At 44.0% G+C, this 132,500-nt stretch overlaps 6 protein-coding genes and 1 pseudogene across 7 annotated transcripts in view; 4 read left to right on the forward strand and 3 right to left on the reverse strand.

The window, feature by feature from the left end:
* Nucleotides 1–22,696: 22,696 nt before the first annotated feature.
* On the reverse strand, nt 22,697–38,379 carry LOC146191119 (short-chain dehydrogenase/reductase family 16C member 6-like). 2 transcript variants are annotated; one of them, XR_014706608.1, is made up of 7 exons: nt 37,615–38,379; nt 34,505–34,744; nt 33,687–33,793; nt 30,238–30,390; nt 28,107–28,232; nt 24,564–25,992; nt 22,697–24,511 (listed from the first exon to the last, which is right to left on the reverse strand). XR_014706608.1 is itself a non-coding variant. In XM_084601602.1 (6 exons), the coding sequence occupies exons 1-6, from the start codon at nt 37,924–37,926 to the stop codon at nt 25,905–25,907; spliced, it is 1,026 nt and encodes a 341-aa protein (XP_084457728.1). In that variant the 5' UTR covers nt 37,927–38,379; the 3' UTR covers nt 22,697–25,904. The 2 variants fall into 2 exon arrangements, 1 of the variants encoding a protein (XP_084457728.1); XM_084601602.1 differs by having other exon boundaries at nt 22,697–25,992.
* A 3,120-nt stretch (nt 38,380–41,499) lies between these two features.
* On the forward strand, nt 41,500–59,372 carry bys (Bystin). The gene is made up of 10 exons (XM_084601604.1): nt 41,500–41,795; nt 41,882–41,970; nt 45,422–45,554; nt 46,471–46,603; nt 48,358–48,500; nt 50,011–50,108; nt 52,755–52,833; nt 54,835–54,900; nt 57,022–57,230; nt 59,008–59,372. Exons 1-10 carry the CDS (start codon nt 41,664–41,666, stop codon nt 59,300–59,302), a joined length of 1,377 nt encoding a protein of 458 aa, XP_084457730.1. The 5' UTR covers nt 41,500–41,663; the 3' UTR covers nt 59,303–59,372.
* A 2,258-nt stretch (nt 59,373–61,630) lies between these two features.
* On the forward strand, nt 61,631–69,040 carry LOC146191121 (retinoic acid receptor RXR-alpha-B pseudogene; annotated as a pseudogene).
* Nucleotides 69,041–70,533: 1,493 nt separating this feature from the next.
* On the reverse strand, nt 70,534–88,006 carry Tango11 (transport and golgi organization 11). Its single transcript, XM_084601605.1, has 4 exons — nt 87,870–88,006; nt 84,956–85,183; nt 80,066–80,312; nt 70,534–74,594 (listed from the first exon to the last, which is right to left on the reverse strand). Exons 2-4 carry the CDS (start codon nt 85,179–85,181, stop codon nt 74,390–74,392), a joined length of 678 nt encoding a protein of 225 aa, XP_084457731.1. The 5' UTR covers nt 85,182–85,183; nt 87,870–88,006; the 3' UTR covers nt 70,534–74,389.
* Nucleotides 88,007–88,454: 448 nt separating this feature from the next.
* LOC146191123 (uncharacterized) lies at nt 88,455–95,877 on the reverse strand. Its single transcript, XM_084601606.1, has 4 exons — nt 95,658–95,877; nt 95,472–95,542; nt 91,878–91,950; nt 88,455–90,931 (listed from the first exon to the last, which is right to left on the reverse strand). The coding sequence occupies exons 1-4, from the start codon at nt 95,790–95,792 to the stop codon at nt 90,818–90,820; spliced, it is 393 nt and encodes a 130-aa protein (XP_084457732.1). The 5' UTR covers nt 95,793–95,877; the 3' UTR covers nt 88,455–90,817.
* A 212-nt stretch (nt 95,878–96,089) lies between these two features.
* LOC146191124 (calcineurin-binding protein cabin-1-like) lies at nt 96,090–103,185 on the forward strand. Its single transcript, XM_084601607.1, has one exon. The coding sequence runs from the start codon at nt 96,369–96,371 to the stop codon at nt 101,808–101,810; it is 5,442 nt and encodes a 1,813-aa protein (XP_084457733.1). The 5' UTR covers nt 96,090–96,368; the 3' UTR covers nt 101,811–103,185.
* Nucleotides 103,186–106,857: 3,672 nt separating this feature from the next.
* LOC146191125 (acid-sensing ion channel 2-like) overlaps nt 106,858–132,500 on the forward strand; it is a 33,957-nt gene continuing 8,314 nt past the window's right edge. Inside the window, exons 1-12 of the mRNA XM_084600271.1 lie at nt 106,858–106,871; nt 109,939–110,287; nt 111,625–111,788; nt 115,186–115,304; nt 117,024–117,184; nt 117,375–117,479; nt 120,161–120,275; nt 121,745–121,832; nt 126,003–126,048; nt 126,117–126,148; nt 127,831–127,903; nt 129,597–129,785. Coding sequence (XP_084456397.1) covers nt 106,858–106,871; nt 109,939–110,287; nt 111,625–111,788; nt 115,186–115,304; nt 117,024–117,184; nt 117,375–117,479; nt 120,161–120,275; nt 121,745–121,832; nt 126,003–126,048; nt 126,117–126,148; nt 127,831–127,903; nt 129,597–129,785 — 1,455 coding nt within the window. The remainder of the gene's footprint in view (nt 106,872–109,938; nt 110,288–111,624; nt 111,789–115,185; nt 115,305–117,023; nt 117,185–117,374; nt 117,480–120,160; nt 120,276–121,744; nt 121,833–126,002; nt 126,049–126,116; nt 126,149–127,830; nt 127,904–129,596; nt 129,786–132,500) is intronic.

The raw sequence follows: 132,500 nt of genomic DNA on the forward strand, positions 1-132,500 counted from the left end.
TAACTGCCACTGAGAGTAACGACTGCTATTACGACCTTTTTAGTACTTTAGTTAGTTTTTAGTTCATAATTTTTTAAAGACTACCTTGCAGTACAATTCCCACGTGCTTTCAGCACAGTTACCGCTCTACGTGATCGTTGTTCACGCAGATATTTCTGCGAGTCGCAAAAGAAAAAGCGATCACTGGGATCCTGGCCTATAGTCTTTACGGAGTGGATGCTTAAGCTCCACAGAGCCGCACAGCCTCATAACGGCTAAACTGTGCCTTGTGAGATTTGTGAGCTGGCTCATTATTGTGTAGCAGCAGGCCTTTATCAGCAACTTCTCGCGGAGTATGCCGTCATTGTTGAAGCCCAGGTGTCCACAATACTTGTCGTCTTGTCTGGCATGATTACTGGCAAGAAAATTCGTTCCGGACCCTTCCCCTCCCTCCCCCCTTCTCCGCCTCTCCTAATAAATAAACTGTTGCCATAATTTTTCTAGCTTGCTGCTAAACGCGAAATTTCTTTTGAGGTAATGACTCCATCTGCTTCCGTTGCATGGATTCTTATTCGATCTCTAAATCATGGTTATGGACCGATTTTTCATAGTCTGCAACTATTCGAGAATCGAAATTTCGATCTTCTCTAGGCAAGTTCCAATTATTCTGGTTAAATTGCTGGCGACGTGCGTTTTGCTCACGAGTCAACATTCGCGACACCTGCTGGGAACTGATCTTTGGCAAGCCGTTGTTGTAGCTCAATGGCGCAGTAGCACTCGGCTGGTGACCCAAAGGTCGCGGGTTCGAACGCGGTTGCGGCGACTGTGGTATTAGATGGAGGCGAAATACAAGTAGACGCGTGTGATGTACGATGTCAGCACACAAAGAACCCCATCTGGTCTTAAATAATCCGGGACCCTCCACTACGGCGTTCCTCATAACACATACGTCGATTTCGGGTGTTAAGCCCTACATGTCACAATTTTCAAATTTGACCTTCAACGTTATCACAAATGCATGAATGCTTAATTCATGAGCGGTGTCAGTGCTTCAAACTCGATATTTTACGAAAATATTACCCTCACTATGCTACATTCCCTCTGATGATGCTTCACCGTGCATGGGCAGAGGCTTCACTCGAAACCTTTACACGGCAGTAGGAAGGTAAAGCATTATCTTATACAGCATGTGATCATCGATGCTTGTAGTGTTCACTTCTTGTCATTGTCTGTTTGTGCACAGTACCCCACTTCCCCAGTGCAGGGTAGCCAACCGGAATTATTTCTGGTCAACATCCCTGCCTTCTGCCCTCCTTTTCTCATCCTCCCTCCTCTGACTGACTCGCCCAACAACACTCTCTCCTAGATCAACGGTGGATTTTCGGGAATTTCATGAATTTATTTTGGCGTTCTCTTCATCTTTTTTAAAAAATTAATCACGGAACGAAACTCTAAATCCTTTATTCGTATACACCCATAGCGCGCTGCTCTCGCCATCCATACGCTTCCGGTGTTTTCATTCGACGAAAGGGCTACATGTGCGTCGCACATCGAAACATATCTGAGTCTGCATCCAGATAGACCAGGCTCTCTAGAACTCACAGAACATACCAGATAGGCCACTTACCGAACACAATTCCTAAGACGGCGTCACCAGCAAATCTAACTTTGCTTCATAGAGTATATCCCCCTTAGCAAAAACACACAATGCATAGCGCTAGATGAGCCCGGCTGCGGTAGCACAGTGGTTAAGGCCTTCGAACGCTGAACTAGAGGACGTGGGTTCGGTCCCGGCCGCGACCTCCGCGATTCGATATAGCAGTGAAGAGCAAGGTGCGCGTGCATTGCACGATTTCAGTGCACGTCAAAGAATTCCAGGTGGACGAAATTAATGCGCAACCCTTCACTAAGGCGACACCCGTAGCCTGAGTCACTTTGCCGTATCTATACCATGCAATACCATGCCATATGCATAGCATAACACAGCACATACCATGTCATGCCATACCATATCATGTCATACCATACCGTAGCGCTAGAACAATGTGCTAAATATTTGTAAACAAATGAACCCCCCCCCCCCCCCCCCCCAATCGGCTTTTTTAGTTGATCCTTTCCTGTCCTACAGGTATCCTCTCCCTCCTTACCTTTCCCTCGTCTTCTCCTTCACCAACGTCACACCGGCTATAACCCTATCCAATCGTATTTCCTGACGTCATTTCTCAACTAAAACTCGCATCTTACCTCTGGGGTGAGATGGTTCACTCAGACAGCGAAACAATTCCAACACATCGTACTGCCTCTCCTGAAACAGCACGCCCGTCATATAGATCGGTGAGGGAAAGATTGGCAGATATATGGCTAGACGTATTTTTTCCCTACCTCTTTCTGACACCCTCGTCCCCTGTTCTTTTCGCTCAGAATCCACGCTCCTAAATATGTGCTATAACAAATGATCGAGAGCCTGTTCCGCGCTGACATGACATGGGTCCTAACTAATGTCCTGCAGCGCAAGATAAAAGGGACAGCAGAAATGACACTATAGTCACGCATAGCTGCAGTTTCACACATCAATGGCTCGAGTAAGCAAATGGCCAAACTATAGCCTTAACAACCACCGAGCACTGCCCATCGGCGATGCGGGATTAGTTGGGTACATGGTGCGTCGTCACGCCAACCTGCGTGTGGCCGGATCGATATCGTATAGCAGGCGCCTTTCGTACCTCAGCAGTGGGCTGCTGCGGGCGCGCAGGTCGATCGTATCCTAAGACGTTGTCCATCCCACTGACAAGTGGCAGCTTTGCGCCCCCTGAAGAGCGTAGGTAGATGGAACCATCTGATTACTCATCGTCCATTCCAGAAACAGGCGTAATGCGATAACCCCACTTCTTTCAAGATCGTCGTGTTGCAACTCTTTAGTTTATCTTGTTTATTTCGGCTCTATGCATGCAGTAATGACGCACATATAAGCACTTTTTCGCAGTAATGATAGCGGCATGTGGGGCCTAAGATCGCAAACCTGCACGGGCTGCTAAGGGACGACGTTGTAACGGGCTACGGATTAGCTTCGACCACGTGGGAATCTGTATAATGGACACCGCTATCGTACAGCATACGGGATTCTTGCAGTTTGCCTTCACAGAAATGCGGCTTCCCTGACCGGGACGCGATCGTCACTGGACTTAGAAGACGAACGCCACAACTATTGATACATCGGGGTGAATCAGCAGTAGTAGTGGTAGTGTCGTTGTGATAATAGTAGTAGCTTTCGTAGCAACGCTATCAGTTGCCATAGCTGTAGGGTACATGCTACATAGATGCTCGTGTAATAACTTTACTTGTCAGTTAGGGGTTAAAGGGAGTATACACTTACGTCACCGAGTGGCCGCCATTTTGTTGTCCACTGAACGGCGAAGGTTTGTGTAAACCCTATGTGCTCTAAAGTTTTGACAGATGTTATACGAAGTAAGAGATAATGGTGCTATGTCATTTGCGAGTTTGATGAGGCAATAAAAGTAGAAAAGATGAGGAAATGAAAACGTCAGTCAGAACAGAGGAAACACCTTAAAACGAATGAAGAGAGGCAGTGAAGTAATTGAGCATGCGAGCAATGACTGCCAGTGTTCTGAAAGATGAGGTGGCATATTTGCCTCGGAAAGAAAGCAGTCAGGTACACATAGTACCTCACGACGTCAAATGCACATAAAAAAAATGACATACAAGTGTACATAGCAATGGACATAGAACAATTCAGTTCTAATGGACCCCACATAAAATATTGTTGCGTACCAAGTACGTAACAAAGCGATCCTTAGCACCTGACAATATGATACCAAATATCTGAATATAAGGTAATTACTTCGCGCAACGTTGCACAGAAATCAACTGAGTGTTAGAGTGGTTCTAGAAATGGTACACCAACTTGCATTCGTGGCAAAAATGTGCCATGATGAAATGGTGCAGAACAAATGTTCCCGGGTTAGACAAAGCACTTCATTTATTGGAGTTGTTACCAGTTAGGCAAGCAGTGCACGATTGGCACAGTGAGGAAGAATGTGCAATTGTGCTAGAAAACACCTACCAGAACTGCAGTCACCGTTGTCCTCTAATGGAGCAGTGGCAAAATATATATTGAAAAGGGTGACATGGATACAAAGTGCACTGCGCAAGCAACTCAAAATTACGGGTTTCACGGGTTTAACCGCTCGTGAGGACTAATCTGGAGGACGCCGTCCGGATCCACATAGGTTACTTCCTGCCTCATGGTCAAATGATTGAAGCGAGTAATACGATGTACAATGTCAGTCGGCTTGATGGCTTGATGGCAACCGTAAGTTTGTGCTTAGCCGTTTTGACTGCGTTGGGCGTGTGCGCACTCAAAAGTGACCACCCCGAGCTGCGACCACACTGAACAAATTTCTCGAGCCCCTAGGCTGACTACGCAGTATACTGCTCATGCAAATGAAGGTAGACGAATCTGAGGCGTCTGGAAAGTCGTCTTCCTGTAGGTAATGGTAGATATCAGTTTGGGATGGAAGCATCAGGGGCGCAGTGTACAAAAGTATCTCAAAACACCGATCCTGATGCAACTGATGCAGGAGTGTGACCGCAAGGGATTAGGGTTGAGGCGGCAGGTAAGACGGATGCAACGCCAGGTAGACATTCAGATGGTGAGCCAGGTTGCGGCAACGGCGGAGCCATACCCACTGCAGCAATCATGCCAGGATCTTGCAGTGCAGGTTATCTGAACACAAATGTAGATCATCAATTAGAAACCCGCAAATGATGTGCAGAGACGAGCAGGCACAGTCGGGCAGCTCGCCGAGATCGTCTTTCACTGTCAAGTACACAAATCTGTCCTTTACAGTGACCGTTAGATACATATTGCCTCGAACCACTTTTGGCGTTGATCACCTTGACGACATCGCACAGTGCCCTTGCGCCACATATAACGGGAGACCTAACGCACACCATCCTGCTCGGGGAGGTGTCAAGTCAAGACTCAAGAGCCGGATGACGGCAGCTGTTTGACTTCGCTCTGTACAACCAGTTAACCTTTCTCAGCAACAGGCAGGCAACTTCCTACTAAAGAAGCAAGGCCGAGTGCCTTTCACGTCTCTATGATTTGTAAGCATCTACCCCCTCCGACAACCATGGTCTTTAGACATTGAGTCTTACGACAGCGATCACCTATTTGCACTGAGGTTGGGGGCACTTTTGTCAGTTCCCAGCAGCGTGAAGTTCGCCATTCACGAGTTGTGAAGTTTTCGCTGACACCATAGAAAAGCTGGATCTCTCACGTAACTAAGAAATCTTCATTACTTCGGTAGCCAGTGCTGAAACCTCGAGTACAAAGGCTGCGACTCTTCCAAAAAGCGTGCTCAGCTGTTGACTCTGACTTGCTGTGAACTGTACTGTATTATATTATCGTTTTCTTTTCTTTAACATACCATGTCTTTCCTCCCTGTCACACACCTCTTTGATTTACCCTCCCTGTTCCTTTGATATCCCTTTATTTCCGCCGCCCCAGTTCAGGTGCTTCAGTAAATGCGATATCAGATACCAGGGTTGGCAAAATATTTTTCTCGCCTGTTATTATTTGTTTTAAATAAAACCATTTACTCCTTCTACTACTGCTTCTACTTGACACTGATTATGAGACACGCCGAGCAATACGCCTATGGCAGGAAGACGAGCGCCCGTGATGCTTTCCAGAGATAATATATCCACAATGCCATAGGTGTTCGCGAAAATACGTTCAGAGAGAGAGAGAGAGAAATAACATTTATTTGCACCCGTCTAAAACTGGACGAAAAAGGGCAACGTGAAGTCATCCGTCTCGCCCTGGCCGCTGCTCAGATCCAAGAGATCCAGGTCGACGGCTGAGGAGGAGGACATGGCTGGGACAGAGCTGCACCTCGGATCCTCACCAACCTTTTGATGAAAACACGTTCAGCGTCATTTCGGACAGGGTATAGTGAGAAACGGAATGCAGACCTTTTTTGCGCGAAGCAAGATCTTAGGAAGCCTCTTTCTAATTAATGTATCGAACACTGTCAGGAGCCTAAGAGGCCAGCCCTTGCAAATAAATTCTTTCGAGTGCGTATACCGCAACGTTCTGTGTGGTGCGAATTTAAATGCCAGTGCAGACCCGACAATCTAAATAGTCTCACTCGTTGCTCTCTGATACCACACAATTCAGAAAGGTGTGACCGTAATTTTCTGTACTGGATTCGCTTGAACGTTTCTTACACGAACTACTTTCTCTATAAAATTCGTGCATCGAGCAGCGAAACACTTGGCGCGCGAAGATCTCGAACACTTGATTTGCGGCTGCCAAACTGTTAATTCAAACCGCAGAACATGCTTTAAGACTACGTCGGGACGGAGACCTCGCTGTGTCTCGAGCTTGTTCTTGGTTCCTGTTGCGATAGGCTTCGGCTGCACATGGGACAAAGATCTTACTAAATTACCTTAAGGACACGGTTCGATGCACAGCCTTTGAAGCTCATGAGTGCGCAATTCAGTCTTTTGTATCACTCATTTCTATTTCAACGTTTCTTTATTCGTTTAATAATCCCCAGCGTATCGGGTTAAGTACTATGCAAACATCTCCTACAATCATACTAGTGCCCCCCCCCCCCCCCTCTCTCTCTCTCTGTTTAGTTATTTGCAGCCTATAAATACGTATGTACAAAAGGAGCCCCTTTAATAACCTGACAATATTGCCAGTGTAAATGGCTGAGGAAAGGGTTTCAGTGCATACATAAAACTTTAAGAGGACCAATACTAAGATAAGATCACAAACTAATATGACAGAAACAACCGTCTGTTCGAGGAAATACAGTTACGCGTATGTAGGTACTGGATGATTATTACTTGAACTACTGGTTCGAGTAATAAGGTGTGTACAAAAGCTAGCACGAATATAATGACGGATGCAGCTGCATTCGGAACTGCTGCAGATTTCAGATAATCCTTGAAGTCTGCCAGCACTTTGTAGAAGGGCGCAAAACTTGGAGGGTGACCAAAGCGTTTGGGAGAGGCTGAGTGCAATATGCAGCAAGGAGTGGAAGGGAGCGTCATGTATGTCGAACACAAAACGAATGCGTATTCGCAACACTCTTGCTGAAATGGGGAGTGAAGAAAATGGAACCTGGCCACATGTAACTACCGGATCGTGGCATATATACTATACATGTGTGGCGGCAGAGAGAGAGAGCTATGTGGGATAACAGTTATGAAATCCGCTAAAACAGAATGGCTGTGTTTGGAGCGAATATAAGAGCGAAGTGAGGCCACTGACACGGGCATTTTTTCCTGCAGGGGACCAAGTCAAGATGAACGTGGTCAAATCGACAACCAGGTGGCAGTAAAGACTGTGGTGGAGTCTTTGCATATAGCGGGTCACTTTGGCGGACTGGCACGCAAGGGACCAGTGGGCCAACTGGCATGTTCTGGTGTCAAGCGCCTCGAAAAACTGCCTGCAGCCGCGCTCTTCGACACGCACTCGCGCTAGACGAACCATAGTGCGGATACCGTCGTCATAGGCACGCCGTTCTTTGCAATTCCACAGCCCATGGCCATCGCTGTGTTTATTTTGATTCAGCACTGACATATTAAAACAAATTAATTAAAATAATTAGGGCATGTTAATGATTCATCAATTGGTGCTCATAAATACGCCTAAAACATGTTCAGTTGGCCAGATAACCTATACTTTCTAAAGCAGCTACTAGAGCTGAAGCTCTTGCATGAAAAATCTGAAAAACAGTAAAATGGAACACCTTGTATGAGGGAGCGCTTTCAAAAGCGAATTCCTTGCCACAAAACTTTGTGGCTTTCAATGCAAATATTGAATAAATAATAGGGGCGAGTTCGCGCGATGTCGACGTGCTCTGCGAAGATGCTGCCCTGAGGCGAGATGCGCCTTTCGTGCCGGGCAGCGTATAACATCTTCCGCAGTAAGCCTCATCGTTGAACGCACTTGTTTTCTAAGTGGTTCCACATAGCGCGTACCGTAGGCTACCGCAGTGAGATCCACAGTGGTTCCACATATAGTATACGTACTGTATGCTACCACCGTGAGATCCGCAGTGGTTCCACATATATTATACGTACTGTATGCTACCGCAGTGAGATCCGCAGTGGTTCCACATATAGTATACGTACTGTATGCTACCACCGTGAGATCCGCAGTGGTTCCACATATAGTATACGTACTGTATGCTACCGCAGTGAGATCCGCAGTGGTTCCACATATAGTACACGTACTGTATGCTACCACCGTGAGATCCGCAGTGGTTCCACATATAGTATACATACTGTATGCTACCACCGTGAGATCCGCAGTGGTTCCACATATAGTATACGTATACTGTATGCTACCGCAGTGAGATCCGCAGTGGTTCCACATATAGTACACGTACTGTATGCTACCACCGTGAGATCCGCAGTGGTTCCACATATAGTATACGTACTGTATGTTATCACCGTGAGATCCGCAGTGGTTCCACATATAGTACGTACTGTAGGCTACCGCCGTGAGATCCGCTGCTTGCAACGCTTCTCCCGGATTCCATTAGGAATGGGCTGCGCATTGAAGGGTACCCCTAACCTCGCACTACCTAACCTCCGCCGTAAAGCTGAGTCGCGGATTCGCAATAAAAGATACGCGCACCGCGCAGCGCCTGCATTTTCCGCTGGTCGAATATATCGTGACGCGTTTGCACCTATGTGGTGACAAAAACACGCGATATTCGTCCAAGGTTATTTCATGAAGGACATTAGCGTGTTTTTATTGCCACCTAGGTATACAAACACGGCGACAAGCAATTCGGATAGCGCTGAGCGTAGGCGCGGCACTTGGCGCGTATCTTTTTACTGCCCCTGCGAAAGAGGTTTCGTTATAGCGCAACGCCTTGACTTCTGACGCCAAAAAACACAAAATAACGCACATTCGTCGACAAGCTAAGATGTTTTAACGCCTTGTACGAGTAACGCGAAACTTCCGTATCTGTGTGGCACTCGTGGTTATGGCATATATGCATCATTCCGACTGAATTGTGGCCTTGAATTGAGTACCTATAACCAATCATCTTGTTGGCGACGGTGGAAGCGTCGTGCCAATGTTCCGGAGGCAAAGAAAAAAAAAAATCAGTCAGCATGTTTGCTTTTTATTTTTATGCATGCTTAGAAACCCGGAAAGAGTAAAAGATAACATGTCAATGCTTTTTTTCTGTCGTAAAAAAAAAAAAATCATTTTAGTTCCATGAATTTTGTGTGAAAAAGTTGTTCTATCCGGTAAAATATACCATATCAGTCGATTTTGTATTGTTTCGTTAGATAAGTTTGCATAGAACGCAGTAAGAACTATTTACGGATGTAGTTGCCTTCTTCGCATTTCATTCTCTTTTTTTTTTTTTTGCAAAAATTTAGAACAAAGATAGTTTGAAATAGACGAAAATATCTGAGCACGCTCTATGCAGAAAGACAAGCCTGAAATTTTCAGTCATATGTCCTTCGAAAACATATCTCAAGTTACTCAATAAAAATTGACAAAAAGCAATATGCGTAAAAATGGCCACTTACGGAGTCTTGTGCCTACTAATTCAGAAATATGAAGTATGCTTTAGTGTTAATTAATGTTAATATAGCGCATAAAGCGCGGAGATATCATTCTAAATCGTTATGCCCGACGCGGTGGTGCCATGGTTAGGGCGCTTCAGTGACATGTGCCCAAGGATGCGGGATCGAATCTCGGTCGGGGCGGTCATTTTTGGATGGAGGCGACAAGCAAGGCGCCCGTGTACTGTGCCATGTGAGTGCACGTTAAACAATCTTAGGTGGTCGAAACTTCCGAAGCCCTCCACTGCAGAGTCTCTCATAGCCTGAGTCGCTTTGGGAACTCCGTAATCCAACAAACCTCCCAAAGTCGTTATGGGTCTGTGCTTTTTTTTTAAAGTTTGATCAGTAGTATGTTTTTATGATGACTGATAGTAGTATGTGAGTCTATACTGGAGAGCGTTAAATGTTTGTAGTTAGAGCCCATTTTTATTTTCTAAGACTTTTAAAAAAGACCCCATGCAAGAAATTTGCGATGTTTTAGAGAAAATAAAAATTTAGAAATGGCCAGAAGTAACTGAACGTGCCCCAAGAAGCCATATATTCGCTTTATAAAGTTTCAAGCATCATTTAATAATATGTTTTAAGTTATCTTCAGCAACCAATTTCGGCAAAAATTCACTGCCTCGCTGTCGACAGCAAATATATGCGCATATGAAACGCTTTGGTGGCAAGACGTAGCGCATTCTAGGAGGTGTTTTTAGCCGCATCATGACATAGGCTATATTTGTTGGCATCTTATTTAATTAGTACGCCCCGTTTTCGCCCGCTTCTGTTTTCCAAGCCAGGCAGAGCTCACGGTCTGCCGGGTGCTTCCGCGGCCAGAGTTTAGAAGCATAAGAATGTTTTTTTTTTCTTTTTTTTTAAACGTTTATCAATGCTTTTTTCCATCCGATAATAATAAAAAAGAAACCGCGGCGATGGCTGAGCTCTTCAAGGTATCGGAAATCGAAGCTGTTCTGTTTACCTAAACGCTCGCTATAATCGCGCTTGAGGTTATGTTTTTTTTTTTTTTTTTTTTGCTTCCCATTAGAACCAAAAAGTTAAGAACCTGATGGAGAAGTTTGGCATTAAGTTCTCCAAATTCGGCTTCGTGTTAATCTTCAGGCTCCTCTCCATATTATTCTTCAGGTTCCGACAATGTTCACTTGAGTTTGCCGCGAACGAGAGCAAAACAATTTTCTGCTTGAAAACGCATGTGCACGTATAAGCGTATACTCACAACAAAGGAAAGCTATACAACTTTCACAAGAACTTTGTTGCCGAAGAAAAATCTATTCTGCTCTGGGGTACGAACGCGGAGTTATGTGCACCGCCTGACCGGGGCAGTCGCTCTACTGACTAAGCTAACCAGGACAAAGAGTAAATGAGGTGGTAAGACGAGAGCGAACTAACCAACAATAATAAATGGGAAAGGTATTGGTCTAATGCTTAGGGGAATTCCCTAGGTGGAGTAGATTGTAATAAGGGAGTATCTACATGCCCCCCCCCCCCCCCCCCCCCCCCTTAAACAGCAGCTGTACAGTTACAAAAAGAAAAATCTATACAGCGTTCACAGAAACTTCATTGAAGAAATCTGGTCCTGGTTCGGGGTTCAAACGCAGGACCACCGCCTTTACAGGGCAGTCGCTCTATCAAACTGAGCTAACTAGAATGGCTGTAATAGACGAGATGACATATGATGAAAGCGAATTGATCAGCAACTCAAGGTGGAGGTGGAGTAGACGCGTAATAAGGAAGGGTCTGCGCATTGCCATCCCCCAATTAAGAGCAGCCGTAGGACCACAAAAGGAAGCTATACATGCAGCTTTCACAGAATCTTAATTCGTTATTGAAGAAAACGCTTGCTGTGGGGTTCGAACGCGGAACCACTACCGGAGCAGTCGCTCTAGACCAGCTGAGATAACTAGGACGTCCAGCAGATGAGATCGTAGGGCGAGAACGAAATGTTTTACTCAAATGAGGAAAGATGTTAGTCCAATGTACGAGTAGCTTGTTTTTATATGGTTTAACGTCTGGAAATGGCTCAGTTTATGAAGGATGCCATAGTGGAAGTCTCCAGAAATGTCGACTACCTGGGGTTCTTCAAGTGCACTGACGTCGCACAGCACACAGGCGTCTTGCTTTTCACCTCCATTGTAAAACAAACGTCCTGTCCGGGATTCGATCGTCCACGTATTTTACTTCCGCAATCTGGCGTCCTAACACTCAGCCACTGCGACGATGGGAAACACCCAAGATGGAGTAGATTTGTAAGAAGGGAGTAACTGAACTCATGCGGGGAATCCGGGAATTGAGGCTGCCCACCAATACGCTCGAGAATTAGCCGGCCGAGCGATGGCGCAAAATCAGGAACCGGAACCCTTCGGTGAGCCAGTCGCATCATACCACGAACTCCCCGCACCATTACAAAGCAATAAAACACTGACCAGACAGACAGACGGGGACCCTTCCCAACCCAAACGTATACATATCAAAATTCATAAATAAGGATATGAATCCCTTCTGCCGGTTTTGCGGGGAGAAAGACAACTTCGAGCATATGATCTGGGCGTGCAAAGCACATAAGCCTCCTCAGAAATCTTGCCTGATCCCTCTAAAGAAGCTTGGGACAAGCTAAGTTTCAGCGATGACCCACACATTCAGTTCAAGGCCGTTGAATGGGCCGGCGTCACCAAAGGTCTCCACGGCCTGCGGCACGCTATAGCTGACTTCTCTTATTCCTCCCACTTAATGTGAATCAAGTTTTATCAGCCTCAGCCTCAGCTACTTTATAACATTCTCCCAACAGCAGCCATCGGCTACAAAAGAGAGCCATCCAGTTTTCACAGAAACTTCGTACTTGAAGAAAAATTTGCCCCGGTTCGCAACCCGCTTTTTATCGGACAATAACAAAAGGAAATGGAGGCTCATGCCGTCTCGTTTACGAATCAGCAACAGAGGTAAATTTGTGATTGCATGGCAGGTAATCTGGACATAAATGACACCCGGAAACTGTTCCGACGTCTATTAGGACCCATCCAGTGCAGATCAATCGCGCATAAAAGCATTACACGACTATCTCAGCCCTCCTCTCGACATCAAAAGTAGAATAAACCACATCCTGTACGAGGACATCACGGAGGACGATATCAGAGCCATCCTTCATAACTTGCGAATCGCATTTAGGCAAACCGAGGCAGATGCGGAGAGCTTGCGCTTGCACACTTTGGAGAGTCAGAATGTTCGTCTTCTTGATGTTGTTGAATATCGGAAGGCTGTACCGCATGTACCCCATAAATAATGATCGATAAAGTTGTAGCATCGAGTGCACTGATGCGCCCTATGACTTTCCCCCGAGGAAGGAGAGAACATGAACAATGAGAGATAGAGACTAGCCTGATTGACAGACTGTGACTCTCACCTCTTCTCCTCTTCTACCCTCCACATTTAATCCCCCATTCCCCTTCCCCATGTGCAGGGTAGCCAACCGGAATTATTTCTGCTTAACATCCCTGCCTTCCGCCCTCTTTTTCTCCTCCTTCTCCTCCTCCTCCAAACCGCATCTGCGCCCAGTGTAGACGGGGCTAAAAACGGCATGCTTCGATTGTAATTTGGACAATGTCTCCATCATCGCCCTTACAAAATGCATGGACATGTGCTAACAGGGAGGTATTATTCCTCGACAGTGGCATGATCTAAAGCTATCTTCGCCACCTCTCGCACTTACGAACCTCCGATCAATCTGTCGCGCCTTCGCTGGAAAGCTGTAGGAACATGTCACACTTAAACGCCTACAGCCCTACATGGATGATCCCAACTCATATTCCCATTCTATAATTAGTTTCCGGCCCAGCTTGTCCACACAAGGTGCAATATGTTACAACTATCAGTGAAAACTCGGAGCCTCACGATCAAATGACACACCAAAGTCACATTAGCACTTGGCCTAGCTAAAGCCTTTGACAACGTAAATCCCACAGCCGTGCTCGAAGCCCTATTTCCATTCCAAGTAGGTCTCCATGCATTCCAATACATCGAATCTTTTCTCTCCTACCGAATGGCAGAAATCTCCAGCTCCATAAACTCTGCCACTTTTCACCTCGGAAGCAACGAAATACCACAGGACTCGATCCTTTCACCCTATCTCTTCATCATAACACTAATCTTCATTACAGCTCATAAGCTAGCGACTTTACTTTGGACAACACATGTCAACGAAGGCGAAACTGAAGTCATACTACAATGAGCGGCCACCCTGACGGACGAGTATGCAGAAAGCATTCCTCTCCTACTTCCCCGCAAGTACGAAATGCTTATAATTCGGGCTCAGCAGAATACTCCAGACCAACCCTCAATCATCATCTGGATGAACGGAGCCCTGATTCAAGAGGTCAAAAATTATGGGGACACTTAAGCTCCACCTTTAAGGGTATGAAGCGATAGCGTAGGCCATATACCAGCACACATTTAAAGCCCCGCTTTAACCGAGCCGTATGAACGTAATACCTGCGTGACCTGGGGGCAAAGTGAATGCAAGAATCCTGGCAGACTGATTCTGATATCACCCTCCCATATGAAAGGAGAGGCTCGAGTTGGCAGCTCCTGCCAATCGTAATGTCAGGTGCAACTCTACGTCCAGTTAGTACTCGGCCAAGTCAGCTGCCAGCTAACGCCTGCTAGCGCCGGTGGACGGCCGCCGACGCCCCGGCGCAGGCGCTGACACTGGATTTTTGGCGAACGAAGTCTTTAAGGCCATCGCGTTAAAAGAGTTCAGGTCCTGCGTCTCTTCCTCCACTGCGAAGGGAAGAACACCTAGAACATCACTCAATTCAAAATATGCGCAGACCAGACATGCAGGCTTATCCGCAAGATAGCCAACAAACACAGGGGAACGAGGGAAGCTGCTGGAAGCTGGAATTAGGGAAGGTTTGTACAAGCATTTGTAGTCAGCCGAATCACGTACTTTAGTTCATATGCCTCACGCTTTACATACACCTCTGAACACCAAAAAGTAGATGTCATGATCTGCACGGCGTATAAATCATCACTGTACACCTACCCATCCTTACACAGAGATATTCAGGCAACTTTGTGTTCACAACATATTGGAGGAGCTATGTGAAAACCCACTTGCAATTTCAATACGAAGATATTTCCGAAACAACCACTGGTTGGCTATTCTGACCAAACTTGGCACCTGAATACCAGCAAACAATCCCACCCTGCTTCCATCAGTGTCATCTGACCTCCGCAACTGAATTCTCATACAACCACTGCCCAGGAACATACACCCAGAACACAACACAAAAATTATTGGGAACACTTGCTCCGCACCAGCTAGCGTAGGCTACCAGCCCATAAAGCCCCGTTTTAATCAAGCCATATGAACGTGCCTTCGTGGCCTATAGGGGTAGCGTGAATGCGAGGACCTTGGAGGGCTAATTCTCACATCATCCTCACATATAAAAAGAGAGGCTCGAGTTGGCAGCCCTTGCCAATCGTAACGTCGGGCAACCCTACGTCTAGTTAATGCTCGTCCTTGTCAGCGGGCAGCTACCGCCTGCCAGCGCCATGCTTGTGATTTTTCGCTCACAACGCAAACGTCGGCGGACGGCCGCCGACGTCGGATTTTCGGTGAACGAGGTCAACACGTTCATGTTAAAAAGAAACGGAAGGTTCAAACCAAAGCATAGCAACGTTACCCTTCCTGGGGCGAAGTCGTCCATGTAGATGCCGCCGAGAACCACGCCAACGCTCGCGGCAGTCGTAAGTAATTAAAACAAACCCTCGGTCCTGCTAGCCACACCTATCCACGTCACCACTTCCGAGGAAGCAGAGGATGCCTCCATAGCCTTTGCCATTGTGGCGTAGAAAAACCAGACATATCAGTCTGGTGCCCTCCAATATATTTACCAGGCCTGCTCAGACACGCGGAAACGAGAATGTGCGCGCAGCTACAGTTCCATCTTGCGAAAAACGCCGAATTTGCTCCGGTCACCATCACTAACACCCCGGCGCAGTACATGTTCTCCGATTCCGAAACCGCCACCCGAAATTTGCTAGAGGTCGGATCCACGCGGCCACCTTTGCCGTCATCCAGTCCGCCCTCATTCCCCCGTATCACCACATCGAGCTGATCTGAGTCCTTGCGCATTCGGCCAATCCAGGAACGAGGCAGCCCAAAATACGTCCGAGGCTCAGTCTACTGGCAATGGGTGACTCTGACCCTGTGTCGGCTAGGAAGCGCATGACCACTTACCATGAACTCACCCTTCATTTCAGGGAGTCTCACCAACCCCCCATACAAAGCTCTAAAGAGCACGAGATCCTGTGGCGCCAACTCCAGACTTTCACCTTAAACAACCCCCATACATTTTCTTTAATCTACCACGGTGAGTACTGCCCCATCTGTCAGCTCTGCCAGCACCCCTACAGTCACATCCCCTACAAATGCCCCTCCGATCCTCCCTCAAGAGGCCCGGGGCTCTCCACCTGAGGAGAATGGGGGCAACGCTACGCGACCCTATCCTGTCGTCCAATACGGGCCACTCTAGCCAGGCCATGCCACGGTTAAACATCAAGGCGACATGATTTAAGGCTAAAGACTTCGACATCGTTAAGTGGATCAAGTTGTTCCTCCTCTTCTTATTTCGTTCCGTGCGATGTCAGTGCAACGCAGATAGTCGAAATTGTTGCTGTTGGCATCTTGAAACTTAGCACGTGCCCACCAGTGGGCATTGACCAATGTGTGATGACGTACACAACGGAATTTCCATAGGCGCGATTACGGGAAAAAGATGGGCGACCGGCAGGCCGAAATTACTCCGGAGCCTTCTTGCCTCTTGACGAGTAGCATTCCCCTGCAAAGCTTTCCTTCTTTTAATTTCCATCCCTTCCCTCACGGCACGCGGTTGAGTTATTCACCGAGAATTGAGATTGTTACTGCACCTTTAGTTTCCGTAGAACTAATTTTCATTTTTATCCGCTATGGCCCCTCTTTATAATTTACTTTTTCCACTACTTCCCTTTCCTCGCGACGCGGTTAAAAAATATAAATAAAAACTGGTTTTGAGGAAATGAAAGGTAATTGGAAATTAAAGAAAAGGAGGTGAAAATGAAGAAAGAGGTGCCGTACTGATCGGCTCTAGAATAATGTCGACCACCTGGAGTTCATTAACGAGCACTGACATCGAACAGCATATACATGAGCCTTTTAAGCACTGCCGTCATCAAAACGTGGCAGTCGCTGCAGATCGAGGGAAGGGAAGAGTAAAGAGAAATATGCGCCAAAATGGAAGAGGACCGGATGAAGTACTGGATTAGTTTGACTCCTTGATCCAGTCGCTTTAGCACTCGGATACAAGTAAAGAAAAAAAAAGACTTTTGCTTTTCAAAAGACCCCGTGCAGGCTGCACGGCTGTCCCTTTAATCCTGCTAAAGTGCCCACTGGCAACTCAGGACGTGGCAAATGAAATGGCGCCACAAAAATCGGTCGACGCCATTGGCTGAGAGGCCTCCTTTGAGGTGCATCTGCCGCTTTTTTCTAGAGTTGTACACGATTATACTGACTAAAATTCAGGGATACTGAAAGCAAACAATTAAGGTAGCCTGTATCGCCAGGGTACCGCGTGCTCTAAACACGGAGAGACCACCCTCACCAAAAATGGCGTCGGTTTCGCGGAACCAAACCGACGCCAACACACAAGAAAGGCCGCGCGGTAGCTATAGCTGGGACAGTTTTGCGGGGTTAAAAGTACGGGCCGGGGTTCAAAGCCGACTTTAGTTGCTCAAAGCTAAAGAAACGCGGGTGCGAAAACGAAAAGCGCGTGCGACAGATCGAGAGAGGGCGTCTATGTGGCGGCATCAGTGAAACTGAGCTCTGGCTGCACTGATTGACGGGGCTGTAATGCAAAGCATCTTGAGTGTCCGACGAGCTAGTGGTGCGGTGTTGAAAGGAGTCGAATTCCTTGCAGTGGCATGCATACCGATGCCGCAGCGTCGATCGCTTCTTGCCCACGTGCTCTTATGGACTTGGCGCGCTAGCTTGTCACGTTCGCATTTTTTAGACGCCAGTTATTAAACCTGAGCTCGCGACTTCTCACGGAACTGCGGCAGTAGCAGTCCGCACAGGCACGACCCCTCACCCCTTCCACTGGTCCAAAATGGGTTCCAGCATCCATAGCTGAACTCCGTACGAAGTCTGTTGAAGGAGGCTTTCACGCCGATGCTTCTATGCTTTCGCCGATCAGCTTCCCGCTCACCGGTGAAAAGAACTTGGTCTTGTCTACGCCGACATGAGCCTTCAGAGCGCGATGCCCACTGGGCACTGAAACGGCCCTGGATGTCCCGCGGACGTCCACAGCAGCTGCAATGCCCAATGGGGATGAGTGTTCTACGTACCTGATCCCATGCATGCACGGTAGCTGCTATGCCATCTACGCATTACCCTGGCCGCCCGAAAGGAGGATCGTGTCTCTTTCACGCCGAGCAGTTTCGGCTCCGGGTAGCACTCACTGGAAAAAGTGATGAGGATTAAGACAGAGAGCTAGAAGCATAGCAAGGTCCATAGGTTATAGACGTTTGATGGCACGATCGTGTCAGCGATAACGTCATCCCTCGCGTGTTCGACTCAACGCCAAGGGGAAAACTGCTAGCTGGGCGTCCTTTTGTTTTGGTTTCGTTTCACAGCATAAGCTCTGCTGCGTAATATCTTCCAAGGTCGTTCATCTCTGTCGCCGTTACCTTGAGCTCGCCTGGAGAATCTAGTCTGGCAGGTGTGAGTTACGTCTCGCCGCGCTATCACGTGACTTGTTCCAGGGGGATTAACAGCTGCTTCGCGGTGCTCGCTCTTCAGTTTCGCCATGGTAGGAGCGCGGGCTAGGCGGTCTGTACGTTCGCTTCATCACAAGCGTCAGGTCGAATCCGATTATGCAACGAATGTAGCTCGGCGGCAAGCCATCAACAGAAAACGCAGCCGTGCCAGACAGGCTGCCGAGACTTCCCGAACAACGAGCATCCAGACTATAGCCTGTTGCCGAGAAGCTTACCAAGCGTGGAAGCATGCCAAGATCGAAGCAGCAGCAGCGACTATACGGTCGATGGCTTACGCTTGTGAAACAGGGTTCAAAGATTGTTAGCCTCTACTTTTTTTCTATTCTTTGTACCTCACTGCATGCCCACAACAGCGTCCCTTCACTTTACCCTCCAACGTGTTCCCTTCTTTCCCTTATCGCTTCTATCTGTTCCTAGCCTCTGACCTTGGACAGACTTCATCCCCGTAACGACTCCGAGTGCGCTCTGTACAACGGCTCACGATGTGAAAGCGAAATACATGGTGCTGCTATGAACAGCCGATTCTGCTAGTGAAATGCTGGCGTCTAATAGAGTTCTTGCGCGCATCTAAAACGCTATACACCACACCGCCATTCACTTCAATATGGTGGCAATTCATACTCCTCTAGAAGTGTTTGAACCAATACGAGGGAAATATTTTTAGATCCAATTTTCTTGGCGCGGAATGCATCTTTTGCTACTGGACAAACATCTGCATGGCCAGAAAGAACCACAGAGAATCAATCTTTACTAAGCACAAAAACTGAATGGAATTGTTTTCAACGTCACATGGGGGCAGATTTGCATATCATTCCCACCGAAATGCAACCGGTATAATGCGATCCGAGCCCAGTGACTGCACACACTGAACCCTGGTGCCTGAACCCTGCACACTGAACTCTACGTTGCCGCTCAAAAGCCTATATTTATAAATTAGTAGAGTTTCACATCAAAAATTAATAGTTACCATGCCAGTCGTCAAACTGGCATTCCGTAAGACCACATTTGTTCCACACTTCTAAGCGGCTGCTCGCCTGCAATGTCTCACCCGGCCCGCCGCCATACATGCAGGTGTACCAAATGTGACAGAGAAGCCGGACATGGGCTCGATGCCAGTGTGAGCACCGGAATAATATTAGAGGCGGGTGAACGGATGTTCCCGGTGGTGAAGCATCTGAAGGATTATATCGCTTCGTCATCTGATTCAGCGTATTCAACGTCAGTTACATGTGCAGATCCCATCTGACACTCTTTAAGTATACTACTAGACATGTTTTCAGAACGAAGTGCAATGCAGCCAAAGGTTAGCCCGTAAAATCAGTTTTCTTTAGTAGCAACATGAAAATCTTCTTGAATGAGCAACCAGAGGCTTCTTCAAGAACCGAAATTTGGAGGGGGGATGACAGTTTTTAGGGGAGGGTAAGGTGAGGGGGCTGGAGGTTGAGGAGAAGCACTATTAATTTTGCTAAAGAAAACGTCACAAATTAATGTGGTGCCTTAACCTCAATTTGTTAATTGGCCACCTTGCTAACTTGACTGCACTGTTCAACCTGCTAAGCACTGCAGGTTGCATAAATTCCTCGCTACTTCGCTATCTTACAGATATTATAATGGCACTGCTAAGGTGGAACATTCAGTGGTTGTGCATTAAAATGAGAATGAAACTACATTTATTGAACCATTATAGACAGTTCACTGGTCACTGTAAAATATTATAACTTCTAATAAAACTCATTTATATGATTAAAAATGCCACTAAAATGCATATTGGATCTATTTCACTAAATTAAAGAAAAAGTAGGATATGCACTGGCACAAGTGAGACACAGATGTCCTCAAGGCTCATAATACTACACTAAGGTCTCAGTGCAAATTACCTCCAACATGTGGCCCATTATTCCCTGAAAGCCTAAACAAAGCTGCCGCAGGCTTCCTTTGTTTATATAAGCAAAAAAAAAAAAAAAAAAAGAAAGCTGAAAAATATGATATTCACAGTTATTCCAGAACGTAGAACCACAAGTGAAATTAATTTTAGTGCCATTTTAAACTTATTCCACACCTTAGAATGTGCGACCTCAATTTTCTTTTTTTCCATATTCCGTGGCAGAAATTTATGTGCAGCGCAGTTTTTCAGTTTTGCTGCCTTAAGCAAAGGGCAAAGAAGAAGGTTTCAGGCATTGTAAGGTCTGACAGCTGCATCCATAGCTTGTCAGTCACATGCAGTTCACTTAAAGCTGTAAAGAGGGCAACAAGAAGCAACACTGGTATCTTGCAGTGATATTACCAGGTGGCATTAGAAGTTGCACTCTAGGTGCCCGTAAATTGCTATATTATCCAATATACACATTATTTCCTTCTTTTGTAAGCAAGACAATACTGCTGGTTGTAAAGCATGAAGAAAAGGTCTTTTTGGGAGCATGCACCCACTGCAATATGAATAGCTAAATGAATCGATAGTTAGTTTTATGTAATGACAGCACGTACGAGAGGCACAAAACATGTATGCAAGCACTGAATCAGGGAAACAAGAGCCCTTTGCATGAACTAGAAATCTGTAAGAGTCCATAAAATCAGCATGGATGTTACATTCGTAAATATAGTTTCTATATACATGCAATGGCTCAAACAAAAATAAAAAAATATTGCCTTCATCAGATAAAGTAAAACAAGGAATTCTTGAAATCTGTGTGTTGTTCTGCACAGTGTGCGACATTAGCAGAGGGGTGCAAAGAAGCCCAGAGGAGTGAACTTTCTTTGAAGTGATTGGCTCATAGGTAGGTGCAAACTAACAGAAACATCAGATGAGTGTGTAAATAATAATGCAAACATGACAATGAAAACAGATTTGCTCCTCAAGCAATCGATCTGGCGGCTAATGTGTTTGCTCACGTGTTTACCTTAATTTCTTGGAACATATTACCACTTTCATATCTCTGAAACTTGACATATAGTACTCTCGTTTCATGCATGCAAGAAACAGGTGTTCTGAACTTATCCTAAATTTTATGCAAATTGTGAGGTTTAATGTCTCGAAGCTACTTGGGCTAGAAAGGATGCTGCATAGGAGGGTTCTGCATTGATTAAACTACCTGGGGTTCTTTAACATGCACCAATATTGTGCAGGTAAAATGGGTATTTCTTTATTTCACCCCCACCAAAATATGGCAACCATGGCCTAGAATGAACCCATGAACTTGAGTTCAGTAGTCAGATGCCAGCGTAACAGAGCTGCCATGAGAGTTTATTGTTCTGAAGACAAATTTTGTTCAGAAAAAATAAAAAATGCATACACCTGCATAGACACATTCTGTAGCATTAAAATTTATTTTTAGCACAAGAACAAGCATTGCCACCCCACACTTAGCTACCAGATGCTTAACCGGTGGCAAAAGAAAAAGTGCTCACTGAATCGGGTGCTGCACCAATCAAGCATGCCCATGAGCTAAAACAGATAAGAAAAAAAATTTCCCTGCACTTTCATCCAGCTTTCTATAGACGGTCTCTAAGGATTTCAATAAGAGTCTGAAAGTAGCTTTTCTTTTCCTTGAGTCTAAATTGAGATATTCAAGCACACAAAGTACAAGTTGTGTATCACTGGACAAGATGATTGAATAGGAACTGGCAAAGAGAAGCACCCGACTAAAAATAGCATGTTAACAGACACATTCTATTCAAACTTAACAATCAAGTAACCCTGCGCAGTACTAGCACTACACATAGTGCCTACTGCTTCATGCAAGCACATTCCTTCCATAGCACATGCCAATATGCAACTGTAAGATATATCTGCATTGCAGTAACACTGAAAATGCTGTTCCTTTATAAATGAACCTTCTTGTACCTCAAGGCTTAAGACAGAAGCACTTATTTTTGTACTGTAGTTGCAGTTCTCTTGCATGCTTTGTAATCCTTGTGCACGCAGGAGGAACAAAACAAAACATTGAAAAATATCTTGATACTTTGCCACATAAGGCTCCCACAAGCTGTACTGTAGTTATAAAAGAAAGAAATAAATGTTGTATTTTGTAAAGTATACTTGACTGTACCACTCAATAAAACGTGCATAGCAGTAGAACAGGCTGTGTGAAATACAACCACTAATGTCTGAACTTTCATGATAACAATAACATTGTTTCCCAAAGGTAATACTGATAAATACTGAATAATTCAAGGCAAATAGGGCTAGCTCAATGAAACTACAGGCCTACTAGTTATGGATTAGCCAAGAAAGTGAACCAATATGTAAATTAACATCATTAGCATAAACACATTTCCTTGGCTATAAAAGCATTCCTTGCAAAGTGAAATTGCATTCACTTATGGCAGACATTCACACACTATTTCTGAAAATTACCACAAAGAATGTTGCTCCCATTTAAAGGCAGACATACAGACATCTTACTGAGCCAGTTACAAATTAATCACAAAAAAGAAAATCAATGTTGAGGGCTATGAAGCACAATGCAGTGGAGAGTTCTCTATTATTTCTACCAATAGGGAGTCTTTAACAAGCAGTTAATCTCAGTACACAACCATGTTTTTGCATTTTCCCACTATTGAAATGTGGTCACATGGCCAGAATTGAACCATAAACTCAAGACCAGTTGCCAAGCATGCCACAGCCATCGAGACACTCTGCCAGTCAGACACACAAAAAGTATGTGGCAAAATGGCGACATTCCCCATTACCTATACAGCTTAGAAACATCAATACAATGTGAACCTAGCAGGAAATAAAAATTTTCATGACAAAGATCTGTTGAGTCTGACACTTTCTTCTACAAAGTATTATGAAGGACCACTCTTCGACGAGCAGTATTTTGGCACCGCTGGAGTACACTTGTCAACCTTAAATTGTGACATAAATGCCATAAAAGGTAGCATTTTCAATTAAGACCGCGAAGGAAATGGAATGAAAACGCCACTAATGAGCCTTTGTACATTTACCCCATCACAAACAATGGTGCACATTGCAAATAATTCATTCTAAAGCCCATTTGTGCTAACTCGTGCAACGCCCGCAGAAAGCCAACAAGACACTGGCATTTCACATATATATATATTCGAGCATAGTCATATCAAACTTAATTAAATGTTTTGATTTACTAGCTATATCGGACATACGACTGTTCCCCCTTGAAAATCCTGTGTAGAAGTATAGGAATGTCGTGCTGAGGACAGGGCACAATTTTATTACCCTTTCAATATAGTGAACCATATGTTATGACCATGCAAGTGGTGCTTCTCCTAACAGCACTCTTTGATCACTTTTCACACATGAAGATGCATTGTCTTCTCGGCTTTGGGCACCTTCTGAAATTGAGTGGCAAGGTGAATGCAGGGCATCTATGACGGTGGCCTTCGCTCTCCTGCACTTATTCTTCGCAACACATTGTTGTAATGCGGTGAAACCAATGTGAACTACCCAAAGTCCAGAGGTGGCTCCACCCAAATAGCGTGCTTCCCAAGTGTAAGGCGTTGCAAAAAGCAGTTGCATTTTAGCTTTACGTACTGTACTGGTAACCGGATTAAACATCTTACAATCATCAGCGGACCGTTCTAAAGCAGTGTTTACAGTGGCTTGACGTGAAGCGGAGTAGAGCTAGTGGTGCTAAGCAAGCAGTGTGCTGATAGGTGGCCGGCAAGTGCCTCGTCTGTGAAAGGCGCACACCACCACACCGGATGCAATACATATTATCTTGCAGGTCACAAATAAGATTGCCTGTTGTGATTTTTTGCATATCAGATTAATGTCACATTGAATCCTTATAGAGTTAAATGTGAACATTTGGGTTCAACAGTTATTCAAAGATATGAATCCATGTATCCTTATGTCATTAACTTTTTAATCCTGACGTGCATTGAAGCTATATTTTAATTATATTGAACAAGTTAGCATTCTCATGAGCCTTACAACAGAATGTTTAAAGCATTTTAAAAATAAAAATAAATGTTTAGTAGTAGAGCCACATATAAAGGGCTCATAAAACAAGCTCTCTCCTCGCTTGCACTGTTTCAGCTTTTCATGGAAATATAAGAAAACAAAACAATCCATACAAGGAAAAGAGATACAAAGAACCATCCATTCAGAAACCTGTGCATCAGTACAACAAATTCGAGGTACAAAGAACCATCCATTCAGAAACCTGTGCATCAGAACAACAAATTCGCATACTATTCTGAACCTGGACTTATTCAAACATACTACCACACAGCACCGGCAAACCAACAAAATAAAAATTCAAACAAAGACAGGGCACCCTGGCAGTAACAAGAACAGTGGAGAGAATATACAAGTAAACAATGATAAAATATGCAAACAATTCAACAACACGAGTACACAGTTGCTATTTTTTGAGAAACCTCTGAGGAACATACTTCATTCGTACTCACTTGCTACATTTTTAAGCAAGCCTTCCTGAGTTGCAGTCTGCACTATTGCACAAACCAGTCTGAAATATTTGTCTCATTGCAAGAACAAAACGAGATCAATAGAGAACAATTAGAGAAAAGCAAGATATTCTCATTTCTATATTGTTCAGAGGCCAAAGTTCACTAGAAGAAGCACATGAACGAAGCCTGAATAAGGTTGGTTAAAGAATCTTCCGTTATTATTCTAGAATAATAACTCAAATTGCACAGTCATGGTAAGAAAGTCTGAGGAACAGGATTCCCCGTAGTGTCATGTGCTCCATATGACATGGCTGCAACCTACTCAAGAGAATAACTAACAAAACTGCAATAGGTCTTCTCATTTCAAAAGGCAAACCTTTTAGGGATACATATCTTGAACAATAAGACACCATAAGTACTGCGACATTCACATCTCATATGCTGTGTTTATGCCAATTTTTAGCTGCCAAGGTGTCAACCACTTAAGCAGATTGTAAGCACTCATACAGCTGCTCGTGCTAAAAAGAAAGCACATATCCAGATTCTTTCTGGCATTACCATTAGCTAGCAAAACTTTGCATTTCCATCCCAAACCACAGCATTCGTTGCACACAAGATGTTAAGTATCCTAGCATAAGCTATTTTACTCTAAATTGCACAAGCAACCCAATCAGTCTTGACTGTTTTTTTGATGTGGTGACAGCCACAGGCCATACATGAGCAAACACCTATAGCGGGTGCTACCAATAGTCCTATATGAAGCGACTGTACGATGCTGGCAAAAATATGCACCAGTGACCCACTATGGGAAAGAGGTCAAAAGCAAATGCACAAACATACAGCACACTGCACAGTATGCTGGTTAGGTCTTCGTCAAGTTACGTTGCACCTGCCAGCATTACCAACTGTGTTACATTCAATGGATATCATATTCACACACTGTACAAACCACACGTGTTGAAGTCAATTGAAAGGAGGAGTGACCTGGCGAGGAATGCCACGTGGAATGAGCCGACACCTTGCATGAACCATGCTGCGCACCAATTTTGGACGAACGGCGATCGTCACGAAAATGGCAGTGGTCACGAAGCTCCTCAGAAGGTTGTGCCACCATCAGTCATTGGGTTCACCATGTAATCGAGATACTCTTGCACTATCTTGCCCACGCTGTGGGGAAGTACCCTAGAAAAATGCACACAGCAAGAATGTGGATGAGAATGCCGCTCAGTGTTCCCTGCCTGTTTCCTTTTGTTTTCAAAAATTGTGAATGCGACTGACTGCCGCACATGTAGTCTTTTCATTCTGCTCACTGGGAGCTCCATCATCGCAAGGAATCCCGGTACAATCACTTCTAGATGTCTTGGTAATGCTATAGTTTCCTTGCACACTAGGCACACGGGTGAATCACGGTGAGCTCACTTACACTACTTCTATTTATTTTGATGCACTGCATCTAATTACACCAATTTATTTTATATATATGCATGTGCACAGTGTACTTAAGACCGTTTGAGCACTTTTATTTACTTACAGGTAGCTGTGAGTATGGATCAGAGACCATTGAAACAGCACATCTCCAATAATAAATCAAGAGCGCAGTTACATGTTTGTATCAGTGCAACTATCAATTGTAAACTCTTGGAACAGAGGCACATGTATGCGGTCAGAATACAGCATGAAGACAGAAGAAAAAAAGAATGCATAAAGGTGGGACAAAATATAATCTGAAAACTGAGAAAAATACAAGCAATGCAGAGGTGTACCAAATTTTCAAAGTTTTGAATGGGGTCTGCAGGCTCCCCTTTTAATAAGGATGGCTTGACTGACTTTCTGGAGAGAGATATGTAGTGCTTGACAGTGTATTTTGGTGCCTGGTCAGGGTGGTTAAAAATGTGTGCAAATGACTGCGTCATCTGGTACAAAATAAAAAGAAAAGATGTACTTGGCTGCATCCAATTTTCGGAAGGCTGAAGGTGGTTCTTTATTTGGTTACATTAATGCAGACAGTGAGAATATGTCCTGTGACCACTCTGACTTGTCAGTGTGTGTGCTGCTGATGACTTGAGATAACTGCAGACAGACATCTCTGAACCGTGAAAGGAAATGAGTAAGCAATGATAAGCAACACACTAAGCTGATAGCAAACAGGTGCTAGCAGCATTGCTATTTTAGCACAATAAAAAGCATCGTGGCAGGGTCACCAGTTGGCACAGTCAAGTTAATGCACAGCATTCTTCTCTAGTGTTGAACTTAGTACACCTAAAATGCTGCTATCTTATGCAATGCATTTTTCATTTCAGCATGTATCAAGTCATGTGACTATACATGCCCAAATGAAAAATGTCTTGTACCGAGTGTCCAGCAGGCAGATAAAGGACATAACCATGCTTAAAGAAATAGAATAAGTTCTGTTCCCAGATAAAGATGACTAGTAATTAATGATGGTTAAAAAGCAGTAAACAGGGAAACCACATTCTGCAGTACACTTGCTATGAATTTGGTATTTACTTTGCTACACTATGTCTTCACACACATACACAGAGGGGGAAAAAGAAAAAAAAAAAAACACATGAAGATACCTCGCAACATGAAGCGCAAACTACCAACTAATTTATTGCATAAATTATGCTTCACATACTGCATTACCTGCCTATTATCACCTAGCCATCTTTTAATTTTTATTGCTTTTAGTGTCTCCTCCCTTAGCACTCATGAAAACGTAAAAAAAAGAAAACTTATAAAAACTGCCTAACAAATTTTTGGCAACACATCAGGACTCACCAAATGCACCTGAATAAAACTGCTCAGTCTAATTAGTTTGTTCTAGCATGAAGTTCAGATTGTGCAAACTTTTCGATGTCTGCACCTGATTGTTGCCTGAGGCACATACTAACAGTACCCATAGTATAAAATAATAATAATAAAAAAAAATTTTGAACTTTATACCAACAAGGTAGAAGCAAAGCAGTAAGAACGGGACTAGTCTTTCTTACTTCTTAAAAAAAAAAAACGAGTGCCCTTTATTGATAAGTAGTTCTGTATATTTACTGATGTACGTTTATATATCCAAATAACAAAAATACTCACAGGCACTGATGGCAGTAGAAAGACCTAGTCTTCTTCAATTATTAACCAATTAATGTATATAGCAGTGTGTTATTCAAAAGCCACACATATTTTGTACATTTGTTCTGCTAAAATTCTGTGTCCATGTTAATAATTATAAAATTAAAATATATAAAATTCTGTGTCCATGTTCTTTTCCAATCGGCTACAGTGATAGCAGCAGCACTCACTGGGACAGCTTGAGGATGACGCTGAAGCTCGCTGGTAGCACAATAAGCTCCTGGTCCCGAAGTATCCGACTCACTACCTCCCGTGCCGCCGCCTTAGCGTCCACTGGAGGGAAGATCCGTGGGAACCTGGCCATTAAGGAGAGTTCAGACGGACAGGTTTGACGGTTTTCATGCTGCCCTCGCGACAGACCACTGTGATTCCAGGCTGCTTTGGAAAAAGTTGCAAGTATAAAGGACACATATAGGTCTTTGCACACGCAAAGCAGTCCAGTGCAGTGTGCCAGAGTGCATCCAAGCTGAAGTGCCACACCAATGATTTGTACAAATAGTTAAAGGGAAATCTACACGAAGAACAGTATCCAGACAGCGCAATAATGAGCATTAAGTACTGTAATGCAGCCATACCCCTCCTAATGTACAGACAGTTCCCAGTGTTCGCCACTTACCCACGGCTTATATCAAATATATATTTAGGTTGTGGGCTTACGAAGCCACTTGAAATATGCAATTTTAAATGTGTTGGTTTTTAGGCTTTAACGTCCAAAGTGACTCAGGCTGTGAGGGACGAGACAGAAGAAGGCGCCAAATATTCCGACCTCCTGGGGTACTTTAATGTGCACCGACATCGCACGTACAGTACACTGGCGTCTTGCTTTTAGCCTCCATCGAAAAGCGGCCACCATGGCCGGAATTTGATCCCGTGCCCTTAGGTTCAGTGGTCCAGATCAATCTTGAATGGGGACAGTAACCTACATATTATATACTGGTAGTTCTATTAGTTATGTGGTTCCAACTTCAGCAAGAAGATACTACAGATGCACACTAATGAGCAATAGAGTTCTGTACACCGCCTAATACTTGTTGACATTTGGAATGATTAAATGAAGAAGTTGACAGCTACACAGAACAGAGCACTCACACTAGGTCAGCGGCCATCAAATTTTCTAAATACCATGTGTCATCATGCCTCTTTCAGCTGGCCGCCAAGTGACAATTTTAAGACGTAACTGTGATCAAGGCACCAAGTTAAGAGTGAAGTGAAGGGTACAAATAATAAAAAGCTTTTTCTACAGACAGTGAGATAAATTGCAAATTTCTTCCCCAAGAGCAGTCATTGTTGGGCTTCTAAGAAGCCAAGGTAGTGGCCGCACGTAAGTTGCAACTGAAATTGCCTAACATGCATTTAAATTTCACTGTTACAGCACACTATCATTTTGGCAACACAAAAATGTAATTGCCAAGGCCCCATGTTATCCTGTAAGCATATGCTTACGGATATAATGGCTAAGCCACAAACTATGTAAAATTCAGCCAAGGTACTGCAGTGCAAAAGGTTAGTTACTCGGTTGCATCGACTCTTTTAATGCAAACCAACTGTAAGCAGGTAAGAGCATCCCACTCTTCATTGATTTGTGTCAAAAAGGTAGAGTAAAACAAACTGTGCTCAAACAAACAAACAAGGATGAATTCTTGAGATACAATGAACTAGAAGAGACAGTGCAGCAGGCTCTGAGTGTGCCCAGAGATGTTGTTCTTCAGCCCGGCTTCAAATAATGCAATTTCAGCACGGCCAGGAACTGGTAGATTACAATGGCGTTTGAGTGTTCGCATTGCTGCACCTGAAAAACAGTCAAGACACTAGATGGGCAATAAAAAAAAATAGGTTTGGTTTGGTTTGTAAGGTAACGTCCCAAAGCGACTAGGGCTATGAGAGACGCTGTAGTGGAGGGCTACGAAAATATCGACCGTCTGGAGTTCTTTAACATGCGCTGACATAGCAGAGTACACAAGCGCCTTGCTTTTCGCCTCCATTGAAAAGCGGCCCCCACAGCCGAGATTCGATCCCGCGTCCTTGGGTTCAGCAGTCCCCTGAGCTACCACAGCAGGCCAAAAAGAGATATTCCACTGTTAAATTTACCAGGCATGCAGCGAAACGCAAGCTACCAAATTTGTTTACAGACAAACTCAAGAACGTCACAGCAAGGTGAGTAGCACAGCAGTGCCGCTGCTTTGCTCGCTATTTGTCAGGACAAGCACCCCCCCCATGAAATCTTTCTGTTTGCTACACTGGTCTCTACTAGTATGCTGCACCTAAAATGAAAACAGGTCATGCTACTGACACATCACTCACCAGGCACTGAGGTAAGGCAACCCCATGTGAGAGAAATCTCGGGAGAGCACAGCGGGGCAGACAGTGGTCAAGCGGACTGTCCGACCAGCCTCCGTCAGTGACAGCTCTCGATCGAGTGACAGCATCAATCCCATCACGGCAAATTTCGATGCGCTGTGTTGCACACCACAAAGAAAAAAATGTGAGCAGGCAAGAAAGCTGGCCCATATATAGATGGAAACTTAACAGTGACATGCTTTCTTTAACCTTTTTCCCACAGTGAGAATTCACAACAAAAGCGCAAATACTAGAGGTCATTTCTTGCATAACACTAGCACGACGGGCAACAAAGTCAATGCACCAAAGAGCACGAAAGAACAGTGTATAAAATGCCACTTGTCGAAGTCTCAGCAATGGCACAATGACTAAGCCATATCCTCTTCAAGCGCAAATTAAGATGCAGTAAGGCCGAAATTTTCAAAATTTCAGATTTTTGTAAGGAACATTCGAGATTGGCACAAATAAAAAAATCTAACATTTTCAGCTGAAGAATTATGTTTAATATATTGAGTCCTTGCATATCATGACCGTGACTGCAAACTGTTGTCACGGTGTCGATTACACTTCTCTTAACTCATTCGTGTCACAGTAAGTCGTTATGTGAATAAATCAACACATTCAATGAATAAAAGAGTTTGTAACATTTTTGCCGTAGTTTCTCAAGGTTTGTGCACAAAATTTAAATGTCATTTCTTGCTCAAGATGTACCAGGTTCAAACATCATTGATACTACAAACCCACCAGTTCTCTGACGAGTGCAAGCACCTCCCACTCACCTGCTTCACTCTTCCAGAGAAAATCACATATAAAAACTTAAAACTGGATGATCTGCTACCCATTCACTACGCAAAAGTTGCAACACTAGCCTTTATAGTATAGAAAATTGGTTTCCAGTTTCAGTGCATGCCAAGAATACAATGGTTTTTCCAGCAGGTGCAAATTTTGTCCTGTCTGGTGCTTGACATTTGTAGATGGCCAAGCCGTAGGTGTATTAGCTCATACTATATATGAAGTAAATAGGGTTGCCATAAAATATTTGACCCAAAATTCAATTAAATGTCCAGGATTTCAAGGCTACGAGGAGAAAGAATCGATGAGAGAAAGAAACCTAGACCACACACATAAAGGATAACCTGACTCGCTCAGCCATGATTTCACTCTTCGCAGTCACCATCTCTGCTTCCTTTTCTCTGGCCTTTCGGCAAAAGCTGCTAGCCTTTGCAAGGATAATGATGTCATTCTGAATTTCACCATCCTCGAAGAAACTAGCAGCTGGCTCCCGCAATAGTTTAGCAATATCTACCCACATTTTTTTTTTTCCGCACAAGTTCTCGAGATCCACCTCCAATGATTTCATTTCAGATGCACCTGCCGACTTCCTGTAGAATCCTCCGGATCACTCGAAAACAGTTTGTGCATTTGTTTACTGGTACGCATAAAATTTCCAATAGCATAGCTGCTTCCAGGTGCTACTGACTTGGAGACATGCTTCGAGCTTTCTAGCTGACTTCCCAATAATGTTTCACTCCCTGTCTTCATACCATGACAGTGCATCTTCTTGCACAACACGCACTCTGCTCTATGTGAACTGCTCAACTCCCCTCTCACCCACTCCCAATAATCCACATTTTATTCAGACAGGCTCAATTTAACACGCATTCTGCACTTTTAATCTGCCATTCTAATCCACATGGTACACCCTAAACCGTAAAAGCAAAATGGTGCCGTGACATTGCCCGTGCCCAATGAAACTGAGGCACTGTAACTGCTGTTGAAAATAAGACAGTATTTCTTAGAGGCAACAGTGGAAGAAAGGGGGAGGATAGGAAAAAAAGCCTTTAAAAAAATTTCACATGCAAAATGATGCCCTCTCAAGAGGTTCCACTTTAAAGCCAGTTTATTCACAGCAGGTCGCTTGTATAAGAGGGGAACAGTGTGAGGAAACAAGAAAACATATACAAAAAAGGAGGAAAGATGGATGGGACAAGGAAGCGCATCTTGAAGAGACAAGAAAAGCAGGCCCCTCGAGACACTGGCCTGCACTGTGCCATGCTGTTGCTTAGGGTTTTATCCATCCTCTCTCTGTCTTCTACTCTTTCCTCTGAAAAGCACTGCTAGTAACCACTTAGCATAACTTTGCAGAGATAAACCAGCTTGGCGCCGATTCAATTTATTAAGTGCATCAAAATTTAGGGGAGTTTCAAGGGCCTTTGAAATAGTTTCACAAGGCCTGCCCGAGCCCTGGAGGTAAACCTTTTACCTCCCTTTATGGCACTGGCAACTTATTGTAGAGGAAAACAAAATTTGGATGGAAGTCCTGCGACATAGTAAGCCAGTTTATTCTAGCGTAAATCACTGTCATATCCCTTTCCATCCCAAATTTTTTGTAGGTAGCAAAAATGTTTCTGGAGCTCTGTTCAGATTAAGAAGCTGCTCAAGCGCATATGAAAAAAAAAAAAATAATAATAATAATAATCAAAGCAAACTACAATGCTGTTCCCAGAAGAACAATGTCCATCATACTGCACACAGGGATTTACTTACTGCATTTCAATTTGACCATAATGTTCTTTGCTTTTTCAAACAGTGAAGCTTTAGAATGAATTGGGAGTTAAAACAGTTCCGAGACAGCAACTATGTACAGTCGTGAGCAAAAGGCAATTTTATCACAGCGCGTCGAACATTTTACCATGCGCTTTGAGAAAACTGCCCGCCAGCTGTTTCTGGTTAATTCTGAGATATGCATAAGGTACCCTCCTAAATACACTTGCCATCTAGTCTAAGCAATTTTGTCTGGCGCACCTTTTTACACAGAAAAAAAAAGAGCAATCATAGGGGTTCACACAGGTCTGTCCACTTTTGCTCCAAGGTGTATGCCTTGATCAAAATATTCCCCATCTTTTGAGGAAGCAAAAAATGTAGTTTTGGTTTCAGTTTTGATGGTTGCTGTTTTCTACTTTTTTTTTTTTTTTTTGCACTGCTTTTTTTCTCACGTCAGTACACTGGTCACTAAGTCGAAATGGGGTATAAAGAAAGGGCAAAGTTGCTTGAATAGCTCTGCTGTTGCCTCATGGCAAGAACCATTTTCACATTTTCTTTATCTTTTTTTCCTAATGCGCCACCTTGCGCTGAGTGTAGGAGGTAACGAAGGAGTATTATTTTTGGCTGCCAATATTTTCGGTGTTAGTGCAGCTAGCTTAAATATTTTTGCATAGTGGAGAGGAATGATGGAATACTGATTGTTCATGCAGGCCTTGTAGCTTTTGTAAATAAGATTTCATAGTACCTTAACGTACAACCTTCAGAAAAGGCATCAGGTCCAGGTTTTCAAACTGCTTTTTAAAGCCATTCTATTGAATTCTGTGTGAAAGCTAGGAAGATGTAGGCAGGAAATAAGCTTTGACACGCACCAGTACTCAGTGTAGTTGGCTGCTCCCACAAGTCCAGCAAGGGATGAAACAGCCACTATGTGGCCTCGCTTGCGCTCCAGCATTTTGGGAAGAAACTCCTGGATCATCTGCAGCCAGCAAACGACAAGCGTAAAGAGTGTTACGATAATTAGTCCAGCATGCTTGTGGAAAAACTTTTGCCTGCAACCAGCCCTACAGTCTGCGAAAGAGTGTTATAGTTTCTGAAGTCACTCAGGATGGAAAAAAAAAAGAAAAAAGAAAAGAAACAAAAACTGCTCAGGTCTAAAGGGGTTAATGTTAAGGGGTCTTTCTTTTAATCCGGGACCACCATGAAAAGGGCACGCAGCCACTACTACAAATTAGCGAACCAGCAGCAGCTAAAATATAGAACATAAAAGAATACACCACATCAACCAGGATGCATGAATTCAGCTGTGTCTTTTTCTCCTTATAAAGAGTATCTAGGTTTACTTTATAGGGTTTAATGTCCTACAGTGACTAAGGCTATGGTTGTAGTGGAAGGCTCAGGAAATTTCGACCCCCTGGGGTTCTTCAACGTGCACCGCCTCCATCGAAAAGTGGCCACTGCAGCTATGATTCGGTCCCGCATCCTTGGGTTGAGTAGTCAAGTGCCATAACCACTGAGCCACCGCAGCAGGCAGACTATCTTGGGGCCATTAGCCAGCAGAGCCTTCATAAACCTTATCAGCAGCACCAGTATTGCTTATACAGCAGAAGCCACATATAATTAAAGCAGAAAAAAAACCTGTCAAAGATGCTCAGCTGACATGCAAGGCCAGTACACTTGGACAACTCACCCAGAAGTGCGACAGAGTGTTGACTTCCATGGTACGCCGAACCTGATTTGGGTTCATGTTGAGAATGGGCATGGCCTGGGCGATGCCTGCGTTATTCACTAGGATGTCTACATCTCCAATAAGCCGCCCAATCTTTTGAGCTATGTTCTTCACTTGGTCTTCATCTGTGACATCACAAGTGAAGGAGAAGCCTTTGCCTCCTGTTGCCCGAATTGTCTTGGCCAGCTCATTGTTTCGTGCCTGCAGGTTGAGACAAAAACAAGCTATTAGGGCCACTTCACAACCCATACCAAGTATCATGCATATCAATTAGCATTATGAAAGCCACTGTAATCCAATTTCTGGAATAATTTACTTTTTTTTCTTTTGTATGGACCACATCATCATTGATCGAGTTTTGATGAATAGGGCACTGGGCAGCTCGAAACAAGTCCCGACATCCCGAAATTGTGCCTTGCAGAATTAGTGAACAGCCAGTTCTGTGTTTTGCAGAGCCAATGAAAAGTGGACCATAGAGCAGGCAGCACGAAATCAATTCCATTATCCATTACTGTCGACTGTCTGGCAATAGCATGATTGATTTATTTACAGTGCACTGAGTAATTGAAATTCTATAAAATATCATCAAATAATGCAGAGTTTGAATTAAGAGTGACTTTTTATTGCACTCAATGCTGATGGGACTAAAGCTGTTAATTCAAACAAACCACAGTTATAATGTAAATAATCTCAAATTAATGAGGTTTTACCACACCTCACTCATTTGAGGTGCATTAAGAATCCTCACCAAGTATGTTTTAAAATTACTTTCAAAATGATGTAAAAGAAGAAAAGTCGGCAAATTAACTATTTTACTATCATAATTTTTGCTAGCCAGCAACAAGGCCGCACTTGCTATCACATTGCAGTCAGACATGTGTAGATGGTAGATACCATCTATTTCTATTATAATAGGCAAATGAATCTAAAAAGGCCTTCATAGGCTCACTAACAGTCTTGGAAATATTATTTATAATACACTACTTCAGTATTAAATACAAAACTAGTCAACATTTTTGTGATATCCTAAAGTGAACTTATTATAATGGTGATTGCTTCTCGAATGAAATGGTGCTTAAAGCATTGGTTCCTAGAATTTCTTAAAATCATTTGAATCACTATTTTAGGTCGCTTAGTTGTTCACAATTTATTTTGTATTACAGTCAAACATTGATGTTAGGAGTTTTGACACGGGTAGGTACGTATAACACATTCACATTTATCTCTAGTGCAACAATAGTTCATCAAAACAATTGCTGTACCATATCTGACAACTGGATTTTATTTTGCACATTGCATGTGCAAACTGTATTCTCTCCATGCCTGCTTTTTTAAAGCTTGAAGGCTCATTAGCAATGTTTGTTTCAGGACTAGTTGGTTCATGCTTTAAAAGTGAAATACTTCTTGTGGCACCAGACCAGGTACTAACTCACAACTATTTATTTTGAAGGAATGCGCATACATAAATACACTTCTGTAATAATTTATCATGTCATACATAGGCTTGTAATATTACACACGTGTCGCCAAGAAAAGTCCTTTCCCCTTCAGGCAGGCACACAGAAATATCTGTATCAGCAATACTTCTGTGTGCCTGAAGGGGAAAGAACGTTTCTTAGCGACATGTGTGTAATATTACAAGCCTGTGATATGAAAAATAATTACAGAAGTGTATTTATGTACGCGCATTCGAACCTTTTGAGTAGACAGTTGCTGAATAACAACTAGTGCATGTGCAGTAGGTTACAAATGTTTTCAGAACACGGAAGCATTGCCTGTCACCTGCGTGCCACAGCTAGACATCTTTATTGGGCTACATGGGCAGCAGTTAGTGCCTCAACTGTTGCCCACACTTGGCCTGGAGACAAATTCCAAAAACAACTGCAGTCATCTGTACTTTCTCACATGCTCCAGCTAATATGTGCCCCCAAAACAGCGAGAATATGATGAATGATGGCCAGGCCACAAAAAAGGCTCTAAGAACTGAATATGTACAGTGCACATATGGCATTAGATTTCCAAAACGGTCACATCACAAAAGACCTGCAGAACTGCCACAAAAGTTTCCGCTGATCAAGTTTAAGATTATCTTTACGCACAGAAACAAGAAAACAGGTCAACGTTTTTGCAGCATTTGGACTTGGGAGAAGATCTTATTTTTCAACAGACCCCCCCCCCCCCATCCCCCCTTGAGACTTCTGCCAGTGCCAGTGTGATCCTACACAAACACACACACAAATGTCGCAAGCAACTTTGAACGCTACCAAACATGGCGCATAAAAATAGTGGTCTATGACGCAAAAAGCTGCTGCCGCGCAAAGCAAGAAAAAAAAGTTGAACAAGAAAAGCACCATAAAATCGCCTCATCGAACGAGCTGGCTCGAAGATTTCTTCCTCGTTCACTCAAGGCCAAGAGCGCTGGGGGACTGATAGAGCTCCGTGAGTGTGCTAGCATCCAGCAGGAAAGGTACGAATCACAAAAAAGAGAAAACGCACTTCGATGTTGACAAAAAGGTCTAATACGCTGCGCAGCAGCAAATAGCAGCGAAAAAATTAGGGATGACTGCGGCAGCAATGAAGGCGAACGGCGAAAATGCACCAAGAATTGTAAGGCACTTGTAACCGTGCTCAATCAATACGGATAAGGATCGAAAAAAAAAAAAAAGAAAGAAAGAGAAAGAAAAGTGGGGAGGGGGTGGGGCAACACTGACAAAGAAATCGCGAATGAGGTGGTTCCAAGTGGTTCTACACTTTTAAACATTCACATTCAAGTTACGTTTTGCATAACCGATGAATTGTTTTTACATATTCAAAGAAAGAACGGTGCTGCGAGCACAGTGCTTCAAAACAACTTCAGTTCAAGATAACGCCCGCAAAAAGATCAATGGATATCAGTTCGTTCCGATCAACACACCCCTGAAAAGAATCAACTGCAGGTCACGACAGTGGTCGCGCTAGAGGGGTGCACGACAAGTTTATTGGAGACCGGTGTCATATATACGACGCAAAACACGACGTTCTTGAAACGAGAACAAAATGAGCTGCGCTAATTTAAAAAGACACGAACTCACCTGATCGATGTCCAACAAGACGACTTTGGCGCCAAGGTTGGCGAAGACGCGGGCGATCTCGCGACCCAGTCCGCGCGCAGCTCCAGTCACGACAACTACACTGTTCGACACGTCCTTCCTCGGCTTCGGCACGAGGGCACGGTACAGCACCTCAGAAAACGTGAAAGCGAGTCGCACGAACAGCCGTGCGAGCTCGACAAAGAAGAGCAGCCAGTTGAACAGGTAGAGTATCATGCCGCTACTTGATCTGCTGGCACATTCGCCGCTCCCGCCACAGTCGTGATTGGGCCCGTCGTGGTGCGAGTCTACCATGAACGAACCATGGGCTAGCCGGCGTCGCTGGTCATGTCGCCAATGCTGAGGTTCGGATATGTTGTCGCACAACGCACGCTTCTGCAGGCCCCGCTTCCTTTCGCCGTTGTTTCTTGGGCTGGCAGAAGCACTTGTCGTTTCCGCAGGGGAGGCGCTAGGGATGAGAAGCTCCAGCGCGGCGCTATTTTTTTTTATATATATATATATATAGTACTTCCAAACGCACACGATACTCGTTGTCGAATTCACAAAACGCGCGCCAGCCGCAGGAAGGAAATATAGAATGCTTACGACGCGGAGTCGGATGAGCGCGCGGCAGGAGCAGAGACAGGCGACTGGAAAAGGAGAATGCGGCGGCGGGAACGCGCAAACAAAACGCACAGCCGCACAGAGCTGCGAGGAAAGAGCGAAGGCGTCAGTGCGTCAGTTACAGCTCTCGCGCCCTTGGTGGCACCCTCCCCACTCCCATTCTGTACTTGGCGCGCGCAAGATAAACTGGGATAAACACGCGGCACCGCTCTTGACACCACCGATACTATATCCTTGGGCTTGTATCGCAACTCAGTGATAACGAGGTTGTGCATGGTAAGACAAATGCATATTTACTCTGCCACATATATATAGCCAGCTCTCAAACAAGAAAAAAAAGAAAAAAAAAAGAAAGAAGAACTACCTCACAATTAAACCTGTTTAATTAACTGTCCACATACTGTCCGCACAAAACAACTTGAAGACGACGCATATGCGCTTCACTTGAGAATCCCACAGCAGGTATACTACAGGCATCTTTAAAAAAAAAAAAAAAAAAAAAACGCCGTACAGAACTGCCTTTTCCAACTGGTCCAAATATGTTCAACAGTTTTGAAAAGCAGGAAACCAACTGATTTTAATGTTGGATATAAGTCCCGAATGGCCACCTCAATTACATTATATGATCTTCTATAATAATGTTCACTTTCCAACTGAAAACGTTTTTTATCGGTGCTTAATCGAAACGAGAAATTATGGTTAGCAGATAGACTGTCATCACTGCGCGCGCTTCTTGTCCTGAAAAACGACCATGGTGGCACTAAAAATTAGAATAATGATATATAATTGTCACCTAACATTTTGTGATATAAAAATAGCATTAGTAGAACATTCAAAAGAAACATTATACTAATGTTGACTTTTGAAAGTTACTGTAACATTATGTAATGTTTCACTTTGTCTAAGCACCTTTCAATTTATGATAGTATACAGAGAAATGTTGTTATGATATGATCTTCTGCAAGTTAGAATAATGTTTGAATTATATAAGACAACATAGCAAACGTATTTCAAGCGCTGTCCCGGCACTTCTGAACTCTCTTCTTCCATTAATGTCTTTTTCTTTTTATAACTGGTTTTTGTAACTAAATCTATGAGATGCTGCCTGGCATACAGTGCACGCATAGCTCTGAATTTTGTCCGCAAGCTCACTCATCGGACACCCATCCATGATGGACATATAAAAGCATGCCTCTATGCTATTTGTTCAGAGGTGAGTGTAGAGTTGCGCGGTGTTCTTTGCATTCAAATGAACACCATCGCGACTTCACGAGTGGTGGGCCTACATGCTCGTGCAGGGGTACTTTATTTAACATTTCATATATAATGTCACATTTTGTTGCGTACATATTAATTGTTGTTATAACATGTTTATTGAAACATATGTTGTTATAACATGTTTATTGAAACATTATGCTAGAGCTTACATTTAACATTGCTAAAACGTTAGAAAAAAAAAAAAAAAAGACGTTATAAGAACATCAAAATAACGTTCGACTAAAAAACATCTAACATTGCTTTAATGTTTCGGTGCTATCCCGCTAACATTGCGTGTCTGTGCGATGTCAGTGCACGTTAAAGATCCCCAGGTGGTCGAAATTACTCCGGAGCTCTCCACTAAGGCACCCCTTTCTCTCTTTCCGCTTTCACTGCTTTCACTCCCACCTTCCTCCCTTGGAACAAGTGTGACAGAGACTGCGCCTTCCTTTCTTGTGAACTATTATTCTATTACATACTGTGAATAATAATAATAATAATAATAATAATAATAATAATAATAATAATAATAATGATAATAATAATAATAATAATAATAATAATAATAATAATAATAATAATAATAATAATAATAATAATAATAATAATAATAATAATAAAGTTCACAGGAAGGGAAAGGCGCAGTATCTGACGCACTTGTGGGAGTGAAAGTGGAGAGATAGAAAGAGGAGCCGTAGTGGAGGGCTACGGCGTAATTTCAACCACCTGGGGATCTTTAACGTTGTTGTTGTTGCTTCGTAGACATGCTGGGCAGGCTACAGTTTTTTCTTTATATAGGGACTTCACAAGTGATGCGTTTTGGATGGTCATGTCTTACTGCATATGTGTGGTCGTGTTTGCTAGTGTGTGACTATGTGGTGGACTTTGTGACTGTCCAGCTTGGATGATGGTTGTGGTACACTGGGACGATTGTGGTATTAGCTGCTGGGCAAAGGAGAGGTGCGTAGAGATACGTGAGTGTAGAATTGGTGACTGTCATGCTTGGACGATGTTTATGTTCTGCGGAGGAGAAATTGCTACTATCTCCTTGGCATATAAGAAGAGGATGATGAGAAGATGTACTTGGGTGTAGAAGAGGAGGAGTGGTGAAGAGGAAGTACGTGTTCAGATCCATATAACAGTTGGTAATGTGCGCCTGTGCTGTGTTTCTTCGCATGTGATTGTGTTTGTTGCGCCACATTTCTGGGTATTATGCAGCACCAACTTGCCACTCAAGCTGTTACTGCGCCTTTCCTTCCCTGTGAACCAATTAATTATTATTATCATTATTATTATTTTGCTTTTTCAATCTCGTCACAGACGGTTCTGGGTTTTCATGCGCGGCCAAACCAGATAAGCACCATGGTTTAACTTATTACGTAACAAAAGGGTCAACAATTAGCGCAAGCTTTGTGCGCGGTTTTAGCGCAAATGAGCCTCCGGTTGAGGCGGGAGAATTTTTCAAAATGGTTCCGATAATGTTGCATAACACTGTAGTCATAATCTTATCGGGTAGCAGCGGACACTGAGGCTCGACATTTTGGAATAATAAGGCAGGCAATAAATTAGTTTGGCGAGTAACCGATCGCGCGAATCCCTAAGCATGCAGATCTAGCTGAGTCACAACAACCAGAGAATCCGATTGATTTCCATTTGGTTCCAGTATCGTTTTTCTTTGTTTGAGCCATACAGCTCGCATTAATTTCTGCGAACGCCACTTACGGCTGGCACATCATGTGGCACATACACGCCTGTGCATGCTCCGCGAAATAGCCGTCTGCTCTCACATCGGAAGCGACAATAGCGCCATAACTATTAAAAACAAGGTTTTGCCTAGAGTTCATTTTTGTGTGAAAAGAAATGATAAAAAATAAATATGAAATTTATGTTTTCTTTTGAAAATAACATTTTAGCTTGAAAATAATACTTTGCCAGAAGCTCGACACCGGCTCATGTCCACATGACTATCCACATCATTCTCAGAATCCGTTCTTTTTCTTTTGTCATTTTTAATTATTTATAGTGCACGTGGGAATCTACTTTGGACTTCTCGGGTACACTTCGGGCTTTTCGGCTAATGTCAACGCTGTAAAAGGCGTGGTGTAGCCTGTGTAACTACAGTACTGTTCCGACCTGCTTGAGGTTGCCCTGAGCGGCTGTTTGCGCATAAAATGGGAAAGGCAAGTAAAATAAAGGTAGGCAAACAGCAGAGAAATGTGCCTTTGGACGAGCAGCTGAAAGAAGAAGTGGCAGCGAGGAAAGCTCGGATAAAGACTAGGAACAGAAAGGATGAAGACGAAATGGTAAGAACTAAAAAAGCTCTTGGCCCGAAAAAAAAAAAATGTAGGCAACTCCGGACATCGTTGATAACAAACGTCTTATGTTGCAGTTCGTGGACGAGAAGCTCACGAAGAAGATCCTGGACCAGGCTCGCAAGCAGCAAGAAGACCTCGAGGAAGAGCATGGATTTCAGTCAAGGTAAATTACAAAGTTTGCCGCATTTCTTTTTTTTTTCTTTTCTGTGTTCGAATCGAGAACTTGCTGTCTACATGTAGTGCTTCATGTGATCATTTTGGGACGGAATTTCGCGTGTCGGAGAACTGCTGTGTAGCTTAGCATATCACTATGCACTTTCGCGATCTTTTGCCTCGAGGTTGCACGTGCGGTCTCACCACTACGTGTGCACAGTTGGCTGCCTCTTCGCTCGCAGGTCGTGCTGAAGCATCGTGCTTGAACATCACCTTGCAGGAGTTCTAACCAGAAAAATTTGGGGGACGCTTTAGCTCCCCTTCCAAGGAAATATGACGCGATAGTGCAGGCCACCAGCCGACATATAAAGACTCGCTTTAAGCAAGCCGTATAACATGCCTGAGTGGCCTAAGGGCAACATGTCCGACTCAGAATGCAAGGGACCTGGCAGGCCGATTCTGATTTGCAAGTTCCACACACGGTGTGGGTACCACGCGGCTACCCCTGGAAACGCCCGAAGGGTGGTAGCGGCGGAGCACGTCCGGCTTGCAGAGGCGTCTCCTGCCCAACATCAATGCTGCTTATCGCACCACCTGCTGTTTCGAGGGCTGTTTTTGACATAACCGCAGGTTATTATAACCTCCACGCATTCGTATAAAGCACGCGCTATAGGTTAAATATAAAATTCAGTTGTCGACTTTCAGTTTTCTGCCCTTCTCCAGCACCTGATCTGTGCGACGAAAGACGGTAGGAACCCGCATACATAATTTTCCCCAAGATTGCAAGCTCAATGAGTGCAGTTGCAAATCTCTGTCTTGGCAAGTCGACATCATGAACATTTAAATTGGCGTGAGAATAGGCCTGAAGAATAAGCACGCAAACAATAGTACTAGAACTGCTTGTTTTTGTATTCATTTAATCGTCACTGTTTGCCTGCGCTACTTCAAATTTTCTGTGTAATTAAGGTTAGCATCGAAAAACTTCGGACCAAGGCTGTGTCAGTTTTTGGTATGCATTCCGGCTCCGAATATTTTATATAGTGCATCACTACGAAGCAGTAACCTTGACTGACGTAAACTGTTAACTACTCTGGAATGCAACATTTTTATCAGCAACCCCTGCTGCAAAGACTGTACAGGTATCTTGTAAGAAATCAAATGGATGTTTCTGTTGATAACACCTAATATGACGCGTTGAATGACAGCTGGAAAGTGTTCGTCTCTTTACTGTCATGCAGTGGTAGAAAACAACCTCACCCACTTGCTCCGAAAGGAGCCTTATTACATAATAAAATACATCCAATCAAGTGCGAACCGTAATGCTTGCAGTCGGAAGGTACTGCATGTGCACTAAATTCGGAGTATGTACTGAATTTTATGACGACATGGCGCGACATCCTCTAGCCTTTGTGTTACCTAGGAAGCTGCAGCTATTGGCCATAATTACGCCGACTATCAAGCGATCACTGCTGAAAAATATTTTCGTCAAGGCTTGTTCACAGTTTACTTCATTCAAAGTCGATACCTACCAGTGGTGCTCCAAAATAATTTAGCATGGTCTGAAATGAGCCCTGGAGGCTATCGTTATCCCCTTCCAGACCATGACTCTATGCCACGAAATACGAGGTCGGCATACACGTGCAATGGAGTGAACGTGCACTTCATGTTGAAATGAGTACCATGAATAGGATAAGAGCCATAGAATTTGTCGATACCCCTCTTGCTCTCGGTGCACCTGTCTGCTGCCTTTTTTGCCGCGATTAGAGCTGCCTCCATATAAGTAGCAGCTAAAGTCATGCTGCAGCTGCTCCTCTATGCTTTCAGTAGTCTAATGCTTTGCATACCAAACCAGCTACCCCTGGGTCGGATAGTTTTTAACCCACTTGAATATGCACAGAATGCTTGTAAGGTGACAACACAGCAGAGCCCACATTGAGAGCTTTCTCGACGAAATGGCACACTTGAACATTAATTTTAATGTCACCTCTACCAGCGCAGCACTGCCGCCGACTTGCCAGACCACAGCCATATTGGATTTCCAGTGGCGCCCTCTATAAGCCGTGGAACTTGCGCATATCGCTCTACCGTTTTAAATTTGAAGCCCGAGTTTGCAGCACGTGCCAAACGTAACGTCAGGCAACTGCATGTTCAATCAGTGCTCAGTCATGTCAGCTGTCTACCCCGCCGGGGTGGCGCAGTGGTTACGACGCTCGACTACTGTTCCCAAGGACGCGGGATCGAATCCCGGCCTCGGCGGCAGCTTTTCGGTGGAGGCGAAAAGCAAGGCGTCCGTGTGCTGTGCGATGTCAGCGCACGTTAAAGAACCCCAGGTGGTCGAAATTTCCGGAGTCCTCCACTACGGCGTCTCTCATAGCCCGAGTTGCTTTGGGACGTTAAACCCCACAAACCAACCATGTCAGCTGTCAGCTACCACCTGCCATCGCCATGCTCGTGATTTTTCGCTCAAACGTCAACGCCGGATTTTCTGGTGAACGGGGCCTTTAACACTATCACGTTAAAATAGACCCAGATTTATGCATCCGGCAACTGCATGATGTACCAATTGAGAAAGGGCTGAAATTAATTGGCAGTGCCTTAATTGGGTGCAGTGGCATAGCTGGATTTTATGTTCCCACCATTTTAATAGTATGTTAGTAACTATGTGGCTTGCTAAAATGTGATCATATAATTGCTTATTAAACTTCACGGTACTTGTGACCATAGCAGGTGAGTCTGCATGTTGTTTCTGTATCGGCAGCTTTCAGGCGGTCATCTCAAACACGTTTTGAAATCAGTGCATTTTATTCAAAGGCGCTAATTGCATCTCAGGCTGACTGTTCGGCCTTTGTTTGCCCATAAACCTCTCTTTGCATGGTGTAAATGGTGTGCTTGTATTAAAAGCCTTTAAAGTCGAAATGAGTAGTAGTAGTAGTACTAGTAGTTGGTGAGAGCCATAATCCTTGTGCCATGTACTGCAGAAAACAAAAAATAAACGAGAGAAAAAATAGCAGCTGGTGTTATTGCCTAATATTGCTTTGTGGCAGCAAATAAATCTTGTCTTGTTTTGCTTTTTAGTAAGCATTTATTTCCCAATGTAAGCTGTGCTTCATATGAAAAAGTGAGAATTACTGCTGCTAGGAGGAGCAACAGCATTCATGGCTACTGACCAGAGATGCTGTCATCAGTTTTCTTATGGAAAAACTAACAGTGAATTGATTTCTAGGCTAGTTTCAGAATTTCATTAGTGTTGCCTTACGCACTGTGAGTAGTGCTGAGTTCACCACTTGACTCAGTTTTGATTTTTACCATGCAGCTGTGTCACTGCTTCTCTCGCGTTTTCCTGTTTTGATGAGAAAGGGAGGACTTGTTGGAAAGGCCTTTGACGAGTGTTGTGAATATGGTTTGTTAAGTGATCTTGTGTTCATATAATTATTATTGTGCTGAATTTGGTATTGCTGCAGCTCAACGGGAGGAGGGAAACTCAAGGTGCCCGATATCAAGCTTCGGCTGCCAGGCAATGCAGGAGCATCGAGTGATGAAGAGGACGATGGCGACGATGGCCCAGAGGACAACGACACATTTTATGAAACAATTGTGAGCAGAACGTGAATAATCTGTTGGCTTTAGCTGAAAAGAGGTTGCTAATGAGTAATTACTCCTTTATTTCACATCTGCTTCATCTTGCGGGAATACAAGATATTGCTTTGAAAATAATTTATCACCCAACATGGCACATATTTCTTGTCAGATTTTCATAATATTGCAATTTTGCATCTTTAGTATTCCAGTTCTGTTGTTTTTGCATTGTTAAGTAAAGCAGTGGTGCTTGGTTAGGTGTTCATCACTGTATTTAATAAACCTGCATGCTTGATGGTTCGGCAGTAAAATTTCTAATTTGAGGTCAACTAGAGTGTCTCCAGTTTTTGTGGTGACGTCACGATTTCTATTGTATATAAGAAAGAAGAGTGAAGTAGTGAGCCAGTGTTCAATCCTCGGGCTAGAATGGATTTCCGTTTTTGAGTGCATAGAATCGGGAGAGCTTTCAGCTTTGGTAGCACGACTTTGAGGAAATGCACTCAACCAGTGTCGTTGAATGTTCTTTGTGGGCTCGATTCGCCAGCAAAACCAAACAGTATCCATGGCAGTTAATATCCAGGTCCGTTTTCTTGCAGAGCCTGTTTGGCGCTGCCTGTATATTCACCCAACATGATACCTGCACTTACTTTAAGACGTTGCCAGCACTGCCGTTTTGGATATTTTTGTACTGCCTCGTAATGGAACAAAATGAGTGTGCTCACTTGTCTGTCCCGGCTCATTTTAAACAGATTTCAGAGTGTAGCTGAATTCAGTGAATCTTCGGTTCATTGAAGGGAAGAAGAGCCATCTGATTCTAACTTGGTCTACTTTGCTATACCATCCCAGAAGAAATTCTGCTCAGGACTCAACTTTCTTGGGAATGGGATGACTGCAGTTGCAATTGTCTTTGTTCTTTTATTTTTTTATTTTGCAGGAGGTGGATGAGGCAGACGAGAAGGCACTACAGTTGTTCATGAATGAGAATACCCAGGCTCGACGCACTTTGGCTGATATTATCATGGAGAAGTTGAAGGAGCACGAGACAGAGGTGGCCACTCTCTTCTCAGGTGAGCCCCTGCGTTTGTGGTGATGTTGGTTTTAAACGTCAAGATTAACCTTGCTAGAATAATTGAAATTACCATATTTACTAATATAGTGAGTGTACTTTGTTTGAAAAAAAAAAAAAAAAGAAAATTCTGAATATATGAGGCGTGCACCTATTTTGCTGGTTAAAATATTCAGACAAGGTTTGATGAGGCAAAAATGGGGCAGAGAGCAGACTTGAGAAATCAGTACTTCACCCAGGGCACTTCTAAAAGAAGCAAAATGCATTCTTCAGCATGGTTTCTATACTTTTGAATATACTAGTCGACTAATTTTACCTCAGTTCAGCACATATAACTCGCCTAGTGGCCATATTTCTGTCTAAAGATAGCGCGAGTAGAGTTCACTCTAGCACATCTCAGCATTAAGCGTAAAGCTCGCCTGCAATTGTTGCTTTGGTCCTTCATGTGGTAGGTTGAGCAGAGAAACTCATGATCAGGCATGGTTTCAATTGAATGTCAGATTCTTCACCAAGCATTCTGATTGGTGGGTTGTCCCATAGGATGTGAGATCCGACAGTCGAATTGCGGGACTTTATGCCTGTTGTGCAGTTTCAGCATTAAAAAAAGGGTGACATTTCATTCACTGTCATAATCAGACTGCATGCCAAAAGAAAGAGGTGCATTCATTACTTGAGGATGAAAAAGATTCACGTTTGAAAGCTAAAGCAGTTGGTGCATATATGAATGTGTTCATTATGCAAGTAATGTAATATATAATTCAAGTGATAGCATGTCATAATGAAGAAAACTTTGCGCAGAATAAGATGGGGGCAGTAGGAAGAAGCACACAGATGGGCGCCCTTATTTACTTCTTAAGGTGCAAGTTTGCGCTCTTGTGTGCCTGTGTTTCTTCCTAGTGTCCCGTCTTGTTTTACGCAAAGCTTTCTTCCTTATGTCAATTCACCAACTGGCCCAACAATTTACACTGCTGAAATAACATGTTAATTTCCTTTTCGTGGAAAATGTGGATGTTTCCACTTGATGACAGAGTAGGGTAAACATGTCACATGAGCCGCACATTTGTAGCACTTTTTGTTCTAAATATGGGACCAGCCTCACGGCTTTCGGCACAACTATTTGTGGGCACAAATTTGTCCCACACTGAGGACAGGGCTTGTACAACATAAGGATTGCGAACCCAATTCTATTTTGTTTTGATGCCGTGCTGCCGTCGTGCATGGGGTCACTTCAGCAATTGACCAAGTGTGGGAGGTGTGGAAACGAAATGGAATCGTTTTCAGACTCGCTATACAAGCCCTATTTTCTGTTAGCCGTTCTCCTACCTTCTACAGGAAAGCCAGATCTCTTACTAGTGTAAATAGGCCTGGCATCCATGTTACCATGTCCATTGTGTCTTCGTCTCGCACGACAGTGGTAGTAGAGTTTGATACTTAGGTGTAGAAAGCTGCTTACACTTTACTTTGCATATATTCACATGCACAGATTTAGTTGCAGATGAGTTCAAAGATTATTCTGAGCTTGAATATATGTTTTGTTGGTTGCCTAGCTGCGGGTAGTTCAAGTGTTCAAATGTAATTCTATGCAGTGACCTGTTACTTGCAGGCTTTTCATGTTGCGTGTGTCCTGTGCTTGCTTGTTTCTGTCTCTTGCTTGATCTGACCTTTGGCTTGTGGCCACTTTGAATGTCTATGAGCGGTTGTGTGTTTGTGCCACGGAGTTTGGTGTTACTAGTCACATTCTTCTATTTACTGCAGATGCGGGCAGTGTGCAGATGGCTGACTTGGACCCTAAAGTAATAGAGATGTACCGCGGAGTGAAGAAGGTGCTGAGTAGGTACCGCTCTGGCAAGCTACCGAAGGCATTCAAGATTATCCCTGCACTTTCCAACTGGGAGCAAGTAAGAACCTTTTGATTTCATATGGTGGTGTCGGTGTGTCTATAGAGTGCAAATTGGTGAACTATAGGTTCTTTGAGGCCAAAGTTCCTTTTGACCCTGTAAGATGTTATACCCCCGGCAAACTGGTCATATCAAAGGCCTTTGAGCTGATAGCCGAGGGGTTCTCAAGACTTTCTTGCCTTAAAGAACCTCAACAGCCATCAACATTTACACCATTTCGTCAATGTTCTAAGCATGCATGTAGTGACAGAGCAACTTGGCAAATGCTGCCAAAACCAATTAGGCAAACTGTCGTCGCTGGCTCTCCCATGAAAATCAAGCCACACCGTTATTGGAGCACTGCTAGTCTGCGTATGGCACGAAACTGACGAAGGAGCTAGGGTAAGAAGAGTAGATACACTAAAGTAAGTTTTAACGTACCAGGCAATGTAGCAAAACCTAGTTTGAAAATCTCTAGCTTAGCCTATTGACTCGAATACTTACACGAGCGTCTCAGATAACAGCTGAATCAGTAGTCTATCAGTGGGAATACGTGACACTAATGGAACTCTACAGAGATTTCAAGCGCCTTCAAGCAGCAGGTGCATGCAATCTCAGATGTACAGTGCTTGCATCAATATAATTGAGAAATTAATTCAATGTAGAGTTAGTTGTTGGGCTAGTTGGTATTCTAGATTTAAGGATATAGTTTTCAGTGCAAAGGCACGTGGCCAAAGGAGAAGGAGGAAGACAATAGGGATAAACACAGCGCTGTGTTTGTCCCTATTGTCTTCTTCCTTCTTCTTTTCTTTGGCTGCGTGCCTTTGCACTGAAAACTGTGTCCTTAATTCAATGTGTGACTAATATTACTGCAACAAAGAAACATTAAAAAAAAATTCTCTTTTTAGATTAAACCTTCGGGCTGATGGCTTGCATGCCTGGTGTGAGTTGATGGAGTCTGTCAGCAGGCAGCAGCAGGTTAAGGTCCCCCCTCCCCCATCTTGTTAGATTTGAAAGTGTCCACGTGACAGAGATATTACCCCTCTGCTGCTCCTAGCTCATTAGGACAAAAATTACGGCATATATAATTGTGCCTGCACTTGCACTGACTGCTTCAATCGAATTTGCAAGATGCCAGAATTTACGTGTGTAGGTTAAGGATTGCTGTATGCTAGGTAACTTCTTGAAGGATTCAACTCGAAAATGTTTCGAATTGAAATGTCGATGAACTCTCATGGGGCAAGGAACAAAACATTTAAAGTACGTTTCCAGAATGTGGATTTCCAAACAGTAACTTTTTCTCCCTTTCTCTGCAGTTTTTTTTTTTTGTTTGTTCTTGTAGCCCATGCAAATGACAGCATGGGGGGCTATCATGGCATGTGCTATGGGTTGTTGTTGGTGGCATTCAGGTGCAGTCTTCGTGCTTATGTTGTTATTAACTTGCCCGTTACAACACAAGCACATTACAATAAGCAGCCAGTATGATTGTGATTTGCCTTGTGGTGACATCATTATTTGTGTCCTGTGGCAGGTGCTATACTTGACAGACCCTGATTCATGGTCATCAGCTGCGATGTACCAGGCAACCCGCATTTTCGCGTCTAATCTCAAAGAGAAGATGGCTCAGAGGTGTGTATTGCCAACCATCTTAGCACGAAAAATTGTATGGGAGTCTTTGTATGCAAAAAGAAAGAAAACTATTTCATGCTTTTACACTATGTCTCAAAGAATCGTTTTAGAGGTTAGAAATGACTGCATTGCCCATGGGTTCCGCAGCTAGAGAACTACTGTGTACGAAACGGTTATAAGTTAAACGTGGTTATAATGAAATTTTAAAAAATCCACATTCAGTACATTCGGATTACTACAGTCGAACCCGGATATATTGAATCCGGATATTTCGAATTTTGGTTATATCGAACTCTCGGAATATCCCCTTGAAAACCCCATGTAAAAGTATAGGAAAGCTGCGTCGTATATTGAACTCAATTTCACCGGTCGGTCGATATATCGAACTCCGCACCACGCATTGGACGGTGCGCCTCCCCCAAAGACGATCGCATCGCCCTCGGCCGTTTGCCCTGAGGCGTTTTCAAGCCAAGCCACGCGCGGAAGGAATGAGAGGGCACAGCTCGGCGACGGCTGGTGTTATTGGTGTTGTTGCTAGAGCAAGATGTTATTGCAGTAAAGATGACTCAAATGTGGCCAAAGGTCTGTTGACAGCGAAGAGCATTCCGGACGGCTGCTGGCAAGTATACCGGAAAGATGGTAGATGTTCTTGATGGCTATCCTTGAAGATAGCTAGTGAACTGTCTGTGTTATTATAGGGCAGTCGCAAGGGAAAGTGTAAGCAATTTTTGTCAGATGTTTTGTAAATAATACTCATTTCAGCCAAGTTTGTGTTTTTGCTGCTGCATGTTTGTGGCTCTGGATTCGTGCAAATGCATAATGTTACAGGCATGATGCGTTCATCTGTAGCATCTTTAGAGAGCTTGTTTTAATTAATGTCACATAGTTACCTCCTTATTAAAAATCTATTCAACCTTGGGAGATCCCCTTGGGGTGGAGGTCATTGAGCCAACACTGTCTCCACTTCATATCATAGATCAGTTTGTTCTCACCCTACCATTTGGGCAAAATAAAAGGCACCTGTGTACTGCTTGATGCCAGTGCACTTTTGAACCCCAGATGGTTGGAATTGACTACAGATTTTCACTACAGGGTCCCTCATTGCCAGTGTCACTTTGGGACTTCAAACACCATATATCGTATCATACCATACTACAAATGCACTCTAACATGCAGTACGCAAAGATGTAGCATTTGGTTATGTGATTTGCCAAGTTTCAGAACTGGACAGTCTGCATGTGCATGTGATTATATCGTGCAAGGAATTCTTGGAAGGGATAATCCCCTCTCCCCCCCTCCGATGCAATGTTGGTCAGGGTCTCCTTCAGTATAGACACTTTACAGCATGAGAGCATGGGCGTTGCCATGTTTGGTCATGTGACCACTGCACCCTCGCTGGCCTTCGGTACTTCTGGTTTTGACGACGGCTGCTTGTACACTGGCGCTCGTCGTCAAGGTGCTGTTCCTGCTCTCAATGGAACAATGAGCTGGCAGGTAGCACAAAAACTTCCTGTGGATGCGTGTAGTCTGTGTAGGTGCTACAAAATAAATGATTAATTTAATCAATTTTTGCGTCTAGGCGCTTTATGCACTATCTCGAAAATGTTGTCAAACCTATCGGCTGTCGGTGCATTGCCTTTTTTAAATCAATTCCTTCTCTGACGCTCATTGTGGACAACACAGTTTGCTGTCAGACTGAATAGGTTACAAGCGGAGTATCACCAGAATCCTTGCTTTTCAATATTTTTGGCTAACAGACGAAAGCTTGTGCAGACCATGCTGGTTCAGACATATTAATAACATTCTCTATTCAGCAATGTACAGAATACTTACTACTAAACATGGACATTTTTGTAGTTCCCCAACAATTGGCTAGATATTGTCTCTTGTTAGCATTCTAGCTTCAAAGCAAGAATATTATGCTGCTCAAATGCCACGTCAGGCGCTTAGCGGCGTTTGCCCGCACTCGGGCGGAAGTAAAACTGAAAACTGCATCAGAGTTCAGCTCCCGCAAATGTAGCGAGCTGGAACAAGAGTAAATGTAAAAAATCTTATTCTGCTAAATTTCATCTGTGGTCAATGCACTCGTTCATTAAAGAAGCAATTATCCCATTAATTATTATTATTATTATTGTATCAGTGCTTGTCTAAAGTAAGCTTCACAGGCATACGCACACCGGCCTTCCTTCTCTGCACAGTGAATGCGTCATGAAAGCATAGACATTAAAAGCTACCCAACACAGCCTGCACCGCTTACCGATGCGCTCCAAAGGCCAGAAATGGCAGCTGTCCTAGTGGCACCACCTGTCGAGGAGAGTGGAACTGCTTTCTGTAAACTGTCTATAAACATGCCTCAAGAATGTGAAAAATGTTGCAAAGTTTGAAAAAATATGGTATATACTTCAGTTTCTTTAATCAAATTTGAGCTTAGATTGTCATTTAGTACTGATGCCACCGTCTGTCGTCTGATAAAAAAAATTGTGTTGGACGATCTTCACTTGCTGCAAACTGGGTGCAGAGGGCCACAAAACATGTACATATTGAGCTGAGCTTGTCAGTAGGCAAAAATGAAACTTGGCTTGTGATAAGCCTGGGTTGCCCAAGTTTGATGGGGGTTAATATGTTTTACGCTTTCTCCACTCCTAGGTTTTACAACCTGGTGCTGCTGCCAAGAATACGGGATGACATTGCAGAATACAAGAAGCTGAATTACCACCTTTACCAGGTGCCTTGGAAAATTTATCACTTTTATTTTTAGTAACAGTAGCAACCTTTGCAACTTTTTGGTATTAGTGGAGTGGAGACAATTGCAGTGCTGGCCGTGGTAAAATAGTGGCTCACTCATGCACTAGTGAGTGTGAGAAGAGGAAAATGGTGAAATGTTTAGAATGTCATATTTAATATTAAAGCCACCCAAGCAGTCTTACAGTCAACACACAAGCAATAAAGAAATTTTGCTATTCGAACCTCTCTACAGTAAGTTCATTCGGACTAGCAAGAATCTTTTTTTGGTGTCGTTACTCTACTAGTTGTTGGTGATGGCATAGCACTGGAGATGCTGTCTGATAATAAAATGACCATTTGCTTCACACTTCCTGCTGGATTTTAAAAGGACACTCAGAAATGCCTTCCACCCTTCTATATTGTTTTCTTTTTCTTTCAGCTATCAGATTTCGTGTTATGTTTTTGACTCCGTTTTCGTGTTGTAGAGGTACAGCTTTAGCATGAATGCAACACTTCTACGAACACGACAAGAGTTTGATTTCATGTGAAAACCAAAGCTTTGAGTGAACACTGCATTGTCTTCCGCTGTCTCAGTGCTGTTTAAAAGGCAATAGTTTAGAAATGTGCGCCCCAGTCAAGCACTACAGAAGTGTACACGCTGAGCTGCTGCGCTGCGACCGTTCCAGTTCTTGCCACCACCTCTTCACGCTGCTCAGTGCTGCAAGCGTTCCTTACTTCTCGCTGCACTTTACTCCCATTTGTTTTCTTAATATGCCATGCCACCTTCTTTTCATGTTTGTAGCCAGCTTTACTTTTTTTTTTTTTTATCATACCGCACGCATTGCTTCATGGCTCCAAGGCCCTCAAAAAGTTAGCTTCTCCTCATAGCCAATGAGCCTCGTGGCTAAGTTATTTATTTTTCTCTGAAAAAAAGCAAACTTGGTCATACCGTGGAAGGCATGCACAGCAGCCAGATGCACTTTAATATAGCTGACTTTTATTAAAAATGTATTCTATAAATAAAAAAAATGTGTGCTGTCATTTATGGAAGGCGAACTAGGAATGCAATTTCACTTTACTGTATCCAAGTTTACTATAGCAGGGTTTCTTTTAAGGCAAAAGCCTTTATTGCCTCATCATTGTCGTCAGCAACACTGTCACGCTTTCGCGGCGGCTCTGGTGGTCGAGACGGGATGACGTCAGATCTCGACCAATCACACCACCACAGTAGGCTCGAATGCGTGTCTGATATGGTCATTAGCCAATCAGTGATCAATGACTAATTAATGACTAATTAATTGATAATCACTAGACACTCATTGAAAATTACAATGAATAACTAATTAACAATAAATGACCAATTAATGATGACTAATCAGTGACAGTTACTTAATTAATCAATTTTTTTCTCTAGTCAGAAATCGCTCAAACTTTTCATTCCTTTTAGCTGACTTTTGTTCTAGTTCCCTAAACTGGATGGCAAGATATATAAGTACTTCAAATTCTACTTCCTGGTGCTTCATAAATTGAGTGGGAAGTATGGCACGTGATATCATTCATCGTCAGCCACCAGTTTTCAGCTTCAAGCACCCAAAGAACTGTGTTGCCCGACTGAGGGCTATTGCTTTCTGCAAAACCTAAAAGCTGATGTAGCATTATATGGCTAGCTATCGCTGCAAATTTCTAATTGTTGTTACGTGCATAAATGCAATAATTATAAACTTAAACAGCAGACCTCAGTTAGTTTACCAGGAAGATTTTTTTCTTTTATGTCGGTCGCACCTGCTCTCGTCATGCATATAATTGGGTGCATTTAATTGCTGCTGAAACTTGCCTGAACATACATCCACAGTGAACATTAGCATTACAGGCTACATTGAAAAATGGCAAGAGTTGTGGTTCTTGCCTGTCCTAGAGTGGCGTCATCTTTCTTTAGTAGAATTACAGTGCAGCCACCCAGGTGCATTCTCTCTGATGCATATTCGTCTTGTCTTTCTTTCAGGCTCTGCGCAAAGCCCTGTTCAAGCCAGGTGCCTTTTTCAAGGGCATCATACTTCCGCTATGTGAGGTTTGTGTTTTTTTTTCTTTTTTTCTTTTTTTTGTTTGCGTAATATTTGCAAACTTTGCATGAAACGCTGCTTTATGCTGAGAAGTGCATGTGTCTCTGCCGGAGACAAAACGCACCAAACTCCATATGCGCTGGGCACTCGTGTTATCTGTGGATGTTTTCATTCTAAAAGGAGCTTGTAGTCATGAATCCTATAAATGAGAGTCTAATTTTGGGAACAATATAGGTACATGTTCAGTAGTGACTATATGAATAATAGTATTTGATGCTATCACAGCTTTGTGTTTGTGTACTGTGTCCCTGTCTTTATTTTGTGTGTTTGCTTCAGTGCTTATCTTGCTCCGACTGTGCTCCTCTTAACAAGTCGAGAGGCCACCTGCGGGCTCGCTTGTTTCTCAAAACACTATGCATAGCTTTTATAGTGGCTTGTGTGCTGTCATGGGTATCTGCGTATCTGTATCTGCACACTAGGCTTATGTTAACAGGACAGCTAAGTGAAAGTGAAGTTGGCCTGTATCGATAGGCTATGGCATTCTAAAGATGAAGAGAACTGTCACATTGAAAGCGAAGTTTTTACACACTGGAGTCACCTTCAGCGGCTTAGGTTGGCCTGTATCGATACACTACGGCATTCTAAAATGAAGAGAACAGTCTCATTGAAAGCGAAGTTTTTACACGCTGGAGTCACCTTCAGCGGCTTAAATTGGCCTGTATCGATAGGCATTCTAAAGATGAAGAGAACCGTCTCATTGAAAGCGAAGTTTTTGCATGCTGGAGTCACCTTCAGTAGCTTAATTTAAAGGTACATTTCATACGTCGACACAGAATTTCAGGCACAGACAGAGGCACGGATTTCACCGCCATTCTTTGAAATAGTGGTAACCAATAGTTCTCAGCATAGACGTCACCTTGAAATTAAGCAAGAGGCAAAATTTTGCCTTTTGTGTCCTTTGCTGCTGGACAAACATTAACATACTCAGAAGGAGGCAGCGAATCAAGTTTTGTTGAGAACACTGATTCAGTGGAGTTGGCCTCAACATTCCTTTAACAATCCAGAAATTGGCTATTGGCTATCGCATTTATTGAGGCTTCTATTCAGGTCACATCTCTTACCTTCCAGCCAAGCTCAGTCCAACTTTCGAACTGCTTGTGCGGTGACTGCTAATCTGTGCAGTGCACCATTATATTGCCCCTGCTTAGTGCAGAGTCCACGTGATGGCGTGATGTAGAGGTCCATGCTATGTAACAAGCACCTTTATCTTGCCATGTTATTGATAAGGTGTTTATTCACAAGAGTAGTGCAATCTGTGTTGAAAGGTAACCGAAGTTTAGCCATGTGCTGTTGCTTTTATTGTTTTGTAAATCAGCCTGAAATTTTGCACTGAGGCAGTTCTTGATAGAGTGATAGCATGTGCTTGTGATGAACAAACAAGTCATAGTTGTACCCTGGAGAAGTGGTAAATGTGGCCTGTCTCTCTAAGAGTGGAAAAGGATCCAGGTAGAACGAGAGGAAGAAGATGGTTACACAATATGAAAGAGCACTGAACAAGGGTAGAGGGGGAAGCCTCAGTTCACAGGTCGAGCCTGCGTTTCGACAAGTGGACTTTGCCTGGGCAGAGCGATCGTCACTGGCAGTAGCTTAAATATGCTTTTGCTTCTGAAGAAGAAAAGCTGAGGAGGGGAGGGTGGGTGAGGAGAAAGTAGGTCAAGGAGTGAATGAAAAAAAAAAAATGTTTCTTCAGTATGTATTTCTCAGCCTGAAACCTGTGATCCTGTGGCTTGGAAAAGAAATAAAAGAGGCAGTACCAAGAAAAACTACAATGCAGGATGGATGATTAGTCAGCACCTAAAGCAGGTTTCGTGCAGACACACCTTTCTTGAAAAGGGGCAGGCATTCCAAAGGGTCCTGATAAGGAGTATATCTACAGGGGAATAATTCTCAAAAGCTTTCTGCAAAGGGGGGAGGACAGAGAAACAGAATAATAAGAGGACAGTGAACCCCACCTGCTACACACACACAAAAAAAGAAAGTTCAAGGGCCAACTGAAGTAGGAAGTGATAAGAAGAAAATGCATTTGGAGAAAAGGTAATACAAATGAATGCTGTTCCTTTGTTCTGCAGTCGGGCACTTGCACACTGCGTGAAGCCGTCATCGTGGGCAGTGTGCTGAGCAAGAACTCGGTTCCCATGCTGCATGCGTGTGCGGCCATGCTGAAGATAGCAGAGATGCCTTACACAGGGGCCAACTCCATTTTTTTGCGTGTGCTGCTCGACAAGAAGTACACGCTTCCCTACCGTGTCATCGACGCTATCGTTCACCACTTTCTCCGGTGAGTGAGTGTCGCTGAAAAAGTCAGTGGTGCCATTGGACGAGCTTGCATTTCTGTCACAAACTGACATACGTGCTTCCCCTTTCAAAGTGTCTGGATTCTTTGCGCTGAAGTGTTAGAAATAGGTGGAGCAATGAATATGTTACTACCCAAATGATACCCTTCTTATGGAACTGTGGGAGAAAAATGTGCATAGACATGAGGGGCACAGGGGTGGAAGCGCTGCTCTGTTCTGCTCCAAACTGTTTTTCCTGCTCTATCCTGCTCCAAAGCACGATATTGCTCCAAAATTGCTCCAAACCAGCTGCCTAAGTGTATTGATGTCAAATTTAGCAAAAGGCTGGTTTTTGCTGCACAGTGAACCATAGTTTTACCTGCAAAGAATGTGATCCAATCCATTTAACCCACCATAGTATTGCAGTACACTGTAACGATGAGAAGCACAGCACACTGATGGCATCTTTTGAGTTGTGCATCCTTTATTTGGGAGCAGCAGAGGTATAGTGCACCTTATGCTGTGCCTAATACAAATAAAATTTCTATAATCTAGAGAAGCATATTTGTAGCACTAATAGATATTTGTTTGCAAGTAAATTTGAAATTGGAGGGAAATTGTGCAAAAATTGCTGTTCATATGACAGCATCTTCTCCCAGCCTTTTCAATCGCCTGTGGAGAGAAAAGTGATGCAGTTACCGGAAGATACCACAAATCATAAAGAAACTTGTCCAGGTGCATAAAACTGAGTTCTTGTGCTTCTGCTGTGAAAGCAGGAAGGTACCTCACCATTGAGCCTGTTTATCAATGACATGCAAATCTTATGTCAAACAAAAGCATACTTGAATCACTTTGGGGGTGACACACTGGAGGTGCCAGTCACTACAAACCTTCTCATGGGGTTTGAAAAGTCATACAGGGCTTATCACCAACATGCTGAAATTGAGGAAGCGCCAGTGTCTTTCAAGGAAAAAAACAGCAGCCACTGGCTGAAAGGAGGGAAAGACTACCCTTGGGTGCACCATCTATCCTCCTTGGGGACACTGCTGACCAGTGTCTAGGAATTGGCTCAGGCATGTTATCGGAAGTGATATGAATGAGATAGCGGAAACATGCTGCTAATTGATGTGGATTCCAGGCTAGTGGCAGTGCTTGAGCACTTCAGTATGGCAGACTTCACATTTCTCTCTAAGGCTAAGTAAACAAGTCAAAATTTTTGTCAAATTTTGTGTTTCATTGCATTTGTGACTATTCTGTTTGGAATTGTTGCTCGGGTCAGCTGTTATTTTAGACATTTATACATGTTTTGGTGATTTGTGTTGTCAGAGATGTGTGCGCAGTCAGCAAAGCATTGAACCTTGAATAAAAAGGAATCGAATTGTTTGCTTTTGTATGTCAGGAATAAAAAATTGCAAATAATCAACGAATTTGACCTTAGAAACATGCTCCAAAACATAGCTGTAGTGCTCCAAAACTGCTCCAGAATGGCATTATTACTACTCCCTGAGCCTGCTTCCACCCCTGGGGGCATGGTGCCAGTAGTAATGCATATGTGGGATATCAATATAACTCGACATTCATTATACTTCCTTGTTCTTGTGGTTTACATTGGATTACATCCATTTTTACATCCATTTTTGGCTTGCATTATGTTAGCTGTGACTTGCATCCAATGTGTGGTTTGTATTGAAGGCATTTATTATATAATTCTTGCAAAATAGTAGAGTCTCGCTGCATCCTTTTGTGAGGGGGTGACTGAGACAACCAGCTTTGTCACTGCAGGTTCGAGCGTGAGCAGCGGGAGCTTCCGGTGCTATGGCACCAGTGCCTGTTGAGCTTCTGCCAGCGCTACAAGGGTGACATCTCTTCGGAGCAGAAGGAAGCTCTGCTGGCGCTACTGCGTGCCCAGCCACACCACTCCATCACACCCGAGATACGTTGGGAGCTGCAACACGCTACCTGCCGCGACGTCGAGGTGCCAGAGCCTATGATGGCTTCTCAGGATGGCAAAGGAGAGAACCTGCCAGAAGCCTCCAGTGGAGAAGTTGGGGAAGCACCATCCGAGATGGTTACGTGATGCTTGGGAAGGAAACTGGAAGGGGAAGGCCAATTTGTTTGTAATATAGTTAATAAAATGTTTTATGTAATTATGCTTGCACTTGTTGTAAACCTTGAAACCAAAGAATTTAATCAGGCCCAGTTCATAAGCATAACTGTGACAGGTAAGTCTAAACCCGGGCAGCTTGAGTGCAGGGCCCATGCTGTGTAAATGTTCTGTGGTAGAGTTTACACTCTGCAGCAGCCTGTCTTTGCTGATAATGTGATCATTATTCTAATCAAATCGAAGCTCAGGCCGTTATGTTAGATGCTGCCAAAGGTTCTGCCTCAGTGTACGAGGTTATTTCTGTCAAGTTTAAGGACACTGTAGACTGACCATAAGAGGCTTTCATATTAGAAAGGGCATTTTGTTAATTGCTTGACTGGTCCTGGCAAAGATTAGTTATATGGCGTTTTATGGCATATAAGCAACTATGGTTATCATGCGCCAAAGACAAGGTTAGAGGTCCTGGCAAAAGAGTTGCACATTCAAGCTTGCAATGCTCAGCACTGCATAATAGCTGAAAAGTCTTGCTTCTGTGAGCGCTGGTGGCACTTAAATTCAATTGTAACGCTCAAAACGGCCATCCTGGAAGCCACAGTGTAATGATTTCTTTGTTCTGATATGACTGCGATACATTATTGTGACATTGGAAGCGGTTCTGGAACAGCAGTACCTCAGCTTAATTGTAACAAAAGTGCAAATAACATGGAAAAAATTTACAATGAAGACATGGCCCCTAGATTTGGGGACGTTTGTGAAGGAGTAGTAGAAAGTTCTTGCAGCAGTGTCATGTCAGACCGGTAAAAGGAATGTAATCGAGCCAGAGTGTCTGGAAAGTTGCCACAGTTTTGAGTCCATGTCCTCTGTAATGATTGCCGATGATTACTTGCCACACCTTTTCACTTGTCTCACACGCACATGGAACTAGGTGTTTGGCTATAGGCGTGTGCAGAAGGGGGGGGGGGGGCAAGCCCCCCATCCTTCCCTCCTCCTCTAATCCTCTAAGGGGGGCGCCAAGTTGCCCCCATACCTTCACTCTGTTGGATCTGTGCCGTCGCTTTTTAAAGTGCAGGGTTATGGCCATGCAGATTTTTTTTGCTGGCAGCCGAGGACTCTGTTGCATTCCAAGCCACCTTTTCCCCTGGAAAGCCGGTGTCTCGATTAAGGAACCATTGTGAGAAGCGCGTCGAGTAATTTTCAATTCTGCATCCATGGCGATGCTTGTTTCGTTTCTTAAGCGCAGAATATTTTGTATGTACTTGCTATTCCAGCACATCAATAGAAATGTTAATAATCATTCCTCATCTCCGTGTTGTATTTTGGCAGTAGGGGCCTTAGAAAATGGAAGGGGGGGGAGGGGCTACTGCAGTGAAACTTCGCTCTCCCTAATGCAGAACCCTGTGCACACTATGTATTTGACTACAATGTTTCTAGATTTGTGCTTCGAGAACACTATGTATGGCATTTTGTATGTGCATTGCAAATGTTGAAATGCCACCCTAGGCTCTTGCACTACTCTGATGGCTCCATGTGCTAATTCCTCTGCTATGAAGCCCGAAGAAAAAGATTTGGGGCAGTGAGCAAATACTGAGACCTCTGGAAGAATGCAAGGAGAGTCTACATGCCCTGTATGGTCGACTGCGTCAGCTGCATTATCAACCTCTGCTTGTAGGTAAAAACAAGGGTAGTGTGGGAGTGTGTCATGGTAAGGGTTAGGGATGCTTTTGCCTGTTGACTTGAGTACTGGAGCTTACTGTGTTGTTATGCATTCATGGTTGTTGGTATAATCATGTGCTGTTATGCATTATTTAATTTTAGACTGTATGAGAGTGTATCTGGATATGTTCTGCCCATAGCAGTTTGTGACACGATTGAGAGTTTCTCTGTGCAAAACGCCACACGTACAGGTGTCAAATGTGTGCGATGTAATTGTGCAAAAAGGTGGTTTGCAAGCATTGGTATTATGCCAATTTGCCAGCTTCATGGCCCGTTATGACGTGCATTTGCGCCTGTAGTTGCCTATAGTTAATAATAATACAGCCCGTAATGTGAATTTGCATTGAAACTTAGAATGTTGACTTGGTGTATTACATTCATTGTTTTTCTACAATCTTGTTTAATATCATTGCTGCAAAATTTGAAGGTCAGCCGCACTGCAGAGAAGGCAAATATTTACGCGGTGTAGATACGCGCGAACGTTTGCCCTACGCCGTCTAGACAACGAAATATGATGACGAGTGCAACTGAATGCGATTTCGCAAGCGGCGCGCGCCTATCAGCCGCGCTTGGTTTCACGCGTGCTGCGCGGCCCGAGATTGCGCCGCCTGCCGCTCCAGCTGCTTGCTCGGCCCGTCCGGCAACATTGGCTACGTTGCCGCCTTGGCAGGTCGGTTGCCCTGTCTCCGTTTGGTGGGTGCCGTTGCCCCACTGAACGTTCACCTGCCGTCCGAGGACAGCCTGTTTGTGATCGCGCGTCAGATCAGCACGCAAGGCTAGGCCTGCATGCGAGCGGACTAAAGCCCGCACCGCCCGCACTATGGCCTACCAAGAACCTACGCGGAACCTCAATGGCGGTGGTGCCTCCAACGGAGTGTCGAGCAGCTTACTCCCGCAGCCGTCGTCCTACCTGTCGGGCGGCGGCTACGGGGGAACGCTGTCAGTGAACCGCGCGCCCGCCGATGGACAGTCGACGCTCAGCAACGGGCCGTCATCCGCGACGGCGTCCGGCGGAGACTCGCGCTTCCCTGCGACCCATCCGCTTAGCGGCTCCAAGCACCTCTGCTCCATCTGCGGTGACCGGGCGTCGGGCAAGCACTATGGGGTCTACAGCTGCGAAGGCTGCAAGGGATTCTTCAAGCGTACCGTACGCAAGGACCTGACGTACGCGTGCCGCGAGGAGCGACGCTGCGTTGTCGATAAGCGGCAACGGAACCGTTGCCAGTACTGTCGTTACCAAAAATGCCTCGCGTGCGGCATGAAGCGCGAGGCCGTCCAAGAGGAACGTCAACGGGCTAAGGACCGCAACGACAACGAGGTTGAAAGCACTAGCGGCGGCGTTGGCGTCAGTGGCGGTGTCGGAGGGCCGGGCTCTCCGGATATGCCACTCGATCGCATCCTCGAAGCTGAGATGCGCATAGAACAGCCGGCACCGTCCGTTTTGGCCGCCGACGCGGCTGCATCAGGCCGCGACCCCGTCAACAGCATGTGCCAGGCTGCCGACCGCCAGCTTCACGAGCTTGTCCAATGGGCGAGGCGAATTCCGCACTTTGAAGAGCTTCCCATTGATGATCGCACTGCGCTGCTGAAAGCCGGCTGGAACGAACTGCTTATTGCCGCCTTTTCGCACCGTTCTGTGCCTGTACGCGACGGCATCGTTCTCGCCACCGGTCTAGTAGTGCAGCGGCACAGCGCGCACGGCGCCGGCGTTGGCGACATCTTCGACCGCGTACTAGCCGAGTTGGTGGCGAAGATGCGCGACATGAAGATGGACAAAACGGAGCTTGGTTGCCTGCGCGCCGTGGTGCTCTTCAATCCGGATGCCAAGGGTCTCCGAAATGTGGCCAGAGTTGAGGCGCTCCGCGAAAAGGTGTATGCAGCGCTTGAGGAGCATTGCCGTCGGCATCACCCAGACCAGCCAGGCCGCTTCGGCAAGCTGCTACTGCGGCTTCCAGCTTTACGTAGTATCGGGCTCAAGTGCCTCGAGCATCTCTTCTTCTTCAAGCTCATAGGAGACACACCCATCGACAGCTTCCTGCTTAAAATGTTGGAGGCACCAGCAGATCCCTAGCCTTCGATCCTCAAAGACCTGCTGCAGTCATCATACTTGTGACCAGAAGATCACGAGGCAGCAAATATGACATCTGCATATGCAGAGCTGTTGCGATTGTCATGTTCACAAGTCTGAGCCACTGGAAAATGTTTCCGACACCTCAGGCAGATTTGTCAGCCCTTCCTTACTTACATCCTCTTGTGTCACCGATGCATTTGTGTGTGTTAGTGCCAGTCTGTAGTGAAGTGTGCTGGAAAATTTTGCCAGGATATATTTTAGCTTGACAAACTGTTCTAAGCATGACAGGAAAAACACCAGTGGTATGCCCATAGAGGTGTCAGTTTGCAGTTGAATGAGAATACTTTGAACAGCAGAGAAGGCATAGCTTAAGTGCAAGCTTTAATGCCTATGCTTCTGACATGCTCATATCTGCACTAAGTTATGCAGACGTTCTTGCAGTGCTATGAGCTAATTGCACTGCTTCTAAAACGTTTTCCAGTCTCTTTCACATGCCTTTGCACAGCCCTTACTGGTATGTGGAAGTGAATTGCCCATCTTGCCATGAACTGTGCTTGTTTAGAACCCTCTGCCACTGTTGTCTCTTTTATATTGGCAGTCATGTGTTGATGTTTTAATGTATTTAATGTGCCGATTACTTGTAGGCCCGTTGAAGGTGTTTGTGTCTTGTTTGGGTTTGTGGAGTGGCAATTGAACCTGATATGTTTATTGCTGATAGCAGCAGTGCCTTTCCTCTTCAGTTACTCTGTTTTTCTTGGCAAACATTAGCTCTGCACTGTCCGTTTCCCTGCAGCTTGTTTGTTCTGCATTTTGCTAGAATTGTTGCTGTATATACATCTTGCATACCCACGGGAACTTGTTTTTGTTGACTCTGAAAGCATTTCCTTTGCTTTCATTGAGGTAGCAGCTAGCTTGACACTTAATTTTTTTTTTTTTTAAAGAGAAGCGATGTGAAATAGATTTTATTTTTGATGCCGATGTTTCATGTGGTAACCTTTTGTTCAGGTTCATGTGCAAGGATCAGCAGACCACAGTTCTTGAAGAGTTCAGTATTCCTGCTGCCAACAGCCAAGTGTACCATTATGTGGCAGTCATTCTCCGCTCTCTTTGATCTTCAGTAATGCGACTTCTGTAAACCTCACATTGGCTCAAAGCTCTTTACTACAGTGGAAACTGTTCTCATCACCACGAAACTTTGAAGCTGTAAGACCTACACAGAAGCCTGGCTTCTTAGTTTGGAAACTGTTTTAACACTCTGGTCATGGTTGAATTGCATGTACACTTATAAGAGAGACTATTTGGGGTATCTTTTAAACATGTTGCTCAAGGAATGAAGCTTTGAACTGTTTTAGCAGCTGTTCTTACCAATATAAAACTGAGATGCTACTCGTAATATCTGAAATTTGGCTTCAGGGCAGATAACACTCATAACTGTATAGGTATTGCTCCCAATGCCTCTAATAATAGACTTTGAACTTTGATCAAAGGACAGAGCCTGAAAGTTAGTGAAACGTTATGCTGGAAAGATATGCATTTCTTGCATAGGACGGTTGCTCCTGGCAAAAGGGAAAAATGAGTTCGCAGCTGACCTCAGATCTGCTTGCTTGCTTAGCTTCCTTTTTTCAGGCACAGCACTGTGCCTGTAATGTCATGCTTACAAATAATACAGCATTTCTGACGTATGATACCAGTTTGCACAAACTGGCACCTGAACACAGTCTTGGTGAAATCATTTAGTATTAATAAATACTTATTCCAAGCTGCCAGAATTGCATGCCAAGAAAGTTAGTCATTGTCATTGAAATGGAACTGAAAATATGTCCACATTTTGTTGTGTATTCACGCATAGTTTAGTGAGGTTTCTTTAGTAATTTCAGACCTAGTGCCGGACTGACAACAGAAAACCACTTGAACCAGATGTCTGGTAAAAGTTGTACACACTCTTGCATTTGCATCCAAGCAGACTGGTTGCAGAGGAAACAACCAAAAATTCATCGTTAGGCTGCTGAAGGAACTGCATCCAATGTCATACCTGCATGTATAGTTTTTTTTTTTTAGATATTGTTTTCCAGTTGCCTGTAATTAGAATTATAATTGCCACTAAGTATGCCATTAATGGATGTTGTCATGTTTATTTGGATGTCCTTCAGTTGGATCATCCTTTTGGCTTGGCAAAAAAGTAATTTCAGCTTTCTGTGTTAGTCACTTGGTCTGTAATACAAAGAAGTGAGCTACAACATGCTTCAATGGCAATTACTTTTGTTGTGTGCAAATCAGTGAAATCTGAGCGTAAACAATGAACTGAGGGTGGTAAATTCATCGCAAAAAGTTATCAAATGCTGAGTGTCTAGGATCTTGTACGTGAAAATTTAAGTATTTTGTGTGAACGCATCCAGCTATTGCATTGCAACCACAAACATGATGCAAGTGCTGTCAGCAATGTGTTTTTATCGACAGTCACTGCCCGTAGTATCTAAAAAGTATTGAGATCACAGCTGGTTGCCCGACTTGTTAGCACGACTTGTTATCCACAGGCATTCACATTTCGTTTGAGAGATCGGTTCAGTCATGCCTTTCTTTCTTTTTTGTCAATCACATAGGTAGTGTGGCAGGAACGTTGAATTTGTTACTGTGCTTTAATGCTTCAGCAGTTCGTACACTTTTACTGCTTTTATTGAATTGATGACCTACATTCTCTTAGTAGTGTAATGATTTGCAGCTTTACTGCCCAGGGTTCGATAGCTTTTATCTAATGACATAAATGCGCAGAAAGCTGCATGCCCGCAGCTCTTAGTGGCTAACCTTTATTTGCAACAACAGTGTAGTAACCAGCTCCTGTCGAGTCCGGCTTCAGCTATGCTCGCCTTTCTTGAGAATATTGGGATGCAGAAATGTACCGGAATACCGAGCCACATTAGAGATTGCTGCATGTAATCCACATAGTCTGCCCTTTGTGCAGATTTGTGATTTACACAATAGTGTTGAATGTTTCAGAGCTTCAAAAGAAATGCGATTACTGTGAGCAGAGCAATGCCGCGTTATGACCATGATATTCTTTTTTTGTGTGTAGGTGCTGGCTTACAATTCTTTGCTCCAGTAAGCAAGGCCACTAAGTTTACTCGAAGACATGTGTTTCATGAACAGTTCAATCTTGCATTTCAAATGCATCTTTGTTTTTTTTTGGCTCTGTGACCTCTTTAGAGTTTGTCTTGCAATTATATCTGGAATAGCAGTTTGTCACCCACTGCATAGCCTACTTGTTCGTTATGCAGCTGCAAGTTTTTTGTACTTACTGGACAGGAGTATTACCGAGCGAGACATTGACTGCAAAATGAAAAGCCTTTTTTTAGCCATGCTTGAAGTTTGAAAAGGAAAGAAAAGCTTCCTAGTCAAGGCTATTCACTGCCTCAGTTTGTCGCACACTGTGTTTGTGGCTGAAAAAGGCCTCTGCATTCGGAGCCAAGAGTGCAACCAAATTCCTTCCTGTGCTTTTGCTGTGTTTGCAGGGGACTGACTATACTAGCTTCTGAAACGCAGCGCATTAGACTTCATGCGTGGATATTAAACGTTTCGCTTGCAATCTGAGAAACAAAAGAAACAATGATTTGATTCAAGAATAAAGTAGGGAGGTGATGTACAGAGTCTGGAAACAAAGTTCATGTTGCTTGCTTGGCTGTGTAGTATGTAAGCAGATATACAACTCAACCATGGCACGGGTATCGTGTTTACTAGGGCACCTTGGTATTCGTTACTTGGCTGCCGAGGCTTGTTGTGACATATGCTTAGAATTGTAGTGCTTGTTGGTTCTCTTTGGTGCTATTGTGTTTGGAAGCTATAAACATTTGAGCTCGGTGCCAGCTGCTTTTGGTAGAGCTTTACTTCCGTTTTATTGGCATTTGATCCGAGTGCTAAGTGTTGCTTTAGTAAGCCATCTGCTTTTGCTGTTCTGATGCCTTAGCCGCCAGCCACATTTGTCCAAATATGTGCGAATGATGCGCACGTGCCTGTTGTGATACACGTTGCAAGATTGTAACGCGCAGCAAATTGGCCTGCCAGCCGCTATGCTGAGCAGAGCATGAACAATGCTGCAGTAAGGCATGATCGATGGCCGTAACCTTTCAAGGAAAGGTCACCTGCCTGAAGCCTTGCAAATGGGAAGTTAATGTGACTGTTGCCGTTTTGTTGCAAAGCAGTATGAAGTGAAGTAGCAGTTGATTTCTGGTGTGGCCGCCTTCTTTCCCTTCCCAAGCATTGCATTTCTATTTTCTCTTAGAGTAGGAGGGCTCTCAATGGTACGTTGACTGATGGTATGTTGACTGAAGAAAAGTGCGCAGCATTTTGGAAGTTAATGTACTGACCTAAGGTGAAATCCTCTGTCCCATGGAGATGCCGTTAACAAGGTGTTAATAACAAACACAGTTTAGCTTACATAATTTCATTTAAGAGACTATGTGCATGACGGACTCAGAAGCACCTAGATGGTGCTCATGTGACCACCACCTGCGTTTGCCAGGGTAGCCCTTGATGTCTATGCACTTCCCACAATCACAAGCATGGCTCTTTATAAATCGAGACATAATAGATTATTCCTTGCGCATCGGAGCAAATGAAGTTCTGTTTTAAAGGTCATTATCTAGTCAGGAGAGTAGAAGAAAACAAGACTGAAAAATTTCTTGTAGTTACTTGTTAATGGTCTTTTTTTGAGAAGACTTTTAGGCCATGTTAAAAAGCTTGTGCATTTGGCAGATGTTAATTAGATGACAGCCCTTAATGTCATGTAAACTATAATCGTATATACTGTGCACATGTGGTGACTTGTGGCTTTTGTGCAAGGCATTTCCTGTCTTCAGTAGTTTCTGTTGTATTTCAGTCATGAAGCAGTGTGTCACATGCACCTAAAGTGCTACCAGCACACAGGCAGCCAGCATTATAACTACAGTTTTTTTTTCACATTTATGCTGAGCTCCTCACATTTGTTTTGTGCCAAAACATTCTTAATGTTGTATGTGTTGAGTTGCTCACCTTCAAGACATGCCATTTTATTGAAGAGTTTCTACACCGGCATTCTTGTACACGAATACAAGCACGACCATGGTGCATTGTATGCCTTCTGTATCAACCGAGTTGTGGGTGCACCACGTTGGGTCGATAGGTGTCATGGTTGTGGTAGGGATTCATAGTTTTGTTTTATAATGGTGATCGAAAGTTTTGCTTCAGCCTAAAAGAACTTATCTCACACAGTGTGAGTACTGTTTGTCAAATTCTGAAGATTGTATGGTTATTGCTGTGTAAAAGGCAGTTTTGTTTCGTGCTTCTCAGATGGCAAGTGTATTTTTACCAGCCGGCATTGAAACTGTGCTCTACAATATTTTCTGAAAAGAGGGAAAGTGGCTACCAGCCTATCTTTGTACCGTTTCTGGTGTTTGCAATGCTGCTGGTGTAAAAAAAAGTTTTTTTTTTTTTTTGCACAATTATTTCGTTCTTACGATTTCGTAGATAGTTCCAAGGAAGGAGCAATGCATGTGACAGTCAGCATCAGTTGAATGATTAGTAACTTGTATAGAAGCTGGCTGATGGAGTTAATATTCATTAAGCATACACTTTCGTATATGTGGGAATTTTTAAATGTTTGTATTGATAAAATAGCCATCGGCTGTTGTGACCTGCTATGTGTGTTTGAAACGGCCAGGAAAATGTTTTTTATGTAGCAAAATATGAAGGACAATTTTTGCAGGCCTCTTAGCCACTTTTCTCTTTACACGATATTCATTTTTCCAGGGTGTGCTGTATGTGAGAAACTGAAGCTGCACTCAATAGTGTGTGTGAGTGTGTTGAATAGTATGTGCTAAATGATGAAAAAAAAAATGGTGGTGATGGCAGTGAACGTGAACTGTCTAAGTGCTTAAAAATAAACTGGTCGAACATCCTTGAAGGACTCTGCATCCCATTTTGCAACCTTGCCTACATTTTTGGGACTATTGCTACCTGAAACGCTCAATGTTAAAAGTGGCTTTTATGGAGACAATGCGAAGAAATGGGGTTATAAATGCTGCTAGGCCAAAATGAAATGCAAGCATGTCAAAACAAACAAGAATGTGACACAGATATATCCAAAGGGACATGAGTGTGAAATTTGGTTATGGGCATAGGTTATGGCAGAACAAGCCATTAAGTAGTTACGAGGCAATTTGATGAAAACATAGAAAATGAATCAGGATACTTCTGACCTTACCAATGTACTTCTACATATTACTTGCACGACGTGGTAATAGACTGCATGCCACTCCCTTCTTATTGGCTAGATTAAAAACTAAAGCTTAACCAACGTCCCATACCATTAACTGGGCCGATGTGACGAAATTGAGCAAAAAGCACGCTTGAGTTGCAGTAAGTGCCGTGTGAAACGTCAATCAAAAACTTTACAAATGTGTCGCCAATAATGAAGTCACCAGTCATAATGAGCGCGAATAATACAGACAGGTTTAAATGCACTGAATGCTGTCAAGAGACCCTGCATACCACTTTCTGGAAGCAAATTGATAATGCGAAAATTGTGAGCCTTCAATGCTTATTTTGTGCTCGGAGTGTGTTAAGTATCATTGGAAAGTCAGCAATAAAAATGGCAACTTCATATGATGCCATCTATGCAATGCGCAAGAACGGAAGCAAAGTGATATACCGTATAAAATGACCATGTTGCGTACGGGTTTGCTCCATTTTGGCATGAACCTCATTCACTACATTTACTTGCAGACATAATTACGAAGGCACCAAGTTCTGTATTCAGCTTGATGCTGTAAAGACAAGCCAGTGGCATAACTGAAATTTTTATTTCCGAGTGCAAAGTGCCAAATGCAACCTGCTGCAAAAGCTAGAGCAATCAGAAAATGCACCATCCACCTGAAACATCATCAGTGATCTTCAGCCAAGCTGGCTGCCGTGCACCTGTTACTTCCTTGGCAACATACAGATGCACCCTTTCTACGCATGTTGAGACCGTAAATTGTCTTAACAGAAAACTGCCACGCAGGTGCCAAAATTACTTGCCCATCCCCATTTAAAAAATGAGATCTGTAACGCACACTGTCGGGGATGATTGTTGTCTTCTTCACAAAGACTAGATTGCTAGTAGGTATGTGTCTACAATTGTTCACCTACTCTTACTACCCATTATATTCATGGCATTGGAAAAATATATGTTTGTACCAAGTTGAGGTTCCTCAAGTAGGTTGTTTCATTGCCTTCTGAATTGAGTGAAATTGATATCACTTACTTTTAAAGTTTTGCGCTAAATAATGCAAGTCTTATGTGAAAAACTAACTTGCTTTCCCCCGTGGCAAGTACTATCTTAGAAGGTTATTGTGCGTGTGAAAGACTGACAAGACAAGACAGAAAAACCATGAAATGCAAGAAATCCCAATGAATTAAAATATGCTCGCTTTATTGATCACTGCACTGGCATTACTAAATAAACAAAGCAGCGTGTATCTGTCCAGCAGGCTAAGGAAATAAGTGTAATGTATACATACAAGAGAGAAGCTATCATCCACTAACACTTTGTAGATGCGTTATCACGACAGTGTTGCCAGTGGCAAGAAACACCAGTGTGATTGTATGAGAAATCTCTTTACTGTGTTGTCAGAATCTGTATATGAAGACAATCACTTTGATCTCTCAATCAGTTGCCAAGACAATTGATCTTGGCTTAGTGACACAAAACCGATCTTCATATCGATTGTGACTGTACCAAGGCGGTGGCTGACATTTCATGCTGATACCTGTACCACAAATCCTGGCCGGGGGTGGGGGTGGGGGGGGACGCAAGCTAAGTGTGCAAAGTTTAGGCAACTTCTTCACAGTCATATCTCAATCGACAGCATTTAGGCGGAACATACAGTGAAAGGCAGTAGAGCTGCATGAAAAGCTTGCAGTATTTCTGATCTGCCCTTGTTGCAAAGCCCACCAGTTGTGACTGTTGAGGAACAAATTTGCTGCTAAGGTCAGTCGTTTTGTTTGCAAAATGCTTACTGCTACTACGGCACCACAAAAACTAAAGTATAAATGTGCATCATTCTCAATGTGATCTTTTTCAACGATGACAATGCAGAGGATGCATACTACTGACAGGCTGCATTACTGGGGTGAGATAGCGAGTGGAACAGGTGTATGATAAAATGCAGGTTATTTTTCTGCACTACATGACAGTTTAAGATTCGTAGTCATAGCCCACTGCTGCTTAACTGAAAGCCCACAACCAGGGATTCTTAATCGTAGCCTTACGGAAAAAACCTGTGGCTTTCAAAAGGTGCTAATGAATTCAGGCTGCATGTGCAACAAAACTTAGTGAAGTAACACTGGCAGTTGCCTTGTTCAAGAAAATTCAATGTTATGGAAGTTTTGCACAGTTACAACAATTTCTGCTTTGATGGATGCTACCTTTCAGGACTGGCTTCACTAGCTCCAAAGCCACCTGTTGCATCAACTGTGCAGCTTAATTCAAAGGAAGAAGCTGCAGCATAGTTGAAGATTAGATGGAATTGTACATAGCCAGTCACGTGTTAAAGCAGGGAGGTATTTTGTCAGGTGGTTTATCAGCTAGTTAGTGCTGGCTTGGACTCAAAAAGCAAACAATAACCCAATGCCACCTTCTTGCACAAGATGCAGACAAAAAGCTACAAGGGTGGCAGGCTGCAAATCCAACCATCGATTTTTTGCGACAGTCTGCAAGTTCAATGAGGCTGATCGTTATTACTATTGCAAAAGTGACTAAAGTTGCATAGATGTCGATAAGAAAGTAAAACCAGCATTCTTTTATTATGCATTCTGGAGGACACAGCGCAAGTTAAGCTAATATTGCTATATGCCATGATCACTTTGACCTGTGAAATGAGAGTAGTGGGTTGCTCCATATGCAGCAGTTATTCCATTTGTTTGCGGCTGCTGCTCACCTAGCACATGAAGAATCTGCCCACGGTCAATCACTGGGCAATGAATATTTAAAGATGTTTTCTGGCTCTAAACTTGAGATAACTTCTCTCCAAACACACACCCGTTCACAGGCAAGACAGGAACAAATATACGTGCATATGTACAAGAACCCCTTCAGGTGGGCCAACAAAATGGAGATTGTGTGCTAATGGCGTGGCAAAGCTACAGAGGTCTCTAAAGAACATGGCCCACAAGTATAATGTAAGATGTTTTGACTGCACCCTGTGTATGAAACAGGAGCAATAAATAGACTCGTAAACCTGTTGACAAGGCTTACTAATTTTTGAGCACAGCTTAGCTATTGTGGTGTAAACGTTAACACTGAAGACTGTATAAACAAATCGGTATAAAATACTGCTCAACATAAACTGCAATCCTGTGTTGCTTAAACAGCTAGCATGCGAACATACTGTACTGCAAGACCAAAGAAACTGAGCACATGCTTCAAAACAAGAAGGCATTTAACAGAATTAAAAATAGTAAAGCAATAAACAAGGAGTGCTTTGCCACTTGAAATCAAAACTCAATAAGTGAATGCATCGAGAGTGGCACTGAAGGTCTACAAAAATTGAATAAAAGAGAGAAAATTTGCGCACGTGTATTGGGTTTTATGGCACATAGGCAACTAAGGCCATCGTGTACCAAAAGCAAAAAAAGAGGCAAACAACAGTGACTAGGCAGTATGCCACTGCGACTTTGGGTCTATGCCTGGAATTGTACAAAGCTTTCATTTTTTTTTTCCTCATGTAAAACCTCAGCATGCAACTAAAACAAAAAATAACATACACCAACGAAATAGTTATTGACAGCAATAATAAGGTCAATCCTAGATGTATCGAACTCAGATATATCAAAGTATTGCTTATATCAAATGGTGAGAAGTCCCCATTGGAAATCCCATGGAAAACTATAGCAGTGGTCTTTGTGTTCATTGAATTACCATTGTCCGAAACATTCGACATATAGAGCTATGTGCTGTCCCCTACAGGTGAAAATTTTCCTCATGGCTCTCCCACAGTAATTTTTTGAGCGGTAACATGGACTGGCTGCGCAGGGTCATTAGCCTGGAGTGTTTATTTTCGCTGCAGCACTGTTGTCATGCAGGGACGCCGGTGTTCGGGGTGCTGTATGTCATGCGGTGAAGTCATGCTCACGAGGCTTGCTTCGCTGCTGAAGATGACATAGAAATAGACTGTACACCAATTTTACTTGATATATTAATTTGTCTATAGTGTGCGACAACAGAATTAAGCTTCTTGTAATCTTCAGTAGCTTCTCCCAAAGCAACGTCTGTTGTAGCTTCGATGTGAAGTGAGCTAGGCCTATCAACATACCAGAATGCCAGTGGACAGGACGTCGCTGCACGAAGCGTGTTGCTAGCCTAGGTGCACCATATTTATGCTTCTGGGTTACAAACAAGCTCATCTGCTGCCGTGTTTTATATATCAAATCATTAATATATCTATTTTACAATCCCCTTTCAGTTTGATATATCTGAGATCGATTGTAGTAAGGAGAAGACAAAACTCAAGCAGGCCATCGGTGACTTGCAATGACACTCTTCCTTTTCTTACAAGGAGACAAGGAAGTGCATAAAACACTTCACCATGTGACAATGAAGCTTTTTCCTTTTAATATTTGAATTTAACAGTTCAAACCTCAGCAGCTGTAGAGTAAAACTCATCCACAGTTCACAGATGCAGTCGTGAGGAATGTCATAATTTATTGTACACAGTTACTCGCATATGCTTACAATTTCTTTTCCTGTAACATGCTCAAATGCGGTCCGTGCTATGCAGTTCATGCATTCGCTGTACACTTGCAGCTCAAAGCTTCTGTACAGTGCATGAGAGGATCAACATCGCGCACTGCAGCTTAATTTTTCTGTCTCATGCGGAACAGTCACTTCTGCCTGCTGTGAATAAATTTTTAGCTACACACAAGAAACAACAAACAAGGTCCCCTGTTGCTACATCCCAAGTGCTTACTCTCACATGACAAGACAGCAGGCACTACCCAACGCACCTAAATTTTTCGCTCTTCACATGGAACGGACACCAAAGGTTACAATGGCTGAAGCTTTCAACTAAGTTCCATGTGACAGCTGGTAGAATTTGTTGCAGCTACTTTCAGTTTCTGTAGTGCACTTTACGCGGTGGGGGCATGTGTTTGCCACAACAATTTGTTGCCGCCCACAGCGGCCAAATTTTCTGCATCTCACGCAGAAGAGTCGGCACTATGTGCAGCATATCCCACGTGCCGCCATCGTTGTCGGGGCTCTGTGACCTTCACCAGTGCCGATTTAGCCACATGAGTCCCTTGAGGAGGAAGTAGAGGACGCCGACTGAGTAGAGGACAATCTCCCGCTGTTGCCGTTGCTGGTTCTCTTGTTCGACGATGATGAGGCGTCGGCTGACGTTGCGGATCTGCTTTCTCAATGCCAGCACCTCGTCCTCCACACACAGTGGCCCGGGAGGAGTGGTTGGTACTGACCTATGTGCAAAAGTGGATATATGCCATATTTATTCGATTGTAAGCACCCTCTTTTTTCATGATCGCAATGCCGAAAGTAAAGTAGTATTCACACAAAGGGGAACTCTACCCCTCTTGACCGGGATGCTGTAAATATGAGCCAACTTCATAATATCCAGAAATGTGGCGCAACAAACAAACACAAGCAAAGAGAGACAACACACGCGCACACTACCAACTGTAATAACGATCTGAAAACACTTCCTCTTCACCACTCCTCTTCTTCTACACTCAAGTACATCTTCTCATCTTCCTCTTCTTTGCCAAGAGGATATTGGCACTTTCTTCCTCGCAGAACATAAACATCGTTCAAGCATGGCAGTCACCAATTCTACACTGTCTTACTTCTCCACACCTCTGCTTTGCCCAGAAACTCATACCTTGCTGGACAGTCACAAAGATCACCACATAGTCACATAGTCACACACTAATAACCACCACCACACATGTACAGTAGGACATGTCTATCCACAACACATCACTTGTGAAGTCCCTATGTATTGAAAAAAACTTTAACCTGCCAACGTCTACGAAGCCACGAAGTCCATGTACTTGAGGATGTGTTGTGGATGGACATGTCCTACTGTTCATGTGTGGTGGTGATTATTAGTGTGTGACTATGTGACTGTCCAGCAAGGTATGAGTTTCTGGGCAAAGCAGAGGTGTGGAGAAGCAAGACAGTGTAGAATTGGTGACTGCCATGCTTGGACGATGTTCATGTTCTGCGAGGAAGAAAGTGCCAATATCCCCTTGGCAAAGAAGAGGAAGGTGAGAAGATGTACTTGAGTGTAGAAGAAGAGGAGTGGTGAAGAGGAAGTGTTTTCAGATCGTTATTACAGTTCGTAGTAAGCGCGTGTGTTGTGTCTCTTCGTTTGTGTTTGCGTTTGTTGCGCCACATTTCTGGGTATTATGCAGCACTAACTAGCCCCTCAAGCCGTTATTATGAGCCAACTTCGGCCACTGGAAACAGCTTCTTGGGGGCCTTCGGGGATGAGGGGCTTTTTGTGAGCTGTCAAAAATCTCCCCCAGGGGGAGGGGCGTCTGTGGCCTTTTCTGCTTGGCTGGCAACTTTGCAGGTCGCGCTCTGCGGGAAGCGCGTGATTGTGGTTGGTATCCCGTGGATGCTGGTGGTAGGAGAAGTGTTAGCGTGCTTATAAAATAGCCAAGTTCGTCATGAATGATGAAGTGACAATTATTTTTTTTTTTTGCTGGATGAGGAATATCTACTACTTTGGTATGTTACCTCACCAAACTACAGTAAAACAAGTATAAAGACGTTGGTTTGAAAATTAATTATGATGCGGATGGTGGAACGCTTCCTGCAATTCGGGCTGTAGTCTAATGGTGAGTGACCTCGCTTAATTTGCTAACAATGTTGCAAACTTAAGCCACTTTTGTCCGAAAACCAGTGGCGAAGAAGGGTCGACGAACTGGAATACGGAGGTGACGTGCTGATGACGGCTGCACAGGCACACAGAAAGAACCCAAGATGACAAGGAAACCTGAAGCTAGGGCAGAGGTGCAAGAGACACGCTTGTGAAGCCCGAGAAGACACAGAAAGAATATCTACCCAAGAATCAATCGGTTTTTGTGAAAGTACTCAGTCCTCTTCGAATGCCATTTTGGCTTGAGACAAAAAAGATCTAATGAAACAGCACTACTCCAACAAAATAAAATTTTAACAAACGCATTCTACAACAAACAGGTGTCCCTTGTAATTTACAGATTTTTCAAAAGCGCTTCAATTGTTCAACCATAACCTTTTTAATGCAGAAACTTGGCTACTTTGGTACCTGAGGCGTTACGCTCATACTTGATGCATTGCTAAGACATCATAGCGCGGGCCACAACTGTAACCTGTCCGGTGAAAAAACACACCTGACGTGCCGTATGGATGAATTTTATGCCCTCTCCTGTTTATTATAGTAGTAATGATTTATATTGTACACTCCTTCCAGTGAGTTTCGTAGTGCTTGCTGACGATCTTACTGCACTCATAGCAAGAGACGCCGTAAAAAAGAAATGTTATATCAGGACCAGTTTTTGGATTGCTTGAGTCAATGGATGGAAAACAAATTTATAAAAGTTAATACAAATAAAACAAGAGCTGTTACTATCCCGAACTCGAAATATATAGCTCTTTGTGATAACACCAGATTGATGCTGGAAAATAATGGGATAGACATATTTCCAATAGGGCATCAAATTCTCTGAAAGTGTGGGAGTGTGAGCTACTCAGCTTCTTTTGTGGCTCTAATGCCTACATGTTTTTACGCCCTTATTTTGAGTCGAATGTGGCGACCATGCAAATTCTTGGTGCAAAATTTCCTGGCTACTTCACTGTAACCCATCTCCGCTTTCCTCTTCATCATTCATGGTGCGACCACGCTGCCTGCAAGGCCGGCTGATTGAATCTGGCTGCGGCGAAGCGGCGAGGCAGGGCCTCTGTTGTCTTGACAGCCCTCTTGTACTCCTATTTTAGGCAGAATAGGGCATGTTTAGACACGAATGCCGCATATCTAAGCACCGACGCTCAAAATAGGCAATTATAGGCACTATAAAACTAGCAAGAAACATACTGTCAACCCGAAATTCATGCTCATATATAAAAATGGAGTGCCTAAGATGGGCTGAAAAAAAAAAATAGGCATTTGCCTAAAATCCGGTCTCTACTCATAGCACTGATGGGCACACTGGATATTGATTGGTTGTAAACCCTACACTTCCCATGCCTTTCTGGCACTCTACTGTTTCATACTGGTAATCCCATAATGATTTTAATAGTTTTAGCAAGGATTTATGAAGGTATGAGGGCAACACTTATCCATGATTGTGTCTGGACTGTCAAGTTCTCAGCAAGAAAGCCCTGTGCACCTGTATCACCGGGTGCACCCTAACTATGCTAAATTGTCATATGGCATGTTTTTTTTGTTCCCTTTTGAACATGACATTAGTACGGTTGTGAGATTTCGCTTAAAAGCTCCAGAGCACATACAGTGGTTATGTGCAGTCGTAGGGACATAAAAAATACTTAGTGCACCTTCAAAGCAATACAATACACAATGATGTGAGCAGCTAACTTAAATCTATGGTGTTTGATTGCCAGCTGCGTTTTAGCCAAAACAAAAGTACTTCAGTTGTCTGCCTGTGCCAACAGGTTATGTTTGACAACAAAGATGAATATGCTCATAAAAGGCCCGGCAGCAGCTCCTGTCTAAAGGGGAGAAGCAAGAACTGAGAAAGGTTTGGGGAATAATAATTCTGTGTCAAATTAGAGGCTATAAAATGACCACACTGTGGGCAACACATACATGCATCATAGTGACTCAGTGGCTGTGGCATTTGGCTGCAGTTTGATGGAGGTGAAATGCAAAGGTATTCATACATGTAGTCTTGGTGATGTTAAAAAACCTTGCATGGTAGAAATTTGTCAGCAGTCCTCCATTCAGGCGCACATCAAAGCCCAAGGCATCGCTTCATTACCATTGACCAACTTGTCAGAAAAAGTATGTCCCCCTGATGGCCTTGATGCATAGTAAGTAAACTGCCACACTAGGACTACTGCTAGTTGAATGCAGCAGCAACTATGCACCCGACCTCGTACGTGGGCAAGAAAAAAAATAGGCGCACGCACGCACGCACGCACGCACGCACGCACGCACACACACACACACACACACACACACACACACACACACACACACACACACACACACACACACACACACACACACACACACACACACACACACACACACACACACACACACACACACACACACACACACACACACATGTGCAGTCATACAGTCAACTAATGCAGCCTGGTCTACTTCATGAAGGACTGGGTAACTGTTTCGACTTACAGAATAAACTTCTCTATACAGCATGCAACACAGCTGCTAATACTCACAATAACCAACGGCACATATTTTAACCATTCAGAGCATCTTCCTGGCTGTTTGCAAAGAAACAAAATTGCTAGTGGTGGCAAGGGCAACATGAGTTTGATGGGATCTTTCTGGGTTGAACCTCGAAAATAGTTACTGGCTCTTGTCATTAAGCTTACAAATCAGCTCTTCTAAGCTTAACAGTAGTAGTGCCTTTGCAAAGGCAGTCAGCACAGAAACCACTGGAAAGTACCTGTGTTACAAGCAGCCATGAGTGACAAAATGTATTTAGAAAAATTACCCTCTGTAATGGCCACTGAAGATGTAGTACCACCACACGTGCAAGTATCTAGGAAACACATTAGTTAGCACGCAACAGCGCACGTTAGAATGTCTTGGGGCCATAGCTGGCTTCTTCACATAAGTGTAGACTGTACACTTTGTTTTTTGTTTCTTTTTTGCCCTTCTTTTCTTAACTTTCTCCAGTTAACTTTAGAAGTAAAGCTGTGTTCAACATGTACATGCTGCTCTGCTGTTGACATTCCTAAGGTCACCGGTCTCATCTCGTGGGAAACTGCCTTTAGCCTTGTCATCAGGGAGAAAGATTGTAATTTGTCCTGAACAAGGACTATATGACACCTATTTTAATTTCCGTGCCGATAACACTCGTCTTGCTCTACTCGCATTTGCAACGTGCACACATGCTGCATGCCATCCGGACCAAAATGTGCACGCATTGCATCACATGTGGCTAACTTAGTGTTGAGGCAGCGGCCAATTACAAGCTAGCACTGCATTCATTACCAAAACATGACTGGAGAACTGGACAGTTACATTCAGCAAAAATAATCATATTAAAAAGACACTGTCAAAGACTGCAATGCTGATGATGATCTCTATGTACCCTGACCTCGAGGCTTTCCCAGTATAACCAGGCCAACAGAGGAACAAAGCAAGGGGAAACGAGGGCAAGAAAATGGTTACGTTGAACAAAGTATCAGCGCAATGCCACAGCCACTGACTCGTCCAAAAAGTGTAAACAACAGCGGGTGCAAGCCTACCATCAGGTTATCCTGAAATGGAAGAAGTCAAGAAGCATAAAGCAGAGGACCACTGGTTATGCTGCAGGTTAGTGAACTTTGCGTGCAGCATTCAGACATCAATAGTTGGCTGAGAAGGATTGATTGCCGTGCAGTCTACATGATGATAGTTTTCTATCAATGCCTAAAAATAATAAAGAACAAAAAGGTGTAGGCAAGAGCACAGGAGTGACAGCAGACAGCAGCACTTGCTATGCACTGTGGTTATGCCATACTTACTGCAAAGTGGCTCCATGTAAAATTAAAATTAAGAACTGCACTTAAGTATGATTTACTTAACTATGAGAGATTAAGATCAAGACAACAGCCTTACCAACTTGCACAGACCAGCATAATTTAATTCGGAAAAACCCTACTCACGAAAACAAACAAACAAAAAATGATGTAGTTCACTCCCGATGAAGTAGGGCTATAAATAATGTTCATTGAAGCATTCCCTCACCCGCCATTGAAGAAGCTGACATCCCCATTGTGCAGCTTGCTGAGCGTTGTCTTGCGGCGAACCTTCAGTGTGGGCTTGGCACTGTCCCCGGCCTCATCCTCTGCATCAACAGCAGGGTAGGCGTGCACATCTAGGGTCAGGGTGCGTGGAGGCGTGGACAGCATAATGGGCTCTTGTTGCAGATCCAGTGACTGCTCCAAGCGTGCCTCGGGCAGAAGGTCCTTGCCCTCTATGTGCTGGTTGCCCCCTGTACCAAGGTGGAGAATGGCTAAATGTGCATGACTGCCAACAACACCTGAAGCAACAAGAGCGCCCCTGCATCTTGTGCGCAATTCATAGACCACAGAAATATATTGTGAGTATGCACCAGAAGTTAGGTTTGCCTTTCTCACAATGGAGCAGGATACGTATACAAAAGAATAACGATCACTGGCATCAAGAAAAGCGTACAGGAGTGTCTTCTTTTTCCCTATATGCTTTCCTTAATTTTGATGGCTGTTGGCTACCTCACAACAAAGGTTATTTTTGTGAGGCCTGTAACCTTCGCGGTTATCTTTAGAAAGAACAGCTCTCAGATAAAGTAGTCTTACAACAATATTCTTATCATAACAAGTATGTAAAGGTAAGCCACCACAGCTGCGTGTCTTAACCCTTTCCAGTACAGTGATTCAAACTAGAATCACAAATTCTGAAGGACAGCAGCCTCGGCAGGGGAAGAAATTGCAGCTGCTGGTACAACGAATCTATAATTTAGCTGTTTATCTACTTATATTAGAAACTTTTTGACTCAGTCAACTGAGGCTACAAAACTGCACATGCTATACTCCAGCCATCGACAGGTACCGCTGCCTTGATTTGACCATGTCCAAGAAAAGAAACTGTCTTTTCCGGATTATGCGAATGTGGACTTGGTTTTACTTAACTCCTTAACAATAAATACATTTATAAAAATTAATTCCAGGGTTAACAGTGTGGGAAAATATCAATGTTCCAAACGAAATCATTCTGCAGCCTTGCGTGGGTTCGTGCTATGGTTCACATTGTTTAAACATCGCCTCTTTAGGCTTTTTTTTTTTATTTGTATGTAAAAACAAATTCTCTTTCCATTGAAGTAGATGACTACAGTTAGAACATGCAATATTTAGACTGTAAAGAAAGAAGTCTTGCGAACTGGCCATTTCAAGCAGCAAGGTGTTAGGCAACACTATTGATTCAAGAGATAAAGAAATGGTCATTGCAAGAGTAAGAAGAAAACCATAGAACGTGAACCTAATGAACCAGCATGCGAACTTGACCTAGCATGAACACTGCAAACATACTGGTACGGTTATACAAAGAAAATATAAAAAATAAAGTGAACTCCTACAACAACAAGCACCTTTACCACATTAATATTAAAGGATTCTGTCTTTAGGAATTTGATTTTATATATATATATATATATACTAATATATCATGCAGAAAGCTGAATACTGTCGGTTTCAAATGCAAAATGCCAAGGCCATCCTCAAGATATTAAAATTGAAAACAAGAAAATGTTGCCCTAGCATATGGACAAGACCATGCACTTGCACACATCTCTTTTTCCTTCACTAGGCATCCGTCATGGCCTGAGTAGCTTTGAGATGTTGAACAACATAGACTATACCACACCTTTGTTTGAAAGGCTATTTTATTCCCTGCTTCCATGTAATATACATATGTATGGATACACATGGCAAGGCGTATATCTTTTCAGGGGCACTTATGGCAAGACAAACAAATTTTCTGGTGGGAGTCTACCACTGTACCCTTACATTACCTTTAAATTAAAGTTAATGTTAAAACATATTAGCGTTAGATGTCTCAGTTGGAAAAACTCGTCTGGCATTGAGTGTTGTCTGAACCCTCCAAGAACCATTGGCCATGCTGGCAGGCAAAAGTGTGGAGACAAGGGAGAGGCAGGAAGGTGACCAGATGCCTCTCTTCCACTGAAGTTACTGTGAGTGAGTTTCCATTCATAGTTTAAAAGCTCTGTGCAGTACTTTTTAGTAGGTTTCATATAAGTGAGACCTTCAACAAGTGGAGATCAAAGCATTGAAGATGTGTGAGAGGCCTGGTGAGCTGAACAGCAGTGCTAGCGAAGAGTGCATTAGTGACAAACTGAAGATCCTACTATCGAGGGGAAAGCCAGAGCATGCAAGAGTGAAGAATTACAAAGAAGACTAAGCACGCCACAGTGGCGGATGCAATGAAACGTGTGTGATATGCCGTGCCATGCAAATGGGAATGAAAATCTAGTGCTATGCATATCAGCTGGAGCAGCCCATTGATCATCCTTTAATTTGTTTGCTTCCACTTTAAAGGTAAATAAAAGACAGCTTCATGAAATTACTAAACTGGAAAAAAAATTTATTCTCTGACCCTTTCCGGAAATGGTAACACTGGTCCGGCATTAATTTGTTTGCTTCCACTTTAAAGGTAAATAAAAGACAGCTTCATGAAATTACTAAACTGGAAAAAAAATTTATTCTCTGACCCTTTCCGGAAATGGTAACACTGGTCCGGCAGCTAAACACGCGTTTGTGAATGAGGAAATTTAACCTCAAATTTCTCCAGCCCTAAATCAAGAAGGTTGCTTTGAAGCAAATGAAATTTGTAACTGAAATTCAGTGTCTATGCATGCAGTTTGGTTCTGCAATTGGCCAGTCAAGGTGACACCTATACTAAGTTTTCTTTTTTTTTTCTTTTTTATGTTTACAGCATATAAAAGCATAATTTTTGCTGAAAGTGGTCTTATTGTCATTGGAATACTACAGGCTGTTGATATAAGCTTGCTAACCATTAGTCCACAGTGTCCCTTATTGAAGAAAATCGAGTTTGTCCTGTATAAATATTTCTGCAGTCTACCAACATAGCTGCTACCTTATTTGATAATGGAGATTTTTTAATTTATAAAGGGCTAATAAATGAAAAAAAAAGTGTTACCATTGCAAATAGATTTTGCAGTTGAACTGCTGTCAAAAGAGATTCTCAGAGATGAATACCAAAGGCTAGATGACACCAGCTTTTACTTTAAACCGGTGATCATGAAGTATTTTTCTGGTGCATACAACATATTATCATCATCAGCCAGACTATACCCAATGCAAGTTGAAGGCCTCTCCCATACTCCTCCAATTAGTAGTACTACTTGCGTGCGGGCTAGCTGGTTAGACGACTCCGAAAACCTCTGGCGCTGCATAGTTACACACAAACACAAAACACACACACGAGATTAAAGCCAGACATTCACACCGATGATGAACTCACTACCAACTGGCTCTTATTTGTGATACAAAGAAGAAGAAAGCATCACAAAAAATGTAAGGGTACAATAAAAAAAAGAAAAAAAGAAGATTCAGAAAAAATGCGAAGAAAAAATTTTGAAGGAAAAATAAAACGAAAATAATGGCAAATTGCATCTATCTTGTCATATTGTCCAAACGAAGCACCGAAACTAAGGTGCTGGCTGGCGCAAAAGACAGTTTTAAAAGACAAATTATCGAAGCATTCAAGATGATTTCAGGGGAAGAAGGGGAATGCGCGAGTGTTCCATCGGTAGCGCTCAACAGAAAGGAAGTGATACTGCTTTGCTCGGACATTATGACAAGATAGACACAATCTGCCATTATTTTTGTTTTATTTTTCCTTCAGAATTTTTTCTTTGCATTTTTTTCTGAATCTTCCGTTTTCTTCTTCTTATTGTACCCTTACGCTTCTTGTGATGCTTTCTTGTTCTTCGTATCACAAATAACAGCCAGTTGGTAGTGAGCACATCATCGGTGTGGACGTCTTGCTTTAATTTCTTGTGTGTGTGCTGTGTTTGTGCGTAACTACGCAGCGCCAGAGGTCTTCGGAGTGCTCCAATTAACCTGGTCCTGTGCTAGCAGCATCCACTTGACCTCTGCGAACTTCTTGACCTCATCCACCCACCTAACTTCCTTCCGCCCCCTGCTACGCTTAGCTTACCTCTTCACCTAACCTTATCTTACCAGCACTCACCTATAAGGCTGAAATATAGAGGCTAACGAAAAGGGTTCTAATTAGGTTGAGGAAAATGAAAAGAGGTATGTAACGGAAAATGGCAGCTGTAACATTATAGGAAAGGAAGCGTGTAGAGTGGGTCAGAGAAATAACTTGAGTTAATGACATTTCAGTGGAAACATAGAAGATGAAGTGGGCATGGGCAGGGCATGTAGTGCCAAGAGAGGATAACCGATGGTCGCTAAGGGTAACAAATTGGATTCCAAGGGAAGGAAGGCACATCATAGGTAATGTGAAATGAACGTTTTTTCATTGAAGGGCGCATTTGGGACAGTGAAAATTATAATAAACATGACGAGCTCTCCCGAAAGAAAAAAAAAAACACTGTGTGTTTGAGAAAATCAGTGATATTTTCCAGACATGTGGTCATGGGACGCATAACAGTGATAATGACAGCATTTTGCCGCAAGAGGCCACTTTAATTTGTTTTATGCAATTTTTGATACCAAAATTAAAATCATAAATCCTTGCTCGCTTTTTGGATACTGCAGTGCTCAGTTTATGCTCTATGAGGCGAGACCTTTTCGTTACCACTATAAACTCGCGGCATGTTTTTTTTTTAAGTGTTCAGACCCTTTAAGGCAGAGTTTCCCCAATAAATTCTGGTGAACAACTTCACTCATGATCAGCTGTACTTTAGCCAATGTAGAAAGACTGAACAGTGTGTGAGTGAAGTCATTGCTGAACAGTACCAATGCCACTACAGCCCCTTTATGAACCACCATGACTGCAAATTGTTACCACAAGAATTCATCAGAACACCCAATGGCACTCTTGGCAAAGCTGTTTAATGAGGTGTTCCAAAGAGTTCTAAAGAGTACTGACCTCGCACCAGGATCCGATCAGGCACATGCATGGCAAGTGTCCGTTCATTCAGCTTGTCCCTGGCAAGCAGCGTGTCAATGTCCTTCTCATCGTCATCGCGCCCGATGACGCTGATGCGGTGTGGGACGCGCATCTTGTTGCTAATCTCAGCTGTGAAGTCTGGATCATAAAAAGCATCAAAGTCCCCGGAGAACCGATGGTGCGCTGGGCTTGGGTTGCTCGACATGACTGCAGAGACAAAGATGCACAATATGTTACTCAAGTACTGGTGGGAAGCTGGCACATGGCAGCACTAGTATACAGCCACTCATATTCAAAGCAAGGAGCATGATATCCACTAAGAAGCACTTAAAAGCTCAAAGGCACTTTCAAGGTTTTTTTGCTAGCAACAATTGCCAGAAATTATCAATACAATGCAAATCCGTTTGACATATGCAATGAAATGAAAGTTAATTTCTTTTTTGTGACACTCCAACTGAACTCTTTTGGCCTCCAAAAAAAAAAAAAAAAAAAAAAAAGCATAGCACAGGTTGAACACGAAACTTGAAACTGGTTGAACGACAGGATGGCTGCCTAAATCAAGCACCTTTTTTCAACTTGGGATCTGCTCCAAGAATTTTCACTCCCTCAGCACAAAGAAAAAAAAAAAACAGCTCTTCCATCCTTATGTTTGTCTACCTATTCCTTAGCCATTGGCTTATCCTGGAACAGACAAAGCAGATCAGATAATCATTGCGTAATGCTCTGACCACACACAAGTGTGCGGTGCTGAGCCTATAACACAAAATCGTCAACACCTGTGTCATGAAACATTCATGCTGTCCCAACCACTCACTGAAAAAAAGCAATAAACAAAGGTAGCTGCATTATGAGCGCACATTCTGTGGTGAGATAGAAAAAGAAAAAGTAGACATCTATGCTTGTGCCTTCAGGCATAAAACATCTGAGCACAGCCGCAACAGACCTAGGAAGAAAAAATAATAAATGCATAGTCTATGACTATAATAATGCACTTGTAGTCTGTGTGCAAGCCTACTTGCCAAATTGGCATTGTTGCATTTCCCTTTTGTCAATGCACAGCTGTTCTCACAGCTGCGCTATTTCCCATGCTCTGTCTTATAGCTGAGCACAAGAATGAAAAAGGTAAAAGACATTTCATTTTCGTCTTTCAGCAGAAGTGCCACCTACATAGCAGTTTTTCACCAAAAGCTACCTGCTCAATGCTCAGATTGGCTGACACAGTTTTGATTTTCCTTCTATCTTTATGAATCAACAGAACTGTGATCTGTGGGATGTAACGTCCGGAAGAGATACATGGACCATGAAGGATGCCACAATGGAGGCCTCTGAATTAATTTTAACCTCCCTAGGTATGGTATGGTACCGTGTATGGGGTTTAACATCCCAAATCAACATTGGCTATGAGGGACAGCATAGTGGAGGCTCCAGTAATTTGGACTATCTGATGCTGGCATACAGGGCACTTCTTATGTGGTATACAGCAGCAGCATATCATGTTGTAACTGAAAAATTACCCAGGTAGGCCAGCACACACTCAAGAATGGGTTCTGAGCACTCACATGATCTACGACCATGTAATTAAGGCCATAACACCCAGGGTATTATCACAACCATTACATTATTCAGTATAACGCATAGATGTCAATGCGTGGCAATGATATGCAATAAACGTCCCCCCTAAAAAAAAACCTTTTTTTTTTTTTTCACATTCTTCCTTTCTTTTTTGCTTCCATAGATAATGCCGAGGGGGCACACGAGATTGCTCTGCTTATGCACTGATCTTTGTGAACTCGCCTCTTTTTTTCGTCGCCACTGTTCATAAGTAATCTAGGCACATGAATGCTACATGCAGTAAAGTTTCACCTATGTGCACTAGCTTGCAAAGGGACAGGTTGTTAATCTGCACAACCTTTATTTAAAGGAAATGGCTGAGGATTCAGAGCAGAAAAAGTGCTATTGCACGGGCTTACAGATAGTGAGGAGGGGCTCTGTGCAAATATACACCTGTTTCCATGCTTCTATATATGGAGAGAAGCAAACCTCACTTAATACGCTCCTATCACACCATGCGAAATATATTAGTTATACTCAGTTCCCTTCTACTGTAACTGCGACAGTAGAATGCGTGATTATGTCAGCTAAACTGTTCCTTCTGTAACGTGACTGTTCGAGTTATAAGATGTGTTATCGGCACTCGCTCGCCAGGTGGTTGGTCACGGGTTGTAGCTTTGCTGCTCATGACAGAGCTGCTTTATTACAACACAGTACTTGTCAAAAACCCGGGCCACTAGCACTCAGCTTCAGGCAACGGCAAGCGGCACCATACGCGATACGGCGTCAAAGGTCATGCAGTTCTTTATTCTAAGGTGATGCGCTATGACCGATAAGCACGCGCTACTGCCTGCCAAATCGAAGTGAACAGCTTTTTCAACACATCGGTATGCGTGGGCAGCCATCGCCGATCGATGCCTTTCATTACCAAGACGACACTGCACTTGACACAAAAAGTAGAGGAGCCAGGTTGTGTCATACTGCAGCCCGGAAGCAAAACCTTGCTCGGTGGGTACACATTGATCGGCACATTAATAAATTAGTGCATTACCTTACCCGCATAAACTAGGCTTTTATAGAGCAACATATGTTATATCGCTGAATGAAAACAAAAATAAATATGCTAGAACATTTAATTAGACAGTGAAGTTCCTCGAGTGATCAGTGTAGGCGCGAGGAGACAATTTTCAAGTTCGAAAGGGTGAAAAACGTCTGCGAACGGTCATCGCTACAGTGCGTCTCAAGAGCAGCAGACTCATGCTTCGTATCGTGTGTTTTTTCATCAGATACACACATGCTTAACACTTCGCTAAGTGGCAATATCGCTTAGAAAGTGACTTACCTTAGTGTCGGTGTGTTGTTTCACGTTCACATGAACACAACCGACTAATGAAGGAGCAAACAAAAAAAGCTTGTCTTGGATTGGCTTGGAAACATCTGACGGTTGCCGAGGCCTTGGGTATGCCTTGGGCACCTTGTTCCTCCATGCATGGTTGCAAGGCCAGCTGTTCAGACTTTTGTTGCTGTGTTCCGCAATTCAAGTGCTTTTTAGCGTGCGGAAAAGTTCACTTTTTTCTCATAAGAAGAATATGCAGTAGTGAGCTGATAGAAGCGTGCTGTAACAAATGGAAGATCTGGAATGGAAAAAACAAATTCTTTTTGCTTATGCCATGCACCATGCATTTGCTTCATGAAACAAGCTCGCGCGTTAACGCCTTCAAGAATTAGCGCTCATTATCATTATTACACCACTGTATTTTATTTCTTCTCAATAAAACCCTTACTGCAGATAAAATGATTAAACTAGTTTCGGGTTTGTTTACCGTACTCTGAAACTTTGTTCCGCTCATGGGAAGACCGGAAAACACCTAAATTCCAATTGCCACTCTTAAACTTGTCGCGAAGTCAAGAACATCACCACACTTGCTTATTCACAAACTTAAGCTTTTATTACACACTTATATATAGACGGACAAGTCCGGTAACGCAAAGTTTTATTGCCCTATGTTGACGCAGGAGCATTAGTCTCAAACCCTTCTACCATACGCTGGACAACTGTAGTTACACGACAGAGCCTCCGGAGAAACACGAAGAATGCTTACACTATTGTGTAAATCCGTAAACCAGCAACTATTAATACTGAACACATTTACCTCGTACCTAACTAGATCACCTTCTGCAAGTCTTAATTCCATTCCACTTTAGAATGAAGGCCAGATTGTCCTGAAATTCAGTACAGTAGCATCTTTTAGGCAACTACCACAAACCATGAATAATGCATTGACATCGTATTTTTACCACTTAAAGCTAAGGAGCTTTATCGAGTCAGTAGGCAAACACTTTCTGCAGCATGTTTGTCATCGAGCAACCACATTACTGAAACAGTACCAAAACAGCCATATGCTAATTGCTTTCAAATATATCCAGATGGTACTCAAATGGCAGTAAACATATGGCAGTCATCTGTAAATCATACAAAAAAAGAGCAAATAATCTGTAAAGGCAAAGAATAAATGCCACCAAAAGGAAATGATTTCTAGGCCACAATCAAGATCAAACGGAGATGTGCACTTTTATGATACTCAGCAGGGTCAGACGATTGCTTGAATAGGATGAGCATGCACAGTTTTGGAGAGCCATATGGCTGTGTGCTATATGCCTTCTGCAAAGCAGGTCATCTACAGTAAGCCATCTAAAACAGTTCAATATCTTCATAGAAATGGTCATAGAAATGGCCATGCTTCCAGTAACTAGATGTGAACATGGCACTAGTATGGTTAGTGTGATTTGCTTACTTAGAGTCTTACCTTACCTTCAACTACAAAAGTGTTTTCTGGCCTTCAATTGCTACATAAAATTCAAATTCTGTAAGACAGCTTCACAAGATAATTCGTTATTAGATAAAAAGGTGAATACCAAACCTAAATTCACCACGAATTGAACTTCAGTGCCACCTGTGTTTAAAATCTGAGCATGCTGTTTAGTTAATAAAAATATTAATATGCACCTGTTTCCAAGCCATACAATGTTTGGTGCTTCAGTGACAGGAAAAGAAAATAGAAGCAACCACACATGTCTTCATAAAGAATGCATAAAAAGTGTCAAAAACTGGCATTAAGAGACTGCTCAAACAGAAGAATGCAGAGTAAAGTCTTCTTAGGCCTGATTCATTTTGTGCAAACAACATGGTACTTTAATATAAAGAAATGAATTCAGAGAAATATTAAAACTCCATGTAAAGGTATGAAAGTGTCATTCCAAGCACTAGACTGTGTTAAAGGGCTGCATTCTTCAGAAAATCTGGAATTGCCACTATGTGAGCGAAAAATCAAAGGCATGTCTGGCAGGTTGTAGTTGGCAGATAACATGTCTATGCATGGGTTGTGTGACAACATGAGACAAAGTGACATGGCAGAGTTTGCAGAAACTGCGAATTTGGGCAGCTCCTATGAGAAAAGAATTGAACCCTTCTGCACTGTTGGATCCACAGACAGACATGCTACTGCTATGCCACAAAGGAACCTTTACAGGGCTTGGTTAAAGCGGGGCTTTTGTCGTAACGTTGGGTGGTCTCGCACATAATGGGGTAACGCACCATTGTATGCCAATGGGTATGCATGAGATAGGCGCAAATTAAAGGATTCGTGGTTAGGAGAGCAGCAAAATGCATACACATGAACGAGAATCCACAAGGGGAGCCACAGAAGGCAGCTATTAACAGAAGAGCTTATTTTCTTTACTGCCTTTGTTTCCCTTATAGAACAATTCACGTGGTCCCCAGGAATGAAACAGTTACAATTGTCTTTCCTTTTTGTATAATCTTCTTGTCCCATTTTAGCATAAAGCAGACACTTCAGGTAGGAATACAAAGACTAAAATCTCTCCCCACACAAAAGATCACGGTAATGTTACCTGTGCAAGACATGAAAGAAAAAAATTCTTTGCTTACACAAAGGAAGCAAATGCACATTAGTGAGAACAAATAACATCACAATTAGTTTTAGGACCAAACTATGGCCAGAATGCAATGTGACATGGGTGCACAGCCGGAACACTGTGCACAACACTGGAGTCCTCTTGCAAAGAAATGGAGTGATTGAGCTGAAACAAGTTCCGTGCAGGCAGTGAAGGTGGATGTATACATATGTGCACATGCCACTTTCCATTGCCTTGAATTGGTGTGAACATGAGGTGAATGTTGAGAATGGGATGCGCAGCTCGTAGTTCAGGCGCACAAACAGGGTTTCACACAAGAACACCATGGAGCAAGTAACCCTTTGCAGCATGGTGTCAACTGGACTTCACGCATTTCTCCTTCCGTTTCCGGCAGAAGTACTCATTGACTACATGGTGTGTCGGCTGTTCCACGGGCTCCTGCTTGATTCTTCTGAACTGCCGCTCATCCTGAAATGTACAGAAAATAAACACACACATGCTGTTATATTTTGTCCTTTTAACATTGTTATGCAACTGTTAATTTTCTAACCTTCGATCACCACATACAGAGGTTATTGCCATCAGTTCAGTTCAGTTCAGTCGTGTCAGACTCTTTGTGACCCTATGGACCATGTCACACCATGCTTTCCGGTCTCTCACTATCTTCCTAACATCACATAACTTCATCTGCAGTGCCTCGAGGATGCCATCTAACCATCGTGTTCGCTGCCTACCCCTTCTCCGGTGATCCTCAACCTTTCCCAACATCAAATCTTTCTCCAGCGACTCCTCTCTTTTTATCAGATGACCAAAGTAGCTGAGCTTGTGTTAATTACTCTACCCACATTGTTACATAACCCTTGTATAATTAGAACCCCTTATATATAATACATAATCTTCGCTGGCTGTCATCTTTCATTCTCAGCTCTTCCCTGGCTGGTCTTGACTAATACTATATATAGGCCATGGAAGCCATTTGGCCACAGCATAGTAGCACAGACAACTTGTTTCTATTCTGCCACAGGTTATCCAGCTACGGGCTCTCATTCATCTGAACTTGTTAATTTTGTTTCATTTCAACTGCTTTGTCACTGTTGGCATCAAGTACATCAGAAAAGGTTCCTTCTAATTCTAACACCACATAATTAAAAGAAATGCTTGGTTCCCTAAGTGACTGCATTAACCTTTAACTATAAGCAACAGCCAGATCACTTCTTTCATTAGCGTTGCATACATTTCTGCACATCTAAAAGTAGCAAACTACCAGCAGAGAAATGTAGCTTATTCAGCAAATTGTGTCCTAGGAAAAAGGAAGGATTTTAGCAGGGAAAGGAAAAAGAATAGAATACTGTGTTAAGCAGTACAGTGAATGGAAAGGGCAGTTCAAGAGGTAGCGTATATTTCTCCAACTTACTATTGCGTACTGCGACATGGACATGGCTGCTTGCTTCTCTTGTTTGTAATTATTCAGCCGCTGTGTGAGAAACCTGTAATAGACAAAGAAAGGTTAAAGTATTTGGCAATAGTTTTGTGTGTTGTTGTAAGATGTAGACATAGGCTGCTTTGCTTGTGCAAAGCCAATTATATTTCTCAAGACTGAAAGTTGTACTTAGCAAATATGCTGCTTCAACATGGTGTTGCACAAGAGTGCGTGTTCCTGTTCTTTTATCGTCCACACCATTTACGTTGTTTGTTGCCGCGGAAAACCAACTAGCCCGTACTTCTACTCTCAGCCAAGTTAAGGACCATATCTAATGTGCAAGAACGACCAACAAAAAGCTACGCAATAAATAGCCCAAAACTCAGTGGCATTTTAATTGCAGAATCGGGCACGGGAAAATGGAAGATGGAGTTCAGTTCAGTTCAGTCGTGCCCGACTCTTCGTGACCCTATGGACCATGTCACGCCACGCTTTCCGGTCTTTCACCATCTTCCTAACATCACATAACTTCATCTGCAGTGCCTCGAGGATGCCATCTAACCATCGCGTTCGCTGCCTACCCCTTCTCCGGCGACCCTCAACCTTTCCCAACATCAAATCTTTCTCCAGCGACTCCTCTCTTCTCATCAGATGACCAAAGTAGCTGAGCTTTAACTTTAGAATTTGACCCTCCAATGAGCAGTCAGGGTTTATGGTCGACAATATCGACTGATTTGATCTTCTGGCAGTCCAAGGAACTCTCAAGAGTCTTCGCCAGCACCACAATTCAAATGCGTCAATTCTTCGGCGGTCAGCCTTTTTCACAGTCCAACTCTCGCATCCATACATCACAACTGGAAAGACCATAGCACGAGTTATACGGATCTTGGTTGGCAGACTAATGTCTCTGCTCTTTACTAGGCGGTCAAGGCTAACCATTGCTCTCTTTCCCAGAAGCAGGCGTCTCCTAATTTCATGGCTGCAGTCTCCTTCCGAGGTAATCTTGGAGCCCAAGAAGAGAAAATTTGTCACAGCTTCCACTTCTTGTCCATTGATGCTCTAGGACTCGATAGGGCAAGACGCCATGATCTTTGTCTTTTTAATGTTCAGTTTAAGCCCAAACTTCTCACTCTCTTCTTGTACGCGCATCAGAAGTCTCTTGAGTTCCACTTCACTTTCTGCCATTAAAGTGGTATCATCCGCATATCTAAGGTTGTTGATACGTTTTCCAGCAATCTTCACTCCAGCTGAAGACTCGTCCAGACCGGCCTTCCTCATGATGCACTCTGCATATAGGTTAAATAGGCAGGGCGACAGTATGCAGCCTTGCCTCACTCCTTTCTCGATCGGAAACCAATCAGTAAGACCATGCCCAGTTCTGACTGTGGCCTCTTGCCCTTCATACAGGTTCCTGAGGAGACAGAGGAGGTGAATTGGAACTCCCATCTCTTGGAGAGCTTGCCACAATCTGCTGTGATCTACGCAGTCAAACGCTTTTGCATAATCAATAAAGCAGAAGTAGATGGGTTTCTGGAACTCTCTTGCTTTTTCCATGATCCAGCGAAGGTTGGCAATTTGGTCTCTAGTTCCTCTGCCCTTGCGAAACCCAGCTTGCACGTCCGGAAGCTCCCGATCCACATACTGCTGCAGCCTACCTTGGAGGATTTTCAACATCACCTTGCTAGCATGCGAAATAAGCGCGATCGTGCGGTAGTTGGAACAATCTTTGGCACTGCCTTTCTTTGGGATGGGGATGTAAACTGACCTCTTCCAATCCTGTGGCCACTGCAGGGTTGTCCAAATCTTCTGACATAATGTATGCAGAATGTAAACAGCGTCATGGTTGAGGCTTTGAAGCAACTCAGCTGGAATGCCATCAATTTCGCTAGCTTTATTCTTAGCAAGGCTGGCTAAGGCCTATTCAACTTCACTCTTCAGGATGCCCGGCTCGAGATCAGTAATCACAACTGTCTTATGTTGGGTTTGCACTTTCGGGTCCTTCTTGTACAGTTCTTCTGTGCATTCCTGCCACCTCTTCTTTATCTCTGAGACTTCAGTGAGGTCCTTGCCTCGTTTGTCCTTTATCACGCCCAGCTTAGCACAGAAGCTTCCTTTGATATCTTTGATTGTCTTATACAGAGCTCTTGTGTTCCTTAATTGGCTGTTGTCCTCAACTGCTTGGCACTGTATGTTCAGGAAGGCATTCTTATCTCTCCTTGCTATTTTCTGAAAATCCGCATTGAGAACCTTGTATCTTTCTCTTTCCCCCATAACTTTTGCCATCCTCCTTTCCTCAGCTATTTGCAAAGCCTCTTCAGATAACCAGTTTGCTTTCTTGCATTTCTTTTGCTTTGGAACTACCTTAGTAGCAACTTCTTGTATTATATCATGAACATCGGTCCACATCTCTTCGGGTTCTCTGTCTTCTAGATCTAATTCTTTAAATTGATTCCTCACTTCCACAGCATATTCTAATGGAATTTGATCCAGATCATACCTGAAAGGCCTTCTAGTTTTCTGCGTTTTCCTCAATCGAAGCTTAATTTTGGCAACAAGAAGCTGATGATCGGTGCCACAATCGGCCCCAGGCCTTGTTTTTACTGCTTGTATAGCGCTTCTCCATCTCTGCCGGCAAAGAATATAATCGATCTGATTCCTGTACAGACCGTCCGGTGAAGTCCATGTGTACAGGCGCCTCTTGTGTTGTTGAAAATGAGTATTCACTATGGTCAGGTTGTTTTCTTGACAAAACTCTACTAGCCTCTGCCCAGCTTCATTTGGCTCGCCAAGACCGAACTTGCCTATAATTCCGGATATTTCTTCACTCCCGACCTTAGCATTCCAGTCTCCTATGAGAAAAACGACGTCTGATGATGGGGTGCGGTCTAAAAGGCATTGTAGGTCCGCATAAAATCTCTCAACGTCAGCTTCTTCAGCAGTAGTGGTCGGTGCATAGACTTGGATAACTGTTATGTTGAAAGGGTGACCTTGGATCCGAAGTGAAATCATTCGGTCGTTTTTGGGGTTGTACCCTAGCACTGCTTTGCCCATTTTTCTGTTTACTATAAGAGCGACCCCATTCCTTCTCTTGGATTCGTGCCCACAATAAAATACATAATGGTCGCCGGAGTTAAATTCTCCCATTCCGGTCCACTTGAGCTCGCTGATACCCAAGATATCAATGTTCACTGCCTTCATGGATCAAGGCAGTGATCCATTGATCCATGAAGGGGGAAGATGGAGTACATGTGACCAAGTTATTCAATTATATCATGTATCGCACCAGAATACTTCATCTTCGTAGAGGAAAACTACCATACCCAGTATCAGGACATCAGTTGCGAACAAAACACGGACCTTGCAGCTCTGTTGACAGCACTTCCGAGGGAAGTTCCCAACATGTCTTACAGCCTACAGTGCGATACACTAGGAATCGACCCCAACAGCAGCGAAGGCACAGCACAGTACGCAGGAAGACTTCAAAATCCTCTATAAACCATAGCCTGTTGAATATGAAAAAAAAAAAAAAAAACAAGAACGAACGAACATAGCTGACCTAGCTTTGGACGCAGAATTAACCCATCTTACCTCTTCTCCTTTGTCAATCTCGCTGTCAGCTTTTTGACTCGTTGTATCCGATACATCAGGTGGTAGTTTTGCTAAGTTCAAGCAAAATGCAAGGAACACATTATTACTAAAGGCAATAATGTACTGCCAAACGGCAAAACAGATTCTGACTGGTTATCCCGTTCGGCAAAGACGAAACACTCATACCTTTTGGATGGCGTTGTAGCGTTTCAAAAGAGAGTAATACTTCTCGCAATACGGCTCAGAGTTCGAGTTTGTCTTCGGTGTCGCCGCACTGGCTTCGCTTACAGTGCCGTTCGACGTAGATTCACCGTTATCCATCCCTCATTGAACGCCACATACCAAATATCTAGCTGCGCGCTGTCGCTAACCGACGACAAGCCGCCATGACGTCAGGCGCGCGCCAGAGCAGGGCAATGTTTGTCGTCTGCTTTTCATTTAGTTTGAGTATTTCATCAGTAATAATTTTATTACAATAATAATAAACATAAATGGTCACTAAAAACAAAATTAAGGCTTTTTATTTACAATATAATTTATAAAGGTTAAAGACACATTTTCTTGGCTATCTGGTTTGCAGCGCTCTTGCGTTGTTTTAGTTCTTTATTGTGACGAACAAGGCTGCGAAACTTGTAGTAGGTCATGGAGCAGGCGGATCTTTTGTTTTGTTTAAGAGCGGCATGTTTTATAGCCTGAAAAATGTCGAAGTCTGCATAACTAGTCTGAAGAGTCTCCGTCGCGTCAATCAAAGTGTGAAAAACCAGGAAGCGTAAGTGCCCGGAGGAGCGACGGAACTTATTAGTGATTCGTAGCAGTGGCCCGTCCGTGGCATGCTCCGGCGTCGGCTAACGGGGGTGTCACGATTCTGTGGATGCTGCTGTTGCTGCTTCTGCAGCAATGATCAAGTTTTGTGCACTAAACTCCAACGACACATCATCGCCTCAGGATGACGACGACTCGCCGGTGGTCACTAGAGAAGCCCAAGAGGAAGAGGCTTTCGGTCTGTACCGCAAAGCATTAGGCCAGTTGCAGGAAGACAACCACGACGAGGCGCTGTCCTCCTTCCGTGAACTACTCGCACTTCCATTCATTAGCAGATGTAGTGCGCCGTCTCACCAGGATGACAGTGACGGCAGGAGCGGAGGCGGTGCAGCGTTGCCGCCGGCGCTCATGCTCAAGTATGTGGCGCTCAAAAACCTAGGTGCCATCTACGTGCGACGGGGTGACACTCGCGACGCCGTAGCTGCCTACCTCGACGCTGTCGAGATAGACTCCACAGACGTGACTATCTGGTACAAGATCGGTCGGCTCGCGCTGGGCTTGTACCTTTACCCACTTGCGAGGATCGCCTTCGAGGAAGGGCTGCGCTGCAGCGCGCAGCACTGGCCTTGCCTCAGCAACCTGATGACGGTGCTGTACGTGCTGAACGACCACCTGGGGTGCCTGCAGTGCGCGGCACGGGCGCTGCGCCTCGACTCCGGCTACGTCAAGGCTCTGGTGTTCAAGGAGGCCGTGTTCCGGGAGAACCCGGATCTCAAGAGCTGCCAGGACAATGTGTTCAAGGGCTGCGACCCGTCTGTGTTCTCGCGAACTGTGAGCAAGGAGGATGCGGATGCAGTGCTGGCCGAAGCGAGGGAGCTCATGGAAAAACGCCGCGCTCTGTACGCGCCGAAAAAGTTACCGAGGCTCCCGTTACGGAAGAAACTCGGCGAGATGACTTGGGCTGCCCTGGGTCAGGCGATTCTGGAGCTTTACGAGTTTATTGCCACAGCGGCGCACGACAGCGACGTGTCTCTGGCATGTAAGGTCGACCTGATAAGGAGCGATTCGGATGACAAGCCGTTCAGTGAAGCCTTAGAGGTGAAGAAAGAGTCTCCTGCGGACAGTTTGCAACAAGGGAGTGGGAACTCCTCAGGTGACCTTGTCATCTGCATTAACCCACCAAGTGACACAACATCACAGGCTGAATTGTGTGAAGGCCAGCCACAGACAGAATCTGGCGAGCCGCAATCAGCACAGCATACAGACTTGGGGTCATTAGCTGAGCAGCTGACTGTAGTCACCCAAGAATTGGCAACACCTGATGAAAACAACGGAGCCTTAAAGATGACATTTAGTGGCAACAGGAGGGGTGGAAAACGTAAGCGACTGTCTCTGGAACATTTAGACCCTTCTTTGAAGAGGCGCTCCGCAAGAGTTCGAAATACCTTGCGCAAAACGCAGGAGAATGTAAATTACCAGGAGCTTCTGACTCAGTTCCTGCCATCCAGTCTCGCATACGAGGGCAAGGATGATCGGGAGGACAGCATCCCAAACTTCTCTGATTTGAACAGCGACCACACATATGGCATGACTCCAAGCAGCAGTCTCCAGGAGGATGTTGATAAGGTTGTCTGCAGTACTGACAGCATAGAAAAGACAGAGTCTGAAAGTGTGCAAAAGTTCATTAATGAGCACAAGGATAAGTATAATTTGATGGACCTCATGGAAGACTACTTATGGGAGCTGTGCAGTCGGGAAGATCTTCTTTGGCCTGCTCGTTTGTGTGATATCTTTGTGGAAGTATACAAAAGCTTACAATCTCACATACAAAGACCTTCTATATTTGCTGGGGCAGAAGAAGCCGAAAACATTTTGAGGCACGCTATGTCAACTTTGCTGTACTGTGAGTTTATGATGGACAAGATTGTTGTTGCTAAAGCACAGTCTCATCCTTCGGCCTCTGTATCACCTAGGAGCCCAGGAAACCAACTTGGACCAGAGTTTCCTTGCACGCAGTTTGTTTGTGATTTGGAATTTCTTGCACAGATGTCAGTACGGCAAGGTATTTTTAAAGAGAAATGGATGTCATTTGTCCTGCGTTCATTCTGGGCAGAGGCACGGTTTTTGATGCTCAGTGGTGAAATGGAATCAGCTGTGCAGGTGCTAGAGAATGTCCTTTGTCGTATTGATTATGAGAGTCCCTCTGATGGACAGGCTTTGAAAGTGATCATTACTAATTGCAAAATGAATGGCGTTATCTCAAGAGAAGTCGTTCAGGATCAGCTGGAATCTTTGCAAAGGTGCCAGTCTCTTGAAGAGGTGCACCGTCTATTTGAACTTGGCAGATATAAAGTAGTCGCTGACCTTCTGATTCAGACATTTAAAAAACCAGGCTCAAGAGGCCGCAAACTGCATGCCAAGGCAAATATTCCTGAACGTCACGCTCAACTCATACTCCTTCAAGAATCACTGTGGAACTTGAAGGATTACTCAGGATGTTTGATATGGGGTGAAGCTTCGCTGAATGAAGCTCTCAATCAATATCTTGCTGTGACCACTGCAACTCTTAAATGTGACTGGTCCAACACCATTGTCATAGTCCTCTCTGATATTCATCGTTGCATCAAGCAGGACATGAAACTTCTTGGCTGTCTTGAGAATCCAAAGCTCACAAGGATGGCTCACAACGTCATCAAGCTTATCAATGTGCAAATGGATGTCGGTGAGTCTAGCAATGAGATGGCAGTGCCCACTGTTTTGTCGTGGAACATCCTTTACTATATACTCAAACATGAAGAGGACAAGATACAGCTTCTGGCAGCACGATCTGAAAACCAGTCAGGCGCAGTTGGCTTTGGTAAGAGCAATGGCAGTGCTGGCATGAGCGCTGCCATGCCTTCTTCTTTGATGCTTTTCTTTACAGCTCATGAACACTTGGGCAGGCGGTCATGGTGCACAACATCTGATGGCATTCTGTTGTTCCTTTTTGTGGACGTTGTTACTGAAGAGCTTGCAAAGAGGTCTGCAGTGGCTAATACATTCCATGAAGACCTCAACAATGGCATTGAGCAGTGCTTTTACTGCCTTTATGGGCACCCACATCGCCGAGGGAAAGTTAAGCACCTTCAAGAGCACAATGCTAAACAAGTGAGCCTCACCTGGGACCGCTGCAGGCAGGTGTTCGACTTCTTCAAGCCACAGCGCCTGCCTGGTTTTGACAGCTACAAAGCCAGCACAGTCTCGTCAGAACTAGAGGTGCTGCTAAAGCGCATTACTGCCCTTGTTCCATCTGAGGAGGATCCGAGCAACATGGAAAGCTCAATATCTGCATATATTGAAGGTAGTGTTGATGTATTTCCTACGCTTCCTGACACCAGCAACTTTAGCCCTGTAGTCCTCCAGTTGTACTACCTGCTAGGTGACTACTACTTCAAGAACAAGGAATTTGCAAAGGCGATACGGTACTACATGTGTGACACCTGCCTCAACCCTGACCGGCTTGACTCGTGGGCGGGCCTTGCACTTTCACGCAGTGCCCAGCTGGAGCAGCGCATCAACTCTTGTGAGCCAAAAAGTGAAAGCACTATTCAGAAAAGAGCAGTGTCATCCTTGCGGTGTTTTAAACGTGCACTTCAAATTGACGCAACCAATTCTGCCCTGTGGATTGAGTACGGCTCATGTGTCTACATGCTGCAGTCAAACGCATCCCGGCAGCTGAAGCAAAGCAAGCAGTTTGGGCTGAGTGATGAAGCTGTTGAGGCTCTTGCAAAGCGAAAGAAAGAACTCTTAGAGACAGCCAAAAGTTGCTATGAGTCTGCAAACCGCTGCGAAGATGGTGTTGGTACTGATGAGATGTGGCTCAACCATTACCTACTTGGAAAGATCACACACAAAATGGGCTACCCACCTGGAGTGTACCTTGACCATCTGTACCAGTCACTGCAGCATTTGTATGAAATGAATGCCAAGTACCCACGCAAGATCTTATACCACAGTCCGCCACCTCTTTCAATCGAGTCACTGGAGCTCTACTATAAGATTCATGCTCTCTCTATGAAATATCTCTTCAAGTACGAAGAGACATCAGCACCAAAGGAAGAGCTGCGGTCTATCTGGAAGTTCATCCAAAAGGCAGGGACCAGTCCATTCGCAAAGTTCCAGGAAAAGGCAGATGTCATGGAGTATGACACCTCGTCAGGAGATGACGAAGAGAGTGATGGATCTGCAGAGGAAGAAAATAAGGATGGGAAACGCAGCTCGATGGACCGACAGTCCAAGAAGAGAAGTCTGGAAAGTGACCATGACTATTTCCATGCCAAAAAGCCACATCTAGAGAGCCTTAAAGAAGAGAAGCCCGCTGCCGACTCGCCCACTCCAGCGGACTCTCAGGAGGTGTCAGTTGTAAAGGAAATTCTCGACTGCCTTTTGACGGTTGTCAGTGAGAAGCTAGCAGCTGAGGAGAGACAAAGCTTGTTGGACTGTGCCCCCCAATCCACTGCATCAGCACGCCAAGCGACAATGCAGAAGGGCAGTGATGATCAGAGTGCAGTTCATGCTAGTGCTCTAGATGAAGGTTCTGGCAGCAAGGAGCTGGTTGTAGCCGAAGAATGCAAGTCAAGCGTGCGCAAAAAGAATGCTGATGGTGGTGAAAAGAAGACCATTTGTCAGCCATTGTCTGATGTGCCGGGGTCTGCTAAACCGTCAAAGCAGGAGAGCTCCGCGCAGAGCGACCCATTCCTGAGACTCGACGAAGCTGAAATGAAGCAAGTCCTGCTGAAGACGTGCGTGCATGCCATGAAGGAGTGTGTGAGTCGCTTCCCGCAGCACTTCAAGAGCGTCTACTATCTGGCGCGCTTCTACTGCCACTCCAAGCGCTCACGCAACCTGCAGCTGGCACGCGATTACCTGCTGGAGTCCGGACAGAACCGACCTACAGCATCAGTGGCAGATTCGGTGCCAGCTGCGCCTGGCCTCTTTGCCGAGCGTAAGGCCACCAATTTCTTCACCGGCATCTGGCACACTCCGGGCGATGAGATAGACAGAGCAGGCAGCTTTGCTACACACATGTATCGCTCGGTCATGCTGCTTATTGAAGTACTTGAACGGTGCGGCGATGTGGACATGCTTGCATATGTGGCGGTTCAACTACACCGTGAGCCTGAGACTGAGAAGAAGTATCTGCGTGATGTGGATCGCACATACCTGGCACGGAAAGCATTTGAGACTGCTATGATCCTGGCCAGCCGGAGACTAGATGTCCTGATGAATGAAGAACCGCCACCGGAGGACAATGTGCTCGTTTCGGCGCTTCTAGATGTCTATAGGGCGTCCCAGGCATTCCAGAAGGCTGGTGCATTTGTGGATGAAGCCGGCGCGGCACTTGCTGAGTCGTACCGCCTGTACAAGCTGGGTGAGGTTGACTCATCGCCGCCTATCGCCGAGCAGGCCGTCATGTTCTGTGCGCGACGCCAGCACAAGGAGGCCTTGCGGGCTCTCGAGGCAGCGGCTCATGGTTATGAGCAGTCGTCAATCTATGACCCTGATGGAACTGCTGGTAGCTTTTCGAACTCACTCTAAACCGTGCATGAGAGCCAGTGAGCTGCGAGTTCACGGCTGATTTTGTCTTCAAATTGGCATTCAGATTGAGCTTCTGCTATGCAGCTTGGGATTCTCAAGACTGTGGTTGGTTTGTACGCATATTTTGCTTAGCATTATCATCTCCATTTCTCAATTGCACGTTCAGGGAAGAGTTCATGGATCTCTGGATTATTGAAAATGGCTTTTGTGCAGCCTAAGCTCGCACTTTGGAATTTAGAGGTGCAATGTGGCAGTCACTGACTCAAGCTTGGACTGCACCTCTTAGTTCCTCTGGAGCTGGCACTTGAGTAGGCTACAAGGAAGTTTAGCTTTTTGAAGATTCGTATGTCCATGAACTTTTCTCATCTGTACTGAGGTTTTAGGCTCTTGCCCAATCTCTAGCCTGGGTTCAATGTCAATGGATGCATCTCATCTATAATTATTGTTTAAGTTGATTTTTTTCTTCCCAGGCTTTGCCCCCAAAATGAGACTGTGTAGTGGAAGTTTTAAGATGTGCGAGTTCTCGAGCAAGAGAAGCTCCTCGGCATGTTCATATTGCGGCAGTGATCTCAGTTGAGCTACCTAGCCAGTGTTCACAGATTATTTTGAATGTAATCTGGTCAAGGCTTCCTTTAAAAAAAGTGACGGTGCTGGGTATGCTATGCACCTTGAAATGATTGAGACTAAATTATGGAATGGAGCCCAGAATGGAAGCATGGCAGTAGTCTGCGACTAGTCTGTATTTGTTTATATTTCGAACTAGCCTCATATATTTTGTTTTCTCCAGTTAATATCTGTGAGTACAATGGCAGAAACTTGCATTGTGTTCTCATTTGTGAGCTTAAAATTCAGTCTCCAAAGCATTACCGCGTAGGAGGCTTGACACGTAGACTTTTCACGCAGAAGCAGTACCTGTATGCACATTCTTGCTTTCGGTATTTAGTGTGGTTATGTGTTTCAGCATTGCCTTTTATGTATTGCCTCCCCACTGCAGTGGACTGCAGGTTTTTGAAATAAGGGACGCAGATGTCGCATGGATGGCATCCCGGTATCAAACCTGGTGGCTCTGGTTACGAAACACCTGTAGCAGAGGACGTCATGTTTGAAATACATAACTGATGCTTGTATTTATTTTCCTTCTTCACTACTCTTGGATCCTGGCTTGTCTGTCTGTGCTAAAGAGGCTGTCGGGAAATCACTGGAAGCTAGACATCATTTTACCAGCATGAACTTCATGAAGTATCTTTGGGAAAGTGTCACTTAGTAGGAGGTAGCATATTGTATGTACTAGTTCCACATTATGCTTGTTTTAATTCAACTTAGCTGGTTCAATTCTCTTGTAATATGTTGACAACAGGAACAGTTTTTTTTTTTTCAGCACTTTTATTCTTTCTGACCCGATAACTCAGGATCAGTGTGCTAACATTTTCTTTACTACCTTGGCCACTCATTCAATCTAGGAGGCTGTGCTGTCATAAGGATGCTTTGCATCTCTCTCATGATCTTTGTGGCACGGGAGGTAGCAAAGTTGACACACTATTACGTTGGAAAGCTTGGAACACTGTCTCTTTACAGATTTCAGGAACGTTTGAGGACTGAAATAATTTAAAGCTTAATACACTAGTGTTATTTGATGTGTGTATGTCTCGCTATGAAAAACTGGTAATTTTCTTTTTTTTTTTTTCTCAGAGCCTTCTGTGCATTCCTATTCTTGAAACAAGTATGTATCTGTGTGCAAGAACATGTCATGTCATTGTAGCTCCGCTGCATTGTTCTACTCTAAGGCCTTGGGTTATGGAATGCTGAACATTCCCTAGCTTTGTACATAAAGTGAAAGGTGGCATAAATGTCTATCCTTGCTTGTGATGAAAAGGGCTTTGGCAGTTTGATAATTCTGAACTAGCAGTGTAAATATAAGAAAAGCAGAAAATTCTCTCTATTTCAAGTACTGTTCACGGGCTGTTTACTGCAGTTTGTGCAAATTTTGCCGGAATAAATGAAAAAAAAAAAGGGGGCAGGGTTATATTGGTTATATCCTTGAATGTAATGAATTTTACCAGAGTCCTGCATTAGTTCTCGTCATACCATATTGTATATACTAGTTCTACATTATGCTTGTTTCAATAAAGTACGGTTTTCATAACAAATGTTTTCTTCATCACGCATCTCATGGGGTTGCATATATATATATATATCTATACATGTAAATTATGATGAGCAGTGGTGATAATGGACAACTTTGGCTTCGTTTGTTTCACTATCAACTGCTGTCACACTGTTTATCTCTTACCATACAATTCAACATTCTTATCTCAATTATATTTCCTTTAGTTATTCCATTGAGTCATGACTGGTACCATCATCTTTAAGCATGCCCCAAAGGGGCTCCCTATTTTTTTGCAGTCATACAGTTTGCTTATCTCCAAAAGGGTAAATGCAGAGGCCTGTTTTCCTATGTCTACATGTTTGGTAAGCATGCAAAGCAATCGTCAGATCGCCAGCCGCTTCTGAACGTTTTATAGAGTTCACTTTTATTTCATCTTGCTCATGTTTGAACTTGAAATTTTACTGCCAGCATTTTCAGCCTGTATGTAACCGTTATTGTTATTGGTCCAAAGGATTTTATGGTGGTCCTATCCTTCTTCGATATCCCTTTATAGATCAAATTCATTCTGTTCTGGTCTTCAGCCGTACATAATTAGCTTATTTGGTGTGACTGCTTTCAATTCTTTTGAACCAAATTCACTTTAGCCTTAGTGAAATTTCATCTGCTCTGCGGCAGCAGCCCAGTGGTTACGGCTCTCGACTACTTGTAGAGATGGGCTCTACTCCGGCCATGGCATATGCATTTCGATGGAGGGAAACTGAAGGCATATTTGTGTAATGTAGGCTGTCAGTGCACGTTGAACCCTACCTGGCCGAAAATTTCGCGGTCCTCCACTACGGCATTCCTCATATTTTAAGGCCTCCACTATGGCATTCCAATTGTTAATTAGAAAATATTTTCCTCTTATGTTTTCAATTAAGACTGTTAATTTCTAAACTTTCCGTTGGGTTGTTTTGTGCTGGTTTTTGGGCAAGTAATTAAGGTTCCGCTTGCGACAGAACAGGGCCAGTTTAATCAGCGCGCTGTACCTCTACGACCAGCGGAAGAAATGCAGTATGGCCGTGCGACGGCGCCACAAGAACGGTTAGTCACTCGATAATTTTATGATTAGAATAGGGCACGCCCCTTCTCCGCTCTGTGTGAGGACATCCTTTGAAAGGGTTGGTTCTGCCTCCGCGAGGGCACGTGCCATGTTTCACATGTAGGCTCCCTAGCTCCCACTCCGCGTTTCGCCTGCCTGCATGCACGAGTGCGTGCATCACTTCCGAAATGGATGGAGGATGTTTGCATTTCCTTGAGAACCAAAGAGAAGGCTTCTGTGGGTTATAAAGGTGAAACGGGACAAGTGGCAGCCGACGGAGAGTTCACGCTTATGCAGTGCGAATGCAATATTGCTTGTTTCGTTTCCTTGCTTTATGCTTTGTCCCTCTGCTGCTCGTAATATGTGCCTAAAGCTGCAAATACTCCGTTACTGATTAAAGAGATCGTTATTATGCAACTTTTAGCCGAGCTTCCGAAATGTGCCAAGGTTGGTTGACAATTATTAGGTTTAATCAAAGCTAAGAAATGTGTAGCTGTTGATGCAATGAAGAGATGATGTAATTAAAGCGAAATTTTAGTAGGTATAAGTCTGCGAATATAATGACCGACATTTACTAATGCTTAGGAATTATTCAAAGAAATTAATGTGGATTAAAATTGTTCAACAAAATAAACCTTTATTTAGAATGACGCAAAAAATTAGATTGGTTTCAAATAACACAGCAAAATTAATGCTTACCCAAAGTAACTAATCAAAATAAAGTTCCCCAAACAAACGGTCACTCAAATGGGCTACGAAAATTAGTTGTAAAGGTCTTTAATGCGGTAATCCTTCACAGTTAAGCGCAGTCGGAAGACGTATCCTTTCGCACTTCTTCCAAATACATTGCCACTAAAGATTTATTTTGCTCATACTGCCTTTTCACCGGTTTCATATGCAAGGACGATATACTGTCGACCTGCTGAGTATGTTTGTGTTTGCGACTTACTTCGATATCGAATTCTTAGTAGATGCGCCTCTAAAAGCCACAAAATGGAACATCATAAAAGTTGAACGCTTCGAAATCGCTCAACTGTGCCATGGCCTTGTGTAAATTAAATGAAATATCAAAGTGGCCCAATTTCTTTCTTTCTGCAGTGATTACTTGGCTGCTTATTACTATTTATTTTACTTACAAGTCCATTTTTAGGTCAGCTGCTATAAATAAACAGCAGCGCAGATGAACGAAAGCTGCTTAAAGCTTGAAACGTTCTGCCAATGATATTTTCATTGCGGCGTAAGTTGCTGCATGTTTTTGAATAGTGATTACTTTTACAGTGAACTTCGCTGACGTCGATTTCTTAGAATACTTGCGTTTGTGGACTGCGTGTTGTGCGCATACTTCTTTATCCTAAATTTCTTCACATACCTTCACGCAGCTGCAAGCTTTCGATGCTTTTGACTGGCTCCAGTAGTACCTAGTAGTAGTTGTAGTAAAAGACTTTATTGAGGCGCAACACTTAGGCGCCTATTACATCGATGGCCTGCTGGACGAGCAGGCGCTATTCTTCACCCTCAACACTAAGCCAGTCCACCCAGGTCCAGACAATATGGTAGGAGGTGGACAAGAATCCCGATGGCAATGCAACAGGACATGAAAATAGGCAGTGTGAAAGGTTGGCATAAGGGAAGGGCAATTGGGGCATGGTGGATCACGACGGAATTTGTAGAGATATAGCCGTGCAGGGGTTATGAGTGTGTTCAACTGTATTTGCCGAAGGATATGAGCCTCCCGAACGGAAAGATTAGGATGAGGATCGGGGTAGAGCTTGTGGTCTAAGCGAGCAGCATTGTAATATTTGCTGATGGTGGCGCGACGAGACAGTCTCGACCCGCCCTCCAAGGATCTTGGCCAGGGGATGAACGGTGCCCGGTAAGTTATCATTATGCATTTTCTATTTAATCTGCACCTTTGTTTCTCTACTGAAAATCGCCTAAGAAAAAAAGCACATATTTGTTCTGCCATCTGTTGTTGTTGTGGCTGTAGGAAGAAGGCAAAGAAAATTCACGGGCCTGCTACTGGTGCTGTAGCTGAGCCACCTCCGCTGCCTCGTGCAGACAGAAGAGAAAATAGAGAAAAAAGAAAAGGAAGAGAAAGACGCGCGCCGCAACAACAGCCGTCCACCATCTAAGCGGTGGCGGGTGCAATGACGGCCTACAACAGATAAAAATTCGGTGGCTGGCTAGCCTCCGCCACAAGCGGCGTTGACCTACCGTCCTAGCCCCGTAGGGCCGGGAGCTGCCACCACCCCTCTGTCATCTGCGCCGAACACAGTGGTGTCATAATGAGAACAATACGTTTCTGCAGATTTTAATGTGCCTTTCAGCTTCACATCCAGATTATTATGGATTTTTATGGTCTTCGTTGTAATGAAAAATACATAACCAGTTAACGCGAAACGAACTTCTTTACCAAAGTAAACTCGAAAGGAAGGAATTGCTCGTTTTATTGAAAGTTTTAGTGTCAGCATTAACGGCTGCGGTCCCAGAAAGTGTTTTTTCGCAAGTCAAGAAAATGCTGTTTAAAGCCGCCCCGCTACGATGAGATCTGAGCTATAGTACAGTGCCTATTAAATACTAGGCACTATAGCTATAGTGCCTAGAATATACTGGCAAGTATATTCTAGGCGCTATAACTGAGCCAGAGTACCCGGATTCGAACCGAACTGCGGTGGCAACGTTTTCGAATGCGAAACGCAGAATGCGTCCGTGTACTGTGCGATGTCAGCGTCCTCAGGTGGTCGAAATTATTCTAAAGCCCTCCACCAAAGCACTTCTGTTTCCCCTTTTCGCCTATTCTCTTCTGCTTCCTTCACGGCGCAGCTGCGTTACCGCGCCCTTAATAACCACAGTTATTAACAAGTGTGACAAAAGAACGTTTTTGCGGTTGCCTGAATGCACATTCGCCTAACACGCTCAGGCAGCCGCAAAAGCGTTCTTTTGTCACACTTGTTCCGTGGACACCTGAACCGCGCCCCAAGAGAAGGGAGGAAGGCGGGAGTGAAAGCGGAATGAGAGAAATGGGTGCCGTAGTGGAGACTCTGGAGTAATTTCGACCACCTGGGGATCTTTAACGTGCACTGACATCACATGGAGGCGAAACGAAGTGGCGTCCGTGTGCTGTGCGATGTCAGTGCACGTTAAAGATCCCCTGGGCCCGTATTCTGAGTTTGCGTCGTTATCGAAGCGTCGCTATCTCACGTAACCTCGAGCCATCTGATTGCTGGAAACGCCGGAACATGATGTTGCCACCTTTTTCGTTTCTGTATATATAATGGCAACACCCGGTTCCGGCGTTTCGACCAATCATATGGTTCGAGGTCACGTGAGATAGCGATACTTCGATAACGAGGCAAACTCGGAATACGGGCCCAAGTGGTGGAAATTACTGTCGAGTCCTCCACTACGGCTTGCCTGAATGCGCATTCGCCTAACACGCTGGAGGGGTGAAGGGTGGCTGTTCCTGGGGCTGGGACAGGTATGTTAACGCCGCTCGCGGCGGGGACTAGCCTGCCACAAAATTTTTATGTGTTGTAGGCCGTCATTGCACCCGCCACCGCTTAGGTGGTGGACGACGGCTGTTGCGACGAGCGTCTTTTTCTCCCTTAATAACGCGTTAATGCGTTATTAAAAATTTAAAAATTACCATAGTTTCTACGTACCACCCCCCCCCTCCCTCCCCCCGCCCAGCTTCTGCCCAATTTCAAGTGCCAGGGAAACATCTGCACTAATCGCTAATAGCTAGATGATTTGATTTAAGGTGACGATGTGTATAATAAAGGGCACACCTGGGAAAAATACATATCATACACCTGGGCAAAATCGCTCCGCGGAGTGGCGCAGTGGTTACGGCACTCAGTTACTGTGCCCAAGGGTGGTGTGGTATCGAGTTCCGGCCGCGGAGGCTGCTTTTCGATGGAGGTGAAAAGCAAGGCGCCCGTGTGCTGTGCGATGTCAGTGTACGTTAAAGAACCCCAGGTGGTCGGAATTCCTTCACTACGACGTCTCTCATAGCCTGAGTTGCTTCGGGACGTTAAACCCCACGAAACCAAACCAAAACCATACCAACTTGGGAATTCGCGGTGAGGCTCTCATAAGGACTCTGTCATCGTAACGAACTAGTATGCAATGTTTTTTGTCCTAGTCTCCTCCACTTCTACTTTACTTGCTTGCCAAGTTGTGTCAAGTCGCCAAGCTGGACGTCCAGCTAAGATAGAAAAAAAATATAAATATAAAAAAAACCAACAACAACAGTGTGAGCTGGTTTTCGCATAGACCGTATACGTACTTTAATTTTCATAGTTCCGTAGACATAGGCGCGAAGTTTCAAACCTCCTACTTCTGCGGCCTGCATGCTTAAACACTGTGGCCAATCGAAGACCACATTTCGTACACATCTCGGGCCGACAGTATCGAGCGCGCAGTCATTCATTATGAACGCACCCGGTGCCTAAGCCAGATTTTGGGTGGGTGATTGACAGCTTTTCCCATGCGGACACTTTTCTTTTTGCTAATTGTCTTCCCCTGTAGTATGTAAAAGGAACTAGAGTTTTCATCCTGTCATGCTATTTATTTTTCCTAAGAGAGAGCTGCGACAGTTCAAAAGCGTTAAATTTTTAAATATCAGAACAATGGAGCAGAAAGTTTAATGTTCATGGTAATGTCGAAATGCGGCCTCTCTAGAGCAAACAGCGTGGTGGAATTGTAGACCAAGGTTGTTGGGTACGCTTCGACATATTCACGGAACGGTGTTTGGTCGACTCTTCTACTTGAAGGTCTCAGAAGTACGGTTCGTGCTTGCGGAGGCTTGCGCTCCCGAGTAGTTATATTCCATGAAATGTGAGTATCTGTGCTCGCCGCTAAGTGTCCAGCTTGGACAGAAACATTAGTGAATCAACGCTGAAACCATGCTAAAGGCTAACAAAATATCCGCTTCCCAGGTTTCGTGATCTGGTGGCCGAATCTGGAGGCCCCGGCTGCGACGTACTGTGCGGTCGTCGGGGTGGCCTTTTGCGCAAGCTGTGCTGGCTGGTGGTTGTCACCTTCCTGGTGGCCCAATGTATCCACGAGTGCCTGCTGGTGTTCAGCGAGTACGCGGCCTTTCCAGTGGCCACGAGTTACAGCTCGGACCAGGGCATGGCCATGGCTTTTCCGGATGTCACCATCTGTAACGTCAACCCACTGCGAAGGTCCCGCATCTGCGCGTACCGGGCCTCGCTTCCAGGGGGGAAGGGAGTGCTGAAGAAGATCTTAGACAGAGACTGCTCTGATAATATTACGTACAGCGACGTGAGTAACGACGAGCCTGTGCAAAAGTTGTGCTAGGAACTGGTCTTAAGGAAGGTCGTCTATAGCGCCCGCGAGCAGTTGAGGTATAAGAAGTAATCTCTTAACATACAGCCGCTGTGCTTCTTGAGACATGCTCGGGCGGATATGGAACTACACAGACACAAATTATATTTTGGTGGAGCCACGTCTTGAACCTACAGCTGCACATTCGCAGCCCAAATTTGGTGTACGCGTGCTCTACAGTGTGAGCCTCATTGTGGAGGCGGAGGCTAACAGCTGCTGACAGGAAGATAAATTTTTTTGCATACCCAACATTTGTTAGGTCTTCGGATTTATAGGATCCATTTATAAAGAAGGATATATACCAGATAGAGATGGTTAAAGGAAAGCTGTTATGTTTATTGATAATAAATATGGTAGATTAGACTCACCATCGGTACTGATGAAAGCCAACAATTCATCCCGCTACTTGAAGCACGCAGAAAAATGTGCCGTTTATTGTTTATGCATAACCTTTTGACACATAAATTATTCATACCTCGACCCAAAATTATCAGAATGTCGCCCAAAACAAATCGTTCACGAAGGCAATTGCCTGAACTCATTTTTGCAAGAACTGACACTTTCAAGCGCAGTTTTTTTCCGTGGACCTCCTTTTCCGATTGGAACTGTCTTCCTAAAGCCATTTTCCAGTCTCCTAATTTTAGTAAAGCTCTAGAGGAGCCTTTTCTCGAGTAAATCAGTGCTGTATTTGTTATTTTCTCTTACTGATTGCAACCGCATGAACTCCCTTTTTATTTTATTTTTTTTTATCAGTCAACCTTTAAATGTCTTGTATTGCCCCTCCAGCACTGGCCAAAATATTGGCCTGCAGTATTTTGAAATAATAATAATAATAATAATAATAATAATAATAATAATAATAATAATAATAATAATAATAATAATAATAATAATAATAATAATAATAATAATAATAATGATAATAATGACCCATTCTCACTGCGAGATGTGCACGACCCCGCTTCGGGTGATTAACAACGTTTATTCCCGATAAAAAGACGTGTACACAGTACATGCTGACGTATTGGGTCATGCGAAGATTAGGCTGGAACAAGTGACGTCAGACTTGCTCAGTTCTGCCACTCTGCTGAAAAATCTGGTCACATCAAAATCTTAGCGTATTCATACTGAGGCAGTTTGAGTATGGCTCTTGAGAGAAAAGTATTGAAAGGTTCTATGAAGCTGTGTGCGTGCACATTGAGTACAGGCGGTGCTCCTCGGGACGTATCTATCCATCGCTTGGCTTGGCTGTTCTGTTCTCGTGGTGTGCGCAGCCCAACGCCGGCGACCGGGAGCTGTTGCAGCAGTTGCATGTGTGGATGGCGCAGCGGCGGAAGGAAGAGCGAAGCACCGTGCGCCGCCTTTTCCGGCTCGGACACCAGCTGGGTGACACCGTGACGTACTGCCGCTACGCGCGCCGAAACTGTACCGAGCCCAGGTGAGTGTGCACACAGGAACCCATTTTCGCCTCTCTGCTCCACACTCGCTTGCCGCTGTTGGGGGACAGTGAAGCTCACTATAAAATTTTGTTTGCAGTGATCGATGGGCATGAAACTTTCTGCGGGCAAAAACGCCGCCGACATCGGAGTATGGTATTGCACCTCAGTGTGTTCGGCTTGCCGGGACCTCCATACATTGTTCGCCTGAATTTGTTAAGAGTACGAGCTAAATGCATTTCATGTTGGCTCTGGAAGGGATGATTCGGTTGCTTTGAATACAACTTGGGGCCAATTTATTGTTTACAGGATGAAGTCAGTTTAGTTATTTTACCTCGACGACATTAAGCGGAGAATCCTGCGGAGTTGGCGTGTCGAGAAAATCCGGACTGGTTCTAAAGGTAACAATAATGTTGTGACGTTACACGTGGCGGCTGTAATTAAACGTCAGTGAAATGCGCTGAAAAGCAAATTTGAGGAGTTCGAGACGGGAATCGAGCTAGATATCATTGGGTCCCGAGTCTGACACGCTGTACCGCAGGCTACGCAGTCACGGCTTGGGTACAGCACTGCTTTTTTAAGGCGAAAGCGTTTCAAGGCATATGGAGCGAAAATATGTGTGCGGGAGCTGTTCGCGTGATCTGTGCGTCGCATCTGTGCGCTGATTTGTCACTCGCAAATAGCGGACGTGCGAGGAGGGAGATTAAGAATGAAAACGATTGATGAGGAGTGGTAATGAATAGAAGTTATAGACATCGATAGTGTTAATGACTAATGCTAATAATTATGGTTAACAATGACTTAAAATGACTTGTAACAACCAATACCTAAAAACTACGACTTGAAATGACCGCAACCGGTTGAAAATAAGTAAAAATGCTTAGCGATGAGTGCTAATGACTAAAATGCCCGGAAGTGACGTCATCATGACTCCACGCCCAGTCATGACCGATGACTTCACCAAGCAATTCACGCATATGCGAAGTTGACTCCGCCGGGCGTCCCATCCAGGCGCCCGGTGCTGCGCATTTCATTTGACGCTTCCTCGAACGCCGCACCACACAGCATACAGAAGCAGGAATCAGCTGCGTTTCAAATTGGTTCACGGGGAAGAAAAGGCGCAGTATCTGTCACACTTTTCCGCGGACACCTGAACCGTGCCGTCAGGGAAGGGTGGGGGGAGGTGGAGTGAAAGAAGAAATAGATGCCGTAGCAGAGGGCTAGGACCACCGCGCTATAAAGGTTTTTTCCTCATCGCCCTTTAGAGGTCCAAAGTGTCCCCTGTAATTTTTTTATTGTCACGTAGCCGTTTAGGCCCGTAACCAGAAGGTTGGTTTTAATAGGGGGGTTGACCTAGAAGGCACAGAAGAGTAGGTCCAGAGAGCACTGAGAGACAGCAGCCGACTTCAGCTTCTTCCAGTCCGCGCACGAGACTCTCGATGAACTGCCGCCTAGCGGCTGCTGTTGCACACGCTACAATATCATGGATGCACAACACTGGCAGGATTCTAGTTTACTTAACTAGGCCGCATTCTGCTATTACCCTGCCCGCCCAACAGTATTCCGGAACGCTCACGAAAACATCGATCAAAACCAGCAGGACAGGAGGTCCGTCTTGCGCAGCGTGTATCCCTCGCACCAAAGAACACTGCTCTTTGAATAGGGGTTTCGATGAACGTGGCGGCTCTACGTGGCAGTCTAAGCTCTTCCACAGGCTAAGCAGTCCTATGAGTTCACACGACCACATTGAAACAGAACCTACTACTGAAGGCAAAAATCTTATAGTACATAGGACGTGATCTTATGTTCTTGAGAGTTCTTTGAAGGATGTCCCGGACATCCTTCTAGGAAAGACGCAAAGCATTGTAGTACTATCTATTTGTGTTGTTTGGCATATAATGCGGTTGTAACCACTTAATTTTTCATTGGTGTGCTTGGAAGCGTCTCTCGCAAGCATACATCAAAATACGAAACGGCGGTGGATTTAAATTTTGAACCAACAACTTAAATCATGTTCACTTTGCGGTGACCAGAGGGCAGATCTCGAACACATCATGTTTAAATGTGAAAGCATGCATCCGTCGGAGGGCCTGCAGATTACCAATTCGGAACAGTGGGAGGCCGCATTGCTTAGCTCTGATCCAAGCCGGCAACACGCCATCACGGCTTGGGCCAAGGAGGTCGTCGAACGCCATCGAGCGATGACCACCCCTGGGGCGGCTTGAGGAGAAGCGAACTCCCACGAAGAAAGAATTTCCCAATTCTCCTCAATAAAGTTTCCTCCTCCTCCTCCTCCTCCTCCTCCTCCTCCTCCTCCTCCTCCTCCTCCTCCTCGCCATCCATTATTATGACTGGAAACATGGTGTGATCGATGATTTTCTAGAGGAGCCGCTGACGGGAACCTTTAACTCTGTCGTGGCACATATCGAGCATTTCTTTAATGGATAAATGCATTTCCGTATAATATGTGGTGTTACAGATGCATTGTACACGTCTTTTAATGCGGAAAGAAAGAAGGCATGTAGCTCCTGCCGATGGTGTCAACGCTGCAATTTTTCACGTGGTCTGAGCTACTGTATATACTTGACTATAGGCCTGTTGACTCCAACGACACGTAGGATACGGCACAGGTTTTGGACGGATTGGGGAGGGTGAAAATCGTTTGCAGTGGTGGCCAGCTGGATGATAATGCGGATGCAGTCGCCACAAAGCCAGATGATGGGTGCCATTGGCTCCCAACGGTGATTTGCGGGCGCCCGTGCGGTGGTAGAGGGTGCACTATATAGGCGTCTTCAATCATAGCCCCATAGCATGTGCGGGTTACCGTAAAGCCTGCTCAGACAGAACCATATTCAGGCTTGCTTTTAACAATGTCAGCTATTATGATGAAGTCACCTTGGATCTTACGGTCGTCGTACGCACGAAGTGACGCCATCAAAGGTCAAGGTTACATGGCTGATGTCACATGGAGGTGTCGTCCACAGATTGAAATCTCGCACTCGAAGCTCTACCCCCCGAGGTACTTCCTTTCTGTCTTACTAATACAGTTTACACTAAAACTCATTTCACACACGTGAATGTATCTTAAATTTCGTCGCCAATGAATTTTATATCCTGTGACTGATTTGAGAGCTTTTCTATCTCACGAAGCTCTCATCTTACCAATTCACGAAACTTCCTGCTTTGTTAGCGCGGTATACGCATGCGCGAGGGAAAGTCTAGATACTGCCCCGCATTTGTGCAGATCCTTAGCGCATGTTTGTTGCTTCTTGCCTAAATATTGTCCTAGTGAAATGAGTCGGCTGTTTCCGCTGCTCTTAGTGGTCGCGTTCGAGAGGCGTCCTTGCCGGTTGCAGCAGTATAGAGTGCAGTGTAGCGGTGTACCTGTTTCGCTCGCAGGTACTTCAGCCAGACGTTCGACACTCGGTATGGAAACTGTTTTTGTTTCCACTGTGGCACGACCGACCAGAAAGATGAGCAGTTCTTCCAGTATGAAACTGCCGGCTCTCCCGCGGACGGTAAGGCGGTGATTTCTCATTTCACGTTGACTGTATAGAAGCCTGTTTAATTTGTCAACTTGCTACTATAGTTAGGGAACAGGGAAGGAGTTAGTCGGATCAAGATTGCAGGAAAGGAATATAATATATTTTTGTGCTTATGAAGCACAGTGATACGTGACATGAATATTTCAAGTTAAGGTACAAGAGTGTAAACTGACGATGAAGACAAATTTATCCCATTTGGTTGAATCTTTTCATTCCTTATGGTCATGTTGAATTTTTGCCGGAAAATAGCCTAGGGCCAATTATTTTCGAGAAAGATGGAGCTAAATTGAAACGTTATTTTTCTTGCAACTCAATTAAAACAGGTCGACGTCAAAACCACGACGAGCTGCGTTATCACCGTATAGAGTGGCAGTGCAGCCTACACTCAATTATCCGCACGGGAAAGCTTCATCTGTTCACTATTGTATATTTGTTTATTACGCTTTGCTATTGCCTTTGCTTTAGAAGCCTTGCTGCAAGCCGCTGACAAGTTAAAGGGGGCTGCGGCTGTATCTGCTGTATCTGACAGTTTTCCTGCGCCTCCGATGTCTGTAATTTTACAAGGCAGAAATAAATGAATTTGAATTATGTCACCGCAATAATCTACTTGCGAAAACGGCCACTGATGACGACATCCACATTTAATTTCTGAAACTTTTTATAGTTGCTAAAAGCTTCTTTAGAATGAAATAATGAAAGCTGTTGATTGCTGAAATATTTTATGGTTGGTAAAAACTCTTTTAAATAATGAAAACAGTTACTAAATTATTATATTAGGACTCGGGGATTTATCAATACAGGCCAACTTGATTTTATTATCTCGAGTATCCCTTTAATATCTTTCTAAAAAAACTGAACTTTCGCTTACAGCGTTGGATTAAAACGTATTTAGGACATTCGTATACACTACGGCGAATTTTTGTTGTAGCAGTCCTGAAGGCATAGGCTCCAGTGGATCTACAATCGCATCGTTTAACGCAAAGTGAATTCGTGTAGCCGATTTGTCATTTCTCTTCGGCTCCTCACGGCCTTTCCTGTGCTCGGTCGCTATCTCTCCCTCTCAGCATTATTTCAAGCATATAGGTAAAAACCGTATTAGTTGTATTGAAGCGGTATTAAAGTTAAATGGCTCTTCTAGCGAAATCATCGCAGTGCACCGGGGAGTTTTGATACTACCGCTGTGCCCCCTCCCCCCCCCCAAAAAAAAAAAAGGAAAAAAAAAGAGAAAAATTCGGTTCGTCGAAAATGTATTGTCTGCCCCTTGAAACTAGACAGCTGACGTACTGGCTGATGTCCTCCTCAGTAACACTAGTGTTCTACAAAAGAATCAGATGCCCGGCTCACGGTGCGTTGCAGGCAAAAAGCAATTACAAAAAAAAAAGTCTTAAAATTCTAAATCTTCGATGCTCGTTTGGTATTGAATGATTTGGGTTAATTGGTTGTCTTTCATTGCAAGTATCTGCAGTGGTCGGTATTTCCCAGCCGCTGTTACTTGACCTGCCATCTCCACCGGCCTCAAAATACGTTTCCCTTCTGCGTCCTCACATAAGATGGGTGCACTGTGCTGTCGAGCGTGGAACTGGACTCAGCATGAGTCGGTTGATGAACACGGTCAAGTAAACAGAGGCCGCTGCAGGGGCGGTGTACTTAGGGCTCCTCCCAGATCAGTAAACATTTTTGACCACCTCACAGGTTTGGAACTCCTTCTGAACGCCCAGACTGACGAGTATCTTCCCACGTCAATGGAGACGGGCTTTGTAGTCATGGTGCATGGTCACGGCTACCGTCCCGTCCTATGCAACGACGCTGTTTTCGTGGAACCTGGCTACGTGACCTACATCAGCCTCAGAATGGTGAACACTCTCTCACTCTCTGTTTTTCTTGACTCTCTTCCCCCTTGCCCTTGACGAGGCTGTCGGAAACGTGGCGATGATGTTCCCGCTGTTGTGAAACATGGCCTCCAAAAGGGAGGCTGGCCCAAGCCGTCAGGACTGTCACTGGGTTGAGAAGATCGATGTGCCCGCATTGCGTTGCTGCCCACAGGAGAAGAGGACGGCGCTTCCTGAACCGTACCAGTTCCCGTGCCGGAGCAGCTGGCCGAACCGGTTCAGGGGCTTCGGCCTGAACTACACTATGTACACCAGGGAGGTAAGTAAATATACATGCTGCATACCACACGTTAGAGACCCTGTTGCTTACTGTAGGTATTCACAGAACTTGATTGGGAATGCTCGGCTACAGAATGAAAGCAACCTTAAATTTAGTTAAACAAAGAACCAGACTGGTTTTAAGAACGGCTGCTCGACAATAAAGTTGATTCAGATCATCAATCAGGGGACAGAATAATGCGCAGAATATAGCTATGATGTAGTTGGCGGGCCTAGGTCTGCCCAGAAGCGACAGACAGAAGAGATAGTGACCGCGCACAAACAACACAAGTATATCTCGACGAGACGGTCGCGAAAAATAACACAAGAAAACGAACGAACGGGGCAACAAAGACACAAAAAGGAAAATGAGCGTCCTTTTCTGGGCGTGAGGCAGCAGTGTCTGTAGCTGTTGACATCACTGAGACGGTGGTAGCGGGGCAACGCCTGACGCAGCCCTGGACGTCTGGTCAGATATCAACTCAAATTAACATTGTTCCAAACCAGAACCCTATATACTTTATAGTTTACGAGGAAGCATTTTGCTCAGTCGGCATTTCGCCAGCAGTGCACGCATTGCGGGACTAGGGTGTGGAGAGGCATATGTAAAAGTGCTGGAAAATATTCATAGTGAGTGCCTAGTGACTGCGACACTTACGTCTACACCATCCACGAGCCAAGAAAAGCTTTCGCTTTAATACTTGGTGAGGATGCCTCAAGGGGACCAACTTCCGGTGACACATTTTGCAGACACTTCTGGCGCTCACATAGACGCCGGAAGGGGAACTGGAGCTGTTAATAAGGCTTTCGCCTTAATAACGTCCAAAGAATTCTTCTTGGCAAACGTATCACAGACGAATAATTTTAGCGGCTTGGTGGCGGATGCTAAAGCAATAGCTCCATGCAATGGAGCAGAAGAACGCAACTACACATGGAAGCGTCACTGTGATTGGAGACGATTACATTCCTCACAAAGAAGCCTTCATTTTGGGGCAGGATATCAAGTACGATCTGCGACTCTGAATGGCGCCGACCGAGTTTCTCTGGCTGAACAGAAAAATGGCAAGCAAAGATGAACCCGAAAACCATGCCCTGGGCCTCCTGGATAATGCCTTATACAGATGTCTGCGAAGGAAACAATCTGCCATGCTGTGACCTTAAGCAGGATTGACGCCCACTTCAAGGGCAATCAAACCTTTCTGCTGCAAAGCGATAAAGAAATAGAGTTCGAAGAAGGGATCGAATTCGGTTATGTCATCTGAGATATTCAACGAGATGGCCACCAATGTCTTTTCTAAGAGAATTGGGAAGAAAAAAACGAACACGGGAAGGCAACTGCCGTTTCTTGCTGCAAATATCTGAAACTGGACAAGCTGTCAAAAGCCATTCAGAATTGTGAAAAACACAGCGTCAAGTCACGCAAGCCCTAGGTGCCTGTCCGTCTGAGGGACATTTGGCGACTTCAGGTGCACCACTACCTTCTCGCGCAGCTTAGCTTAGCAGCCTAGTCAGCAATGACTCGTTCGCCACTAACTATTCGTTCGTTATTTGCTTCTTGGAACAAAGCGGAGGCGTTAGTCACGCGTTCGGTGTCAGTGTGCAATATTGAGTGGTCTCATAGATGTATATAAGTCGTGGACCCAACATGCATACGTATAATAGTGCAGGCGCTTTGCTGGTCGTACACAAACCCATTGGAAATAAACAATATGAGCTTATAGGAACGCTGAGAAAGCAGATAAATGAAAAAAAAAATGCTATAGTGAAGCGTAATATTATGATTATATAATGCTAATCTATTAACATACCACATAAGTTCAAGTTGGCTGAGATGCCAAAACGACGCCCACGTTACTTCTTCACTCAGAAAAGAGCGGGGAAGAGCAAAAAGGCAGAACATTGCCTTTTCACGCTGCAGCTGAATCTTGAGCCGGAGCTAACCAGAATTAGAGGTGAAATTGAGTCAGGGAGAACCTTGAGCTCTACTTTGAGTAAGCCGGATTAAGCATAAAAAGTTAACTAGTCTGTATGTATTGTAGGGTTGTCCAAATGACCACAGATTAATACCACAGAGGCAAGTATTATGATTTCCGAAGTTCATTCCTGGACGTTGCGAAGGTGCGCATCCGCCGCGAAACTGACGCCTCTTGAGGGTGTGAGCAAGTCGAAAAAAATATTGCCATCGGCACACATTGAAGTTGTGCAATTGAAGGAAATGATTTTCAGCAGGACGACACCACGAAAAATCATGCCGTCTCAGGCTACAGAGGTAAGCCACGCTGGCGGTCTAAAACTAATCCTACTGAGTTCTCAGTTTCATGCAGCCCATTACAAGCTGCCGACCGACAGAGATGCATTTTTATATAGTGAGTGGCTCAGGAGTCGGTCGCGCAATCATCTTTCTGAGCATGTACTCACACGCCCCTGTTTTTACCGCATACATTGATTTTCTGAGAAGTATGCTATCAATGCGCTCTTCAGTAACTGAAGTGTCACATGCACACGCAGATTGTCAACTCTTTGTGCGCATCCCGTGTTTTCACTTAGTGTGACCCCAACAGACCCATATCCTATGCTTTGAACTTTTCTCTCACCCCTTCCGTTTCCTTCTTGGAGACGGGCTTCGTAGTCGTGGTGCATGGTCATGGCTACCGCCCCGTTTCTCTGTCTTTCGTCTCTCAGGACTGCCTCTCCCTGTGCCAGCAGGAGCACACGCGTCGCATGTGTGGCTGCGAATCACGTGACCTGCCTACCACTTCCAACAGGCGCGGCGCTAAGGCGTACCCCATCTGCGAAGGTGCGGCTGCACGGACGCATTTCTCGGCCCTTCTTGTTCCATGGCATTTAATCGATCGATCGATCGATCGATCGACCGACTGACCGACCGACCGACCGACCGATCGATCGATCGATCAATCAATCAATCAATCAATCAATCAATCAATCAATCAATCAATCAATCAATCAATCAATCAATCAATCAATCAATCAATCAATCAATCAATCAATCAATCAATCAATCAATCAATCAATCAATCAATCAATCAATCAATCAATCAAATAATAAATAAATAAATAAATAAATAAATAAATAAATAAATAAATAAATAAATAAATAAATCAATCAATCAATCAATCAATCAATCAATCGGTCAATCAATCCGTAAAACAGTGTTTACGCGCTGGAATTTTCAGCCCAGTAGTAACAGGGACAGGATGAGAAGAACGCAAACGTTTTCGTCTCGTCCCTGTTACTGCTGCGCTGCAATTTCCAGTATGCAAATCCAACTAGCCAGTCACTATGTTTTAAGTGCTTATCTCTCAGGAAAGCTCAACGAACAGTAAGCAGGCCGCTGTACAGTGCGGTAAATGTGTAGTTATTGAATTCTAATTTATCCTTGTGGTTATCAGCGATTACGTGCCTTTTATTCTACGATTCATTTTTTTTATTCCATGTTCGCGAGAGCAGCCGCGGGTTAGCTGGACAGTCGAATTTGCCGTAAACCTTTGGTATTTTATGCACGACTGTTGAGTATGCCAAAACACTGTAACCCTCTCGAAGTACACAGTATGCGTCCAGCCTCTACATAAATAGGGTTTTGTACATCCATAAATCGCCCTTGCTCGTCGTCTGTCACGACGGCGTGACAACAGGATAAAATTCAGAGTTTACTGAGAGAGAAGCGCTACACCTGATATGTTTTATTGAGGCTTTTTTTTTATTTTTATAACGTTGTTTTTTGCCTCAGGGCATAATGGAATATCTCAAAAGTAAAGGGGGTATTAAATGAGAGAAAAAAAAGGTTAGCTGTTCGAATAAAGTTCAAGAGAGAGAGATGATAAGGCCCTTGAGTCCATGCAATTGAGTCTGATGGTAGTAAACGTTACGCTGCACTGGCAGACCAGACCGCCGACAGCTGAGGAGTGGTGTGCAGTGTGAGCGCAGAATGAACCCCCTGACACGTCGCTGGAATCGATTCGTAGTTCGTAAGAGCACTTCAGTTATCTAGATCAGAAAGGCGTCAAAACCACTCAAGAAAAGTAGAAATTGGGTCTAGCATGTTTATTCCCTCCTCTGCGCTGACGCGCATATAGACATGACTCCTGTATTTTACCAAATCGGGGATAAAATCGCATTTACCCCTGGCGTGAAAATTCCCAATCACAGGAAAATCGATGCATGCAGCAGTACAGTATTTACATACTCTGACAATGTAATTACGAGTGGGTTTTGCAGCTTTAACCCTTTTTCCCGCGAACTTGCAGAGAAGCGAGAACAGTGCGTGAAGGAGGTGCAGGCCATCATGGGCATCGAATCGGTCGAAAAGCTCTGCAAGTGCCATCGGTCCTGCGTGTGAGTTGTCACCACCAGTGGATTGACGGTATCGATAAAAATAAGAATTCCTAGACTCCAGCAAAACTCTCAGTTTATCGGTTTGCTTGTGGAATCACTTTGCAATCATGAATGTTGCATGGGGGAAAGCTGGCGCCATCGTCTATGCTAGTTTCTTAAATAGCTCTTTATCCCTCGCAAGAATGCCGGGAAGACGAGGCGTTAAATTCAGCTTGGTTAGAGCTGTGCCGAAAACGTAGATTTTGCCGCGGAATCGCTAGTTGCTCTTCTACTCTCTTCTCTGCCTGCAGAATAGTTAAGTCATGTGTTTTTTACTTCAAAAATGTTTGACTTAATTAAGTTTTAGGTGGTACGAAAAATTCGCTGCATTTCTTCGAGGTTTCCTGAAAAAAAAAATAACTGCGGCTAAATTCACGTTTTATGCCAAAAAATAGCCAAACCATATAAAAAGTCTCAACTCCCCGACATTCATGCATCTTTTCATGGTGGATGAAGTGCATCGCCACCATCTTGTTATATATAGGTAATATTACGGAACTCTGTGGTATCAGTGACTAGCCATGTGCTGGCTGTAAACCAACAGTGTGTTTACAAACGTCTAGTGTGCCCGAAGACTCCGAAACCTAAAAGGGCGAACTTTAGAGTAGCCGACTGGAGGCATGAAGTACGAAAACAAAGTTTTCAAAGGTTTATGATTTCGAAATCCGCCTACGATGTCCTCTCTTTGTGAAAAATAACCAAGTAGACCCTAAAAAAGATTCTGAAGGTATAAAACGTCATTTCGAAGTCAGTATATTTCAGAAGTCCGCGATACGTGCGCTTGGTCACAACACGTACCACTGTTCTGGGCAGGAGGCATGCATGAACGGGACCCACAGGAACACATGTTCTACAAGAAATGCTCCGAAACATTTTTGTTCTTTCACATAGTACTTAAAGCTTTCGCTTCGCATAGCTAGGGTTAGCTGACCTAAGCCGCATTCAAGATTTTAACAATATTTGCGCGATAGCGATAGTTGTCCTGCTTATGATAGGAAAACAAGATTTGGCTCAATAGGAAGATAAATGTGTTTGCTTTCCGTTGATGTGCGTTGTCAATAGCAGTAATTCTTGGTACGAGCAGAATGAACAAAAATCAAATGCACAAAACACTCTTTTCTTCAACGTATCTGCTAAATGATCCGTTTCGGAAATTCTACGGCACCAAACAGGCCGCTATATTTATCTTGGTACGATATTTAGCGGGTTTCGGGTTTAGTAAAGAGTTGGTTAGAACCGGCGCTATGAAAAAGGCTAAAATGAGGCATACTATACGCTCAGTATAGCTTCCAAGATAATTTACAGAACATGTGGTTATTTGGCATAATTGTGGCACATGCATGCTTAGTTAAGTGTGTTAATTTTCGCTGTACTTAGTTGTTCTTAAGTTTTCGTTTTAAAGTTAATCATCATCTCGAAAACGTGACGCACTTAGATCTGAACTTTCAGTAACACGATCTCGGCAAAGCTGATGGTGGCCAGATGGGGACAGGAGTTTCCGACCTCCGCTATCTTATCAGTTAAATCGGCGAGTTTTGAAAGGCCCATGGTCGAGCTAGCTTTTCGGGATTATCTCTGGAAGTTCACCGGAAGCCGCTGGAGGAACCGTTTGCGCCAAAGAGTGTCATCCTCTTTGTGGGCTTGTGCGCCGAGAAATAGTGCAATGTGATGCAGAAATTGACTGGGGTGACGATCTCGCAGTTCTTCCTTCACAGCTCTCCGATGCTGCAGTGAAGACCGCCGTCGTGAGCTGGTTGCAGGAATTCACTGGGAATTTGGAACGAAATCGGGTCGGATATCGGCGACCTTTCCAGCCGCAATAGGAGATAGCGAGGATGAGTTGTGAATACCGCATGCGTGACTTGCGAAGTGATCCTGGTTAGGTCGATATGTGCATCGACCAGGTGAAACAAGAGCGCAGCCCGACGTCAACATATTACATGGGTTCCGTATCTGGTGCGACAGAGTCGGGACTGAGTTGCGTTTTTATAGAAGCAGGCATAGTGAGCTGGCTCCTATCGGTGTTCCGCGACTCTACATATTTTCTGCAAGGGTCAGAGAGATAATGTCCGGCTCACCAGGTGTAGAGCGTAGGCGAAGACAGGACCTGCGTCAGCCGTCTGCGGGATTCCAGAGCAGGGTCTTCTGCGATAACCTCTGCCAGCTGACCCAACCCGTGAACATTGGTGTTATTGCTGACCCCACCACAGATGGCGCATCTACACTAAGCGACGCGCCAAGATTTGGAGGTCCGTTCAGCTTCGTGAAATGGTGGCGCTGCTAGAATGCTTTCACAATCTCCTCTGGGTTCCACTTGGTTACTCTTTACAATGGGACCTTATAGCCGCAATGTGAAATAAGAAAACTGCTTTGAAAATACTCGTTTCTGCGTATTTACCTGCGGTAACCGTATTTAACAGCCTCAATAGGCCCAGCCGGTGACATTGCTCACGTCACGCCACTTTTAGTGCGAATACTCGAGCAGGCGGTTGCTCTTTTCAAAGCGCCATTGCGTTCAATAGGGACGCGTATCGAAGCAAAGTACACCCCAAACAAAATCGCACCCTTTACCGTGTCTATAATTTACACCTTCCAGAACGGGTGCATTGAGGTGTTGATGTACCGTTTTAATGGGTGCAGTTCTCCCTGCTGCACCCATTAAAAGAGTACATCCAGTACCTTATGCAACGCACCCCTCCTGGAGAGTGTGAGTTATAGACACGGAAGAGCACCTTTAAAAGGGCGAATTTGTTTACACTGTAGAGCGGGCACCGATGGTCCTGGAGGTGATGCTTCGCATGACCTGCCGCTTCACTTCAATGCATGGCCGGATCAGACGAAATGGCGCATTGAAGAGAGGCGCCACTTGTTTGCGTGTTCGCACCAAGAATAGACGACCCTGTACATCACCAGAGCATGACTATTTAAGAGTCCAGCTGTCTCGCAACGCAACTTTGCACCCCTGTGCGCATATCCATATTTGAGGTACCTTAACGCCTAGGGAGAGAGATAAGTATACCTGGACATCCTTGAGATGTTGAGACCTCTTATATTTATATTCTTCGTTAAAAGAAAGTTTTGCGTGGGCGAAATCGAGGCGTCAAGTCTTAGGTTTTTACGCTCGTCAGCTCTGAGTAAAAAAAAAAGAATTAAAGAAAAGGTAAAGAAAAACTGCAGGAACAGCAGTTTACATTAGGTAGCGAAATACTGGAAGTAGTAGGCGAATATGTCTACTTAGGACAGGTAGTAACCGCAGATCCGGACCATGAAAAGGAAATAACAAGAAGAATAAGATTGGGATGGAGTGCATTTGGCAAGCACTCACAGATTATGACTAGCAGCTTACCGGTATCGCTCAAGAGGAAAGTATACAACAGTTGCATCTTGCCTGTACTCACCTATGGGGCTGAAACGTGGAGGCTAACCAAGACAGTTCTACCTAAATTGAGGACAACCCAGAGGGCTATGGAACGAAAAATGGTAGGGGTAACATTAAGAGATAGAAAGCGTGCAGAGTGGGTCAGAGAAATAACTCAAGTTACCGACATTCTAGTGGAAATTGAGAAGAAGAAATGGACATGGGCAGGACATGTAGTGCGAAGAGAGGATAACCGATGGTCGCTTAGGGTAACAAACTGGATTCCAAGGGAAGGAAAGCGTAGCAGGGGGCGGCAGAAAGTTAGGTGGGCGGATGAGATCAAGAAGTTCGCAGGTGTCACGTGGATGCAGCTAGCACAGAACCGGGTTAAGTGGAGAAATATGGGAGAGGCCTTCGCCCTGCAGTGGGTATAATCAGGCTGATGATGATGATGATGAAAGAAAAGCTGGAGGAAAAGTACCGGCTTCTCATAAGCCGCAATACGTGTTTTGCTCCAGGACATTTCGATGGAGGCGAAAAGCAAGGTGCCCGTGTGCTGTGCGATGTCAGTGCACGTTAAAGAACCCCAGGTGGTCGAAATTTCCGGAGTCTTCCACTACGGCGTCTCTCATAGCCTGAGTCGCTTTGGGACGTTAAACCCAACAAACCAACCAACCAACCATTTGCAGGCGGATTGACGCTGATAAGCATCAACTAGCTGTAGCAAATGATGTTGTCGAATGCTGAATAAACTGTGCCTATTTATCTGACAGGAACGTCGAGTATCACAAGGAGATTTCCCGAGCTTTCTTACCCGAGGTGAGCAGCAGAACCACGCTGGAAAGATGTGGTGCTTATTGACATTCTTGTTCTTTTCACGTCACCAGTCCTTCATGATCGGACCAGATGGCAACAGGAGGTAGGCAAATTATCATCTGACGGTGCTTCTACTATTGGGAATGTACTGTGCGGCGGGAGGTAGCGGTGGCAGGGGGACACAGCAGTCGTTTCGTGGAAAAAAATTTAGCTTTAACAATAATGAGAAGAGAAGTAATCTTAATTGGAAATTTAGCTTTAACAATAATGAGAAGTAATCCTAATTGAAACCAATAAAATGAAATTAATTTTATTGATTTTTAAATTACTGCTAGTCTCGTTTCTTTCTTTTATTTTTGAGAGGGGTGGTTGTTGGAGGATTTGGGTGCTATGCCATGGTTCAGATTCACAAAAAGAAAATTACACAACGGCGACACTAACACAATGAGAGCAGTAGTCAGACCTGCGAGATTTTCAATGCAGAAGATAATGTACAATACAAGAAATTTGCTCCATTAAGTAGTTTAGTAACATATGTTGCCGGGATAGTTGTTAAAGGAATGCTAATGTTAAAAAAGGCGCTACATGGCACATCAATATGACTAGTCGTCCTCCATTTGTGTCATGTTCATGCGCTTTATTATACATTTATCGGTGAAGTAGAACGTAAAAACTAAATATATCGAAAAATATTGTCGCTCCTCGATAAAAGCTCAGGGAGGGCCTAAAGATAAAACGGTTTAATAGTCAACCAGAACAAGTCCCGCGTTCAAGCTTCCTTCTCTTCCAGTCTCGCACTCGTAGTTCCAGTCGTCAATATTTAGTGCCATAGCAGAGTGATTCCTTCGAGCGTTTACAACAGGCTAGAATGAAAACTAATCCGAGGTTTAGAATTGTAGACATTGCCGGATGACATGTTTCGTTATCTGATATCTTGCTTGAAGAATAAAATAAAGTTTAATAAATATACAATTCACTATTAGCTTTAAGTGTTTTGTTCGGGTATTTTTCTTTGGTGAAGAAACGGAACAAAACCTAGAATCTGCGAGAGGCGTATTTTTAACGCACCGCTTATAGTGAAGATAAACTCGAGGCTTGGAGTTCGGATACGTCAACTAATAAGACAAGCTTCCGTCATGCGTTTAATCAAACACCTTTACTGCGCTTTTTTTGGTTCTCCCGATACTAAGTTACTAGTGCATCTCTCTCTTGACCGTTCAGTTCTGGAATAAAAGGTCACGGGCTCGATTTCATGAGCGCATAAGTGCGCAGACAAGTTGCAAAGGCTCCAGCAGAATGCAGTTAGTCTTATTTTTAATAGAGCTTGCCGGATTGAACCTCCAGCTGAAAAGCAGAGGAGGTCTTTCAATTAATTGCTTTCCCCTGGAGACGGCAACTTTTTCAGGACGACGACGTGATAGATCAGATCACATTATTACTTGTCCGCAGGTATTCTTTCCCGTCAAGCTAGATTCATTTTTTTTTTCTAAAGCAAGCGTTTTCAAGAGCGTGGACCACGGAATACGCGGGCTCTCGGTGAAACAGTCCCGTAAAATAACCATAACTCTGGCTACGGAAGTCTGTGTCTGAGTAGGTTGGAGGAAAGTCATTAAATAGCTCTCCATATGTAACAATAATCGGAAGCAATATTTTGTTTGCCATATTTTAGAATAGGTTCACACAGGAGAGAAAGCAATGTGACCTGAGACATTCGTCTTTCGCGATGCGCACATGTACGTTGACATTTTAGGACGTGCAATATTGGTTCAACTGATTTCCCAACAGGAGCGTGGTTCGAGTCGTGATCTACTTCAACTCGGTCTCTTACCTCAAGCTTACATCCGTGCCCAAGTACGATGTGAGTGCCCTTGTGCTGCTATACGCTATAGTTTTGTTGGTGCGGTGGCCATCTGACACGCTGTGCCATGCCATGTGTCAGTAGCATACTTTCAGTGACTGCAGTGATGACGTGTGACTCATGGTGTCCCTTGTTACGGCGTTCATCGCTGGCACATCAGCGGAGGGTCGCCTGACCAGCCTATGAAACATGCCGAATACAGGTTGACCATGTGCTCGCGCCGCGGAGACTCAGTCACTGGCTGTGAAGTTATGCTAGTGAGGATGATGGTGCAGGATCAGTATATGTCCATGCTGTGGCATTTCGACTGATGTGTAATGCAAATTGTTGTTACTTGTGAAACAAACAAACAAGCAAATATGAGAAAAATAACAAAATAGCAAATAAATAATAAAACTAAAATAATTTTTAATTTGTTTATAAGAATATATATATATATATATATATATATATATAAAGAAATAAATAAACAATCAAAGACAAGAAGAGAAAGGAAGAAATGAAGCAATAAACGAGCAAGAATCACGTGGCATGTATGGGACTGATCCTTATGTGTATGTGCTCAATATAATCGAGGTTTACTCTGCAGTCATTGAATGCGGCGCTTATTCTTCTATACGGCGACTCCGATCGGCTGCCCAAGTCATAAAAATGAGGACCAACACGTCTTGCTTCACGAAAAAAAAAAAAAGAAAAGAAGGAAATGATTGCGGAAGTCATGCTACCTCTTTGCCTTTTATTTGTGTGAGGGTCGACGATTCGGAGGAGTCTTCAGATCGTTTATGGTTTCGCATAGTCGACTTCGCTTCTTTCCACTTCAATGTATCATGCCTATTTGCTGAAACAGCCTCGAACTACAGCTTCACTGAATGTTAATTCAACATTGAGCACGTCGTCTTTGCTGAAATGGCAAAACTACTAATTAGGTTCTGAAAGATCTTTCGAGCTGCTTTCGCCATTCTTTTTGACTGAAACTTAAATTGCCATGTGACTTGCGACACATTTTGCAGTGTGCCAAGGTCACACTTGTAACCCACGTCAACAGAACCAATTATTTTTACTTTAACTGAGACGTATGCGTTTCAGCCCTGAATACTTGAAACTTACCATTGTTGGGGGCGCCGTCATGTCTGAAAACAAAATGTACTTTGAAGGGACTGTCCCCTCAAGATGACCTCTTTCAAAAGCGAACAGTTAAAGGTGCTGCGCCCAAAGAATATTGTTCCAAAGCTGCACTGCAGGGCGCGCTCTAGCCCAGTGTGATGGCGGGCTCGGGGGATTTGGCAACTGCGCTTGATTGTGTGCATACATGCCTGCAAAACTCCACGTTGCATGTTGGAATGGCGTCTGAATCAACCTCGCGCGTGTATATCGCATTAGAAAATGTGAAATCTACCAGCGATCGCAGATTGTATACGTCAGCGAAGATGGGGTATCGGCAGTTTCACAGGCTAAGCATATGCGGCGAGCACCAGTGACGAAGGAGGAGAAGCAGGCCTAGCGCACTTACACATTATGATGTTATTGTATTCTTAACACGTAATATAATTGTCTCCTAAATTATTTGCTTTAAGCAAAATACCAATTTTAAAACAGTGTTGCTTACAGTGAACTTCATAACCCCAATTCTTGTTATCCCTCACGCCCCTATTCCTTTTCCACTTTTTTTCTCGTCTTGCTGACGCGGGTGCAGGGCGGCCGTGTTGTGAGCAGCTTTGGCGGCATTAACGGCATGTACTTGGGTGTGTCCTTCTTCGTTCTGTTCGGTATGCTCGAGACTGTGGTGCGGGCCGCGTGGCTCCTGTGGCGAAGGCCTGCCACAGCGCCGCGGCGGGACAGCAGCAGTGACGGCGACGCGTCCTCAGCGGAAGGGAAACGGGGGGTGAGTGGAAATAACCCGCAGTGCAAGCAGAACTCAACAGCGAAGCTACCTAATAGAGAAAAATGAGCTATACACGAAACATATATCACACTTAGTTGCATGCCAAATTTCGTTCTAAGTTCTAAGTAAATGTTCTAAGCTTTGTGTATACTAACATATCTAAGAATACAGACAAAGAAAAAGAAAAGAGAGAGAGCGGGACGAGAAAAGCAGCTACTTTAGCACGATTGGGTGAAAGGTTCTACAAAAAATCCAGCGTCGCCATTTTGAGCGCGCACTGATTGCTCGCCGGGTGTCGTGACGTCACGAGACGACGTGACACGGCCGATCAGGCAGGTACCGCCAATTCAGGTTTCGCCTTTGATATGGGAGGATAACATTGGAATCCAGCCCTCCGTGACTATGGGTTACGGGTGCTGCCCTCAGACCACGTAGGCACGTCTATACGGCTTGGTTAAGCAGAGCTTTGTATCGATGTAAATGGTCTTTCGTATGTATGCCAATTAACATTTGTGGGATAATAGAGGCAGATATTATAAATCAAATTAGTGACTAGGAGTAGCAAAGTGCATGTGTATGGGCGACGATCCCCAAGGAGAGGCGGCAAACGGGAGCCATTACCACTGTCGCGTCATATCGTTAAATGCACACAAAAGAGAGTTTTGAAAGCGTCTTTTAATTGCGGGAACTTGATCTACACCCTCTGAGAACTTTTATAAACTTCGTATTATTACCTCGTGTGCCGAATGTTTCTGTTAAAATCAGATCAAACATCCTGTCTCTAGCCGCTCCCCCTTTTTTTAAAACTTAGCGCATCCGTTAGGAGGAGACACCCAATGCGGGAAGTTGTTTTAAGCAATCATGTGGAGGCCTGCCGCTCTGCCGTATGCGGAGTAATACACGCAGTGATCCTGTGAACATAGTGCGCTTGCATTCGGCTTGTTTCGGTGACAGGCTCGCTGAACAACCTGTAGCTGTTATATCTAAATATTATTTGCATCGCATCTAAAAATACCAATAAATATTATTTTGGGTATCCTCACAGATTAAAGGATTTTTGTTGGCTGTCGCAGAGTGATCAGGTTGAGCACGGGCGTATTTTTATTCCCGTGGGCTCATGATCACGTTGTCTGTGATTTATTCAAGGAAACCAAGAAAACAAAATAAAAGCGAAAATAAAATTTCGCAAAATGCTCTTTAGTGCACATTTTAAAGGGTGGTTTAAGTGTAACCCATGTTCTTGTTGTGCTCTTGTAGAACGATACGAGGGTTTCGTACTGTATCCAGACCGTTTTTTCTATATGAGTCACTACGTCTTCACCATCTTCATCTTTCTTTTATTCCAAAAAGGCAAATCTACTTTGGAAATCCGGAAGGGAGCATTGTTCGTGAGCCGCGCTCTGCGGCACAAAGGTGTTCTCGCATAAACCTGACGCGCAGCCCCTAGAATGGGTTTTTGCAGATGAAGTATAACAACCCTCCTTCCCGTTTTACTCCTTCAGGCCAGGCCTTATAGCCATTCATCAATTGGGCATTGTTATCAGAACCGACTATCTAGCTGAACCCTTCGAGCACTTTTTTTTGCGATGGCTATGCTGTATTCTTCAGGCGACGACAGCAAATCTTGCCCCGTAGGTGCACGAGAAATCAGCAGGGACTGGAGGCATGGTGAAAATGAAGACCGACCCTGGAGACGTGTCTTGGAGGGGCCGTGCCAGAAGCATGCGCTTTCGCTCCCGCATCCCACCTCCACGAGTGTGGAATGGCAGAATTCACGAGCCACACAGGTCGAACCGAGCGGAAGCAGTGGGTCCCGTGGACAGACATCTTAAGAAGCTGGTCAACTTGACCTCCACGTCACTAGCCGATCTTCCTGTGCTGCCCAGGACCCACTAGCATCACTTTTGAAGTGGCCTTCAAATATCTTGCAGTTGACGGGGCACGTTAATTAATTTTGCTCCTTCTCTCGTGCTTAGCAATATATATGATACGTTCTGATTTATCCCGTTGGCAACTGCGAACTTTTACTTTCAATAAATTCTATCTCTCCTGTCTCAGAGGGCCTTTCTTTTATGGCAGCCCTGCCATCCTACATATAGGCTCGTGTACCTCGTTTGTCTTGTCGTTCTTAGTGTAGTGCGCTACATTCGTAAGAACAAAATAGAACAAAGACCCAGCCGGCTAGGGAATTTATTGTTCTTACTAATCGGCTTTAAATCGTCGGCTGTCGGCAATGTGGATGTCTGTTATAAAACGTCATTATCCTTGACATCATAACTGACTGTCGTGATCAATTAACAAGTCATAACAACAAATTAAAATTCACTTGGTAATGTGAGCCATTAAGTACACTACGGATGACATGGTCTGGCAGCTGACAATAAAGCTCGTGAATCTCATTACGTGGACACCCACCTAGTTTGTGGTGTTTGGTTTGGAAACGTGGAGACGCAAGGACGTGAATGAGTGAAAGAAATCATTTGGCGACTCACGTCAGAAGGGGCGGGGCGCAACGCCCACCTGTTAAAAGTTGAGAATAAAAACTGCGTGCATTCATCATCAAGGATAGTCTCGATTGTGGTAGAAATACACGCGTGTAGTATTGACCAGTCGCTAACGCTCTCTTCGTCGACTATTGGGCGTGAGCTGTACCGCTGGAGCGAACAGCCATAGTATCGAGCTTACGGCACGCTAGCTGACTTCCCCTATTCCTCC

The sequence above is a fragment of the Amblyomma maculatum genome, chromosome 4 (genome assembly GCF_055883805.1).
Source record: "Amblyomma maculatum isolate TAMU_Amacu chromosome 4, ASM5588380v1, whole genome shotgun sequence".
In the NCBI taxonomy this organism is placed as follows: Eukaryota; Metazoa; Arthropoda; class Arachnida; order Ixodida; family Ixodidae; genus Amblyomma; species Amblyomma maculatum.

What these genes read in the sequence shown, in the direction of transcription:
- LOC146191123 (XM_084601606.1), bottom strand. Translation starts at nt 95,792, where the DNA reads ATGGATAACGGTGAATCTACGTCGAACGGCACTGTAAGCGAAGCCAGT. An exon ending in GCTACAACGCCATCCAAAAG is followed by an intron (nt 95,543 to 95,657) that starts GTATGAGTGTTT and finishes GCTTGAACTTAG; the next exon opens with CAAAACTACCACCTGATGTA. An exon ending in AGATTGACAAAGGAGAAGAG is followed by an intron (nt 91,951 to 95,471) that starts GTAAGATGGGTT and finishes TGTCTATTACAG; the next exon opens with GTTTCTCACACAGCGGCTGA.
- Tango11 (XM_084601605.1), bottom strand. Translation starts at nt 85,181, where the DNA reads ATGTCGAGCAACCCAAGCCCAGCGCACCATCGGTTCTCCGGGGACTTT. An exon ending in TGATCGGATCCTGGTGCGAG is followed by an intron (nt 80,313 to 84,955) that starts GTCAGTACTCTT and finishes ACCTTGGTACAG; the next exon opens with GGGGCAACCAGCACATAGAG. An exon ending in GTCAGCTTCTTCAATGGCGG is followed by an intron (nt 74,595 to 80,065) that starts GTGAGGGAATGC and finishes TTTTGCACATAG; the next exon opens with GTCAGTACCAACCACTCCTC.
- LOC146191124 (XM_084601607.1), top strand. Translation starts at nt 96,369, where the DNA reads ATGATCAAGTTTTGTGCACTAAACTCCAACGACACATCATCGCCTCAG.
- bys (XM_084601604.1), top strand. Translation starts at nt 41,664, where the DNA reads ATGGGAAAGGCAAGTAAAATAAAGGTAGGCAAACAGCAGAGAAATGTG. An exon ending in ACACATTTTATGAAACAATT is followed by an intron (nt 45,555 to 46,470) that starts GTGAGCAGAACG and finishes TTTATTTTGCAG; the next exon opens with GAGGTGGATGAGGCAGACGA. An exon ending in ATCGTTCACCACTTTCTCCG is followed by an intron (nt 57,231 to 59,007) that starts GTGAGTGAGTGT and finishes TTGTCACTGCAG; the next exon opens with GTTCGAGCGTGAGCAGCGGG.
- LOC146191119 (XM_084601602.1), bottom strand. Translation starts at nt 37,926, where the DNA reads ATGGTAGACTCGCACCACGACGGGCCCAATCACGACTGTGGCGGGAGC. An exon ending in TCTTGTTGGACATCGATCAG is followed by an intron (nt 34,745 to 37,614) that starts GTGAGTTCGTGT and finishes CTCAACCTGCAG; the next exon opens with GCACGAAACAATGAGCTGGC. An exon ending in GCCAACTACACTGAGTACTG is followed by an intron (nt 30,391 to 33,686) that starts GTGCGTGTCAAA and finishes TGTGCAACACAG; the next exon opens with CGCATCGAAATTTGCCGTGA.